At 47.7% G+C, this 139,678-nt stretch overlaps 1 protein-coding gene across 1 annotated transcript; it reads left to right on the top strand.

Moving 5' to 3' along the window:
- Positions 1–22,702: 22,702 nt before the first annotated feature.
- Positions 22,703–107,927, top strand: VWA5B1 (von Willebrand factor A domain containing 5B1). The gene is made up of 21 exons (XM_063145307.1): positions 22,703–22,841; positions 23,919–24,077; positions 24,924–25,146; positions 28,856–29,001; positions 29,676–29,807; positions 34,083–34,207; positions 40,080–40,256; positions 56,389–56,499; positions 57,024–57,226; positions 60,266–60,380; positions 73,260–73,445; positions 75,767–75,962; positions 77,279–77,472; positions 91,768–92,002; positions 94,404–94,724; positions 96,778–96,915; positions 100,071–100,205; positions 101,830–101,904; positions 102,991–103,051; positions 106,676–106,799; positions 107,223–107,927. Exons 1-21 carry the CDS (start codon positions 22,703–22,705, stop codon positions 107,925–107,927), a joined length of 3,900 nt encoding a protein of 1,299 aa, XP_063001377.1.
- The last annotated feature ends 31,751 nt before the right edge of the window (positions 107,928–139,678 follow it).

The raw sequence follows: 139,678 nt of genomic DNA, 5'->3' as shown, positions 1-139,678 counted from the left end.
CCATGGCAACGCGTCACCAGGCCCAAGAGGCAGCCGTGGAGTGCGAGCCACAAGGAGACTGTCAATGCGAAACAGCAGCCGAAAAGGCTAATTGAAGACCCGGAGGAGAGATTGAGAAGATATCCAAAACATCTCCCCCCGCCACCCACCACCCGGCAATAAAAATAAATGAATCACTGCGATACAATTTGGACGGCATCAAATAACTGCCTGAACAAAGGGCCTGCCGCGTTTGACAGGCGGCAACGGAGTGGTCTAGTTCTTCTCGCGATCGTCCGTCACCGAACAGCGACGTGAGCTCACCTGACCTCAGCCTGTTGCTCCACACGTGGCAAAACTCCACCATGATAAGTGGAGGGGCAAATGGGGGAGCAGAACGTTATTTTGTTGCTCCCTGCTGCCCTTGCGTCTATCGCGGGAACCATTCCTGCGGATGCTCTAACTTTCTTGACGTAACATGGATGTTCTCTATTTTTTGGACACTTGTCTCTGATGCCTTACAATCCCAATGTTTGCCTGCAGGCTGGAATTTTTCTTAACGTGCCTTCCGAGCGATGTTGTTCAAGACGGTTCAGCCCTCTCCTAGTTCTTAAATCTCCAAGACTGGGAATGCATCTTGCCTCTAGCGCATATGCGCCTCAGCGCATGCGCGTGAACCCTAAGTTGCCATGCAGTACCAAACCCTGCAGATGCGGAGGAGTCCTTTGACGGGTTGAAAAAAGATATTGTAGGACAGCCTTCCCTCACCTTGAGGCCCTCCATGTGTAGGACTGCAACTCCCATAATTCCAAGGCAGCATGGGAATTATGGGAGTTGTAGCCCAACACATTTGGAGGGCCTCAGGTTGGAGGAGGGCTGTGGTAGGACAAGGTTGTTTCCATAATCTCAAAGTCGGGAGTTAGTTGGCCATTCCTTTTCGACTGCTTTCCTGTTGACAGATTCTCATGAAACACATTTCACTGGAAAGCTCTTGACATGCAGATTCTGCAAATAACAACGGTTTTCACTATAGTTCAAAGTTGGGAGCCTTAAAAAGAAAAGAATTAAGCTACCTTCTAGAACAATGGTCTATAAAGTTTTATTTGCAATATCGAAAAATGTCAAGTATAATTAAACATAATTAATTGCAAACTGGAGCAAAATGAAATAGGAACACACAAAATATCTCTGTACACCTTTATAAACACAGGTGCAGGCCAAGGTACAATAATAGGCCAGTAACATACGGCCTGTACACAAATCATGAAGAGCTTAAGAGACACCTAGAGTTAAAAGTAAACCAGTCAATGTCCAGTTAAACCTTAAGTTAGGTTTGATTTTTCTCTGTGAACCTTTAACCCAAAGAACAAACATGGACTTGGCTTTTAAATCAGTGGAGCACAAATGACAAGACCATCTTACGATAAACTCCTAGTATAGCATACGATAAAAGTGATACAACAACATCAACTAGATATAAAAGCAATAGAAGGTAGGAAATGTATAAAATAGCTCACACCAATCAGCTTAATAAACCAGGGGGGAATCCGCACGTCGTTCTCAGGGCGCTTCTATCTGCCCCCAGTGCACCCTGAAAACGATTGTGTAACTTGCCTGTAAAAGAGACGAGGAAGAAGCGTCCTTGCCGGTGCCGCTGCCACCCAACTCCCTCCTCGCCAGCTGGCGAGGAGAGCTCAGCTGAAGAAGGCGGAGTGGAGAGCGGAAGAAGCTCTCCACCCCGCCTTCTTCCACCGAGCTCTCCGAGCTGGCCGGCGAGGAGGGAGTTGGGTGGCGGCGGCGGCGGCAAGGACGCTTCTTCCTCGTCTCTTTTACAGGCAAGTTACACAATCGTTTTCGGGGTGCACTGGGGGCGGATGGAAGCGCCCTGAGAACGACGTGCGGATTCCCCCCCCCAGTTTAAAAACAAAGAGGTTTTGACCTGGCGCCGAAAAGAATATAATGCTGACATCATAAGAATATAATAAGAACACAGAGTTTGGACTGGTTTGGACTAGAACCCGGAGCGGGTTCACTGTCCTACTGACATCAGAGCCACCAGCCTCTGCTGCAAGGGACAGCATTGGGTCATAGAATCATAGAATGATAGAATAGCAGAGTTGGAAGGGGCCTACAAGGCCATTGAGTCCAACCCCCTGCTCAATGCAGGAATCCACCCTAAAGCATCCCTGACAGATGGTTGTCCAGCTGCCTCTTGAAGGCCTCTAGTGTGGGAGAGACCACAACCTCCCTACGTAACTGGTTCCATTGTCGTACTGCTCTAACACTCAGGAAGTTTTTCCTGATGTCCAGCCGGAATCTGGCTTCCTTTAACTTGAGCCCGTTATTCCGTGTCCTGCACTCTGGGAGGATCGAAAAGAGATCCTGGCCCTCCTCTGTGTGACAACCTTTTAAGCATTTGAAGAGTATTCTTATGTCTCCCCTCAATCTTCTCTTCTCCAGGCTAAACATGCCCAGTTCTTTCAGTCTCTCTTCATAGGGCTTTGTTTCCAGACCCCTGATCATACTGGTTGCCCTCCTCTGAACACGCTCCAGCTTGTCTGCGTCCTTCTTGAATTGTGGAGCCCAGAACTGGACACAATACTCTAGATGAGGCCTAACCAGGGCCGAATAGAGAGGAACCAGGACCTCACGTGATTTGGGTCTTCTTTCTTTCCCTTGCTCTGGATGCATCTAGACCTTTCAACTGAAAGTAAAACATTAGGAAGGTAGCGTAATAGAGCACTTGGGCCCTCAAAGGTGCGAGTTTGAATCTGTCTCTTCAGCCCCAAGCTAAGCGGGTGATCTTAGGCCAGTTGCTAATGTTTTCAAATGTCCACTTGCAAAATGGACCTAAATTAGGGCCACGTCCACACCGAGCAGGAAATAACACTTTGAAAGCGGTTTGAAAACGGCCTATGGAATGTGTCCTGGGCCCCCACAGTTGTCAGTGCACTTCAATGCCGTTATAAAGCAGTACGTTGGATTCTGCCAAGGAGAATGTCATGGAACTTGGAAGAGACGAAAACTGCGAAGGGTTTAAAAAGTCCTGCAGATGCTGCAGAGAAATACAGAATAACAAAGAGAAGAGGCGGCGATTGGTTTTTGACAGTTGACATGTAACAACCGCCAGCCGTTGAAAAGGCTGCTGTTTTCGGTGATTGACAGCTGACAATCAGCAGAATTGCCGGCTTGTACTGAGTGAGTTAGACCAGGGGTCTGTCTACTCATAAAGGCCAAACTACATGTGACATTAACTGCAGTTCAGGAGGGAATCCGAATCAAGCCCTCTGTGTCAGGAGTTTCTGGAGGAAAATCCGTTGCACTCAGAGGCAGCACTATTCAATTAGCTATTGCAATTAGCTATTAGCTAACACACGGGGTTTGGATCTGGACCTGTTGGCAGATCACTAGACGATTTACAGGAGCTCAGCAAGGGTTTCCAATTCCTAATTGTTGAAGAACAGCGGTAACGAAAAGGCTCCCCCCTCCTTCCAAAAAGCACATTTAGGACAGCAATCGTATGGCCCCTTCACAGACAGGCTAGTTTGGATTCCTGGATTTGAGGTCGGAGACAGTACTTGGACCCAGGAATGCAAGCTTCCCTTCCGGCTCCCTCACAGCTGGCATGGAGGGAACCGCACTGGCTGCCTCTCCAAGCTTGGAGGTAAAGGAAAGGGGCTGGGGAGGGTATGGGGCTTGGGAAACAGGATATGAGCTACCCCCAGTCCTCTGTAGCCTCTTTGCCTCCTCCTCATCAGAGCTGTAGCTAAACATGCAAAAACGCCCATTTAGCAAAAATGCTAGTTTTTAGCTAGATGGGCAAAAATGCCATCTAGTGAAAATGCAGAGGCGCTCCTCCTGCTCTGTGTAGGGTGCTCAAGTTTGGAGGCTGACGGGCTTCCGGATAGCATTGTGTCCTCGGATGTTCAAATTGCTGATCTATTGCAACTCGGTGTTGTTTCTGGGCATTATCCCAGTGCAATAGCTCACGGGGTGCAGCCTGATGGGAGGCCTTCATGTTCCCCACCTGTATCCCAGTAGATACAGTAGGTATCACCCCACCATCTCCTGGTAGCGCGAGACTCCTCTAGTTTGACAGCAAACCTTTCCTTTGCCGTCTTTTCCGTGCAACCTGACGTGCATCAGGGCGTTGCGTGGCTTTGACAAGTTAAAGCCTGATCGAAGGGGCTGAGCAAATGCTGGGCTGGACGCCAGGGACATCCGTGTCTCAGCTTCTTTGCGCTGCGTCCTTCAGCCAGTCCCAAGAACAATCGTCCTGCATCTCAACCAGCCCTTCTTCTCACTGCTGGAAAGAGCAGTGGCTAAGAGCCAAGGCAGACATCCCGACGGCTTTGCGTGTCTATGTAACGGTGCAATCCTAGGCATGCCTCCTCGGTAATAAGCCCCATTGGGTTCAGTGGGATCTACTCCCAGGTAAGGACATTAAAAAAATTGCAGCCTACGATTGAATCATTCGATGAAGGGCAGTATTTATTTATTTTAAATCTTCTAGATAAATAAATAAAACCAGGCGGCAAATCTTGTGTGCATTTGCCTGCGATTTAAGGTGCATCCAGATGGAGCGTTTATGAGGCCATCCCTGCCATATTCACGAAATTTTATGTGTGTCCAGATGTCAGCGTCTTCAACTCATAATACCCCTTCCTCACATTTTCCTGCCATTTTTTCATCCCCCCTCCCCTTATCGCAGACAATCCACGACGGAGGGAAATAGGGATTTATTTATTTCTTCTTGTAGAGTATTTTTTTTTTATCCTGCTCTTCATCCAAAATTGCTTTTATTAAAATAATTCATAAAAGAAAACAGCCCCTGCCCGCAGGCTTAACGTCTGGAAGACACAGCACATAAGGAAAAAGGAGTACGGAGGGCAAAGGAAAGTTGCAGCACAATGTCCTCTGAGTGACCGAGTGTCCTCTTTTACAGAGGACGGTCCTTTGTTTGAAAGCATCCTCTGCTTGAAAGCCTGTCTGGCCCAATTCCAGTTTAAAGATGGAGAATCTTAAGAACTGTTAGCACCTGGAGAGCAAACTGAACAGACAGACAGACAGACAGACAGGCTTTCACACTCTGTGTTTCTCTTTAAATGATCACAATAATGTCTAAAATGGGATCCCTACATATAAATTAGAATATGCAAATATTATGCAAATCGCAGTCCTCTTTGATGCTCTTATTTTGGCGATGCATAAGTGGTCACCTTACTGGGACTCCTCTCATGGCTTTTTTTTTTTAAGATCAACATAAATAAACAATAAAAAATAAAAATCATAAAATACAGTGGAGGCTGGTGGCTCCGATTTTGGTGGGGTCATGTATTCATTTTGGGTTTCAGTCAGAACCAGCCAGAACTCTAAAGGAGCTATTGAATGTCTGAAACCCTATCCCTAATATCAGCTCAGGCCTTTGGACAGCCCCTTTAGAGTTCTGGCTGGTTCTAACTGAAACCCAGAGCAGATTCACAGCCCCACCGAAATCAGAGCCACCAGCCTCCAGTGTCCCATTGCATCCCCATTTTTAATGCTGCAGAGTATATCTGCTCCTTTTTAAAAAATATGGGATGAGATGGGATGGTATTCCCCAAACCAGCACTTTCCAGAGATGTTGGACTACAGCTTCTATTACTCCCAGCCAGCATGGCTGTTGGCTGGGGGGGATGATGGGAGTTACAGTCCAACTTCGGTTTCTGAGCCTGAATGAAGGTGCTGTTTTTGACCTATAAAGCCCCCCATGGTTCAGGACCACAATACCTGAGGGAGCACCTCTCACGTATGCTACGCTCTAAGTCCCTCCTCCAAGTCCCTCCTCCGAGGGGGGCTCAAAGAGGGTAGCAACAGTGGAGAGGGCCTTCTCTGTGGTGGCCCCTCAATTATGGAATGATCTCCCCAGCGAGGCCCGCCTGGCACCAACATTGTTATCTTTTCATTGCAAGGTTAAGACTCTCCTCTACTCTGAGGCATTGGGAAATCAATTTTGTATTTTCCGTCCTGGAATTTTTGATTGTCGATTGTTAAAAGTGTGTGTGTGTGTGTGTGTGTGTGTGTGTGTGTAAGTGTGTAAGCTGTTTGTTTATATGTTTGTATGCCATTTTTATATTACATTCAATGTTATATTTTTAAGGTTTTTAATCCTTGTAAAGTGAGAACATAAGAACCTAAGAAGAGCCCTGCTGGATCAGACCAAGGGCCCCTCTAGCCCAGGACTCTGTGCTAGCCCAGGGACCAACAAAGCAGGACATGGTGCAACAGCACCCTCCTGCCCATGTTCCCCAGCAACTGGTGCACACAGGCTTACGGCCTCGAATACTGGAGATTGCACACAACCATCAGGGCTAGTAGCCATGGATAGCCTTTGCCTCCAGGAATTTATCCAACCCCCTTTTGAAGCCATCCAGGCCGGTGGCCATCACTACATCTTGTGGCAGTGAGTTCCATAATTTAGCTATGCGCTGTGTGAAGAAGTCCTTCCTTTATTTAAGTGCCCAGAGAACTTTGGCTATTGGGCGCTCTAGAAATGTAATAAATGAAAGCGAAATGAAATGAAGGTGTCTGTTTGGGGACGGATGGGATAGGATGAAAGTGGGTTTCCATTGGCGTTCACACAGGAATGGAGGCCGCAAAGAATATGATTTCCCTCCAGACTATTTTCCGGAAAGGTGAAATAATGGTGTGATCCGCTTCCTCTCTACTCAGAAGGAAGTGCCCTTGAGTTCAGTGAGGCTTACCCCTGGGTAAAGCGGGCGTAGGAGTGTAACAACCGAAGTGGGAATCTTGTTCTTCGCAGTGGCTGAGCCATGCAGTCGATCCCGAACCAAGATGGGGCAAACATTGCTGGCGCGTGGCAGAACTTCTTTGGGACCCTCACGAAATGCAGGAGGAGAAGAGAAGGCAGCGACACACACACACCACACACACACAGCCACAAAGAGAACGCCAGGGCCAAAGAGAAGTGGTCCAAGTTGGCCAACGGAGACCCAGGTGTGCAGGCTAGGCTATCGCCATGGTTACTTCTCCGCCTGTCGGATCTCTGTTTGTTTGGGCTTGAGGATGGCCACCCAAACAGCCCTCTGGAAAGCGTGCATGGCAAAGGCTCTCTTCGCTGCCAGACAGCTCCAGAGGAGCAGCGGGGGAGATTTACAGGCAAGCAGAAGTGGCGGCAGGCAGGCAGGCAGGCAGGCAGGCTGTCTCCAGGTGAGGCAGAAGCCTTCTCTCCACCTGGCTTAGATGGAGAGCCGTGGTCCAGGCAAGGCTGAGCTGCTGCTGCTGCTAGCTGGCCAGATGCAAGGCGGGCTTGCAAAAGCCACATGTTGCTCTCAGCATCTCTCCTTATCTCATGTCTTCTCTGTGGGTGTCTTTCAGAGGGAGCAGGAGTGGGGAACGGATTACTTGCCATCGCCTAGACGACCTGGCCTTTCTGGACCACTGGGGAGACAGACAGACGGACAGCGAGCGAGAGGAAGCAGCTAGGAATCCGTCAAGTTGATCTAGCATCACTCCCACTGACGCGCCCCAGATCCCGGCCCCAGAAAAGGTAAGAGGGGGGACGGAGACCGCTCCTTGCTGCTCTGGATCTCCGCGTACCTGGGTGTAAGAGCTGTATTTCTGTCGATGCGTGTCTTGTACTTTTCATGAGAAGTGCCGTATACAATGTCTAGTTGTGTGTGACACTTCCAGGCTCCCGGTTTGAATATTTTTACTGGCTCCAGCTGAGCTCACACTTTGGCAGAAGGAGAAAGAGAGAGACAGAGAGAGACAGAGAGAGACAGAGAGAGAGAGAGAGAGAGAAATCTCTGTGATGCCAAAATGGCACAATCCCCCCCATCCCCATCACCCCATCCTGATAATAATAATAATTCATAATAATAATAATTCCCTTCCATCAGTTTAAAAAATCATGGCAAAAAGCAAAGAGGCTTGTGGAATCAAGCGGCAAAGCGCTGAATCTGTATTGAATCCTCTCTGCTGGCTTAAAAAATAAATAAATGGGTGTGTTTTGTGTTTAGGAAACAGCAGCAGACACCCCCCCCCCCAGCCCAGCCCAGCCAGCGCCAACCCTTGGTCAGTTCCGCTTGGCAGAGCCCTCTCAGCCCCTGAATCCAGCCTTGTTTTGATCTTTGACATGTCTGAAGGTGATGGGCGCAAGAGTTCTGCGAATCTGCAAAGGACCTGAAGGTCATCTCTAGAGCGTTCTTCTCAGCTCATCTGCAGCCGGGGCTCTCATTTACTAATTGTCTTAATGGCTGCTAAGCCACTAGATCATATGTTATGAACCTCTCCTCTTTCCTCCCCCCCCCCCATTTCCATTTCTCACCATTGCCCCTCCCTTCCTTTCATCCCTCCCCTTCTTTTCCATGTTGCATGTATATTGTATGCTGCACAGGGCAGGGGGCTGATTTTACGTTGCTCTGAAAAGGCTCCACATCCTATCTTATGTGCTATGTTATCTCACTTTTTAACATTACGGATGAAAGGAAGTCCTTCTTCACACAGCGCATAGTCAAACTATGGAATTCCCTGCCCCAAGGTGTAGTGAGATCCGGGTTCTAGTCCCCACTGGGCCATGAAAACCCACTGGGTGAGTTCGGGCCGTTCACAGACTCTCAGCCCAGCCTACCTCACAGGGTTGTTGTTGTGAGGACAACATGGAGAGGAGAATTATGTACGCTGCCTTGGGTTCCTTGGAGGAAAAAAGGCGGGACATAAATAAATAAATAAATAAATAAATAAATAAATAAATGCAATAATAAATAAATAAATTGGCCACCAGTTTCATAGAATCATAGAATAGCAGAGTTGGAAGGGGCCTACAAGGCCGTCGAGTCCAACCCCCTGCTCAATGCAGGAATCCACTCTAAAGCATCCCTGACAGACGGTTGTCCAGCTGACTCTTGAAGGCCTCTAGGGTGGGAGAGCCCACAACCTCCCTAGGTCACTGATTCCATTGTCGTACTGCTCTAACAGTCAGGAAGTTTTTCCTGATGTCCAGCTGGAATCTGGCTTCCTGTTTGAAAGGGGGTTGGATAAATTCCTGAAGGAGAAGGCTATCAATGGCTACTAGCCCTGATGGTTGTGTGCTATCTCCAATATCAAAGGCAGTAAACCTATGTATTATTATTATTATTATTATTATTATTATTATTATTATTATTATTATTATTATTTCTATACCACCCAGTAGCTGAAGCTCTTTGGGCAGTTTACAATAATTCATAAAGTTAAAATACGATATGCAATAAAATACAACATAAACGTTTACATATACAAAATTTCAAAGCATTTAGACAGCTAAAAACAGTTTCAACAACAGCTGCTGGGGAACATGGGTGGGAGGGTGCTGTTGCACCATGTCCTGCTTGTGGGTCCCTGGTCGACAGCTGGTTGGCCCCCGTGTGAACAGAGTGCTGGACTAGATGGACCCTCGGTCTGATCCAGCATCAGGGCTCTTCTGATGTTCTTAAAATAATGTGAAGCCTGGTGAGCGATTTGAGAGCACTCTTGGGTGCTTTTGAAATGAGTTCTGCTGGGGAGGGAATCTCTTCTGAAGCCGGCGGTACAAGGGCTAGAAAATTTGCCCCATGATGTTTTGGAGGCATTGCGTTAATAGTGAGGGAAGAGCACTTTGGAAAATTCTCAGAAAATACTCTAGTTGTGTGAGTCGGCTCAGCATCACGCAGTAAGCAGGTGCCAGAACTAAGCACCGTGTCTCCGCCTCTGAGATTAAGCCCAGCAAGATCTGTCGTATTTTGATCCCCCCCTCCCACTTAAAAAAAATAAATCACAGGCTCTCTATTGTCAATCTCTGAGTCTACCCTCCCATTTCATTGTGGGGAAGAAACCAAACCCTGCGAAGCCTTAAAGGCGTGCTCTAAACTCCGGCGTGCCCCGTTCAGATCCGTTACATCCTCTTGTGCGCTGCTGGAATGTGCAAAATCTCAGAGGCAAATGTGCCGCCCCCAAACCAAAGAGCTCAGCCACCCCCCCCCACTGTTTTTTCAAAGACGGGGGTGGGTGCGATCCCGCAGAAATCTTGCATTCTCAGTGAACTCTTCTGCCTGGTTGTGAAACTTCAAGCAGAATTAGTGCTCAAATTGGCTGCTTTCCTTTGGTTTCATGTCTCTTATCTTATAACACAGGAAGGGATTTTATTATGCATTTCTCTTTGGACAACACTTCAAAAACCTTAAGTATAACAACCACAAGAACAAACCGTATTTCCTTGTTCTACGAACGTAGGAAGGGGTGTGTGGAATTCACATGTCCTCCCTCCTCCTGTACTCGAAGCAAAAGAACATCAGAAGAGCCCTGATGCTGGATCAGACCCAGGGTCCATCTAGTCCAGCACTCTGGTCACACGGTGGCCAACCAGCTGTTGACCAGGGACCAACAAAGCAGGACATGGTGCAACAGCACCCTCCCACCCATGTTCCCCAGCAACTGGTGCACACAGGCTCACTGCCTTTGATACTGGAGGTAGCACACAACCATCAGGGCTAGTAGCCATTGATAGCCTTCACCTCCAGAAATTGATCCAACCCCCTTTTCAAGCCATCCAAATCGGTGGCCATCACTCTATCTTGTGGTAGCAAATTCCTTAGTTTAACTATGTGCTGGGTGAAGACATCCTTCCTTTTATCTGTTCTGAACCTCCCAACAATCAGCTTCATGGGATCATAGAATCATAGAATCATAGAATAGCAGAGTTGGAAGGGGCCTACAAGGCCATCAAGTCCAACCCCCTGCTCAATGCAGGAATCCACCCTAAAGCATCCCTGACAGATGGTTGGATGACCCATTCAAGAAGATCTTGAATGGAAGAAGGGCCATGCTGGACCAGACCAAGGTTCCATCTAGTTCAGCACTCATTTCACACAATGGCCAACCAGCCACCAGCCAGGGACCAACAAAGCAGGACATGGTGCAACAGCACCCTCCCACCCATGTTCCCCAGCAACTGGTGCACACAAGCTTACTGCCTCGGATACTGGAGGTAGCATGCATTATTAGACTGAATTCACACAACAAGCTAACCGAGACTCAGGGGCTGGGGTCAGACATCACGCCAACCCACCATAGGTCGTGGTTGAGAGCAGTCCATGATGGGGTAGTGTGTTATGCGGGGGTGTTCCTCCCCTAACACACAATGGGTATTTTACCCACCCCTGTTACTTACCCTGTGCAGTGTGGGGGGGTGACATGCCTCGGGGCGCATTCCCATGTCCCGTGGTGGGAGCAGCACCGTTTAAATCCAGCCACTTCATGGAGTTGACCATCTGGAGCTTCTGGTGACACTCTAGGCAGCATAGCTGGACTCTATGGTTGCTGTCGCATAGTGACTGATGGAGCAGCCACCGTGGCCTGCTGCCGTGTTTCTCAAAACCTCCCGCCTTCTTGGGAGACAATAACGAGGCCTGCTAAGAATTCCACAAAGCTTTATTCAAGCAATAAATATCTCTTCCCGCCTGAAGAGAGTCTAATCTCTAGGAACTTTCCCTTAGGCAAAACTATGCAAACTAAGCAAGACAATTGCCCTTTCAAGAAGAATGGAAAGCCCTTTCCCAAGACGTGTTAACTTCAGAGAGACTAGTTCTGAGGTGGCTTCTGATGGGATGCCAGCCGGGCTGACTTTCTCTCACCTTCCTTTCACTTCACCTATTTTAGCTTGCGATGTACTCTAGGATCAGCTAACCTCTCCGTGCTCTCCCCTTCGGAAGAATATTGGCTTCCCACTGACTGTGAATTGTTTGCCTTTGAGGAGATAAGCTCTGGAGGAGGTTCATTCCCAGCTGTTGAAGAGCCTGTGAGAGCTTTCTCTCCTACTGGTCCAGGCTGGCCTGTTTCTGGCGCCGACTCCTCTACTTCAGAGTCTGATTCTGATTGATCACCTGCAACACCTTCTTCCAACCCAGGGGGAGCAGAGCTAGTCATGACACCTGTTTCTCACCACTGAGAAGGACCACCGGAAGGATCGGGATTTACCTATGGCATGGGGATGGGTAAATCAACCAAGGCACACCACGTGGTTCCTGGCCATGTGAGGGTCACACATGTTGTGGTTTTCCCACCCCTACCTGCAGCATAATTTTCCTACCCACCTACCCCGCCCATGATTGTGTGAATAGGGGAAGTAATTGAGTGTGGGTTGTTGTCGGAACTGTGGGTTGTTTGTTGAACTGTGGGTTAGCATGTTGTCTCTGCAGGGTGGCTTGTTCACCACGCAGCCCGGCTTCTTTTTCTTGAATCGGTGCTTTTGAGAACCCATGGTTTGTTGTCAGGTTATTCAGGGTGGTAAACAAGCCACCCGGCAGAAAATATCCTGGTTTGAGACAACCCGCTGACCCACAAGTCAAGAAATGACCCACACTCAACCAATGAATGCGGGTTAGCATGTTGTGTAAACAGCCCCATATGTGCATGGGATAAGAGTCCCCATGTGTACAACTAGATGCATGATGCTTTGCGTTAGGAAAGCATCATGGAAAGGCAGGGCTCTGTATCATGCGGACAGAACCCCGTGTGTGTATAGTTGTCTGCATAGAGAATTGCTCCAGCACCCCACAATCTCTAGCTCTTGATGCTGGCTGGCGATCATAGGGTTGTACTTTTCTGATTTTCCCGTCATTGCAGCGATGCATTCTCACCTTTATCCATGTTTCTTGCCTTCCACGGAATGACTGCGGACATGAAAACAGGCCTAAGCAGAAAAGGGGTTCCCACACATCTCAAAAACATTCAGGCTTGTCCCTTTAACAGACTTCTGAAGCGGTGGGTTTCAAACGTCTGCAATGGCAGGCAAGATTTCTCGAACCCTGGCTTCGTATGAGCACCAATATTTGCTTGCTGTGCGCTAGTGCAAAGGAGCATTGGGTGCACCCTAGGCAGGCTTAGTGTCGGTCTTGCTGTGGTTGGGCAGCTGCCGAGGCTCGCGGAATTGCAACGGTCCGTGGCAGAGGGCCATGTTTATCCATGCGTGCGTAATTTCAGTGCTAGACTACTACAATGTGTTGCACGTGGGGCTGCCTTTGAAGGCTGGCCGGAAACTGCAGTGAGCTCAAAACACAGCTGCTAGGCTTCTAACTGGGGCCGGCTATAGGAAATGCATCTTACTAGTCCTTCATCGACTACTCTGAAGCATACACATTTGCCCGGCTGCTCTCTTCCTGGTCCCCCTGCCATTTGAAGTTAAGCAGGTGAGACTCAGAGAAGGGGACTTTTAAGTTGTGGCTCCTTTCCCTTTTCAGGAAGGCTTACCCAGCCTTGAACCTGTCTTTCTGACCCCAGGCAAAACCCTTTCGAGTTGCCCAGGACATTCCAATTTCACTGCTCTGGCTCTAATACAATGGATTATGAAATTTTACTCTTTCTGCAGTCGACCTGTGTATATCGTTCTTTGGATTTAAACTCATTGCTGTTTTATTTCTAGCTGTTGTGTTTTGACAAATGCAGTGGAAAGGACAGGAGGGCGCCCCTATGCAACTGGGGCAGGATTGAGCTTTGCACATTCTGAAGTGAAGTAATGAGGGTGTCTGGGAATCCACCCTTTATGGGGCTCAGTGGTCTCCCAAGGTTGGGAGCACCAACCTTGGCTCACTCCAAATCCAGGCACTTTTCTATTTATTTATTTTTTTAGAAAATTTGCATGAATAGAAATGAGCCCAAATTTCCAGCTGCAATATTATTATTATTATTATTATTATTATTATTATTATTATTTATTTATTTATTTATATAGCACCATCAGTGTACATGGTGCTGTACAGAGTAAAACAGTAAATAGCAAGACCCTGCCGCATAGGCTTACAATCTAATAAAAATCATAGTAAAACAATAAGGAGGGGAAGAGAATGCAAACAGGTACAGGGTAGGGTAAGCAGGCACAGGGTAGGGTAAAACTAACAGTAGAAAGTAACAGTAGAAGTCTGCACAACATCAAGTTTTAAAAGTTTTAGGAAAAAGAAAAGTACGCACAACTTGTGCAGGTTTTGGCCACAGATGGTCCAAATTGGCATGAATCACAGCCGAAATTTGCAGAAATCACGCAAACTGTGCCCCGGAATTTGCGCACGTTTCTAGTTGCCGACATATTTTAAAACCCAGAAAAATCCGCGAGGCGGCTCAATGCGATGCACTTGATGAGAGACGCCCCGATGTTGGAAAAAGGTGTATTTTTATTAGGGGTGTGCTCCGCTCTGTTATGGATTGCTGGATCCAAAGTGGAGCGGGTCGATCTGGACCTCCAAAGCCTGGTTCTGGAGTGGATCGGGGGAGGCCCAGATTGGCCCGAAGCAGTTTGGACTGGTCCAAAGCTCCAGAGCCAGGTAAGTGGGAGGGGAGCTTACCTGGCTCCCCTGTCCACCGCCGCCATGGTCTGTGCAGCAACGGTGGAGGAGCAGGTAAATGGAGAGGAGGGGAGGAGGGCTTACCTGCCTCCATCGTGGCTTCATCTGATGCTCAGGCCAAAGGCCGGAAACAGGCCTGTTTCCAGTCTTAGGCCTGGGCGTCAGTTGAAACCGCCGCCTGGACCACGACGGAGCCAGGTAAGTGGGGGAGGGAGAGGGGGGCGTACCTGGATCCACTACCCACTGCTGCCACGGTCCATGTGGGAGTGGACGGTGGAGCCAGGTAAGGGGAGGGGGCTTATTCAGTTCCCATTTTGTTCCCCCTTCCCGACTTACAAGTAAGTCGGGAAGGGGGAGCAAAATGGGGCCTGAATATCAATCTGGACCTCCGGATCTCACTCTGGATCTGGTTCTGTAGCGGATCGGGGGAGGTCCAAATCGACCTGAACCAGTTTGGGTCTAATCTGGAAGGTCCAGATCAGGATCCGAATTGGATCGGGGGCCCTGTGCACAGCCCTAATTTTCATGCCATCTTGGCAGGGGTGTGTGTGTCTCAAAGTTTGGTATGAATCGGATTTAGGATTGAGGAGATAAACCAAAATGCTTCCATCCTTCCTCCTCCAGTTCATTGGTTGTGGTACTCCAATGAGTGTGGGCTCTTCACGCACACACACCCTCACTCTGGCTTTGTTATCTAGCGATTACATTTAAGGTTTCATCTGGGCTCTGTTTCTGCGGGCAATGTGTGTGTGTGTGTGTGTGTGTGTGTGTGTTGGAGCACTAACACGTCCATTCAACCGACTAACAAGTCCCTACAATGACTGTGCTGGAGTAGGAGAACCTCCCCGCCCACCCTTTTCGTCCTCAAGACTCCATTAGCACACGCCCTCCAGCAAAGGAAAATAATCCAAACTTTCCCTGCACAAAATAAAATGCAATGGGGGGGAGGATGAGTTGAGCGCAGGACAGGGACAACCATGTGAGTACCGCACTGCAAAACCACGTACCAGGCATGGCGAGTGTGCGATAAATCGCTGGTGTGATGGCGCTTTTAGTTACACCCAACCAGGAAGCCAAGGAAGCTGTCCAAAGTGCTGATCCTTATCTCGCCAATGAGCCCAGCACCTTGGATAGCTCCTTTGAGTTTTGGCTGGTTGTAAACTAAAGACCGGAACGAAGCCTCTGTCCAACTAAAACTGGGGCCACCAGACTCTCCTGAGCTGCAATGGTGCCAGCATAACTGCAAAGCTAAAATCCTGCAGCCTGGAAGATCAAATGCAGCAGGTGCGCTCCCTTTGAGCTGCATTATTTTTTTTAAAAAAAATGTCCCCCCCCCGTTTTATTGTGAATTTAACAAAACCAAAAAGAAATGGCGCAAAGAAAAAAGAATGGAGAATTACATGCATAGAGGTATCAATATTCCATGAAGTGCAACTTCCTTAATAACAAACAAACGAGCTGTATTAACGAGGCAACTGATATGTGTTCAACAAGCATTATTAGACTCGTGGATCAATTTGTGATGGATCTACTTTCTGTTTCGTGTTTGCAAATGCGGAAGCAGCTCAGCTGAGAGAAGACAACTCGGTGGGGGTTTTGTTTTCGGTGGGGGGAGGTTAAAGAGATTCTAGAGCTCAGACTGATCTGGAAGTATTTGGGCTAAGAATGTCAAGAGCCCTGCGAGATCAGATAAAGGGTTCTTCTAATCCATCATCCTGTTTCTCCCAGGACCAATCAGTTACTTCTGAAGGCAATGGCCCTGCACAATGTTGCATTCCCAGCGTTCAGAGATAAACTGCTGCTGGATGTGGAGGATCTATCATGACTAGTAACCACGGCCAGACTGGTCCTCCTCCATGAATTTCTGCAATCCTCTTTGAACAATTTCTAAGCCACTGTCCTAGAACAGGTCCCCCACCCCATTTCTAACCTCAGAAATGCCTAGTTAGGCTATAGTTATTCAACGGTGCAGGAAATGCACTCTGTACGTGATCAGAGGCACTCCTGACTTCTGTGACTACACAAAGCAACAGGCATTGAACATTTCAGGGCTGAGGTTCACAGACTGAAAACAGATTATTCCTGCCACACCACGCTTGTTTATTTTATGATTTATTTCCAATATTTATATCGTCTTTTGGGTTAAAAAAAAAAAGGTGGGAATTGTAGGACTTTTTCTGTCTAAACATGCATAGGATTGCACCCTGAACCACTCATACAAAGTTCTCTTATATTAAGTCAGGTCATTGGCCCGTCTACTTCACCAGTCTTTGTCAACGTGGCACCTTACAGATGTTTAGGCTTACAGTACCCATTATTTATTTCTTTATTTCTTTATTTAAGCATTTTTATGCTGCCATTCAGCCAAAAAAGGCTCTCACGGCGGCTTACAAAAGTATTTCTTGAAAAGAACCCTGCCCACAGGCCTACATGCTGGCTGATGGGAGTTGTAGTCCAACAGATCTGGAGGGCACCAGGCTGGAGACGTCTGGGGAAGTGGTTGAACCTTGAAGAATAGCAATTCTAGCACCTTGTGCTAATCACATTTTAATTCAGCATTCCCTCCAATGCAAATAAGACAGAACCTAGAAAACCGGGCATATTCCTGATAAATAGATGTGTGGGCTACTCTCAGGCCCTAGTGCAACGTGGGTTCCCTGGCATATAAACTGGAAATCTGACTGCGCCAAAGTTCACCTAGCTGGGTTTATGTTCTTTAAACAATGCCTTTCTCCTTCCATCATATCAACAGTGACTGTGTGTGTGCCACCATAAACTACCCAGACTAGGAAGCATAAATCCCTGATTTATGATGCTGCAAACAAAGCACAGTCCTGTGATAAATCACTCTTCCTTGAGCTTCCTCACCACATCGTAGAGGAGAAATCGGATTGTTAAAGAACTTAGACAACCGTCTTCACGCATCATTCAACAGTTGACGTACGATTGCCTTCCAGTGCATCATTTTTTTATTTTTGGATTTCACATTTTCAGTTTCATTGATTTGTTTGAATGTGAAAGCCAGCCTGCACCCATGAGTTTAGCGTGTGTAGCAGTAACATAGGAACTTGTCATATAACTAGCCCAGTAATGTCAACACTGACAGGCAGCAGCGCTCTAAGGTTTTAGAACCTTTCTACGGAGGCTTTGATTGTGTGCCTGTGATTGCTCACTCACAGTCGTTCACGGGACCTTTACACGACATCGTCATCCTCCAGGGCCTCTCCTGTGCTTTGTGACCATTATCGACTGTTCTTTTTAGATCGAGGCAAGTGCAGCATTTTTCCTGAATCGCACCTTGTGGCTGTACAATGAATGGTGTCAAATCTAGTGTGGCCCTGAAATTCTGCCAGAATCAGCTGCCAGTGGCCTTTCCAGGATCCTCAAATTTCTTTAATGGTCATTGCTGGTGGACCTCCTTTTTTGAGGGTTGTCTGTGCCTTCCTGTGCCTTCATGCTCTGAATCAAACACTGGATTCCATCTGCTCTGCTGGTTCCAGCTCTTCTCATCAGCTTTAGATGGTTCATGGTGACATCTGCTTCCTGTGGACAGCACCCAAAACTGTTTCTCTTGAGTGCCACCATTGCGGCTGGCTCAAAAGATGTATTGCAGCTACCAGCTCAGCAGAGGCCATGTGACAACCTTAATGGCTTGGGACCAGGTTATCACCTTCATCCATACAATTCTGCCCCCATGCTCACTTCTTGAGTGTCCATCATCCTCATCAGCGAGGCTGGAGAGCACTAGGGAGACCTTGTCTGTGGTTGGCTCAAGTCTATAGAAGTCCCTTCTGAAGGGCCTGCGTCTTGCCTCTTCTATGCTAGGGTTTAGCATCTTCTATGCTAGGGTTTAGCGGCCCTTGGTTGATAACATAGCTCATCTCAGCAGAACAGCCTCACAAAATAATTCTCAGCATCTGATATGATCACCTTTAAATTGTATCATGTTTATTCACTTTCTCTCTCTTTGGGAGGGCATAGCACAAAAAGGGGGGGGGGTAAAATACTTTGTGCCAGCCTCTCTCTGTCTGTCTGTCTTTCTGTCTGTCTCTGGCTGTGTTCAGAAGACACCATAAGCCACGGCTTTAACCATGGTGAATAAAGCAAAAAGCCTTATTCACCATGGTTAAAGCCGTGGTTTAAGGTGTCTTCTGAACATGGCCTCTCTCTCTGTCTCTGCCCCCCCCCACTGTCTCTGCCACGCTCTCTCTCTCTGTCTCTGCCACACACACCCTCTCTCTCTGTCTCTCTCTTCCACCCTCTCTTTCTCTCTCTCTCTGTGCCTCCCTCTCTTTCTGTCTCTCTCTGTGTGTGTGCCACCCCCTCTCTCTGTCTCTGCCACCCTCTCTCTCCCTCTCTCCCTCTCCCTCTCTCTCTCTCTGTATGTCACCCCTGTGTGTGTGTGCCACCCTCTCGCTCTCTGGGCCACCCCTTCTTTTCCACCCTCCCTCTTTCTCCTCCCCCAGCAGGCTGTCAGGGGACAGACACGGGGCTCTTCCTTGTGGTTTGGCTGGCTCAATTGTCGAGGGTTTTTGAATTTAGTCCGAGGGCTGCAGGTCCCCCACCCCTGCCCTGGGGAAATGAGAAAGAGAGAGAGAAAAGAGAAAGAGAGAAAAAACCTCTCTCTCTGAGTGGCAAAAGTTTTACAGGAAGGCAGGTCTGATGTGGGCAAAGCTTGCAAAAAAATGGTCCACCCCCCTCCCTCATCCAATTCTGAAATAGTGTAGTCCCAAGATGACTATATTACATGAATCTTCTCAATGATAATTTCTTAGTGTTTTTTTTAATCTGTAACAGGGATTGTTAATGGTAGCGCTTAATTAAAACTACCATCTTTGCCTCTCTCAGGGCCCTTTAGCGCCTGCTGGGGCATTGCTCTTGTCGCAATCAGCAGGAAGCAAAATTAAAACTTTGGCTCCAGGTGGAATTTAATATTGTGTTTTAGTCCCGTGTTGCAATCAGCAGCGCTTGTCCCCACGGGGAGGCGCCTAAGTGGTTTCTTAGAAGTAAGTGGGTCTCCTTGGCCTCAGTGTGGCTTACTCGCTAGAAAGGCACAGGGAACGCTTATCAAGTTTGCAGACGACACAAAATTGGGTGGGATAGCTAATACCCTGGAAGACAGAAACAAACTTCAGAGTGATCTTGATAGGCTGGAGTGCTGGGCTGAAAACAACAGAATGAAATTAAATAGGGATAAATGCCAAGTTCTACACCTAGGAAATAGAAACCAAAGGCACAGTTATAAGATGGGGGATACTTGGCTCAGCAATACTACAAACGAGAAGGATCTTGGAATTGTTGTGGATCACAAGCTGAATATGAGCCAACAGTGCGATATGGCTGCAAGAAAGGCCAATGCTATTTTGGGCTGCATTAATGGAAGTATAGCTTCCAAATCGTGTGAGGTACTAGTTCCTCTCTATTTGGTCCTGGTTAGGCCTCATCTAGAGTATTGCATCCAGTTCTGAGCACCACACTTCAAGAAGGACGCAGACAAGCTGGAGCATGTTCAGAAGAAGGCAACGAGGATGATCAGGGGTCTGGAAACAAAGCCCTATGAGGAGAGACTGGAAGAACTGGGCATGTTTAGCCTGGAGAAGAGACAATTGAGGGGAGACATGGTAGCACTCTTCAAATACTTGAAAGGTTGTCACACAGAGGGCCAGCATCTCTTCTCGATCCTTCCAGAGTGCAGGACACAGAATAACAGGCTCAGGTTACAGGAAGCCAGATTCTGGCTGGACATCAGGAAAATCTTCCTGACTGTTAGAGTAGTACGACAATGGAACCAATGACCTAGAGAGGTGGTGGGCTCTCCCACACTAGAGGCATTCAAGAGGCAGCTGGACAACCATCAGTCAGCAATGCTTTGAGGTGGATTCATGCATTGAGCAGGGGGTTGGACTTGATGGCCTTAGAGGACCTTTTCAGCTCAACTATTCTACGATTCTCTGAAAGCATCTGGGACTGAAATGGTCAATCCAGCAAAGGCTTCCCTGTTTGGTATATATTAATGCAGCTCCTCGTCCTCTTGCTTATTGGTCCTTATTCATTTCCTGACTGCATCCCGCAATCAGCGAAGGTCTCGTCATACGGTCGCCTTCCCCAACCAGTGCCCCAGACAGCTTAGCACCAGGCCAAGGAAAGCTGTCATAATGGGTGTTTAATTAGTTGTTCCCTAAGTCAAGAGGGAACTAAAGCACTCAAAACACGGAGATCTTTGTTCACCACAGGCTTTCTGAAAGGCTGGTATCCGGGAGAAAGGGGGCACTTTCAATCACACTAAAGTGGATCATAGAATCATAGAATAGCAGAGTTGGAAGGGGCCTCTAAGGCCATTGAGTCCAACCCCCTGCTTAATGCAGGAATCCACCCTAAAGCATCTCTGACATATGGTTGTCCAGCTGCCTCTTGAAGGCCTCTAGTGTGGGAGAGCCCACCACCTCCCTAGGGAACTGGTTCCATTGTCGTACTGCTCTAACAGTCAGGAAGTTTTTCCTGATATCCAGCTGGAATCTGGCTTTCTGTCACTTGAGCCTGTTATTCCATGTCCTGCACTTTGGGAGGTTCGAGAAGAGATCCTGTCCCTCCTCTGTGTGACAACCTTTTAAGCACCATGTACATTGATGGTGCTATATAAATAAATAATAATAATAATAATAATAAGTATTTGAAGAGTGCTATCATGTCTCCCCTCAATCTTCTTTTCTCCAGGCTAAACAGGCCCAGTTCTTTCAGTCTCTCTTCATAGGGCTTTGTTTCCAGACCCCTGATCATCCTGGTTGCCCTCCTCTGAACACGCTCCAGCTTGTCTGCGTCCTTCTTGAATTGTGGAGCCCAGAACTGGACGCAATACTCTAAATGAGGCCTAACCAGGGCCGAATAGAGAGGAACCAGGACCTCACACGATTTGGAAGCTATACTTCTATTAATGCAGCCCAAAAAAGCATTTGCCTTTCTTGCTTGCAGCCATATCGCACTGTTGGCTCATATTCAGCTTGTGATCTACAACAATTCCAAGATCCTTCTCGTTTGTAGTATTGCTGAGCCCAGTATCCCTCATCTTGTAACTATGCATTTGGTTTCTATTTCCTAAATGTAGAATTTGGCATTTATTACTGCAAAGTGTTGCACTGCAAAGTAGCCCTAATCCATTAAGACCCATTCCTGTACAAATGACCTGTTCCTGTGGCTAGAATTGGCTTGTTGATATGGATTAACAGAGCTGCCTCCATTTTGGGAGGTGGGTGGCTGTGATGAGCATCTGCACTTCAAAATTTACGTCACGGGAATTCGCATCACCAGCGGCTTCACAGATTGGTGAAGGGCCTGTTCAGACACAGATGGAGAGGCGTGGGTAGGAGAACCATGGGAAGGCGGGGTAATAGAACCACGACAAGCAGGCCCGCCACACAATCACAGAACCACGCCGTGGTTCTGCAGCCACCCCCCTCCACGGTTAGGTGGCTTAACTCTGAATGGTTTAACCACCCTTCCAGCCACCCTTCCATGCCCTGAAAGGGCGGCTGGCAGCCATTCCATGGCGAAAATGGAAAAACAAATGGCGACCAGCCACGGAGAATATCCACAGTGGCAAGAGCATCTCCAGAACTGGCCGCCATTCTTGCCAGCAAACTCTATGGTCACAGCCGTTTTTTCCCCAGCGAAATGAGCAGAAGTACCCATGGGGTTCTCATCACATGACATGGGGAACCACCATGGAAGCCTGCTAACCATCTTGCAGAAGATGAGTAGTGGACCTCAGTTTACTGCCCACCGTGGGGAGGGAATTCCACCACCACATGACACCCAAGCCCACCATGGATCACGGTTTCAAGCGGTGGGCTCGTGTGTCGTCCGAACAGGCCCTGAGTGCATCAAAAGCCCTTTTTCCAGCCCACACCGGACCAACGGTCACGGCAATTCTATTCAAGGTCAGAAAAATTGCCACGAGGCTGGCCTTCTTAAAAGATGTGAGGACGGCGACTCAGGGAATGTGGGATGCAGCGTCTTGGTGATGACGTTGTCTCGATTCTCACGGTGTAAATGTCAGACAGCTGCAGAGAAAGCGGCAAGTGAGGAAGCAACCTGCAAGCTGACTCACTGAATGGGGTCAGAGAGCCAAAGGCTGGCTTTTCCCACCCCATCCCATCAACCCCCCGAAATCAACCAATCAGGCAGCACTTCCAAAATGGAAGGCAATGACCTGAACACAAGGATAGCCCAGTGCGATGATACCTTTGACTTTAACTGTCATTTTCACATTAGAGGACAAAACCTAAAGTCGTGGGAAAGAGTTAACGTTTGACTTCCTGTGGCTGTGACACTTCCCCCCCCCCCCAGCGTCAATCCTGGGAACGATAGCCAGGATGCCAGGGCTCATCAACCGGACGACCAACGCTGCTCTCCCGCTCACTGCCTCCGAGGTCACCTCTTGCGTCAGCGGCTATGCGTTTGGGATGACTGCCTCCCTTACCTACGGCAACTCGGAGGACCATCCTTTTGAAGGTACGGGTGAAAGGGCCTCTGCACTCATCCCTCTATCTCCGTCTTCGTTGTTTTTCTCAGGTGGTGGCATGGTTTGACGTGGGTCAGAAAAAGGAGGAACGGGATCTCAGGATGCAAAATACTTGCTTTCATGAAGCCCAGCTTTATTCAAAGGGCTCCCTCAGGGGGCTGTAACATTAATAATACAAAAAAAAAACATTACATTAAGATAGATATTTATTTATTACATTTATATACCGCCCTATAGCCGAAGCTGTTTAGCTAAGTATCTTTTGTTATGATGGGGCAGAAATCTCATGGTCTTGCAACCTTCAAGGTTTGTTTACTGAATGTAATCATAGAATCATAAAATAGCAGAGTTGGAAGGGGCCTACAAAGCCATCGAGTCCAACCCCCTGCTCAATGCAGGAATCCACCCTAAAGCATCCCTGACAGGTGGTTGTCCAGCTGCCTCTTGAATGCCTCTAGTGTGGGAGAGCCCACAACCTCCTTAGGGAACTGATCCCACTGTCGTACTGCTCTAACAGTCAGGAAGTTTTTCCTGATGTCCAGCTGGAATCTGGCTTCCTTTAACTTGAACCCGTTATTCCATGTCCTGCACTCTGGGAGGATCGAGAAGAGATCCTGGCCCTCCTCTGTGTGACAACCTTTTAAGTATTGGAAGAGTGCTATCATGTCTCCCCTCAATCTCCTCTTCTCCAGGCTATCATCCTAGAACCACTGCTTTCACCTGCCCCCTGAGCAAGCTATCTCCGTGTGGCCACTAGCCCACTAGCTAGCCATGGAGATGGGCTGAATTTCTTTATACCACTATCTCCAACTGAGCCACAGCCCAAGTCAAGAACTGGCCCTTCTCACTATCTGTCTGAAGGTGGTTCAAAGGCTGTGGGCCAGCCTCAGTTCCCATAATTCCAAGCCAACATGGCCAATGGGCAGCTGTGAATTATGGGAGTTGTCATGCAACATATCTGGAGGGTACCCAGGCCTTTGGCGACTCTCCAATGCCAATGACATTTGACCCCATAAATATAGTTAGGTCTCCACTGGTTATCCTGAAAGAGTGTTTCCCTTTTACAGGCCTCTTTGTCTATCCGTTGGATGAGTACACAACCGTGGTTGGCTTTGAAGCGGTTGTCTCCGAGCGGGTTGTGACCGTGCAAATCAAAGACAAGGCCAGGATAGACGATTGCTACTTTGATTGCTGTGGCCCCGCCAATGGAAGGACGTTGGAAGAAGGTGGTGAGAGAATTCTTGATGAAAATAATCTAATAGGGCAGTAATGCAGACTGCTCAGTGGGGGGGTGTATAATAACCTCCAGGCCTCTAGGTGGCAGAATCGCTTGGGTCCAGATAGGCTGTTTCCTTTAGTAGGGGTGGGGTGTGGAGGGAGAAGCATGGCCAATGGTCCAAAAGATCTGGAGATGTGCTTTCTGGTCTCCCTTGATGTAGAGGATACACATTTCTAGGCATGCTCAGACACTCTTGACAGATTTTGTTTGTATGTATGTGGTGGGGTGGGGAGGGGGCATCACAAGGGAAATACACTCCGCCCATGATTGGTAAACTTTGCTGGTAAGTTCTCATTTATAAATCACCTACAAGCATTTTGTGGCATTCAACAACCTGTTAAACATGCATGAAACCAATTTCTGAATACAAAATGGCGCCAACCCTGTTGGTAGGTAGGTGGGTCAATGGTAGGGTGACCATATGAAAAAGAGGACAGGGCTCCTGTATCTTTAACAGTTGCATTGAAAAGGGCATTTCAGCAGGTGTCATTTGTATATATGGGGAACCTGGTGAAATTTCCTCTTCGTCACACCAGTTAAAGCTGCAGGTGCCCTGCCCTCTTTTCAATCTGGTCACTCTAGTATAGCTCTTGCAGCTTTAACTGTTGTGAGGGAGAGGGAATTTCACCAGGTTCTCCATATATACAAAGGACACCTGCTGAAATGCCCTTTTCTATGCAACTGTTAAAGATACAGGAGCCCGGTCCTCCTTTTCATAGGGTCACCCTAGTCAATGGGAGCCCTGCCAGAAAGGAATGTTTTGCTTTGGTGGTCTCGCTTCCTTTTGACGCAGGACGCATCGTGCTGGATGAGGACTTGGAGAGGATCGTCTTTGTGGCCAACGTGGGCATCGTTCCTCCCCAGGAGAGCGTCTCCGTTTGCATCAGCACCTCCTCCGAGCTGCGGACTCTCCCTAGCGGGGCTGTGAGGGTCCTCCTTCCAGCCGTGTGCGTCCCCAAGGTCCCCCAGAACAGCGCTGACACCACCACCACCCTCTCTGGACACCACCTTCGCTTGTAAGGACCGAACGGGAGAGGCTCCTGCTTCTGCGGGGTTTGCTGCCACTCCAGGGGGAGATAGGGGGCCTTGCTGGACCTACCACATAATCCGGTGGGGAGTAGGGGCGACAGTGTGCTACAGCTAGCGCGCGCCATCGCCCTTTTCCAGACGTAACACGTGACGGGGCAAGGGAAAGCCCCGTCGCGTCCGCCATTTTTTTCCCCTTAAAGGGCCAATGCGCAGGAGTGCACCGCCGAAAAAGGTAGGGTTTTTTTTAAAAAATAAAGGGTCCCCCGCTCCCCCTGCCCCTGATTTCCCCCACACACAATGCCTGATGCCCCCCTGCCCGCTTGTTCGCCCGTCCTCCCCTGTCCGCCAGGCCCTGTCCCCGTCCTTCTTCCCCCCCCATCCACCATGCCCGTCCCTGCTCGTCATGCCTGTCCCCCGTCCCTGCTCGTCATGTCCGATGCCCTCTCCGCGCCCCCCGTCAGTGATCCCCCTGTCCCAATGGGCACAGCGCTCCTATGAGCGCTGTGCCCAGTCCGTGGCTTCTCCCGGCTACTCGCGAGTAAGCGAGCAGCCGGGAAAAGCCACGGACCCTGCTAGACCTCAGGCCGGGGCTGCGGAAAAGCCAGGCCATAACCTCATCCAGTTATCCTGGGTCAAGGGAGGACTTAGCCCGGCCTGACCCCGGGATCCCCTGTGTGTCATCTGGATGCACAGGAGGGAGACCAGGCCTCACACCGGGCTAACGCCTCGTCTAGCAACGGCCAGGATGTCCGTTTATGAATTGCCAAAACAGAGGACACACATTTCCGTAAAGTTGCATAGGCTAATTTGCATGGATAAATGCAAATTTAGATGATGATGATGATGGATGATTTGCCTTGAGTTAGCAAAGCATAGGAGACCATGGGTATGATAGAAGCTATATCTTGCGTTTATCAAATTAAATTACCCTGGACCCTTAGGGTCTGAAACATGTTGGATTTTATTTATTTTATTTATTAAAACATTTATATCCCGCCCTACATCTTTGGTTCCACCCCTTTGCCTCTGGCTTTTTTTGGCAGCCCTATTGGGGTTCTCCATTCTTTTAGCCTACATTTATATCACACCTTGTTTCCTCTTGCAAGGAACTGAAGGTGTTGTACATGGCCTCCTCCTCTCCATTTTATCCTCACAACAACAACCCTGCGAGGTACCCTGAGCTGAGAGTCTGTGACTGGCCCAAAGTCATCCAATGTGCTTCCATGGCTGAGTGGGGACTAGAACCCGGATCTCCCGACTCCCAGGCCAACACTCTAACCACTACACCACACAGGCGCTATATAGTAAATAATTCCTATAATTGAAATCGAAATACACTACATCTCACCATAGCGTGGAAGACAGTAACCAGGGGGCCAGTGTCCCCGCCTGCTCAGTCTGCTAAATGTTGATGGACAACCCTTCTTCAGCTTCTTTATAAAGAAACTGGAATTGGAGATGGCAGCCTTTCAAGTAGAGCAGCCTTCCTCAACCTGGGGCGCTCCAGATGTGTTGGACTGCAACTCCCAGAATGCCCCAGCCAGCTGGCTGGGGCATTCTGGGAGTTGTAGTCCAACACATCTGGAGCGCCCCAGGTTGAGGAAGGCTGAAGTAGAGGATGCCTTCAAAGAAGAAGACAGTCTTTCAGAAGTTCATCAAATAGAGGACCTTCCACTGTAAAAGAGGACACCTGGCTACCCTAGAAAAGGGGGAGGGGGCAAAATCATCACATGATAGGGATAAAAAGAACCAAAATTTACCAAGAAAGAGAGCGTAATCTCGTGGGGTGGGCAACTGGTTTCCCTCGGCTGAGACTCAAAATCCCTCCGCAAGTGATTGCTTCAGACTTCAGGGAAGAGGAATCGATTGTGAGCCCGGCAGCTAACTGGGCAGCGAAAGAAAAAAACAGACAGAGAGAAAAGGGTGACTGAGATGAGCCAGGGGCTGGAGCATTTTCCTACGAGGGAAGGTTACATTAACTGGGATTGTTTAGCTTGGGAAAAAGGAGGTTAAGGAGAGACATGATAGAGGTGTATAAAATCATGCATGATGTGGATAGGGAGACATTTTTCTCCGTCTCTCAAAATACTAGAACCTGGGGGTCATCCCGAGGGTGACCACATGAAAAGGAGGACAGGGCTCCTGTATCTTTAACTGTTGTGACGAAGAGGGGATTTCACCGGGTGCTGCATGCGTACAAAGGACACCTGCTGAAATTCCCTCTTCATCACAACTGTTAAAGGCACAGGAGCCCTGTCCTCCTTTCCATAGGGTCACCCTAGTTATCCCATGAAGCTGATAGTTGGGAGATTCAGGACAGATAAACGGAAGGACTTCTTCATATAGTGCAAGTTGAACTATGGAATTCACTACAACAAGGCGTGGTGATGGCCACCAATTTGGAGGGCTTTAATAGGGGGTTGGATAAATTCCTGGAGGAGGAGGAGGAGGAAGTGATCCCTGGCTACTAGCCTCAATGGTTGTGTGTTACCCCCAGTATTCGAGGCAGTAAGCCTGTGTGCACCAGTTGCTGGGGAACATGGGTGGGAGGGTGCTGTTACACCATGTCCTGCCTTGTTGGTCCCTGGTTGACAACTGGTTGGACCTTCAGTCTGATCCAGCAGGGCTTTTCTTATGTTCTTAGAGACTAAGGATTATTTATTTATTTATTTATTTATTTATTTATTTATTTATTACATTTTTATACCGCCCAATAGCTGGAGCTCTCTGGGCGATTCACAAAAACATTCAAAGTATAAAACAACAGTATAAAACCATAATATAAAATACAATATAAAAGCTCAACCAGATCAAAACAGCAGCAATGCAAAATTACAAATTTAAAACACCAAGTTAAAATTTATTTATAGGCTGTTAAGATGCTGGGAGAATAAAAGGCCTTCACCTGGCGTCTAAAGGCATAGAATGTAGGTGCCAAGCGAACCTCCTTAGGGAGCTCATTCCACAGCCGGGGTGCCACAGCAGAGAAGGCCCTCCTCCTGGTAGCCACCTGCCTCACTTCCTTTGGCAGGGGCTCGCAGAGAAGGGCCCCTGAGGATGACCTTAGGGTCCAGGCAGTTACATATGGGAGGAGGCGTTCCTTCAGATAACCTGGCCCCAAGCCGTTGGAGAACAGCAAGGATGTTGGAGAATCCAACTGAGAGTGGTTTAGTTTGCTGAATGTTGATCAGCTCAGCCCCTGAACTTCAGCTTGTTTTACTGCAAATAGTTGGGCCAGTGCACGGATTTTCCATTTTTAAAAAAACTGCATGAGTAGAAACGTGTCCAAATGGCAGCTGCGCTGTGTGCAAATTTCGGTCGCAATTTGCACAAATCGAACTGCACGTTTGTGCAAGTTACTCAAATTGCGGCCAAAATTTGTGCAAATTGCACCTGCAATTCGCACCAATTTCTATTTATGCAAATTTAAAGGGGGGAATTAGGAAAAAAGTCCCCAAATGGGCATCCCTAAGAGAGAGACAAAACAGGTGACCCCATAATACTTTTAGGCCTTCCCCCCAACCTCTCACCATTGGCTTTAATCCCCAACACATTACCCCAAGGGGATGACGGCCATTGACCAGAAAATGGTCCCCATCCCTAGTCTGAACGTGAAGCAGCTCTAGTCCCATTCCTGCTCCGTTTTGAACGTTGCAAGCTCAGAGTTCCTCTCCTGACCTGCTGCCTTCTCCTTAGCAGAGACAGACATTACTGCGGTGCCACTGCTCCGGACCAAGTGGGGAAATTCTGCCTGGCCCGTCTTCTGGAGACTGAGGCAGTGAACCCTACGGCATATGAGTTCAACTTCTACTTGGAGATCCGAGGACCTTGCTTACTTGCTGGTAAGCTGGGGAGATTGGATAAAGGAGGCCAACCTTAGTGAGAGGCGATGAAAGAGTCAGTATGGCAAGTATGGGCAGAGAGAACTCAATTTAGGCCTCATCTGCACCAAGCTGGACATTCCACTATGAAAGCAGTATGAAAACGATATATAAAAGGCAGGAGCCACACTAGGGCTTTGCAGCGGTGTTGAACTTGATTTTGACCTTGGTTGTATTCCCGTTAGCCATTTTGTGTGCCATTTTTTGGGGGGTGGAAAGGCAAGAAATAAATGAATGAATTAGTGCTACTACTGTTATTTGTTACTTTTCTACATAGCATTCCAATTAGGAGTGTGTAAGTTCTCCCCTTGAATCATAGAATAGTAGAGTTGGAAGGGGCCTATAAGGCCATCGAGTCCAACGCCCCCAACTCTACTCCTTTTTTTGAGTTCGAATGGGTTGAAATTGCAAGAAAGGGGATTTCAACTTACCATTACGAAGACCTTCCTTCCTATTATGAAGGCAGGGTTGGAAGGCGGTTGGAGATCATGGTTGGAGGCTTTGAAATGCAGGCTGGGTAGCCACCTTTTCAGGCTGCTGTGGCATTTAATTTCCTGCCTTGGCAGTGGGTGGCACCAGATGACAGTGGAGGGCTCTTCCCGTTCATCTATTTTGCCACCGGCTTCCCAACACAGGAGTCGAAAGCCCGACGCACGAGATCCGAGCGGATGCCGATCCGTCTGCCAGATCCGCCCAGAGCATTGCGATCACGCTGGCCAACAAACATACCTTTGACCGACCTGTGGAGATCCTGATCCATCCAAGCGGTAAGTAACCGCCCAGAGAGCTTTGGCTATTGGGCAGTATAAAAATGTAATTGATACATAAAATAAATAAATAAGCCTGGGAAATGCAGGTAAGTTGCATATTTCATGCACTGTTAACTGTTCCCCTTGGCCTGGGATGGTTCCTATTTCTTTGACCAGTCCCTTCAGTGACAGCTGGGGGACAAAGGCTGAGGAAAGGGTAGAAACTCAATATTCTAGTTAGATTTTCGGAAGAGGGCGTGAGAAGATCATGCGTGGCACACAGCAGCCACATGCTGTGCATTGGAAAATATATGGGTTTATGGGGGTTTTCTCTGCTAAAAGTTGGTGGAGAAAGTTGGGTGTGGGTGTGTGGCCGCATTTGCTCCGAATATAGAGCTGCCAACACTGTCCCTGATATTTGGCTCTCTTTATCATTTGGGGATTTGTGGGTCAAAAATACCATTAGCGTGAGTTGCTGGTTTTGTAGTCCTTAAAGCTTCAGCTACCTAAATCTAGAAGTGAGGTCTTGGAGGGAATCTACACGTCGTACTGAAGGCGCTTGCATGCGCCCCCAGTACGCCTCCAAAGCGATGGTGTAGATTCCTGCCTACCTGCAGCCCAGAAGAGACCTCTTCTGGGCTGCAGGTAGGCAGGAATCTACACCATCGCTTTGGGGGCGTACTGGGGGCGCATGCAAACGCCTTCTGTACGATGTGTAGATTCCCTCTTGGACTCCTGAAGGGAAGCATCTTATTTCGGGGGTGGGGGGATCTTTACAGTGATGAATGGACAACACATTTATGTATTATTGTATTATTGCATTTCTATCCCGCCTTTTTTCCTCCAAGGAACCCAAGGCGGCGTACATAAACCTCTTCCTCTCCATTTTATCCTCACAACAACAACCCTGTGAGGTGGGTTGAGCTGAGAGTCTGTGACTGGCCCAAAGTCGGGTTTCCATGGCTGAGTGGGGACTAGAACCCGGCTCTCCCGACTCCCAGTCCAACACTTCAGCCACTACACCACACTGGCTTTCACTACACCCACTGCACCCCCAAAACCCTGAGCTTTTGCTCCTGCAGGGTTGCGCCTTGTTATCCCCATGCAAAGGAACGAAGTTTATATGGGTGATGGGAGCGAGGAGCTGCCCCCACCGCCGCCCCTCCCTCCCTGGCTTTTTCCTGGTGAATGGAGCAAGGAGAAGGAAAAACCTCCCCCCGCCACTGCCCTGCAAAAGGAAGACTCTTCTCCTCATGGAGACCGGCTGTTCTGGTGTGGAAAAGAGAGGGAAAAGCACCACAAATGCACTGCAAAAATAGGGGCAAGCTCTTGTGCTGATGAAAATTCTTATCTTTAATAATTTCGTCAATACGCTCAACATTTCGGATAAAAATCTGTCCTCAGGAGCTGAAGAGAGACGCAAGCCACTGTAATCCACACTAATAAAAAATAATAGCAATAGTTCAAAAGTCCTCGGGGACGCCCAAAAGAGAAAGAAAAAGCAGAGGACTTTTTCCAAGTGTCATATCCTGCTGCGTGTAGATCCGGCTTCAATGGGGTCATGCTTTGAAGCTGATTGGTGGGAGATGCAGGACAGATAAAAGGAAGGACCACACAGTGGAAAGTGAAGCTATGGAATTCGCTGCCACAAGATGTGGTGATGGCCACCTATTTGGATGGCTTTAAAAGGGGGTTGGATAAATTCCTGGAGGCTATCAATGGCTACTAGCCCTCATGGTTGTATGCTATCTCCAGTATTCGAGGCAGTAAGCCTGTGTGCACCAGTTGCTGGGGAACATGGGTGGGAGGGTGCTGTCGCACCGTGTCCTGCTTTGTGGGTCCCTGGTCGACATCTGGTGAACAGAGTGCTGGACTAGACGGACCCTCGGTCTGATCCAGCATCAAGGATCTTTTTATGTTCTTATGAAGAGATCTCTGAAAGCTCATGTCATTTTTGCAATGGTTCAGTTTTCTAACAACGAACGACCAGAGCAGAAGTGGAGAGAGGCAGCAAAATTCACTGCCTCACATCACATCCTCAGAGCAGCCCTGCGCACATGATTCAACTCCCAAAGCTCAAAATTAACTAGCTACCTCTTTTACGGTCTCTCTCTCACACTACCGCTTCTCTTTTGTTAGCACACACACACACACGCACACACGCACAACATCAAGCTTAGCTGGAGCAAGTGGGGAGCTACCTGGGCTGTTTACCTGTAATTTCCCAGACAAAAGATGTGCCTAGCAACTTGGCCGCTCACCACTAAATAGTCCTTCTAGCCCAATTCCTCTTTTCGTTCCAAAGCCAAGCAGCGATGGAGCACAGTGTCCAGGGGAAAGCCACGCACAACTATTCTCTCTCTCTCTCTCTCTCTCTCTCTCTCATCCCCGCTTTCTATATCTCTGTATATCACTCGGTTCAGCTTTATTGCTTACAACCCAAGGTCATCTCAATATAAAACCAGAACAATTACATTGCAAACGGAAGAAAAAGAAGGCACAGTTATTTGAATGTGAACCATCAGAAATGACAGTAAATCCATTACTCCCAGATTCAAACCTAAATGTAACATTCCATGCTATTTTGGGCTGCATTAATAGAAGTATAGCTTCCAGATCACGTGAGGTGCTGGTTCCTCTCTATTCGGCCCTGGTTAGGCCTCATCTAGAGTATTGCGTCCAGTTCTGGGCTCCACAATTCAAGAAGGATGCAGACAAGCTGGAGCATGTTCAGAGGAGGGCAACCAGGATGATCAGGGGTCTGGAAACAAAGCCCTATGAAGAGAGACTGAAAGAACTGGGCAGGTTTAGCCTGGAGAAGAGAAGATTGAGGGGAGACATGATAGCACTCTTCAAATACTTAAAAGGCTGTCACACAGAGGAGGGCCAGGATCTCTTCTCGATCCTCCCAGAGTGCAGGACACGGAATAACGGTCTCAAGTTACAGGAAGCCAGATTCCAGCTGGACATCAGGAAAAAACTTCCTGACTGTTAGAGCAGTACGACAATGGAATCAGTTACCTAGGGAGGTTGTGGGCTCTCCCACCCTAGAGGCCTTCAAGAGGCAGCTGGACAACCACCTGTCAGGGATGCTTTAGGGTGGATTCCTGCATAGAGCAGGGGGTTGGACTCGATGGCCTTGTAGGCCCCTTCCAACTCTGCTATTCTATGATTCTATGATTCTATGGAAGTCCAGTTTCCAATTTAAATGTTTAGAAGTGACTGCTAACCAAACTGGGGGTGTCCATCCCTGGGAACTCTGTCCTGCTTTTAGTTTGATGGAGCTTCAAGGGGTGTCCGGCTCGGCTCGCATTTTTGATCAAACCCCCCAAATTCCACCGAACCAGCTGTAAATTGTGTAAACATTTATTTAGTTACAAGATTTGTTTACTGCTGCGCATCTAGACAGATTCCGGAGTGGTAAACAACAAGAGATCAAATGAACAAAAGATACGAAGAATCAAACACGATATTATTAATATCGTGAATATACCCAGTCACTGCGTTCAAAATCTAAGAGGCTCGGAGTGTGGCAACAAGGGACAGGGCCTTTTCGGTGGTGGCCCCCAGACCGTGGAACGATCTCCCTGACGAGGCTCGCCTGGCGCCAACGCTGCTATCTTTCCGGCACCAGGTTAAGACTTTCCTCTTTGCCCAGGCATATGGCAGCACGTCTTAATCACCCACATGTTTAGTTTTTAAAACTGTTTTTAACTCTTTATGTGTGTTTGTTCTGTGTTTTAGAATTTTAAATTCTGTATACTCGTTTTTATCTAAATTTTAGAATTTCTGTAAACCGCCCAGAGAGCTCTGGCTATGGGGGCGGTATATAAGTGTAATAAATAAATAAATAAAATCCTTTTAAAAAACAACAACCAGAATGCCAATAAAATCATGGCTGATCAATCAACAAAGACTTCTTGAAATAAAGCTGTTTTCAGGAGGTGCTGAAAACAAGAGAGTGTTGGCAACTGCCTGACCTCCAGAGGACTTCCACATAGAACAGGGGCCACCACACTGAAGGCTCTTCTCCGGGTGGGTTCCAGGTAGGCCATAGGTCCATCTGGTGTTTCCACACCTTGGAGAGCTCCTTTAGAATTCTGACTGGTTCTGACTAAAAGCCGGAGGGGATTCACCGCCCCACTGACATCAGAGCCACCAGCCTCCACTGCCCTTACTTCAAAGGTGTTCTCAAGCATTCTACATTTCGGGTGCTGCTCCTGCTGCTGTAGTTCGTGCCTCATCAGGATTTCCCCCTCCTCTCTTTTTGTTCCACCCTGGCTGGCTTTCCAGAACCCCACATGCCTCACGTCTTGATGGAAGAGGGCGACATGTCTCCTGCCGAGTATGAGCAACACTTGAAGGGGCGGAATGACTTCATTAAAGGGACGAAGAAGGATCCGAGCCCAGAGAAAAAGGTGAGGAGGTGGTCATGTCCAATACCAACGGAAGTAATTGCATGGTGTATTCTGGGCCACTGCTAGAGACAGGAGGATATTCCCCGTTCCACATTTTAGGTTTTCCTCTGGTTCGCACAGCGTCCATTTCCCCTTCTTCTTCTGGGTTCCAGTTAGATTAGGAGAATTTCTCTAATTTTTATTGATCGATTGCTTTGATTTTCTACCCACCCACCCCCCAAAAAATGTCACTCACGGTTGCACTAGATTCCAGAATTGGTACATGCACTGTTTAACATACCTTGTAGATTCTTTGATTTACTCCCACCTTTCTCCCCATCAATGGTACTGATGTGCAAGTGTGGAGGAACCCAAAAGGATCCCCTTTGTTCGCTGAGTAGTGGTCAAAGACTCTCAAGACACAATTTCTCTCTCTTTAGAAAGTTTATTACGAGCAGCGCTGCAAGGTGGTAGCCCTCCGAGGAGCTGAGGAAGGAAAGGAAAGGAACCTCTCGTGCAAGCACTGAGTCATTACTGACTCTTGGAGGGACGCCAGCTTTCACTGACGTTTTCTTGGCAGGCCTTATAGCGGGGTGGTTTGCCGTTGCCTTCCCCGGCCGTTATTTCAGGAAAGGCTAACATATTTATAGGGTCAGTTCCCCTTAGAAACAACGGCAGAACCCCCTCGCCAATCATAATACAGTTTTGCAATACAGTAACCAATGACAGACAAGGCATTTATGTATGTGCGGAGTGCAAATAATTCTAAGACTAGAAAAACAATACGTAGATGAGTATTGGAATTATTTAAGCAAACATATATCCATCTGTTTCCTTTTTGCAGTTTAGCTTGCTTTGAAAATATCTCACTCCACCCTCTAACTCAGCCTTCCTCAACCTGGGGCGCTCCAGATGCGTTGGACTACAACTCCCAGAATGCCCCAGCCAGCTGGCTGGGGCATTCTGGGAGATGCAGTCCAACACATCTGGAGTGCCCCAGGTTGAGGAAGGCAGCTCTAACTGCTTCTGTTGAGACACAGTCCTGTGGCATGTATTTCAACATAGACCGTTAGTTGTGAAAGTTCTTGCAGTTTTAATATATGTCAGTTATGCTGAAAGCATGAATCTTATGATTTATAATGAAAAGGCCAAAGTAGTTTATTTTCTTTTACCTGTGGGCATAGGTAAAAAGACCACCCACCTTGATTTCCTCGACACAAGCACACATTAATAAAACGCCCCACTTATCGGTGTGAAGAGGACTGGATCCAGGATACACATACGTGCAAAGGCAAGGGGGTTGAACCTCAGGCCCACAGGCAAAATCCAGCCTGCCTCGGGTTCCAATCTGGCTGACCAGGATTCCACAGATGACCACGCCTTTTTCCACAACCACCAATTGTTGGGTTGTATGAACCTACCCGTACACTATGGTCATCAGTTATGGCCCTCTTTCAGGTGCCTCCTCTGAGCGAGGCTTAGAGGGTGGCAATAGGGGAGAGGGCCTTCTCAGTGGTGGCCCCCAATTATGGAATGGAGTCCCCAAAGAGCTCCACTATTTTCTTTTTGGCGCTAGTTAAGACCTTCCTCTACTCCCGGGCACTTGGCAGCCAATGGCAGGTTTTTAACCAGGTATTGTTTGGCTATGTTGTGTGTGGATGTGTGCCTGCTGTCTGTTCCTATGTTTGTAGCCAAAGTGTTTTATATTTTGCACAATACTGTATTTTTTTTAAAGGTTTTTAATCTTTGTAAACCACACAGAGAGCTTTGATTGGGCATGTTTAGCCTGGAGAAGAGAAGATTGAGGGAAGACATGAGAGCACTCTTCAAATACTTAAAAGGTTGTCACACAGAGGAGGGCCAGGATCTCTTCTCGATCCTCCCAGAGTGCAGGACACGGAATAACGGGCTCAAGTTAAAGGAATCCAGATTCCAGCTGGACGTCAGGAAAAACTTCCTGACTGTTAGAGCAGTACGACAATGGAATCAGTCACCTAGGGAGGTTGTGGGCTCTCCCACACTAGAGGCCTTCAAGAGGCAGCTGGACAACCACCTGTCAGGGATGCTTTAGGGTGGATTCCTGCATTGAGCAGGGGGTTGGACTCGATGGCCTTGTAGGCCCCTTCCAACTCTGCTATTCTATGATTCTATGACTGTTGGATGGTATAGAAATGTAATAAATGAAATGAGATGAAAATGAATGGTGGATTCCCAGCTGTTTCTCACGTTCTAAGAGAGTGAGAAGCTTCTCCTAGATGTCAGCTTTGAGGTGGACTCCGGCTTTGAGCAGGGGCTTGGACTTGATGGCCTTAGAGGCCCCTTCCAACTCTACGACTTTAGGATTCTATGTGCGAATTCCGCAACAGCAGGCTCAAGGGGCACTCGGCCATCGCCACTACCATCCACGAGTGCTCTCTGAGGCCCAGCTTGACCCAGTGAGCACTTGGCAGCCGCTTGTGAAATCACACACTTCCCCTTCCATGTTAATGGCGGCAGAAGTTTATTTATTTATTTACAATATTTATATACCACTCCTCATTCAAAATTTCAAAGCGGTGTACAAGATAAAATGAAATAAAAACAATAAAACACTTTAAAATTAATTTTAAAAGAAGCAAAACGTACAGTGAACCATTGCTGGTCATTAAGGAAAGGCTTCCTGGAACACTGACGTTTTCAGCAGGCGCTGAAAGGAATACAAAGTTGGTGCCTGTCTGACCTCCAGATGCAGGGAATTCCATAGGAGGGGGGGCCACCACGCTGAAGGCTCTTCCCCTGGTGGACTCCAATCAGAGGATGGGTCTATGTGGAACAACCAGCAGCATGAATCATAGAATCAGAATCATAGAATCATAGAATAGCAGAGTTGGAAGGGGCCTACAAGGCCATCAAGTCCAAACCCCCCGCTCAATGCAGGAATCCACCCTAAAGCATCCCTGACAGATGGTTGTCCAGCTGCCTCTTGAAGGCCTCTAGTGTGGGAGAGCCCACAACCTCCCAAGGTAACTGGTTCCATTGTCGTACTGCTCTAACAGTCAGGAAGTTTTTCCTGATGTCCAGCCGGAATCTGGCTTCCTGTAACTTCAGCCCGTTATTCCGTGTCCTGCACTCTGGGATGACCTCCGTGTCCATGCCCTTGGATGACCTCAGTGACTGGGCAGGTTGGTAGGGGAGAAGGCTCTCTCTCTCTCAGGTATCCTGGTCCCAAGTTGTTTGGGGCTTTGTACACAAGGACAAGAACCTTAAACCTGGCCCGGTAGCGAATAGGCAGCCAGTGCAGTTCCCTCAGCAGAGGATTTACATGCAGGAAAGGGGCAGCTCCAGAAATTGGCATGACACGGCAGCATGCAATTTCCAAAGCATCCACACCTTTTCCCTTGCATCAATGGGCCCACGTTGGCACAGGAGTGGAAGGATCTGGAAAATGCGCGTTTCTCCTTGCATTAATCCCAGGATCTCCGGAAATGGCGCCCTTCCCCCTTTCACAACTATGGTGGCCGCCATTAACATGGAAGGGGCACGCGTGTGATCTGTGCTCACAGCTGGGGTGCCTGATTGGGTTCAGGGTGCGAGACACGGGGGGTTTCCCCGCAGCCTCCTGGACCCAGTCAGATGCTCGCGACAAACCTAGACCCCACGACCATCTTGAAAATTGACTTTGGCTCTTGGGCTAAAAGAACCGGCTCTAAAGGCTCCAGCCCCATTTCCTCTAAAGTAATTCTATTAAATTCAAAAGGATTCCTCTGGGGGTCAGCAACGTGGAGACAAACGGGCAGAGGGAGCGATTCCCAGCGCCGGGCGCCGTCTCCACAAATCTGTCAGCTGTCAAGTTGTTCTTTTTGCGGAGGCCTATTTAGCCCAGGAGCGTCGGTAGGAAATGGAAATGAATTCCCCGCCTTCGGCGTGTTGTGCAAATGCTCATCAGCTGGTGGGTTTACGTGGGACAAACATCCTCGGGAATCGGTGGGCAGCTAATGAGCTTTTATTAGTTTAGACCATAATTGGATAATAGGCGAAGAGGGGAGGCAGGAGCGGGGAAAGAGCCCAGGCAAACACCTTCTCCAGTCCAAGTCACACGGGGCTCCTTGGAATGATGAAACGAAAGCACGGTTTATGCTCAGCGGAGCAGTTGTAATAACCCGCTCCAATCCAGTGCGTGCAATGCGGTATATAATGAAGGGTGCATTCCTTCCAACTCCGTGGAGGCTGGCAGCTCCGATGTCAGTAGGGCGCTCAATCCGCTCCAGGTTTCCATCAGAGCCAGCCAAAACTCTAAGGGTGCGACTGATTCTGATGGAAACCCGGAGCAGATAGCTCCTTTAGAGTTCTGACTGGTTCTGACGGAAACCCGGAGCAGATAGCTCCTTTAGAGTTCTGATGGAAACCCGGAGCAGATAGCTCCTTTAGAGTTCTGACTGGTTCTGATGGAAACCCGGAGCAGATAGCTCCTTTAGAGTTCTGACTGGTTCTGACGGAAACCTGGAGCGGACTCAGCATCGTGCTGACATCAGTTGGAACTTCCATTGTTCCAACTGAGAGCCAGTGGAGGTTAGTGAGTTAGTTAATTTCTATATGGCCCAATAGCTGAAGCTTTCTGGGTGGTTCACAACAATTAAACTGGGACCAGGGGGACCTGCTTTCCAATCCCTGCTTTCAATGTCTAGGAAATATGAAGGTGGATTCCTGCATTGAGCAGCGGGTTGGACTTGATGGCCTTATAGACCCCTTCCATCTCCACGATTCTATGATTCTACAGAGCCCATTTCACTTGGTATTATCTACACCAGCCTTCCCCAATCTGGTGCCCTCTAGATGTGTTGGACTACAACTCCCAGCATTCCCAGTGGGTAATGGCCCCCTCAGAGGAAGGCTGGCAGGCTCTCTGGGATACCTCATCAGCCCCTCCTCTGCTGCGACAAATGCTCCCCAGGGGGTTCGCCAGAACCAAATGCCTTGCTCTGAGGGACTCTTCCTCGGAGCAAGGGATTCTGGGTTAGGTGGCCTTGGAGTTTGCCAATGTCGTGACAGCACAGTTAGTCTCTGGGGCCCTCTTAATGCCGGGACTTCACTCTGAGGAAGGACCCCTCAGGGCAAGGCATTAATTGGGAAGGAAGAGGAGAAGGAGAAGGAGTGACCTCAGGGCAACCTTCCCCTTCAGGCGGTGGGGTGTTTTGCGCTAGCCCTGGCGGAGGTGATCCTTCAGGTAGCACGGTCCCCTACTGTTTAGGGCAGGGGTTGGTAACTCCAGCCAATGGGCCAAATGTGGACCTCCAGGTGCTTCAACCTGGCCTCCCAACTCTGCCCAAGCCACGCCCATTTCCCCGGGCCACCCCTGCTCTGCGTTATTGGTATTAATTACTCCTGCCTTCCCAGAGCAGCTGCCCTCCAGATGTTTTGGACTTCAACTCCCATCTGGAGCCAGGAGTGCTGGGAATTGTAGTCTGGAGGGCACAAGGTTGGGGAAGGCTAGCCTCCTGATCTGTTCACCTATCTACAAAGCGGATGGAAGGAATCTTGGTTGAGGAAAAGGAGAATGTTTGGAGATAAATGTCTTTCCTCCACTTCCGCTGCACACTGGACAGAGATAAGAGTCACATCTGTAACTCCACAGATGTAACACATCTGGCTCCACCCGTGCTTGGAATACAGGCACTGAGAGGGTTGGACTGGCGTAACGCGGACGTGGGCAGGGAACCTTTCAGGGTTCTAAAAATCCCCTCCAGCATGGCTTCTCTTAGATCCCTGTTAGAACCACCTCTGTTGCTAAATTATGTTGGAGTTTCAGCCGTTCTCTTTTAGGGAGAGATCCATTGCGAGGCGAAATGTTGTATTACGCAGGGAGGGTTGTGAAAGGGACGAAGAGCCGGGCCAACTTTCTCACTGGTTGTTGCAGACAGAAATTATCCGGAAACGCCTTCATAAGGACATCCCTCACCATCCTGTGGTCATGTTGAACTTCTGCCCTGATCTGAGGTCTGTCCAGCCCAACCTCCGGAACACCCACGGGGAATTCATCTTTCTTGTCGATCGCAGCGGAAGTATGAGCGGCGTGAACATCAGCCGGGTCAAGGTAGGAGGGCTATCGTGTGAATGGTCGCTCTTGCTTTCACGCTACATGTTTATAACGTCCGTGGTTATAGCGGGCAACGGGATACAGAAGTGAGTCTTGTGCCTTGATGTTTGGGTTCAGCCCAGATCAGACTTGGAATCTGGGGGTTTCTTCAGTGATGGAGGATCCCCCCAACAGACTCTGACACTTTCTTTAGATACAGACATGACAACCACCAGTTGCTTGGGTTTCGGCTCAGTTCTCAGACCCCTTCCCCAGGGCTGGCTTCCAGAAGAAGCCTGGTTGGGCATCTGTCAAGGGGCCCACCTCAGCAGGGCCCCGCTGAGAAGCTTTGCTCCTCCTCTTCACCATGGCGACCTGCTTGTTCACCTGCCTCTCACTCTGGCCCAGACAACGGTGGTGGTGAGAAGGAGGAGGAGCAGATGCCACGGCCTGCGTGCTCATTGGCTCTCCGCCTGTCCAGCAAGCCACTGGTAGCGACAATGAGAAAGAGGAGGAGGAGCAAGAGCAGGAGAAAGAGGAGGAGTAACTACTGCAGACTCAAACAGGCAGAGCTAAACGAAGGTGAGAGAAGGTCCGCCTGGCTAGCTTCTCGCCAACCTCCTTGAGTGTTCTTGGAAAACGCTTTCTGTTCTTCTTGAAGGGACAATTGTTTCACTTAGTTTGCATACTTTTGGACAGAGGAAAGTTCCTAGAGGTTAGTCTCTCTTCAGGTGGGAAGAGATGTTTATTGCCTGAATAAAGCTTTGTGGATTAGGTGGCAGACCTCTTCATTGTCTCCCAATAAGGCGGGAGGTTTTGGGAAACACAACAGTACATGCGACAGCTTCCATGCAACCTGGAGCCCCAACTGTCCAGGGTTTGAGGTCACACAGAGTTCATAGAATCATAGAATAGCAGAGTTGGAAGGGGCCTACAAGGCCATTTATTTGTTATTTTGGTTATTTTGGTGTATAGCTGTACGCTCAAAGTCCCCCTCCTTGTTGCATGCACAAGTGGGTGTCGGCTGGTACTTGGCATGAGCAAAACCAGACTTGGTGCTACTCAGTTTGATGGCACACCCTGCTTTGCACCGCAGCAATGATGCCTATCGAGGACTTATGAGAGGATGCCATGGAGGGCACGCCCCATCAGCTGAGCTTGGGAACGGACGAGGGCACAGCAACCAGGATGATCAGGGGTCTGGAAAGAAAGCCCTATGAAGAGAGAATGAAGCAACTGGGCATGTTTTGCCTGGAGAAGAGAAGATTGAGGGGAGACATGAGAGCACTCTTCAAAGACTTGAAAGGTTGTCACACAGAGGAGGGCCAGGATCTTTTCTCGATCCTCCCAGAGTGCAGGACATGGAATAACGGGCTCAAGTTCAAGGAAGCCAGATTCCAGCTGGACATCAGGAAAAACTTCCTGACTGTTAGAGCAGTATGACAATGGAACCAGTGACCAAGGGAGGTTGTGGCCTCTCCCACACTAGAGGCCTTCAAGAGGCAGCTCGACAACCATCTGTCAGGGATGCTTTAGGGCGGATTCCTGCATTGAGCAGGGGGTTGGACTCGATGGCCTTGTAGGCCCCTTCCAACTCTGCTATTCTATGATTCTATGTGAAGGTGGCTGACAAGGCATCTGAAAACGATGGTGCTTTTCAGTACGGCCGCTGGAAACGTTTTGCAAAGGACTTGGGGTCGTTTTGGGCTCAGCGTAATCAGGATGGGTGCAGAACTGTAGCTATGCAGGCAAGCACATCTGGCGTTGCAAGGGTTTCTGGTCGCTGCTGCTTTGTCCCCAGTTGCCAACTGGTGCTGTTGCTAGGGAGTGAAAACGTCAGCTCTGCCGACCCCTCCCTGTGTTGCCGCAGCCTTTTGTCACTACTTTATTGTCTACAGCCATGCTACCCTGAACATGCCTGGTCTTGAAGCTATGCAGGATCACGGGTGGTTCGTACTTGGATGGGAGACTGCGTGGGAATACCAGGTGCGGTGGGCTTTTCCGTCCTTTCAGAAGGACCGCATGCTCAGCGGCAGACCACAGCTTCACATGCAGGAAGTCCCAGGTTCAATCCAGAGCTTCTCCAAGTAGGGTGTAGAAAGAATCCTGCCTGAATCACTGGGAAGCTTCTGCTGCTAGTCAGTGTTGACAGTACTGGCCTAGCTGAACCCATGGTCTGACTACATATAAGAACATAGGAGGAGCCCTGACGCTGGATCAGACCAAGGGTCCATCCAGACCAGGTTTCTGTTCCCACAAAGGCCAACCAGCTGTCGAGCAGGAACTCACAAGTAGGACACGGTGCAACAGCACCCTCCCACCCATGTTCCCCAGCAACGAGTGCATATAGGCTTACTGCCTCTGGTCCTGGAGGTAGTATGAAGCCGTCAGGGCTAGTAGCCATTGATAGCTTCATTTGTTCCATGTGTTATTTGTTTATGTCCCCACACTCTGAAAAGTTAACTCCTAGGAGTAATGGCAGTGTTTCCATGAGTTTTCAAATAGGTGTGTAATGTTCTAAAATCACATTTTTCCCCCATTTATTTTTTAACGAATGATCTCTTGCATGTACCTGCTCACTGCTGGCTTAGCCTCATTTATGACCAACATCTGCCCAATTACTCTGACTGCCACCCAGTCAAGAACTTCCTCTATTCCCTGGCTTGTTATGTATCACTTGATTTGGTGAGGGTTCTTCTGATGTTTTAGTTGACTTAGCATGTTTTGGCATTTTCATGAAAATTCTTTTTAGCTGGTTTATATTTTGTGTGTTTTTAGTTGTGTTGTTGTAAGATGCCTTTCGCTTAAAACAGACCCAAGGCATCTAATAATGAATAATCTTACATAAAAATAACGTAGCGTAAGCCTTATTACGTGAGATCTACCAGACCGATTTTGCTCATTTTTGTGTTAAACTGAAGCTTGAGCAGTGTAGATGTGCAGAAAATGTTGAAAGTTCGACAAAGCTCAAAGCTCGAGCTTGAACAGCGATTAAGTTCCTCTGTGACAAACAGGCAGGGGAGCCCCTTCGCCAGTGGGATGATGGACAGCCCTGTTCGGCCAATCAGTGTAGTGTGAAGGCGGGCCCCGAGCGCAGCCACACAGTTGGGCTGTCTCCACCAACTGGGAGGGCAAATGGGATGGAGGGGACCAATTGGGGAACGTGAGGGGGGGGTGCGGCTGCACCACATGCATATTTTTTGGGATGGGGTTCATTATTCATGAGACACTTTTGCATTATTCATGAGCCCTTCTGTGGTGAGGGGACTGAGGCACGAAAAAGTGGAAAAGGAACAGGACTACTAGTGCTCATGGCAACATTGGCTTTACAGAAGGAGAAGGAGGAGAAGGAGAATTCAAACCCAAGGAAATGCAAGTCCAAGAGAGAGAGAAAAGCCCTCCGCTATCCCTGTCTTAGTCCATGGCAAAATTTCCTAGACTGAACGTCTTTGAATTGCGTCTGGAATAGAGATAGATAGATAGATAGATAGACAGACAGATAGATATTCAAACACACATAGGGTGACCCTATGAAAAGGAGGACCGGGCTCCTGTATCTTTAACAGTTCCACAGAAAAGGGAATTTCAGCAGGTGTCATTTGTATATATGGGGAACCGGGTGAAATTGTCTCCATCACAGCAGTTAAAGCTGCAGGAGCTATACTAGAGTGACCAGATTTAAAAGAGGGCAGGGCACCTGCAGCTTTAACTGGTGTGATGAAGAGGAAATTTCACCAGGTTCCACATGTATACAAATGACACCTGCTGAAATTCCCTTTTCTATGCAACTGTTAAAGATACAGGAGCCCTGTCCTCTTTCCATATGGTCACCCTAGATAAATTGGAAGCCTAGCTGTGATTTTTCTTTAATTGAAAGATGGGATAAAAGATTCCTCAAAATAATCCTTGAGATTAAAGATACAGTTAAAGATACAGTTAAAGTATCTTCATATGGTCACCCTAGCTTGAGCAGGCCTTGTTTTTGGACTCATAGCCATAACTATGGGGTGTTGGGGAACTTCCCAGTTCATATTTCAGTAACCCCCATTTTGCTATTTTATTGCTTTCTTTTTCCTTTGGGTTTTTTTAGGGGTTTGTCTGTTTGTTTTGCGTTTGTGTGATGTGTGTGTGTGTGTGTTTGTGATGTGACGTGTGTGTGTGTGTTCCACCACAAGAACCTTCTTTTCAATTTACTTGGGGGAGACGGCGACATTGATATGAAAAGCCTAATCAAAGCTTTTTTCTCTACCTGAGAAAGGAAGGATTTATTCAGAGATAAGAAAGCTAAAAATCTGAACGAACACACACTCAGAGAGAGATCTCAGAGCTCCTGCCAGTACATCACAATTTCCCAGGCTGGTTCTCATGGTGACTGTTGATTGCTGAGGCCTTGGGAGTTTGTTTTTATTAAAATGCATTTATTGGTGGGTTTTATTGTTATATTATATGCTACTGTGCTACTGTCAGATAGAAATGGTCTCGCAAAACAGCTTCCCTTACTCAGAACAATGAGGCAGAGGCCTTGCCATCAGACTAACAAACTTAAGACACAGAATGCAGAGTGGAGAAGAAGCTGAGAGGGAAATGATCAATTCCTTTAAAAGGAAGCCTCCGCTAATAAGACCGGAAAAAAATTCTGAGTTGTAAACCAGCATTTATACCTAGTACGGGCTAGGCTGGTCTTTCCTTGCTGGTAACATTTCTTAGACAGTGGTGGTGCATCTCTCCAAGAGTAAGGATGGACAAATGTGTGCAAATCCAATTCAACTTAATTATTTTATTTTTATTTGTATTACATTTTCATACTGCCCAGTCGCCAAGCTCTCTGGGCATTTCACAATTAAATCCATACAGTTCAACAGATCACAACATAATATAAAGCTTTAGAAGTTTTCAAAGGCCACATAAAACCAAAATAAACCCAACAGCAGTTGCAGCCCAGGGAAAGCCTGTGTGAAAAAGGGTGTTTTTAGGAGGTGTTTGGAGGTTACATTTTTAACCTCCCAAATGGCATAGAATCATAGAATCAAAGAATAGTAGATTGGAAGGGTCCTATAAGGCCATCGAGTCCAACCCCCTGCTCAATACAGGAATCCACCTTAAAGCATCCTTGACAGACAGCTGTCCACCTGCCACTTGAAGGCCTCCATTGTCACACTGCTCTAACAGTCAAGAAGTTTTTCCTGATGTCCAGCTGGAATCTGGCTTCCTGTCACTTGAGCCCATGATTCCATGTCCTGAACTCTGGGATGATGGAGAAGAGATTTTGACCCTCCTCTGTGTGACAACCTTTCAAATATTTGAAGAGTGCTCTCATGTCTCCCCTCAATCTTCTCTTCTCCAGGCTCAACATGCCTAGGGTGACCTTATGACTGGATTTGCCTGGATTTGTCCGGGTTTTGGGGGACAAATCCGGGAGGGGAGGGGAAATCCAGATTTTTCCAAAGAGCAGCTCTAATGGGAATTAACTAAAATGCTTATAACTCCATCATTTTTTAAGATAAAGACATGAAACTTGGCACGATGGTAGCTCTTAGGAAGGGCTTTAGTCTTACCAAATTTGAAACAGATCCGTTCATCCATTGATTTTTAAAAAAATTGAGGTTTTAAAATTATTATTTTAAAACTGTCATTTTTAAAGATAAAGAGCTGAAAGTTGGCACCATGATAGCTTTTAGGTTGAGCTTTAGCCATACCAAATTTGAAACAGATCTGTTTATCCATTGATTTTTAGGAATTTTTTAAAATTTGAGGATTTAAAAAAAAAATTAAAAAATTATTTTTAAAGATAAAGAGATGAAACTTGGCACCATGATTGCTCTTAACAAGGACTGTAGCTATGCCAAGTTTGAAACAGATCTGTCCATCTATTGAGTTTTAGGATTTTTAAAAAAAGTTTGAGGTTTTAAAATTATTTTTTAAAAATGAGATTTTTAAAAGATAAAGGGCTGAAAGTTTGCACCATGATAGCTCTTAAGGAGAGATTTAGCCATGCCAGGTTTGAATCAGATATGTTCATCCATTTTTTTTTAGGATTTTTTTTTTAAAGTTCAAAGTTTTAAAATTGTTGTGTTTTAAAACTGCTGGAGCCATATCCTTTGAACTCAGGTTGTCAAACTTCCTCTTTGGGGTTTTCCATATTGAGCAGTTTCAGCCCTTGGCATTAATGGGCTCTCCAGTCTTTAGGTAAACTGCCGCAACACCCACCCTGATGTTAGAGCAGAGAAACTTGTGACAATTATACACAAGCTTTTTTAAAAAATTGAAATTAAAAAAAGCCAGCCATCCAGCCAGCCAGTAGCAAACCCTGTTAACAACAACAGCAGCTTGCAATGAGTGAAGACACAGTCAGAAAAGATATTTGGGGAAGGGGAGACTGTATCACACAAAGCATAGCAAAAGCTTCAAAGTACAGCAAAACCTACAAAAGTAGGAGTGAGTGAAGTTAATTTCAGATACATTGAATCTCTCACTTGTTCTTTATTTCAGTGATTTTAACATTAAGATGTTATGTAGAACAGATTTGTCTTAAATGTGTGCTGTAAAATCAGACATGTGATCAAGGCTATGTTCGGGTGGGCACGCCCCCTTGGTGCTGGACACGCCCCCTTGGGGCCGACCATGTTGTCCTCGTTTTTGGTTTCCAAAGTATGGTCACCCTAAACATGCCCAGTTCTTTCAGTCTCTCTTCATAGGGCTTTGTTTCCAGACCCCTGATCATCCTGGTTGCCCTCCTCTGAACACGCTCCAGCTTCTCTGCGTCCTTCTTGAATTGTGGAGCCCAGAACTGGACGCAACACTCTAGATGAGGCCTAACCAGGGCCGAATAGAGAGGAGCCAGTACTAGGATGACCATATGAAAAGGAGGACAAGGCTCCCGTATCTTTAACAGTGGTATTTTGTGAACCGCCCAGAGAGCTTCGGCTATTGGGCGGTATAGAAATGTAATAAATAAATAAATAAATAAATTGAAAAGGGAATTTCAGCAGGTGTCATTTGTATATGTGGGGAACCTGGTGAAATTCCCTCTTCTTCTCAACAGTTAAAGCTGCAGGTGCCCTGACCTCTTTTAAATCTGATCACACTATACTGCAATATAGCTATATATATAGATGAAGAGGAAATTTCACCAGGTGCGACATGCATACAAATGACACCTGCTGAAATTCCCTTTTCATATGGTCACCCTAGCCAGTACCTCACGCAATTTGGAAGCTATACTTCTATTAATGCAGCCCAAAATGGCATTTGCCTTTCTTGCAGCCATATCGCACTGTTGGCTCATATTCAGCTTGCGATCTACAACAATTCCAAGGGCCTTCTCGTTTGTAGTATTGCTGAGCCAAGTATCCCCCATCTTGTAACTGTGCCTTTGGTTTCTATTTCCTAGATGTAGAACTTGGCGTTTATCCCTAATAAATTTCATTCTGTTGTACTCAAGAGGTGTTTAAAGAGGTTACATTTTTCGCCTCCCGAATGGGATGAGGGAGGGTTTTCAGATGACCAGCAAGACCTCCTCTGAAGGTCTTAAAGGTTGTCTGGGTGTATATAAGGGAAGGCGGTCTGCTAGGTATCCTGGTCCCAAGTTGTTTATTTATTTATTTATTTATTTATTACATTTTTATACCGCCCAATAGCCGAAGCTCTCTTGGCGGTTCACAAAAATTAAAACCACAAAAAACATCCAACAGGTTAAAAACACAATTACGAAATACAGTATAAAAAGCGCAACCAGGATAAAACCACACAGCAAAATTGATTATAAGATTAAAATACAGAGTTAAAACAGTAAAATTTAAATTTAAGTTAAAATTAAGTGTTAAAATACCGAGTGAATAAAAAGGTCTTCAGCTGGCAACGAAAGCAGTACAGTGTAGGCGCCAGGCGAACCTCTCTGGGGAGCTCATTCCACAACTGGAGTGCCACAGCGGAGAAAGCCCTCCTTCTAGTAGCCACCTGCCTCACTTCCTTTGGCAGGGGCTCCCGGAGAAGGGCCCCTGTAGATGATCTTAAGGTCCAGGTAGGTACATATGGGAGGAGGCGTTCCTTCAGATAACCTGGCCCCAAACCATTTAGGGCTTTAAATGTCAATACCAGCACTTTGAATTGGGCCCGGACCTGGACTGGCAGCCAATGAAGCTGGAAAAGGACTGTTTAGGACGAGCGCCCCCCTGCCACCCCCTTTGCCTCTTAGCGCCCCCCCATGCAATCCCACAGCCCCCAAGGGGGTGGTACAGCCCACTTTGGGAACCACTGCTTTAGATATTAGGGCATGCCTGGGCACACCCGGCACACTCCTTGCGCACACCTATGTCAGTTGAATGGGGAATAACGGGCCGTGTTTAATGGGAGATGATGTGCAAATTTAACCAGGTCTGTGCTGTTGCACAAAGAACAATGCTCATATTAAACCGTTGCGCATGCACTGCACAACAGGGTGACAACGATAGCGCAAGCATTGCAAAACTTGCCAAAAGTCAAAACATGCTTATTCACATTTGGAGAGCAAAGTGTCCTGGAGATAGGAGGACAGGCAGAAATATCCACAGAAATCAATCGAAATGTCTGCACCTCCGCTCACGCCCAGTTCTCAGCACATTCCTGTCTCCCCCCCTCCCTTCCCGCGGCTAGGATGAACATTGATGTGAAGTGTTCCTAGTGTTTCCTCTTTTCTGAAAGGTGACTCACAAGTTCATTGATCCCTCATTCGAAATAAGGAGATGCAGACTTCTGCTTGTCCTTCATTCAGTTGAGTGATTCCTGAATTATTCTCCAGAGATGCAAGTGTGTCAACCAAACAATGGCTCTCATGTTACTCTGCCTGCTCAATAGCTCTTATATCCTCATCTAAGTCAAAACGAATAGAATTGCTCAACATTCACCGGCTCCCCTTGCCACCCGGTGAGTGGAAATTAGCACAGATGTGTTAGTAGCGCATGGGAGATTTCTCCCTGACAAAGGTGATGCTGAAACCCTCAGGAGAATTTCAACGGTCTTTGGGCACCCATTAACTCGCCATTTTTGTCCCATCGTTTCTACAAATTAGCCAATTTTACCATTTCCAAATCAGTACTTTCAGTGAAGGGTGGGTGGATTTTCATTTATTTCCATGGGGATTTCCGCCTGCCCTTCGTGTGTAATTAGAACATGCCTCAGCTCTCTGTTCTTCTGCATCTTTTCCCCACTCTACATTACCACTGTGCACGCTTATGCTGATAGAACGTTGTACACACACTCAAAGCTATCCTTGATGTGATTGTACGCACAGAATCTGTGGGGGGAAATGTGCAAAAGAAGTCCCCAGATTTGGGGGAAAGGCGGGGCTCTGCTTGCAAATGCAAATTGGGTGGTACATGCTGCAGAACTCTGGCCACATCTATAGCAAGCAGAATATAACACTCCGAAAGTGGTTTGAAAATGGCATATGGACATAGGCGTGTGCTAGGGTGTGAAGGGTGTGCCTAGGCACACTCTATTGTCTCAAGCAATAATGTCTCTCTGCCGGAAGCCATGTTCCAAAGACACCAGGAGGAGGTCCCCCAAAGGCAAATATCACCTCATAAGACCCTCCTCCGGCCAGTGTCACCACCTCATTCCTTCCCCCCTCACCTGCAATGGCGGAGTAGGGCGTCAGTGTCTACAGTGTTTAATAAAAGAATAACAATGATGCCCTTTATGATTGAGTGTTCAATAAATATTCACCTTTAAAGGAATATGTCATGGGCCCCAACAATTGTCAATATTGTTATAAAGCAGTAGTGTAGATCGTGTCTCTGGCCAGATCTACACCAAGCAGAATATAATACTTTGAAAACTGTATATGTAATGTGTCCTGGACCCCAACAGTTGTCAAAACTGTTATAAAACGTTATAAAGCTATAGTGGAGATCCTGCCTCTGTCTGGTCAAATACTTGAAAGGTTGTCACACAGTAGGCTGACCATACGAAAAGGAGGACAGGGCTCCTGTATCTTTAACAGTTGCATTGAAAAGGGAATTTCTGCAGGTGTCATTTGTATATATGGGGAACCGGGTGAAATTCCCTCTTCATCACAACAGTTAAAGCTGCAGGCGCCCTGCCCTCTTTTAAATCTGGTCACTCTAGTATAGCTCCTGCACCTTTAACTGTTATTATTATTATTATTATTATTATTATTATTATTATTATTATTTATTTATATAGCACCATCAGTGTACATGGTGCTGTACAGATAACACAGTAAATAGCAGGACCCTGCCGCGTAGGCTTACAATCTAATAAGTTGTAGTAAACAATAAAGAGGGAAGGAGAATGCGAACAGGCACAGGGAAGTGTAAACAGGCACCGGGTAGGGTGAAGCTAAACAGTATAGAGTCAGAACAAACTCAATATTTGAAGGCTATAGGGAAAAGAAAAGTTTTTAGCTGAGTTTTAAAAGCAGTGATTGAGTTTGTAGTTCTCAAGTGTTCTGGAAGAGCGTTCCAGGCGTAAGGGGCAGCAGAAGAAAAAGGACGAAGTTGTGAGGAAGAGGGAATTTCAACAGGTTCTCCATATATACAAATGACACCTGCTGAAATTCCCTTTTCAATACACTGTTAAAGATACAGGAGCCCTGTCCTCCTTTTCATATGATCACTCTATCACACAGAGGAGGGCCAGGATCTTTTCTCTATCCTCCCAGAATGCAGAACAGGGAATAATGGGTTCCAGTTACAGGAAGCCAGATTCTGGCTGGACATCAGGAAAAACTTCCTGAATGTTAGAGCAGTATGACAATGGAACCAGTTACCTAGGGAGGTTGTGGGCTCTCCCACACTAGAGGCCTTTAAGAGGCAGCTGGACAGCCATCTGTCAGGGATGCTTTAAGGTAGATCCCTGCATTGAGCAGGGGGTTGGACTTAATGGGCTTATAGGCCCCTTCCAACTCTACTATTCTTTGATTCTATAGTCAAAAAAGAACTGGAATTCTAAATGCAGCCCTCTGGAGTTCCTACTTTTGGTCTATATATTTTGGCAAATGGACTTGAATAGGTATGAAAGAACAAGCTCACGTGTTCAGATTCCAGCTACAGCTGTCCCCATTTGAATCAAAGGGAGATGCTGTTGATCACCTGCAATGAGCAGACACAAACGTTTGGTACCCTCGCATGCATGTGCTCTCATGCGCATACAACAAAGCAGAGGAAAAAGGTCTAGACTAAAAGTAATATATTCAGGGTTCATACATTTTAATTTCCTGCAGCTGCTGTTCTGTTCCTGTTGAGTTAATACGGCTCCCATTTTCAAGAACATCTTTGGGGAAAAATTAAAACAAGAACGGGTCTATGAGTAAAAATTTCAAACCTGGGGTGTGTGTGTGTGGAATCCGAAACCTACAGGAAGGACCAACTGAAATGGAACGAAATGTGCACTGTCTTTTGTGGCTTTTCCGTTAGTCCTAATCCAGGTATTGCCCCAGGATTTTGGATTTGACCTGACTGTGTTTGTTTTTATGCTGTGATGCTTGGAGGATGGTCTGTACTGAGTCATAGTCCGGGAAATGGAATTTCAGCTGTAAGTACTGAGTTGCCGAAATGCGCATGTATTTTGAAGAGGGGCATTGATGGAGATGAAACAGCTCAACATTTCTAAGGAAACACATCCTTCAATGCCTAGATTGCACGAGTGGATGTTGGAGCTGAGCAAACCAGCAGGGATGGAGTTCTCTAAGAAATTCTTAAATGGGCACGTCAGTTTTAAGCTACGATGTCTCACTTTTAAGCTCAGAAGCAATGCTTGGTTTTGGAGGACCACATCTCAGTGGTTGAGCGACATGCTTTGCATGCAAAATACCATCTCTGGCAATAGGCCTTGTCACTGAGTTATGAACTAAACATTGGGCCCGTTCAGAAGACACATTAAACCATGGCTTTAACCATGGTGGTTAAGCCAGAAAGCCAGGCTGTGTTCAGAAGACACCTTAAGCCATAGCTTTAACCAAAGTGAATAAACTACTATTCACTAGGGCTGTGCTCCACTTCTCCTCGGACCGGAGAAGCAGAAGCGGATCGGGGTGCTTCGCCTCCCCTTAAGGCGGAGACGAAGAGGATCGGGGGAGCAGCGGAGCGTCGAGGCAGATCCTTTGCCTTGATCCGGAGCTCCGCAAAAAAGGTAAGGGGGGTTTACTTGGCCCTGCCGCTGCCGCTGCCGCCACCGCCCGTGCTGTGATGGCGGCAGAGCCAGGGAAGGGGGCAAGGGGAAGGGGGTCTTACCTGCATCCATCGTGGCCCATCGCTGGCTTCACTAGAGCCTGCGGCTCAACCCGGAAGTGTAGGCCGCAAGCGGGGCCTACAGTTCCTGGTTGAGCCGCGGGCTCTAGTGAAGCTGGCGATGGGCCGCGACGGATGCAGGTAAGGGGGAGGAGGGAGGGGGCCTTACCTGGTACTGTCCCCTGCCGCTGCGGAGCTCCAATTTGGAGCCGGAGCTCCGCAGCAGAGTGGAGCGGACCCTAGGCGGATCAAGGCGGAGCGGAGCGGGGGGTCCGTGCACAGCCCTACTATTCACTGTAGTTAAAGCCATGGTTTAAGGTGTCTTCTGAATGCAGCCCAGCTTTCTGGCTTAACCACCATGGTTAAAGCCATGGCTTAAGGTGTCTTCTGAACAGGGCCATTGTGGTTCTGCTACAAATAAGCAACTTAACATAGGATTATACCAATGAAGATTGGTTGTTGTTTTTTTAAAAAAAGTATTCAGAAGCAGCATGATAGAAATTGGGAACCTGAAAGGGCTATTATCTTCATATAAACATTTTTATACGTGGGTGGATGGGATAATGGTTTTGGGTGAAGAGGAAATGGCTGTCTCTTTGTTGTGCTTCCAAAGGCAATTCTCTGAACGCAAATCACAAAAGGGGGTTGTTTCTGAAATTCGGAGGGAGACAGACACATACAGGTGCTGAGGGATAGCATTCCTTTGTAAACGTGTAAATAGCCAACGATGAATCACCGTGTACGTGTTTAATTTTTAATCTTCCTTGCCGGTCTCTCTGTTTATCCGCGTTTCCTGGAAGAGCTGGAGGCGACGGGGGAACTGACCTCCTTTGACAGAGGGGAACGTTGTTGGTGTCTTGTCATTTCTGTTTAGGTTGGAAATGTTGCCTGATTAGACTCTGGGGATTGATAAAAGAATGTTAATACGCCTCCTTTCTGGTTGTGGATAGCTCCTTCCATGGGCCCTTCACCTGCAGGGGGTGGAGGATTATACAACTCTATGGTGCGACCACACTTTGAATACTGTGAGCAGTTTTGACCACCACACCTGAAAGAAGATATTGTAGGGCTGGGGAAAGTGCAGAAAAGGGCAAGTAAAATGATCAGGTGACTGGAGCATCTCCAGGTAACAACAGCTGGGATTGTTCAGCTTGGAAAAAAGGAGGCTAAGGGGAGACATGATAGAGGTGTACGAAATTATGCCTGGTGTGGAGAATGTGGAAGGGGAGACATGTTTCTCCCTCTCCCGTAATACTAGATTCCAGTGGGGTCATCCCATGAAGTTGATTGGTGGGAGATTCAAGACAAATAAAAGAAAGTCCTTCACACAGCACAGAGTTAAATTATGGAACTCACTGCCACAAGATGTAGTGATGGCCACCAATTGGGACAGCTTTAAAAGGGGGTTGGATAAATTCCTGGAGGCGAAGGCTATCCATGGCTACTAGCCCTGATGGTTGTGTGTGATCTCCAGTATTCGAGGCAGTAAACCTGTGTGCACTAGTTGCTGGGGAACATGGGTGGGACAGTGCTGTTGCACCATGTTTTGCTTGTGGGTCCCTGGTTGACAACTGGTGGGCCACTGTGGGAACAGAGTGCTGGACTAGATGGACCCTTGGTCTCTTCTGATGTTCTTATGAGATTCAGGACAAATAAAAGGAAGGCAAAACATTGTAGGTTGAAGTCCCTTTCTCAATGGTGCCGTTGTGGGTAGACATGCCTGGGCATGCATTGAGGGCCCAAATCCCAACAGGGGCCCATTGACAAGACTCCCCTGGACAAGCTCCTCCTCTTCACCCTTGCAACCTGCTTGTTCACCTGTTCCTCAGGTGAACAAGCCCTGACATCAGTGGCGGTGAGAAGGAAGATGAGCAGATGCCACGGCCTACTTGTTCCCTGCCTGTCATGAGCCAAGAGTGGAACCTCACAACGGATGCCAAAAAGCCAAACGCAAGGGGGTAGATAAAAACAATCAGACATGCTTTATTCAAGGAAAGGAAATGTCTCTGACGCACCGGCCAAATGTTGCATATTGGGGTGGGTGGGTTAGAAACCAAAGAAGAAGGACCCGCATGTGGTCTGACGCACGTTGGAACTATTTTATTTCCTTGAATAAAGTATCTTTTTCATCTACCCCTTTGCTTTTGGCTTTTTGGACCTCTCTGTCTGTTAAGCAAGGAAATGGCAGCCATGAGGAGGACGAGGAGGAGGAGGAGGAGGAGGAGGAGGAGGAGGAGGAGGAGGAGGAGGAGGAAGAGGAGGAGGAGGAGAAGGAGAAAGAGGAGGAGGAGGAGGAGGAGGAAGAGGAGGAGGAGGAGGAGGAGGAAGAGGAGGAGGAGGAGGAAGAGGAGGAGGAGGAGGAAGAGGAGGAGGAGGAAGAGGAGGAGGAGGAAGAGGAGGAGGAAGAGGAGGAGGAGGAGGAGGAGGAGAAGGAGGAGAAGGAGGAGGAGGAGCTGGTGATGATGGTGGTGAGAAGTTAGACTCACTGAGGGAGGAGGCCATGAGGGTGTCTTTCCAAAGGGACCTCAAAAATCTGGAATCTGCGCAGAGCCACCCCCACATGGGAGGGAAATGATCAGCCATCCGCCCTCGTCTGGAGCCTCCGCTGTTGCCCACTAACAGAGGCTCCAGAAATTATTATTTTCCCCCTTGCATAAATGGCAGCCGTAAAGCCCCCATTAAAGCAATGGGGAAAATACATAATTTCCGCAGCCTCCGCCATTGCGCACAATGGAGGCTCCAGACAAGGACGGACGGTCGCGCAACATCATTGGACGCTCCCTGAGCTTCAAAAGGAGCTCACACAGCTCCCCGAGCAGGGGCAGAAGGGGGCATGTCCGAGGAATTGGACACTGGTGAGTCCATCCATCACTAGTGATATCCAAAGGAAATAAATCCCAGTAGTGCTGCCCCTGGAATTTCTCACTGCCCAGGGAAGTGGGAAGCATGTGACACTGGTGTGATTACATTTCCTTTGAGAGAAACCGCAAAACTCAACTACTGGGTTTGCTCTGCTTCCAGCATTGCCAAGAAAGCCAACATCAGCAAGACAACTGTATTTTCCACAAAAGTAAAAACAGAGTCTTGGGGTGCCTTAAAACACAAGTCTAGAAGGGACCCAAAGGTTCTGCTGAGTGCTTTTTCAGTTCTGAAACGGAGGTCTTGGGTGGTTGAATGAAACCGTGCATTCCACTCGTGGTTGCGATGTTGACTGTCCTGTCTGCTGGGTACCATTTTCTTCCATGTTTCCTACTCAAAAGATGCTGAACTTGGAGCGAAAAGCATTGCTTCCTGCTCCTCCCCTTACTCTGATTTGGCTTTGTGACAATGCCACGTACTTTCTCATGAAGCCAATTCTGAATGACGGAAGGAGGAGGAAAACCACACTCTGGCATCTTTGGGGCAGGAAACCTCACAAGCAGTGTGAACACCGTCAACAGTAGATGGGACAGAAGCTTCCCACAGTAGAGGCCTTCAAGAGGCAGCTGGACAACCATCTGCTAGGGATGCTTTAGGGTGGATTCCTGCATTGAGCAGGGGGTTGGACTCGATGGCCTTGTGGGCCCCTTCCAACTCTGCTATGCTATGATTCTATGATTCTCCTTTGTTCATGTCTTCCCACATTTTTGAAAAGCCCTGTGACTTTGCTGCCTGCAAACAGTGTGGCAAAATCTGTGTGTGTTGGAGGAGGGGGAGATATTGAATTCTGGCTCACTCTGACCCAGCCCTTCTTCTTTTTGTTTTCACTATAACAGACTAACATGCTGCCCTCTCTGGAATTTGTCACTTTAACTCCTCTTTTTCCCAAGGGAATCTAAACGTATTATGCCCTTGTACCTTTTTACCTCTCAAGGAAGGAGAGACCACCTGGCGATGCTTATAACCAAGCTTCCTGACATCCGGTTCCTTTGTACCCTCTGTAGGGTGCCCTGTTGGTCATTCTGAAGAGTCTTATGCCGACGTGTCTCTTCAACATCATCGGATTTGGATCAACCTTTAAAGCCTTGTTTCCTTCCAGCCAGACGTATTGCGAGGTAAGAACCCACTTAATAGCAGGTTCCATTCGTTTTCCATACCAATCTGATTGTGTGTGTGTGTGTGTGTGTGTGTGTGTGTGTGTGTGTGTGTGTGTGAAAGCGCACACAAACATAGGGGCATTGTTTCTGTAGGCATTTTATCCTAAGATGTGCACTTTTGCTTGCATTTTATACTGAGACACACGTTTTTAATGGATTTTTACCAAAAAGAGGGGGGAAATGCATCTTGGTAGATTTTCGGAGCTGAAAACTGCATTGCAGAATTCAAAGAATGATGCGAAAACAGAAGGAAAAATACGTCCCGATCCGTGTATCGGTCCAGGAATTCGAGTCAGCTTGGTTCCCTTAAAATGTGGGCCGGATGAAATCTTCAAGCGGGAGAGGGGAGACATGCTCACTAGCTCCGCCCCCTCCCTGTCATTGGTTCCTACTGCCTTCCATGCGTTGGAGGGGCGTTTCTCATGTGCGTTCTCATGTGAATTCAGCCAATGAACTGCATGGCTCTTGTGCTCCCTCTACAGGAGAATTTGGCCATTGCATGTGAGAGCATTAAGAAGGTCCGCTCGGACATGGGCGGAACCAATGTCTTATCGCCTTTGAAATGGATCATCCGGCAGCCGATCCACCGAGGCCACCCGCGGCTGCTTTTCCTGCTGACAGATGGTGCCGTTAGCAACACCGGGAAAGTTCTAGAGCTCGTACGGAATCACTCATTCTCCACCAGGTAGAAGATGCTCTGAGCATTTTTCATGTACTGCTCGCAGGGATGTATGAGAAATTTGTTTCAGATCATGTTTGATCAGAATTTAGCCACCTTCCAAACACAGACATGATCTACGGACCGAGTCCATCCATTTCTGAGTTGGCAACCAATATGGGTCTGACAGCATGTGCGAATTTGAAAAAAAAATGTGCGTGAAAAATGCATAGTTTTGAAAAACATGCCCAGAGGAAATTCAAACCATGGGAGAAGAATGTACACATTTGAAAGATGCATACCATTGATGCATGCTTTGGGAGGGGAATATACATGGAAAATCTGTATGGATTTGCATGTGAACAGAAAAAAAAGTTTACGATCTGATACAGACTCAAATTGAAACGAGTTTTGAAACGAAATTCGGGGTTCTTTAGCAAACTGAGGTTTTGCTGATTCATGCATCCATTCATAGGAACACTTGAAAGGGCAGGGGTATTCGTTAGGATGGAAATTTGGGTGGGAGTGTCAGGGGTTTTGAGAAAAGGTAAGAAGGTTTTGATTACGCTAATAGAGAAGGGAAATTGTGTGTTGAACAGTAATTTCAAAACCCAGTGGGATCTCCAACAAAATAGAAAACGCAGCAACCTTCCTGTACAGAGTTCCAGTGAGCCAGCCATGCCCTCTTCCATTACATTACATTACATTACATGCCATACTCCATTACATCCTCCCTCCCTGGTTTTCTGTTTGTTTTTATTCAACCATCAGCCAGCATTCCGTGTCTACTGAATATGCTCAGTCCTTACTGGGCTGTTTCTTTCTCACTTTTTTGTACTTCAACAAACTCTGAAGTTCTCCCAAGCCTGCTTATACTAGGAATGCAAAGATCTCTCCATTTCGGTCTCATTGAGATTGTTGGGTTTTTTAAGGTCACATTTGTTCTATCCTGTATCTGCACAAGCATGCAATTAATAAAAAAAAAAAGTACACATTTTCTGTAATGCATTTCTGTGTACATTTTTAAATGTACACAGTTTTTGGACACATGCACCCATTTGTTAAAGTATGGTTCTGCAAATTTTTATGCTTTTTCTTTGCACGTTTCTCAAATGTCACCATGTTGTGCCTGCATCTTTTTTTGTTTTATGGAAGGCATCATAAACTCGGAAATGTCTGGATTTCCAACTGTAAATTGCATTCAGGTCCTGGAGGTGCGAATTGGAGAAATTTGCAAAAACACAAACCCTTGACAAAGCGAATTTCTCACACAACCCCTCGCTGATACCTCCCTCTTGTGCACGGAAGGTGCCATTTGGATTACATAAGACTCCATGCCCAGATAACTTCGCTTGCTCTTAGTAAACAGAATGAGAATAAACACCAACACAATTTGATAACATCACGCCGCGCCCAATGTGAGAGGCAGATGAGGCTCAAAGGATGCAGGGTGTTGTGATTCCAAGCCGCCCATGAGATGTGAGGCAATAAAGGGGCCTGCCATAAAATCCACAAAACCTTTATTCAATAAATAGACACCTCCTCACCCCTGAAGGGAGTGAATGGTAGGAACTCTCTTCTAAGCTTAATTAGCCAAACAAAGCAAGGCAGTTGCCTATCATCTACAGTAAACGGATGGTTTCCCACCGTGCCTGGCAGGCTTTTGTCAGACTCTTTCAGGGAGGGTCTTCCAGCTGCAGCCTCTAGCACGTGGGAAGTCTAGCGGACCGCCTCCCACCTCCTCTCAACTCCGCCTGCTTGACCCTGTAGCAGACTCTGGGATCTGTCAGTTTTGCTGCTCCCTCCCCCTCTGACAAAGACTGAGTTCTCAGGGTGGAGGAGAAGGGTGAAGGTGAACTTTGAGCCTGGGCCTCCTGTTCAATAAATTCCTGGGAAGATTCCTCCTTGACTCCTGGAGAGTCTTGGATAATTTCCTCCCCCACTTCCTGTCTTGGCTGGTCTTCTTCTTCGGCCTCCAAGGAGGTAGTCTAGGTTCCCTGGGGAAAGAGTTCCAGAGCACTGTGTTAGGCCCTCTGAAGAGTTTCTGGGGATGGACTCAGAGGAGGAGGAAGCAGAACCGATGCAGACTCAGAGAATGAGGTGGAGCCAGAGCCAAGTAACAGTGTGTCGGTAATTAAACCAGCAGGGAGTTTGGCCAATTCAGAGGACACAGAGGGAGAAGCAACAAACTTACCTGCACAGTTGTTTAGGCAGCATAGGGCGGAAAAGGAAGCCCGGCGCAGGTCTTTGCGTATTTATGCTAGACGCCAGCTCAATAGGGAACACCTGTAGCTGCCAGGGAGGGGTATTTAGAGAGCAGGGAAGCAACAGGAACTTTGCCAGAGATTAACTGAGCATCCTGGTGAAAGCTCTTGATTCCTGTTTTGGATCTCGGTGACCTTGTATCCTGGTTGAACATCGGACTGCGTTGGAATTCATGACCTGCTCGTATCCCTGGACTTCTGGACTGTTTTCTTGGACTCTCTCTGCCTGTCGTAAGCCTTTGACTCTCGGAACGGAACCGGACTCTGCCTCATGTTTAATCGTCTTGTACTCAGATATTAAAGAGTTAACTGTGTTGTTGCATAGCACAGCTGAAGACGAACTCCGCTGTTTGTTTGCTGAGTTTGTGGCTGAATTCTTGGGCTTGCCTGGGCACGCTGCCCACATCTGTATCTCTGTCTAATTAGCTGGTCTATCGGCAGCTTTCCCAGACAGACTGGAGCAGCCACCGAGAAGGCCCTCTCCCACGTTCCCACCAGACGTGCCTGCGATGGGGTGGGGCTGAGAGAAGGGCTTCTCCTGAAGAGCTTAAAGCACGGGCAGGCTTGTGAGGGAGAATACAGTCTTTCAGATGATGATGATGACGATGACGATGATGATGATGATGATGATGATGATGATGATGGGGGAACTGCAGCCCTAACATCACTCGTTCAGAATCCGAGCTTGGCAGAACTTTCCATCATGGCATAAGGGGGGGGCGTGTTTCACCATTTCTTTCCACCCTTGCTGAGCCTCACCGGTTGGATGCGCGCCTAGCCCCTCTGCTCTTTCTCGCTACAGGTGCTATACTTTCGGCATCGGGCAAAATGCTTGCCGGAGGCTGGTGAACGGTCTGGCGGCGGTGTCCAAAGGAAGCGCGGAATTCCTCGCTGAGGGAGAGAGGTTGCAGCCAAAGGTAATGCTGCATTTTTCCATTGGAATCCTTACGGGGTGGAGTTCCTTTCCTTTTTGTGGATCCATTCAGTGGAGGCTGGTGACTCTGATATCAGTAGGGCAGTGAATCTGCTCCGGGTTTTAGTCCAAACCCGTCAGAACTCTAAAGGAGCTCTCAGTACCTTGGAGAGCTCCTCTAGAATTCTGACGGGTTCGGACTGAAACGATTCACGGCCCCACTGACCTCAGAGCCAGCAGCCTCCACTGGATTAATTCTAAAACCCTCTGCTTTGCTTGTTTACAATGTTTACTTAAAACTGATATGTGCTTTGCTTTGCTTTGGCTCTGAACACACAGGCTTTGGTTTCTGTTTAAACCGAAAAGGGGGAGGGGAAAAAAAGGCTTGCTTCTGTGTAAGACTATTGCTTGCTCTTCTTGGTAAACATGCGTTAGAGTGGGGAGAAATTAGTCCTTCTTTCAAGCTGTTGCTTGCACTTCCTGGCTTCTGGCGAAATGCACAGGACTGGTGCTTACCTCTGAGTCAACACGTGCAGGACCCAAGACCTAAATTCAAGTAGATTGGTTTTAAAAGAAAAAGAAAAAATCAGTAGGCTCCACCCACTTCGACTACAGCCACATCCTTTTTCTTTAGGCTCCGCCCACCTCTGGAATGCACACACCCCCAAAGACCCTTCCAAAATTTGCATTCAGCCCTTGGTCCCCAAAAAGTTCTGCCCCCTGTTGGAATGGGTCTGGAGTTGGGATCGCTGGCGTGGGTCAAACATGTTGAACAGTTCTGGCGTGGCCACCTCTGTCATTAAGTGGCTACTTGAATGAGAAGTCTTTCCCCGCTAATGAAAATAATTTGGCCGGAGGCTTGCTTGGACACGCGTTGCATCCTTTGATGGTTATCGACTTGTCCGGCTCGGATAGATTAGGCTGGAGGTGAGGGAACTGAGTTGGAGCTCTGGAACAGTTGTGCCCAGCCGTGGGCCTTCAGATGCCATTGGATTACAACCCCCATCATCCCTGACCATTGGCCATGTTGGCTGGGGATGGCGGGAGTTGTATTCCAATACCACCTGGGGATCCAAGGTTGGGAAAGGAGGTAAGAGGAAAGGATGTACTTCAGAGGTACAGCCCCAGCTTTAGGGATAGCTCAGGCATCTAGTTGGGGCTTGAGGACCAGTGATTTCTTGCCAGCTTGCCCCCCAGCCGGGGGCCAGTCTGAGGATCCCCAGACTTGCCCGACAGCTTGTTGAGCAAGTGTGGTGATCTCTGTTCCCTCACCAATCTGCCCTTTTGCATAAAAATGGCAGCCGGGGCTTTTTGGTAAAGGACCATTTGCAGAAATGGCAGCCGTCAAGGGGCCATTTACGCAACATTATGTTTAGACCAATTACGCCTGCCATTTTGTGTAAATGGCCCTTTGATGGCTGCCATTTACGCAAATGGCCTTTTACAGAAAAGGACGAGCTGCCGTATTTACACAAAATGGCAGCTTGTCAAGGGAATGGGAGACCATGCGTGGCCCATGGACCACCCAGAAGCTCGTCACGTGCAGCAAGCCAGTTCTGGTGGCTGGTGAGGGTCCGGCTGTGGTAGGTTCACCATCCCTACCCTGCTTGGCATACAGAAAGTCCCAGGTTCAATTTTTGGCACGTTCCAGGCCTGTTACAGCATGACAACAGTAATTTATTTATTTATTTATTTACATTATTTCTATACCTCTTCCCATTCAGAATTTCGGAGCAGTGAACAAAATAAAATTGAATAAAAACGCTTTAAAAGTAGAATCATAGAATAGTAGAGTTGGAAGGGGCCTACAAGGCCATCGCATCCAACCCCCTGCTCAATGCAGGAATCTGCCTTAAAGCACATTTGAAAAGGAACAGTGCAAAATAAACCACGGCTGGTCGTTAGGGGAAGGCTTCCTGGATCAAGAACATTTTTAGGGGGTGCCAGAAAAGAATACGAAATTGGCACCTGACTGACCTCCAGAGGCAGGGAGTTCCATAGGAGGGGGGCCACCACATGGAAGGCTTTTCCCCTGGTGGACTCCAGTCGGAGGGTAGGTCTATGTGGAACCACCAGGAGCATGCCCTTGGATGACCTCAATGATCAGGCAGGTTGATAGTGGGCAGGTTGATAGTAATCGCATAACTTGGTCATGAGACAGCGAGAAAAAAACGTTTCTCTCTCCACTTTCTCTGTGCTGTGGGTATTCACTAGGCTCTAGGAAGCCAGTGCAAACTTCTAATCATTTGGAGCCTGCCAGTATCTGTAATGAAATGAATTAGACTTCAGTCAGTCCTCAGAGTGAATGTGAAAATAGTAGATGAGTTCAATTTGAGTTTGGTAGCCCCTGTTTCAGAGGAGCAGGAGTTCAGGTCAGAATCGGTAATTGGAGTTAGTACAACTGGGAACTCAAGTGATGCTTCCAAGAGTATTTTATTTAATTTGATGTTGCCAGGTATATTTTGGGATTGTCCATCAGCAATCCCTGTAAGAGACTAGAGGGCAAAAGGAAATCTCTCCCAAGATATGAACATATATTTCAGAAAGTTGCTGATCAGCCCTTGTTGCACATATGAGGCACAGGGAATTAAAGCGCCTCATTCTGCTTCTCCGGAGCGGCATTGGCTTGGAGGTGCGGCCTGGCTAGGCATCGATCCGTTCTCTGCAGGCCTTTCGCACCAGGGAAGATTACCATTATCATCAGCGCTCAAAAGGAAAGGAGCGTGGGTCGGTCGATAAGAAAGACTCTGACATCTACAGTGGGGCAGGACCTTTATGAGATCTGATGACAGTGTTGTAAAATAGTGAGCAAGCTTCCAAGGTCTCCGAAAACCGTCTTTTGGTTGGGATGCTGAACTCCTGAACCACAGGGTGGATTGGACCCATGAACAATGCCATCTGAGGTGTGGTAAACTTCCCAGTCATTAAAACTGGGGGGGGGGGATTAATTCTCCCATGAACAAGAGGACAATAATAATAATAAGAATAATAATATCATCCCCCACCTGCCAGACTGTTTGGAGTGAGCCCGCAGGGGTTTGGAAGCAGCCAATCACCCGCCATTTAACTTTCCCCGCGTCACTTAAGATTGCTCTACAAGGTACCAGCCATTTCTGAGCTACTGAAATTCTCAGAAAATGACTTCGAAGCTCGTTTCGCCGCACTCCCGTTTTGGTTTTCATCCTGTTTTTCGGCTCTGAAAAGTCCGCACTTTTCCCCCATTGCCTAAAGTGTGGCGATGTATGTTTTATTTATTTATTTATTTATTTATTTATTTATTTAAACATTTACCATATCACGCCAGTCCTTTTCCAGCTTCATTGGCTGCCAGTCCAGGTCTGGGCCCAATTCAAAGTGCTGGTATTAACATTTAAAGCCCTAAACGGCTTGGGGCCAGGTTATCTGAAGGAACGCCTCCTCCCATATGCACCTACCTGGACCCTAAGGTCATCCTCAGGGGTCCTTCTCCGTGAGCCCCTGCCAAAGGAAGTGAGGCAGGTGGCTACCAGGAGGAGGGCCTTCTTTGCTGTGGCACCCCGGCTGTGGAACGAACTCCCTAAGGAGGTTCGCTTGGCACCTACATTACATGCTTTTAGACGCCAGGTGAAGACCTTTTTATTCTCCCAGCATTTTAACAGTCTATAAATAAATTTTAACTTGGTGTTTTAAATTTGTAATTTTGCATTGCTGCTGTTTTTATCTGGTTGAGCTTTTATATTGTATTTTATATTATGGTTTTATACTGTTGTTTTATACTTTGAATGTTTTAATTTTTGTGAACCGCCCAGAGAGCTCCAGCTATTGGGCAGTATAGAAATGTAATAAATAAATAAATAAATAAATAAATAAATAAATAAATAAATAAATAATTACATCCCACCCGATATAACAAGAATCTCAGGGCAGCATACAGTTAAAATCATACATATAAAATAGAACAATAAATATACAATTCTAAAACAAATTGAACCATTAATCTGTTAAAACCGATATGAAATTTTAGAACAGTAAAGTCCAATTAAAACCAGACAGTGTGCAGGCTGGTGGATTTAGCCATCAAAGGCTTTGTTAAAAAGCCATGTCTTAACCTGGCGCTGGAATATTCATTTTTCAAATACATTTGCAAATTCCCAAATTTGCAAATGTTTCTCGGGGGAAAAAAAGCCTGCTATCTCGCTCGGGTTCACATTTGGGATTAAAACGGGATGTGTCTGCATGATTTGCAAAAGTAAACAAAACACTCTTGCATCCCTAAAGGAAACATGGCGTCCGCTTCCTCCATGTTTGAAAATATAAAATCCAGCAGTGACTCAGATCTGTCTCCAGCTTTATGCAAAACGCCCAGGTTCCTTGCGAAGTACAAAACCAGATATAGAGCTGTTGTAGATTTTGCAATCATCTTTGGCATTGATTATTTATATATATATATATATATATATATATATATATATATATATATATATATGCCAAGTATGCATGATCAGGCACTGTACAGAAAACAGAAAAACAGGAATTGTTTTAATAGCTGCCTTAGATTTAAAAGAAAAGGGAAGGAAATGTTTTCCAGCCATTGTAATTTCTTAGCTGGTGTAGGATTGTTTAAACTCTGTATGAGTACAGCCTCCCTGACTGGCTTGAACAGCCGAAGTTAATTTATTTAACATTCTCATATCTCATAACTGAAGTCTCAGTAGTTGATTTGATTTCCAGGGCTTTGCAAATGCTCTTCTAGCTGCTTTGGTCATGTGGAAAATACAACCATGTTTCTTCTTTATTTGTGGCTATTTGTTCCCTTAAGACAGGGGTGAGCAAAGATTTCTACTCCCAATAGGTGAACAATAGTGACAACAGAACCCATTCCCCGGCTAAATTAGGCTGCTGAAATCAAGAATGCCTGTGGGAGAAACAGAAGTAGATTTGTGTGTGGGAAAAGATTTCTTCTCCTTTTTTTCCCCAATTAATACTTTTCTTTATTTTCCACAAAAAACAGACACATAAGGAAGGTACAAAAAACAAAACATAAAGAAACACCGCAAACTATACAAACTACTACACAACACATACATCTAGTAAAATACACACAATACATAAGGCTATATTTCATTTAAAGCTATCTCCATGTCAGACGGCAAACATCCGTTGTTTCTATATTGCCAGGTATGAATTTCATAACACCAAGATTTCTGTACATGCTCCAGTTCTGGAATTGAAACTGAAATCCTGTGGAACTTGGGGTTCTAGTGAGAAACAAAGTAGATTGCTTGAAGCCCACCCATTGCTGCCTTTTTAGGGTGCTTTATTTGATTCATGCTAGGTTCTTCTGACTGGCCTTCCTTCTTCTCACATCAGTTCGTTGGTTTCCCCAACTTCAAGTATAACCTAATGGGATCTGAGCTGGTGGTGACCGAGCAAGAAAGAGATCTTGGGACTGTGGTAGACAGCTCGATGAAAATGTCCACCCAGCGTGTGGCCGCTGTGAAGAAGGCAAACTCCATGTTAAGCATTATAAGAAAAGGAATTGAGAATGAAACTGGCAGTATCATACTGCCCTTATACAAATCTATGGTGCGACCAGACTTGGAATACTATGTACAGCTCCAGTCACCACTCCTTAAAAAGGATATTATAGATCTGGGGAAAGTGCAGAAAAGGGCAACTCAAATGATTAAGGGGCTGGAGCGTCTGTCCTAAGAGGAAAGGTTACATCAGTTGGGATTGTTTAGCTTGGAGAAGAGGAGGCTGAGGGGCGACATGATAGAGGTGGACAAAATTATTAGGGATGTGCTCCGCTTCTAATTGGACCGGCGAATTAGATGCGGAGCGGGGTGCTTCGCCTCCCCTTAAGGCGGCGAAGAGGATTGGGGGGCCGGCGGAGCGTGGCGAAGAGGATCGAGGTGAAGGCGGATCCTTCGCCTCGATCCGGAGCTCTGCCGGAAAGGTAAGTGGGGTTTACCGGGCCCTGCCGCTGTCGCCCATGCAGCAACAGCGGCAGGGCCCGGTAACCCCCCCCCCCCGCCCTCCTCTCCCTTACCTGCCTCCATCCGCGGTCCGTCGAAGAAGCCGACGGACCGCGGACGGAGGCAGGTAAGGCCCCCCTCCCCCTTGGTCCCTCACCGGGCTCTGCAGGGCCCGGTAAACCCCCCGCCCTCCTCTCCCGGCCTTACCTGGCACCACTCCCCTCCACTGCGGAGCTCCGATTTGGAGCAGGAGCTCTGCGGCGAAGAGGAGCGGAGTATGGGCGGAGCGGAGCGGGCCGATCCGAAATTTTCGGATCGGCCCGCGGGGCGGAGCTGGGGGTCCGTGCACACCCCTAAAAATTATGCATGGTTTGGAGAATGTGGATAGGGAGACATTTTTCTCCCTCTCTCAAAGTACTAGAACCCAATGGGGTCATCCCATGAAACTGATTGGTGGGAGATCCAGGACAAATAAAAGGAAGGACTTCTTCACACAGCACATAGCTAAATTATGGAACTCACTACCACAAGACGTAGTGATGGCCACCAATTTGGATGGCCTTTAAAAGGGGGTTGGATAAATTCCTGGAGGCAAAGGCTATCCCTGGCTACTAGCCCTGATGGTTGTGTGCTCTCTTCAGTATTAGAGGCAATAAGCCTGTGTGCACCAGTTGCTGGGGAACATGGGTGGGAGGGTGCTGTTGCACCGTGTCCTGCTTTGTTGGTCCCTGGCTGATGGCCACCGTGTGGACAGAGTGCTCGACTAGATGGACCCTTGGTCTGTATTTCTGGGACAGCACAATATTGTGGCAATGTTGCAGTGCTACCTGATGGCTGTATAAATGGAACATATGAAACTTCTCCACAAAGGACATGCCCAAACAGCAGGGGGGGGGGAGGCCTGTGTATTATGCTAATTTCAATCCTGGAAAGATTCCACAAGGAGAAAGCCCGGAAATTGTGCTTTTTTTTTTTTTTAATGCAGAGAAGCCCACTGTCTTCAGCAGCAAACTAAAAGACAATAGAGGAGAGCCTGGCCCAAACACAACTTGGGTGCTACTACAAAAAAGGCCCTGTCTGAGATCCTCATCAACCTAATCTCTCTAGGAGGTGGGACAAGATAGGGTCTTGGATACTGAATGCAGATTTTGGAGAAGCAGCCTTCCAGATACCCTGGGCCCAAGGGTGAGGGTGCAATCCTACGCATGTTTGGACAGACAAAAAAAAAAGTCCTACAAAAAGTTGCAGGATTTTTTATTTTTATTTTAGTCTAAACCTGCATAGAATTGGGCCCTAAGATACATTTAGAAATGCATGCTTTAGGAGACAATGCATTTAGAAATACGTGTTCTGTGGCAAAATACTTCAGAGATATAGATTTCAATATGAATTTTCATGGGTATTTTTTAAAAAAAAGAGGGTGTGTGTGAAAGAATTCATAAAACTGGGACAGAGTGGATTTAGAAATGAACACATGGAAAGTGATATTGACTGGAAATTAGATTGACTGAACCGTCTGTTCCAAGGGAGCAGACCCCGAAAGTATGACAAAAGCCCCAACGTCTCACACGAACAACATTTTAGTAAAGCATTCCCAAGAGGAGAGGAAAAGTTGGGATAGTGATACCACAAGATACAGTGATGGCCACCAATTTGGATGGGTTTTAAAGGGGGTTGGATAAATTCCTGGAGGAACTAGTACTGTATGGCTGAGTGCGTCCTCCAGGATCAGAGGCAGTAAGCCTATATACATGAGGTGCTGGGGAACATGGGTGGGAGGGTGCTATTGCACCGTGTCCTGCTTTGTTGGTCCCTGGTCGACAGCTGGTTGGCCACTGTGTGAACAGAGTGCTGGAGTAGACGGACCCTTGGTCTGATCCAGCATCAGGGCTCTTCTGATGTTCTGATAATTGACCAGTGGATTTCAGGATTATTTCATTTCTTTATTGTTTGTAGCCAATGGCCATCACAACATCATAAAACATTAAAACATTAAGAGATTAATCTGATTAAAACCGTTGAAACGGTAGAACAAGTTAACACATTAAGCAAAATAGAGCAGCAATAAAACAGGTTATCTTGAATCAATGCCATACTCTTTGTGTTATTGTCTGCCTTACCCAAGGTCAGAATCCAGACCCGCCACAAAAGCTCTCCTTAACTTTAATGCTGCTAGGGCAAAGAGGGACACCCTGCAGCTTACAAAGTTGTCTGTGTCTGCCAGCAACCACCTGATTTTGAACTCTTCCGTGTGGCCTTCAAGGAAGTTTAGAAAGGGGAGGATGAATTTGGTCCGTGGTGATTTATAAAAGTGGCAGTGAAGAACATAATGAGCCAAGTCCTCAACTTGGCCTGCTACGCATATGCATAAACGCTCACTTACGGGACAGTTACCATATCTCCCCTTCAGGAGTTCTGTAGGCATCTAACTGACCAGTGACAGATACCAGAAAACAGAAAGCATCCCTGCTAAATTGAAATGTTTGAATCCTGTGTCTTCCTTTCTCCTGCTGGTTTTTTGGAGCCCCCCTCCCCCCAATGCTTTCGATGGTTGCAGCACAACCTCTGTTGCATCTGGTTCCGCCCCATGATCTCACAAGGGGAAGGCTGAGCTCCTTCTCTTCCCTGTGATATCTTTTGAAATCCTTCTGGGGCGATTTGGGGTTTAATGGCAACCCAGTGTCAGTTTAGCAGCAGAGTCAATTTCTGATCATCTCATGCTCTTCTCCCACTACCACCACCCACTCAGGAAGACTGTGGGGGTGGCAGGAACTCTGTAGCTAGCACCCTTCCGTGATCCTTGCTGCCCACGCCATGAGTGGGGCCAGCGTATCAGATAAACAGCATCCTCATAGAATCGTCACCAGAGAGATGCAGTTTATCATTTTGCGTGTAGAGCAGGGGGAGTGTGTGTGTCTGTGTGTCTGTGTCTGTGTGTGTGCGCGTGCGTAAAGAAGCACTTTTGTCAGATAAAGTAATTCCCTTTCACCGTGCAAGACGCCACTCGAAACAGAGGATCTCTTTTCCCGTCCGGGTGTCCAGCGCTTCACTTTCCCCGTCAGGCCCTAGAAACTGTCTCCCCGTATTCTTCCAGTCACCTCCGTTTCCTGGAACTGGCTTTCACAGGGCCAGGGGAAAAAGTAAAAGTCAGACAAACAGGTATGCTGCTGTTTGCCTGCTGGTGTGACATCTCAGTAGCTGGGGTTGTCGAATTCGCTGCATCAACAGCTCTCAGAATAACAGGCTTTTCGCTTGTCAGTCCGTCAGAGTCAAACGGCAATTTTCAGCCGCGGCTGTCATGGACGCTTCCATAGGCATAACTACTTATTATTTTCCTGGCTCAGCAAGCATTTTCCGGCTGAGAGACTTTCTCATACTGTTTTCCAGCATCCTCTATATCTTGTCCCTGTTTTGGGGATCTCTTGCTTAAAGAGAATCATAGAATAGCAGAGTTGAAAGGGTTCCATAAGGCCATCCAGTCCAACCCCCTGCTCAGTGCAGGAATCCACCCTAAAGCATCCCTGACAGATGGTTGTCCAGCTGCCTCTTGAAGGCCTCTAGTGTGGGAGAGCCCACAACCTCCCTAGGTAACTGGTTCCATTGTTGGAGGAAGTTTTCCCTGATGTCCAACCGGAATCTGGCTGACTTTAACTTGAGCCCATAATTCCGTGTCCTGCACTCTGGTATCCATCTTCCTTTCCTTCCAATCTGGATTGTCCCAAATTTTCCTGGCGTTTTTCAAAGTTCATCTGCAAGAGATTCTCAACAGCAAAGGGGAGAAAGGCAGCGGGTGGAGTGGAAGATAGCAAAATGGTTTTATCCTTTTTTCCCAGCAGGTTATGGTTCACAGTTCTGTATCTGCAAGATAACATATGACATTTATGGAAGTATGAATTCATCCCTTGTTCCATTTGAAGGTATCAAAATGACAGTTGCTCACAAGGGACACATTTAACGATCTCATCTGAAATGCCCTTCTCTGTTTCGGCATGTAACTTATGGGTCCCAGTCCTGTATCCCTTCTGGAAGTAGCATCCACATCCCAGATCAGGATGGAGGAGCAAAGCATTCTGGGAATCAGAGTGCTGGGGACCATCTCTTTTTAGGCATGTGAAGTTTAGGACATGCTGTTCCTGGAATACTAAAGTTAAGGAAGGAAGCAGTGCTGAAGCCATTCAACAGAGGGGGTAGAATAATAGAATAGTAGAGTTGGGAGGGGCCTATAAGGCCATCAAGTCCAACCCCCTGCTCAATGCAGGAATCCACCTTAAAGCATCCCTGAAATATTGCTGTCCAGCTGCCTTCCTGTCACTTGAGCCTATTAGTCCGTGTCCTGCACTCTGGGAGGATTCAGAAGAGATCCTGGCTCTCCTCTGTGTGACAGCCTTTTAAGTATTTGAGTAGTGCTCTCATGTCTCCCCTCAATCTTCTCTTCTCCAGGCTAAACATGCCCAGTTCTTTCAGCCTCTCCTCGTAGGGCTTTGTTACCAGACCCCTGATCGTCCTCGTTGCCCTCCTCTGAACACGCTCCAGCTTGTCTGTATCCTTCTTGCAGCGTGGTGTCCAGAACTAGACACAGTATTCAAAATGAGGCCTAACCAGGGCCAAATAGAGGGGAACCAGTACCTGGCGCAATTTGGAAGCTATACTTCTATTAATGCAGCCCAAAATAGCAGTTGCTGTTTGCTTTTTTGCAGCCACTTTTTGCAGACATGTAAACATATTTAATGTGTCATAAACATTCAGAGGGCAGAGCTAAGGAAGACCAGAAGCTTCTCGCAGTTTATTGCCGATGGTCTTGCAATGGCTACTAGCCCTGATGGTTGTGTGCTACCTCCAGTATTCGAGGCAGTAAGCCCGTGTGCACCAGTTGCTGGGGAACATGGGTGGGAGGGTGCTGATGCACCCATGTCCTGTTAGTTCATCCCTGGCCAATGGCTGGTTGGCCCCTGTGGGAACAGAGTGCTGGGCTCGATGGACCCTTGGTCTGATCCAGCATCAGGGAAGTTCTTATGTTCTGCTGTGCACTGCAGCCATCCTGAGTTCCGTTTCAGTCGGAAAACATCTCGCATAAACCCTGGAATTTGAGCACGCTGGGTTTGAACAGTACCCCATCCCTTCAGCTCGTTCCCTGAGGAACGCTGGAAACTGCCTCATACATTTCTGAGCATAACTAGCCCTTCCAGAAGGGTGGGCAACCTGTACCCCTCTCCCGGTTGTTGGAATGCAACTCCCATCCTCCTCCACCAGGACTAGTTCTAGGTTTTTGAGGACTCTTGGGCAAGACAGCTTCACCGAGCTTCCTCGCTCAGTGAGTCTAGCTTCTCACCACCATTGTTCCCAGCTGCTCTTGTTCTCCATGCTCTGTCTCATCATGGCTACCACCCCCTTCCTTGATAGGCAGATAAAGCCTGGGAGCAAGTAGACCATGGTATCTACTGCTCCTCCTTACCACCATCTCCACTGTCTAGGGCTGAGGAAGAGGCAAGTGAACAATGCAGGTTGCAATGGAGGAAGAGGAGGAGGAGGAGGAGGAGGAGGAGGAGGAGGAGGAGGAGGAGGAGAGCAGCTCCAGGGAGATCTTGTCCCTGGGCTCTTGCTGGGGTGTGGGCTCTTCGCAGCTGCCCTACCATGCCTACCCTTGAAGCTGGCCTTGTCCCTCACCATTGGCTATGCTTACTAGGGCTGATGGACATTGCTGCCCATCACCTGCAGAGTCACCTGTTGCCCACTCCAGCTCTATAGAAATGTAGGGTGCTGTTTCATTCTGTTGTCTATCTAGCTGAGTATGGCTTAAACTGATTGGCAGAGTCTTCCCCAGCCCTAGATGGAGATAGTGGGGATTGAACCAGGGACCTTCTCCATGCAAAGGAGGGACTCCACCACTGAGCTGAGGCCCTTCCCCTAAAAAAGGCAGGAGCAGAGAAAGCTGCCTTGTACAGAGCCTGGCCAATGTTCCACCTACCTCAATATTTGTCCTGCTCTAGACTGAGGCCTCGCTCTTTGCAATGAGGTTCAGGAGAGGTCAAGATAGAAGGCATAGATCAAAACACAGTTAGGCAGTCAGATAAGTTACACAGTCCAGAAGCAGGGTCAAGAAATGGTCCAAGGGTCAGTAGCATGGAAGGCACAGAGTAAGGCACAGGAAGCAAAATAGCAGAGGCCTTATTCCCAACAGCTGCCAAGTTACCAGTGAGAACTGATATTGCTTGAGCCCCACCCAGTGCTCAGCTGCATCCTGTTCAAAGCTTGTCGGATGAAGGCTCATGAGGAGAGCCTGGCTCATGAGTAGTCCTCTTCAGTAAAAGAGCACTCCTTCAGCTGGCCACTATCCTATCAGGGATCTTAAGGTCCCGGTGTTCTCAGGGGCTAGGTGGTGGCCCAGCATCTCCCTGTGCCTCGGAAACTGATCTCTCTGCCTCTCTTTGAGTCAGATTCAAAGGCCCAGACCATCTTGGCTAGTGCCAGGGTCTCCTGAGGGGTCATGTGGCTCTGAAAATTCTGGTTTCTCTTCTGCAGATGACTCCCATGTCAGCATGACACATTGTGACCATGACAGTATTGTCTACACCTGCTGTTCTCAGCTTTGGGTCCCCAGATGTTCCTGTACCACAACTTTCATCATCCTTGATGATTGACTATCCTGGCTGGTAATGCTAGGGGTTGTAGTCAAGGAACATCTTGGCATTTATTGTTCAGTGGCAAATCTTGAATTGTATCAGAATATGCCATGACATTCTTTTGGTCTGCTCTCAATGCCTCTGCATTTTGCACAAATCGAAGCTTCCAAACAGTCTCCAAAGGCAGCCCCAGGTAGAGTGCATTGCAGTAGTCTAGCCAGCCTTCGTAGATAACGGTATAAAGGATTATCAGTATATTCAGTTGGAATCCAATTTGACAGATCCATTCTTGCTCTGGGTTCCCAGATGATAAAGTCTCTGAAGAAGGCAATGGCTCCGGTTGTCAGCGACGTCTCGGTTGACTGGGTCTTCCCCGAAACGACTGAAGTCTTAATCTCGCCAGTCAGTGCCAGCTGTCTTTTTCCAGGGGACCGCTTGGTTGGCTACAGCATTGTCTGCGATACATCCCTGTACATTTCTAACCCCAGGCTGGTGAGTAACTACCATGGTAAACCTATCTTGGAGCTGTTAGAGAAATGCTGCCACAAGTCATGTCTGGTTGTCGTTCCTTCTAGGTTTAGACACCTGTGGATCTTGAGAGTTCTTCAGATGCAGCTGTCAAATGTCTGGTCCAAGTCTAAGCTGCCAAGAGGTTAAATATAGCGTTGTTTCTCTGTACCCTAAACAACAATCAACAGGAATTAAGAGCAGCTTTGGACATTATTTTATTAGCTTCTTTGGTGCTTTATTTAAAAGATCTCTGTCCTATTTTCTCACCATTTAGGTCTGTAAGGCTCTTACATCAATATGGTCTTTCAGTCTTTCAGGGGGTGGTCGTCTGCAAGCATAGGCATGCGCACCACATTTCATTAAGGTGTGCACCCAGGGATAGATATATATAGATATAGATATAGATATTAAGGTGAACATTTATTGAATACTGAACCGTAAAGGACATTATTTTTAGTAATTAATTCATTAAACACTGTAGACACTGAGGCCCTACTCGGTGTTCGGCTTGCCTGACTGTGGGAGGGCTGTGGCAGGTGCGGGGAGGGGGGAGAGTGAGAAGACGCTCCTCAAGTCCCTGCATTGGTGGGGCTTTGTGGTGACACTGGTCAGAGGAGGGGCTTATGAGGCAGGAGGCCCCTCCTCCTGGCCTCTTTGAAGAACAGCTTCCAGTAGAGAGGCTCCCACCAAAATGCTTCCTTTTCACTCTTGCTGCCAGGATGAATGGTGCTCTCTCCCAGGCAGCAGTTCTTCGGTGCGGTGGGAGAGCCACCGGAGGGCAGGTGGAGGACCCTTACCACTGTGTCTGAATCCCCCTCTGGATCCCTACTCAATGGCGCTCTCAATTTGGCGCTTCTGGCTTGATACAGCACCCCCCTTGCGCAAGCCTATGTCTACAGGTCAATCTTCCAGCCTAGGACAACCCAACAAAATCCTTGGGTTCATGCCAAAGGCTTACACCAAAGGGACCATTGGCATGGACCTTTAGGACACCTTGCCAGCACCACCTGGACAATGGTGGAAAGGCACCCTTCCAAACCAATCAGGGAGCAAAGCACATAGCATAGGGTGACCCTATGAAAAGGAGGACCGGGCTCCTGTACCTTTAACAGTTGCATAGAAAAGGGAATTTCAGCAGGTGTCATTTGTGTATACGGAGAACCTGGTGAAATTGCCTCTTCATCACACCTGTTAAAGCTGCCCTCTTTTAAATCTGGTCACTCTAGTATAGCTCCTGCAGCTTTAACTGTTGTGATGAAGACGGAATTTCACCAGGTTCTCCATATATACAAATGACACCTGCTGACATTTCCTTTTCTATGCAACTTAAAGATACAGGAGCCCTGTCCTCCTTTTCATATGGTCACCCTAACATAGCAGCATCCGAGTCAGGGCATTGGGATGGTCAAGGCTGCTCCTGCCTCACAGTTTTCCCCCCACAGGCAACCTTCTTTTTATCTCATAAGAACAGAGAGTACAAACTCCCGCTACTACATGCTCTTTCGCAACGAGGTAATGTCTGAAACAGCTTGCAGTCTCTGAGCATCAGCGGAATTTCTTTTCCTTATTGAGCAATGGAAGCTCTCACATATCTGGGGTTAAGAATCAGGGATCCTAGCATACACGGAACTTCTAGATGGACTGGAGCTACGGCTTCAGCAAGATCTATCACTCAGTGTTAGAGTGATAGAAATCCAGGCTTTTCAGGCCTGGCGGATTCCCATGGTGCCCCTGACCTGGCCTGCATTTCCAAATCCAAGATCATTTTGGGGAAGAGAAGGTTTGGTTTGGTTCCGTGTTTTGTTTTTTTGTTTTGTTTTTTTTGCGTAAAAAGCAATGTGTGTTATTTGCGCAAATTACAGCTGAAATTTGCGCAATTTGCAGAAGTAGCTTTATACAAATTTAAAAACAACCAGACCAGAAATCCACAAGGTGGCCCAACTCGACGCAGATGAAGTCAGGCCAGCTCGCAGGAAAGAGATCTGAAATCCGGGCGACTGAAGCTGATTAAAGTTGGGTGGGCTTTCCACCCCCACAGTACAGATTCCAACAAAATCCCTCGTCCAGGAACTAGCATCTCTGACCAAAGGATTTCAGAACCTTATCTGAGACTCCAGAGAGCTACTGCCAGTGAGAGGAGATGATCCTGGTCTGGACAGACCAAGGCCCCAACCAAATAAGTAGCATCATCTACAGATGGTCCCTTTCATTTCCAAAATCAGCCCCTGGCAGAAAGACAGGAAGGGGGAACGGAAAGGTTCCATTTTGAAGCCCCTGCTTCCCTCGTTTTCTCGCTCCTGCAGGACAAGAGGCGGCGTTACAGCATGCTGCATTCCCAAGGCTCGGGCAGCTCCGTTTTCTTCCACTCGCAAGAAGAAGGCAGTGCCTCCGACAACTGGGCCTCTGCCAAGGATCCGGAAAGTGGATTCCCTTCCGAGAGGAGTCCCGATCTTCTTGGCACTGCCGGAGACCCGGGAAGTGAATCCGACGTGGACTCGGGTCAGTGACCCCTCCATCCACTCTTTGCCCATGTTCATTGCTTACGAAAGATAAGAGTTCCCCCCTTTCGTTGCTCCTTTTATTATCTATTTATAATTTATTTCATTTATATCCCACCTTTTTTTCCTCCAAGGAACCCAAGGCAGCATACATAATCCTCCTCCTCTCCATTTTATCCTCACAACAACCCTGTGAGGTAGGTTGAGCTGAGAGGCTGTGACTGGCCCAAAGTCACCCAGTGGGTTTCCATGGCTGAGTGGGGACTAGAACCCAGATCTCCCGTCTCCCAGTCCAACACCTTAGCCACTAGGCCACACTGGCTTTTGGTTCACTTTGCCTTGAAGTCCAGCCCCCTTGAATCTACACAATGGATTTAGGGATTGGAGCACGCACCCTTTGCCACCCCAGTGATGAGGATGAGGATGATGGTGATGATTAGGGTGGTGCCAATCTAGGCCTCGGATTCGAAAAATCGAATCCCGATGGCCATTTCATGACGGATCCGCCATTTAAATTCACTGAGCCCTAGGCCTCCGTAAAGAAGGAGCAGCCTACAACTCCCAGCATGCACTGGCTGAGAGAGCTGAACCTACTGGAGGCCAGGGACGGTGGCACTCTGGTCCTCCCCACTGCCACAATCACCTGCTCACAAGCGCAAGCTCACCACCGAGATCAACCATTCACCGCTGGGATCGCCCACTCCCTGTTGTGGTCCAGGATGCCCCATTCCCTGGAGGGGTCCTTGTGTCTTCCACAGCTGCCCCACAGCTGCCTGCTTCCCCCCATTGTTGCTACTGCTGATTTATACTGCATTAAGGGTGCAAAATCTTATGCATGTCTAGACAGAAAAACATTCTACAACCCCATGCAGAAAGAAGTCCTACAACTCCCAGCATCCCCCGGCCAGCATCCACATGGCTGTGCCCTTAAAGACACAGAGATCACAATATAAGACAGCCCCTGTCTGCCAGCTCTTATCCTAATAAACTCATTACATAAGGAAAAGGGAGGCAAGACAAAAGCAAGCAAATCCGGTACTAGTTCTTGATGTTCCGCCACCTCAGACAGCCGTCCTCTGCTTGAATACCTTCATCCAAAGGACGGGCCAACACCTCCGAGGAAGTCTGTTGAACAGCTCTTACCATTAGGAATTTCCCCCTAATGTTTAGCCCAAATCCGCCATCCACCACCCATTGATGCCGGTCCTGCCCTTTGGCGTAGCAGAGAACACGGCTGCTCCATCTTTTGCGTGACGGTCCTTTGGTAGTTCACATCGTGTCGTTCTGCCGCATAAAGCAGGCTCCATCTTTTCGCAGGGATGGACACTGCAACCTCTTCGCGGCGGAGGGCATACAGCACCAATCAAATCGCGGACCGCGAGCCCTCCCGGAGGGTCCCCACCGCCAGTGATCCCAGCTGTGCCCTGATTAAGAATCCTCTCCGGAAAGCCCAGCTGCAGGATCTCAGCCAGATCGGTCCGGAACTGCAGAGCTGGGAAGCTGAGTTCCAGGTAAGGGATGAAGGAATGCTTTCAGTCTGAGGGAGGGGCTTCAGGGACTGCGCTCCTGGGGTGGGCATGGCCAAAGGCAAAAGGGGGGAGAGACACACACAAAAACCAAAATACTAGCGTGTTCTACCATAAAATCTCTTCCTGCCAGTATCTAAGCCATTTAGAATGGCACAAAAGCCAAATGATTGGCAGTCAGGGGAAGAGGTGGGGCCAATTGAAGGGGGCGTGTCTCTCTGAAGAACCCGGAGGAACGGATTGGGATTCCAAGTGGGCCATATTTGACCCACAGATTGGGTTTCTGAATCCCAATTCAGGGCAACCGGGATGATCAGGGGTCTGGAAACAAAGCCCTATGAAGAGAGACTGAAAGAACTGGGCATGTTTAGCCTGGAGAAGAGAAGATGGAGGGGAGACGTGAGAGCCCTCTTCAAATACTTGAAAGGTTGTCACACAGAGGAGGGCCAGGATCTCTTCTCGATCCTCCCAGAGTGCAGGACACGGAATAACGGGCTCAAGTTAAAGGAAGCCAGATTCCAGCTGGACATCAGGAAAAACTTCCTGACTGTTAGAGCAGTACGACAATGGAATCAGTAACCTAGGGAGGTTGTGGGTTCTCCCACCCTAGAGGCCTTCAAGAGGCAGCTGGACAACCACCTGTCAGGGATGCTTTAGGGTGGATTCCTGCATTGAGCAGGGGGTTGGACTCGATGGCCTTGTAGGCCCCTTCCAACTCTGCTATGCTACGATTCTGTGATCCCCCCTCTCATCTTGAATTGTCCTACTGGAGTCCCCCCTCAACATTGCCCAGGGGATGAAGCCATTTTGTGAAAGGACTCCCATGTTGATAACCAAGATGGCTGGTCTATTTATTAATGAAATGTATTGATCGTCTTCTCCTACCCGAAGCAGTAATAAGAGACCTTGGGTTTGTGGTGGGGAGTTCAATGAAAATGTCCACCCAGTGTGCGGTGGCTGTAAAGAAGGCAAACTCCATGTTGGGCATTACAAGACAAGGAATTGGGAATAAAACTCCCAGTATCGTACTGCCTTGATACAAATCTATGGTGCGACCACATTTGGAATACTGTGTACAGTTCTGGTCACCACACCTAAAAAAGGATATTATAGAGCTGGGAAAAGTGCAGAAAGGGGCAACTCAAATGATCCAGGGGCTGGAGCATCTCCCCTAAGAGGGAAGGTTACAACAGCATGGTTTAGATTGGAAAAAAAGAATCTAAGGGGAGACATGATAGAGATGTATAAAATGATGCCTGGTGTGGAGAAGGTGGAGAGGGAAACACTTTTCTCCCTCTCCCAAAATACTAGAACCCAAAGGGGGTCATCCCATGAAGTTGATATTCAGGAGATTCAGGACGGATAAAAGGAAGGACTTCTTCACACAACGCAGAGTTAAATTACGGAACTTGCTACCACAAGATGTAGTGATGGCCCCAGATTTCGATGGCTTTAAAAGGGGGTTGGATAAATTCCTGGAGGAGGAGAAGGCTAGCCCTAATGTCTATGTACTACCTCCAGTATTCGAGGCAATAAGCCTGTGTGCACCAGTTGCTGGGGAACATGGGTGGGAGGGTGCTGTTGCATCATGTCCTGCTTGTTGGTCCCTGGCCGATCGCTGGTTGGCTACTTTGTGAACAGAGTGCTGGACTAGATGGACCCTTGGTCTGATCCAGCATCAGGGCTCTTCTTATGTTCTAAGTATTGAAATAAATGATAATATCAAACAAACAAAGCCATTTTGATGTGATTGTATGCATGATTGCATGTTTTAAGTTTGATGTTTTACACGTGTACTGATGAGCTTTCAGAACACACACTCAGTCTTGATCTTGTATGTATGGTTAGATCAGAAGAATTTTTGTGTGGTGTTCTACTGTATTTGCAGCTCAGTAAAACACTTCGCAAAAAGAATCTCGACTTGTATTTATTTGCTCCACATTAATGCCACCCTTCTTCCAAAGAGTTCAGGGCAGTGTGCATGGTTCTCCTCCCTCTTATCCACACAACAGTCCTGCAAGGTAGGTTAAACTGACAGGTAGCAGCTGGCCTGTAGTTCCCAAGTGAGCTTCATGGCTGAATGGGGATTTGAATCTGGATTTCCTTGGTCCTAATCAGACGCAAACACTACAGCACATTGATTGGCTGTCCTCCTTTGCCATTTCCCCCTCTAGACAGGCCTCAGAACTAGGGTTCTACATGACCCGATTTGGAGGCTGATTAGAGCTTCCAAATCGGCCCCAACCCACCTTGGCCCACTTGGGATCCGGAGCCCAAAGCAGGTCAGACTCTGGATCCGAAGCGAGCGTTGGACATCCGAATCGTGTGCCTCCCCTCTCTCCCCCTGGAAACCCAGCTGCCCTGTGCGCTCGTTCCATTTAGCCATCTCAGCCTGCCAGAGGCAGGAAGCCAAGGGCACTGCGGCTGCATCGGCGTTCCTATAGCAACTCAAAGCCAGTTCTCTGAAGTTTTCTTGGCCTTGCGCGGAGACCCAGAGATCAAAGACGAGGCCACCCCATCGCTGGAGGGGGAAGGAGAACGCAGGTGGAAGGGCAGCAGGCTGAAGAAAAAAGGGGAGAATGTTGAAAGGAGAGATGAAAGGGGGCGGCTGAAACTGGCTGCATTTAGGCCGCTCAGCATCCCTGTGAAGTTGAGGGTGTTTGTATCCATGCTGTTCAGCTCAGATGTTTCCCAAATTCTGGCGTTATTCAGGGCTGTTGTTTGATTAAGAGAGATTCTTTAAATATGGTAAGTGGTAAATCAATAATAATAATAATAATAATAATAATATATAACAGTACAATTATGGTATAATATTATTAGTAGTAAAATAATATAACATAGTATAATATTGTTAGTATATATCATTAGTATATAATAATAATCCCAATAATAATAATAGGATTAAGTTGGCATTATTAATAATTATTAATATTAATCCTCATAATTATTAGCAGTATTACAGTTGTTTCCCCCGCTGATTTATTTATTTATTTATTTATTGCATTCATATCCCACCTTTTTTCTTCCAAGGAACTCAAGGCAACATACATAATCCTCCTCCTCTCCATTTTTATCCTCACAACAACAACCCTGTGAGGTGGGTTGGGCTGAGAGTCTGTGACTGGCCGAAAGTCACCCAGTGGGTTTTCATGGCCGAGTGGGGACTACAACCCGGACCTCCCGACTCCCAGTCCAACACTTTAGCCGCTACACTACACTGGCTCTCACACCACACTGGCATTCAGCCAAAAAGATCTCTGAAGCAGCTCACAAAGATCAGTAATAAGACAGGCCTGCCTTAAGGTTTGCAATCTAAAATAAAGGAGCTCTCCAAGGTGATTCACAAGTCATGTCACTTCTCTATTAAGCCGCGTCCCGTCTCATGATGCATCGTTCATCTTTGCATTTAATGTGAGCATCCTGGGGTGGTGACTCCACACACCCCGCCCAGGTTTCAATCAGAACCACTCAGAAGCACCTTGCAGAGCTCCTTTAGAGCGACTGAAACCCAGGGCGGATTCACCGCCCCACTGACATCGGAGCCACCAGCCTCCACTTAGTGACGCAAAAAGAAAAGGAGGGGTTTAAAAGTTGTTCGTATCATTCCAGGAGGAGGAGAAAGGCAAAATGGCACAGATGCTTTGTAGCATTGAGCAGGGGGTTGGACTGGATGGCCTTATAGGCCCCTTCCAGCTCTACTATTCTATGATTCTATGATTCTACACTTTTTATAAGTGCTGTTCCTGGCACAAAGGAGGGAATCACGATCCCCGCAGTGTGTGATGTAAGGGAAATGCCTCTTCTAAGACAGGCGCTAACTATCAATGCCTTTTGTCTGAGCTTATTATATTATAGAATAATGAAAAAGATCAATTTTATGGTCAATTACGCTAACAGATCAGTTGACTCAACGTTTCAATGCCAGTTTTAAACTTAGAAACAGGAGCTCAACACATAGGTTGGTATCCAGTGTTAGTCTTACTTACTAACTCTAAAATCTACTCTGCATGGTAGATAATACTCACTGTCTCTTTTTGTTCAAGATGATGGGGGTACTGTCTCTTTGAACTATGCTCATGTTTACTATCCATATGGAGATTGACAACGTGGCATTAAGAGTACAAATTCAAACTTAGAGTACAAAAAAACATTGTTCTCCTTCACTCCTTGACAAATAACTCAAAAAAATTTTTTTCATCTTAACAGTATTTTAGGGATGTGCTCCGCTTCTCCTCGGACCGGAGAAGCAGGAGCGGATCGGGGGGGCTTCATCTCCCGTTAAGGCGGAGGCGAAGAGGATCGGGGAAGCAGCGGAGCATTGCGGAGCGGATCGAGGTGAAGGCGGATCCTTCGCCTCAATCCGGAGCTCCACAAAAAAGTAGGGGGGGGTTACTTGGCCCTGCCGCTGTCGCTGCCGCCCATGTGGAGACGGCGGCAGAGCCAGGTAGGGGGGCAAGGGGGAGGGAGGTCTTACCTGCATCCATCCGCGGTCCCGCGGCTGCTTCAACTGAGCCCGAGGACTCAAACAGATCTTCCTGTTTGAGTCCTCGGGCTCAGTTGAAGCAGCCGCGGGACCGTGGAAGGACGCAGGTAAGGGGGTGGAGGGAGGGGGGTTACCTGGCCCTGCCACCGCCACCATCGCCGCAGAGCCAGGTAAGGGGGAGGGGAGTCTTACCTGCATTCGTTGCGGCCCGTCGCCAGCTTCACTAAAGCCCGCAGCTCAACCAAGAAATGTAGGCTGCAATCGGGGCCTAAAGTTCCTGGTTGAGCCGCGGGCTCTAGTGAAGCTGGGATGGGCCAGGACGGACACAGGTAAGGGGGAGGAGGGAGGGGGGCCTTACCTGGCGCCGCTCCCTGCCGCTGCGGAGCTCCGATTTGGAGCCGGAGCTCTGCAGCGGACCCTAGGTGGATCGAGGCGGGGCAGAGCGGGTCGGGAGCAATTTGCGGATCGGGAGCGAAGAGGATCGGGGGGTCCATGCACATCCCTACAGTATTTGCATGGGCAAAACATGTGGGATCCTACCCCTCATCATAGGAACAAGGAGCACCCATCAACAAAACATCCATACACCTTAATGTTGAGGAACCAAATCACCTGCCTTCAATTTCTAAATGTGTTTTGAAAGAAACAACATTACTGCCAGAAAAGACAACTAAAATCTGTTTTTGCCAGGGACTCAAATGGGGTTCTTGATATTTTTGAAAGCTAAATTTTATAGTACACTGTAGCTGGATTATTACAGTGAGCTTTAATAGCGACTGCCATGATTGAACCACCCAGAGAGCTTTGGCTATTGGGCGGTATAAAAATATAATTAATAAATAAATAAATAAATAAATAAATAAAATAACTCAAGCCTCAGTCATGTCAATGGGTCTACTCTCAGTAGGACTAAGAATGGATACTACTCATAGCAGTTTCAAACAAGAGACCATTTCTCGCCACTGCATAGCTTATAGAATTGCTTGCTTGCATTTTGCACTTAGAATGCAAGAAGCTGCTAATAGTGAATCAGGCCTTAGCATTGCCTATGGCAGGTGTGGAGAACCTTTTTTTTCCTGCCAGAGGGCTGAAATCAATTTCATAAAGCTAAACAGTTTGGGACCAGGCTATCTGAAGGAAGGCCTCCTCCCATATGTACCTGCCCAGATCCTAAGGTCATCCTCAGGGGTCCTTCTCCATGAGCCCCTGCCAAAGGAAGTGAGGCAGGTGGCTACCAGGAGCAGGGCCTTCTCTGCTGTGGCACCCTGGCTGTGGAATGAGCTCCCTAAGGAGGTTCGCTTGGCACCTACATTATATGCTTTTAGACGCCAGGTGAAGACCTTTTTATTCTCCCAGCATTTTAACAGTCTATAAATAAATTTTAACTTGGTGTTTTAAATTTGTAATTTTGCATTGCTGCTGTTTTTATCTGGTTGAGCTTTTATATTGTATTTTATATTATGGTTTTATATTGTTTGTTTTATATTTTAAATGGTTTTAAATTTTGTGAATCACCCAGGGAGCTCCAGCTATTGAAGGAGTATAAAAATGCAATAAATAAAGCTGTCGGGGGGCCACCTTCCAGGGGTGGGCCAGGCCAAGGGGGCGGGGCCAAAGGCAAAACCGCCCAGAGAGCTTCGGCTATTGGGCAGTATAAAAATGTAATAAATAAATAAATAAATAAAAAGGGGTGGAGCCCAAAATAAAATAAAAACCGTCTGCATATTTTAGATTAAAGCTCTTCCTTCCAGTAAGTAAGCCTAAGGAGAGGCGTTTCAATTAGGGCTGTGCTTTGCCCCAGTCGCAAAGCCCAAACCTGAGTCAAAGGCGAAGAGCCTCCGGGCGATTCGGGCGATGGCCAGCCACTGCCTCCCGCCCGCTCACCTGCTTGCCTTTCGGACTCACCTGAGGCCTCCGTGCACGCTGGTGAGGCCCCCAGCCTCTTCTCTGGCCTGCAGTAGAGCTATTGTTGTAAACTGTGGTGGCCGGAAATGATTGAGGGTCGGGGGAAAGAGGAGACAAGCATAAGGAAGAGTATTTTAAATATGGCTGCAAGAAAGGCAAATGCTATTTTGGGCTGCATTAATAGAAGTATAGCTTCCAGATCACGTGAGGTACTGGTTCCTCTCTATTTGGCCCTGGTTAGGCCTCATCTCTAGTATTGCGTCCAGTTCTGGGCTGCACAATTCAAGGACGCAGACAAGCTGGAGCGTGTCCAGAGGAGGGCAACCAGGATGATCAGGGGTCTGGAAACAAAGCCCTATGAAGAGAGACTGAAAGAACTGGGCAGGTTTAGCCTGGAGAAGAGAAGATTGAGGGGAGACATGAGAGCACTCTTCCAAGACTTAAAAGGTTGTCACACAGAGGAGGGCCAGGATCTCTTCTCGATCCTCCCAGAGTGCAGGACACGGAATAACGGGCTCAAGTTAAAGGAAGCCAGGTTCCAGCTGGACATCAGGAAAAACTTCCTGACTGTTAGAGCAGTACGACAATGGAATCAGTTACCTAGGGAGATTGTGGGCTCTCCCACCCTAGAGGCCTTCAAGAGGCAGCTGGACAACCATCTGTGAGGGATGCTTTAGGCTGGATTCCTGCATTGAGCAGGGGGTTGGACTCGATGGCCTTGTAGGCCCCTTCCAACTCTGCTATTCTATGATTCTGTGAGATGCCAAGGACGTTTCCCACTCTCCCTTCTCCCCTCCTGTGTTTTAGACACTAAAAAAGGCAACACGCAGCTCGCCTGCTGCACTCTAGTGCTAACCTGCAGAGCCAATGGTGAGGGATGATGGGAGTTATAGTCCAATACATCTGGACAGCTCAGCCCTGGCCTCTATGAGCCATTTTGGGGGTTTATGGCTGCTGTCTTGTTTTCTGGCGTTGCTTCTGCTAGAAGGTCTCTGTGGGAGATCCCAAGAGCTGCTTATCTGAGTGACATTTTCAAAAAATGGAAACGTCGGCCTTCATCTGGCTGCATCTCGGAAAGGTCAGCGCAACCTGGTGGGCGGCTTCAGCAGTCTCACACGGCTTCGGGCTTTCAGGAGAGCCGAGAGCAGCTCTTGCCCCGTACCTGGGGAAACGGGTGGGTGGGTGAGAAGAAACGTTTGCTGCGCTGTGTCAGTTAGCCAAATGTTTTGGGTGGTCCCTGGGTTGGTGTGGAAAGCTAAGTAGGTTCAGGGGCGTCAAAGGGATCCGTCCAGAGGCGGGCGCTGGGTTCCCAGGCTTGAGCCTGTAATGTGCACATACTGTGGTTGTGGATCGTGCAAATTTCTACTTACGAAAATGTGGGGGGGGGGGGGGTGAAAAAAACTTTCCTGGATTTCTGGGGAAAAGCATGTCCCGGATCGCAATTTTGCGGGACATGCGGCTCACAATTGTGGGGGCGTGGAAATTCAGCAAGCCCCCAAAGATCCAGATTTCCCTCTGCCGAACATCCCTGTCCTTGATAGGTGTGTATCTCCATCTCCAACGATGCGAGGACAAAAGCTGTGTGTGTGTGTGTCACGAACGCTGTTTGGAAGGTGCCATGACATCAGCCTACCTTCATCCACAGGGCCTAGTTTGAAGTGTCTCAACCTGCCCTAGGCTCAGCTGCCTTGTAGGCAGTTGGAGGTTATGGCTGCTTCAGAATAGGGCCCTGCACAGCTCCCCCGACTCGTCTTGGAGACTGTTTCAGATCCTCCGAAATAACCCCAATTCGATTCGGGGCACTTCGTTGGATGCCTGCCTCACCTTGGCGCCGAAGCAAGACACACATGCCCCGAAGCAACTCAGCCTTGCAGGTTCCTGGATGTCAGCTGTGCAGCCGGCACCCAGGAAAGCCAGGTACAAGGCCAAGAGCCAACCTGCAATTTAAAATTAAGATTGTAATGGAAGTCAGGGTCCACCTGACGTCCCTGCAAGGTAGGCTCCTGGACCAAACATCCTAGACTCCCAGGCAACCCGCCTCCCTAGCTCTGTCCACAACCGGGATGAGACAGATGTTCCAAAAATAAAGCACAAACACACATTATGGACTAAAGCAAGTGTATTAACACTACTAAGACTAACATGTAAGTCCTTGGTCAGTAAAAGCTAAGCCAAAGGGAAGAGGGAAGGTTGGGGAAGGGTGTGGGGAAAAAGGAGTGAGAAATGAAGCTGAGGGAAGGAATCATAGAATCATAGAATAGCAGAGTTGGAAGGGGCCTACAAGGCCATCGAGTCCAACCCCCTGCTCAATGCAGGAATCCACCCTAAAGCATCCCCGACAGGTGGTTGTCCAGCTGCCTCTTGAAGGCCTCTAGTGTGGGAGAGCCCACAACCTCCCTAGGTAACTGAAGCTAGCAATTACCCCAATAAAACCATCAGTCATTCCACCACCCAGCCGCAGCGGCGGCTGACCTTGTCCACGAAACCCCAACACTTAAAACATAAGAAAAGCCTAACTGACTCCAAGCTGTCACCCCTGACTGCTTGGACTTGATCTTCCCTTGACACGCGTGTCGTCCAGCAAAGAAGATGGCGGCCCTCCATCACTAAACACTTTGATCCCTTTTCGGCCACCTAGCCCCATGATCCACACCAACCTAGGGTGACCATATTTGGGAAACCAAAAAAGAGGACACCTAGTGTGTGTGTGGGGAAGCAGCTTTCTGAGTCCTGCAGAAAGTACGTTATTCCCCCGCCACCTTAAAGAACCTGATTGGAGTGGAGGAGGGGAAAGGATTTCATTCTGCACCACCACCATCCACTCCAATGGGGGCCTTTTCTATAATGTCCACGAATGACCCACTTTCCCCTTTAAGACCTCAATTGGAGCTCGGGGTGGGGGAATGATTTGCCTCAAGAAAGCATGTCATTCCCTCCTGCCATGCTAATGGCAGCCTTAAAGAGGAAGGTGTGTCATTCCAGGACATTATTGAAAATTATAGAAAATCCCCCCTGACACCATGGAAAGAACAAAAACCAGGACAAATCCGGGGAAATCCTGACAGTTGGTCACCCTACACCAACCAACCGATGCCCTTCCCGGGCTCCTGACAACCCCTCCCAACAGGAGCGAGACCTACATTCTTCCCCACAGCTGAAAAGAGTTGACTTCTAAGCACTTCTAATAATCCCCAGGTGCTACAGGGGGAGTTGGAAATGCCAGGCATAGATGACCTTGGCAGGGGCGCCCAACTCCTTCCCTCCCACCCGAGCCTGGGACAGCGAAGCTCAAACCACATTAATGTACACATTCTGGCAGACACAAAAAGCAACATTGAATTAAAGCAAAACCCAGGTCAGACCCCTTGTCCTTCACAAAGACCATGGTGGTTCTCTGTTGTTACTATATCTATGGCCTAAAACTCCAGTGACCATGAAGAGGAATGGCCCTTTATGGACACCATAGTTTGCATGGGGGGAGGTGACCAGGGAGGGTTGAGGGAGGGAGGTGAGCCCATCTGGCCTTGCACCGGCTTTTCCAGGTGGATGGGAGTAATGAAAGGGTACCACCCAGCATTAGGGGCTGCTTGTGATTGAACAGTGTTAGACAGCCTTCTCTGAAGATGGGTATAAAAGCACTAATAAAGTAAGTGGATTTCAACTTCTTCTAACCTGGCTCTAGTTTGAGCTTGTGGCCTCCAATACTAAATGCAACATTGCCACGCTTTCTCTATATAAGGCAACTCTGCTGTAAGTCACACCAGACTTCCCAACATATTTAAGCCAAAGTGATATCATATCAGTGCCTTCACATCTTAGTTATCTCCAACAGATTTAGGGGCCCCTCATAATATGAGGCCCTACGCCAAAATCATGAAGAGGGAGACATGCCAAGGACAAAGCTTCTGCCCCAAGCCGCTTTCAGTCTAAATTTTTACACAGGTGGGATGACAGAGGACAGGAAGGGAAATGGAGGCAGGGAGAGACTGGGAGAAGAATAGGTGCTTATTTCAGTAATGTGGACTACGGGGACAGACGGTGCCAAGCCCGCACAGACAAGGTTGTTCTTACTGGGCAGAGACATGAAGGAAGTAAGAAAAAGGCCTCATCTAGAGCATTGTGACCAGTTCTGGGCTCCACAATTCAAGAAGGACACAGACAAGCTGGAGCGTATCCAGAGGAGGGCAACCAGGATGATCAGGGGTCTGGAAACAAAGCCCTATGAAGAGAGACTGAAAGAACTGGGCAGGTTTAGCCTGAAGAAGAGAAGGCTGAGGGGAGACATGATAGCACTCTTCAAATACTTAAAAGGTCATCACACAGAGGAGGGCCAGGATCTCTTCTCGATCCTCCCAGAGTGCAGGACATGGAATAACGGGCTCAAGTTACAGGAAGCCAGATTCCGGCTGGACATCAGGAAAAACTTCCTGGCTGTTAGAGCAGTACAACAATGGAATCAGTTACCTAGGGAGCTTGTGGGCTCTCCCACCCTAGAGGCCTTCAAGAGGCAGCTGGACCACCATCTGTCAGGGATGCTTTAGGGTGGATTCCTGCATCAAGCAGGGGGTTGGACTCAATGGCCTTGTAGGCCCCTTCCAACTCTGCTATTCTATGATTCCATGAAAGGTGGCATCACAGAGATGAATCAGTCCATATCAGCATTCCCGAACCTGTTCCCTTCCAGTTATGTTGGACTATAGCTCCCATAATCCCCATTTCTCCACTCTCTGAATCTAAAAGCCTTTCTTGTCGTTTGGAGGAGCAGGCACGCTGGTGGCTCACTCCTTATTTTTAAGGATACCCCCAGGAGCGGCAGGGTGTGGGCCGATTGAGACCGAAGTGTGACTCCCCTCGATACTGTATGGATTCCTCCCCTCCCCACGAAATGTACACGCTTCCAAGAAAAGCCTTTTTAAAAATACATATACACGCACGCCCACGCACGCATGCCCACCACGGCAACCCACTGCCTGCTTCTGTCTCGGTTACCAAGCAACCGAGCCCCTGGTATCTTGGACCCCATCTTCCTCTCCATAATTAAAACAGCTGCCTGAACAAAATCCCTATCTGTTGCTTTTGCTTTCTTCAAAGGTAAAACAAATCTTCCCATAAGCAGAGCCTGCTGAGGGTCGATCGCTCCGTTTAGACTTCAACCCCAAAAGCGTTGAGGAAAAACGAGCCGTATCTCCTGGCATCTTAAATATTAAGGGATGTATCGCGGTGTAAACATTGTTTACATTTGACGAAGCCGTCTGTAGTCCACGGAAGCTTATGCTAGAACAAATCTGTAAGTCCTTAAGGTGACACAAAACTATTTGTCGTTCAAACGTAATGCGATCATTGAGTGGAAAGTGCACTGCCTCGCAAGGCAGTGGGGTTTCCCCGGAGATATTTCAGCTGAGGTTGGTTTGTCATAAGCCTTTGTGGCATTTTTCAAAGGATGCTTCCAAAATTCTCCCCATGCAAATTTCTCCCCAGATTTTGGAGTAATGAATCCTTCTTTCTGGAGGAATAGGAATCCCCCATTGCTCTGAATGGGTTTATATTGTCAAATGCTGTTCAGCGGACAGTGCATGCAGTTTGGTGCAGCTTCCAGTCACCATGGTTCATTTATGTCTTTCCGTCTCCGCTTTACTGAAGTGTGCAATGATAAAACACTGCAAAAAAAGGCCAATCTTAATGCATGATCACATCACAATTCTATTTGTGTGGTGTTTTACTGATGCTTTTCTTCCTTCTATGCCTTGATAAAACACCCCAGAAAAGCAATCTTAATGTGACTACATACGGTTGCATCAAGATTCTTGTTGTGCAGTGTTTTACCAATGTAGTGTGTATGTGTGTGTGGTGGGCGTGCACGTGTAAACTACCCTGGATATGTACACAACTCCTGAAATACCAGATGGGCATGAACATATTTGGACGAGATAGTGCAGGGAACGCTTATCAAATTTGCAGATGACACAAAATTGGGTGGGATAGCTAATACACTGGAAGACAGAAACAAACTTCAAAGTGATCTTGATAGGCTGGAGTGCTGGGCTGAAAAAAACAGAATGAAATTTAATAGGGATAAATGCCAAGTTCAACATTTAGGAAATAGAAACCAAATGCACAGTTACAAGATGGGGGATACTTGGCTCAGCAATACTACAAACGAGAAAGATCTTGGAATTGTCGTAGATCACAAGCTGAATATAAGCCAACAGTGCGATATGGCTGCAAGAAAGGCAAATGCTATTTTGGGCTGCATTAATAGAAGTATAGCTTCCAAATCACATGAGGTATTGGTTCCTCTCTATTCGGCCCTGGTTAGGCCTCACCTAGGGTGACCATATTTGGGAAACCAAAAAAGAGGACACCTATTGTGTGTGTGGGGAAGCAGCTTTCTGAGTCCTGCAGAAAGTACGTTATTCCCCCGCCACCTTAAAGAACCCGATTGGAGTGGAGGAGGGGAAAGGATTTCATTCTGCACCACCACCATCCACTCCAATTGGGGCCTTTTCTATAATGTCCACGAATGACCCACTTTCCCCTTTAAGACCTCAATTGGAGCTCGGGGTGGGGGAATGATGTGCCTCAAGAAAGCATGTCACTCCCTCCTGCCATGCTAATGGCAGCCTTAAAGGGGAAGGTGTGTCATTCCAGGACATTATTGAAAATGATAGAAAATCCCCCCTGACACCATGGAAAGAACAAAAACCAGGACAAATCCAGGGAAATCCTGACAGTTGGTCACCCTAGCCTCACCTAGAGTATTGTGTCCAGTTCTGGGCTCCACAATTCAAGAAGGATGCAGACAAGCTGGAGCATGTTCAGAGGAGGGCAACCAGGATGATCAGGGGTCTGGAAACAAAGCCCTATGAAGAGAGACTGAAAGAACTGGGCATGTTTAGCCTGGAGAAGAGAAGATTGAGGGGAGACATGAGAGCACTCTTCAAATACTTAAAAGGTTATCACACAGAGGAGGGCCAGGATCTCTTCTCGATCCTCCCAGAGTGCAGGACACGGAATAACAGGCTCAAGTTAAAGGAAGCCAGATTCCAGCTGGACATCAGGAAAAACGTCCTGACTGTTAGAGCAGTACGACAATGGAATCAGTTACCTAGGGCGGTTGTGGGCTCTCCCACACTAGAGGCCTTCAAGAGGCAGCTGGACAACCATCTGTCAGGGATGCTTTAGGGTGGATTCCTGCATTGAGCAGGGATTTGGACTCGATGGCCTTGTAGGCCCCTTCCAACAATGCTATTCTATGATTCTATGATTCTATAAATGGGTTTATATTGTCAAATGCTGTCCAGCGGACAGTGCATTCAGTTTGGTGCAGCTTCTAGTCACCTTGGTTCATTTATTAAGTATCATCGCGGGGGCACGGGCTGCTTGGAGGCCGCTGATACAGCGCCATCTGGCGGACCTGGGGGGCAGGAAGGTGGGGGGAGGGGAGCAGGTGTCCCCCTCTCCCCAGGGTTCCTGTCAGCCTTGGGCTGCCCGCCCAGCTCGCATGAGATTAGGCCAGGGCCTTGGCTCACAGCAGGTGAGCGGCCTCCCTCCTGGCCACCAAGTGCCCCGGCCATGCCTCACTCATGCTCCGGACCGTGGTGCTACCCCCTTCGTTGGGGGGGGAAGCGAAGAGGCAGAAAGGGGGGTAGGATTACCTTGGAAAGCCCGGAGGAGTCAGGCAAGGGGCTTAGCAACCTGTATCAGCTGACGTTACACGTTGTTACTGTTGCTTAGCAACCTGTATCAGCTGAAGCCTGTATGGAAACATACCTAAGCGTTTTATATAGATAGATAGATGTTCTCGTTTAACTTGGGTGTTTGGGGGGCTGTTTTGCACAGGACCGCGTCCCTCCGCATTGCTCCACCCCCCACCCCATCTGACATTTCAGTCTTCTCAGCCTTTCACAGCCAGCCCCCACATCTCTGCCACGAGAATACGAGGCGTTGGCGCGAGGCGTCCGTCCCTGCTCCAGCAAAGTCGTCTCTCCCTGTGCCACAACTTGGACTCACCACCACCGCACCTTGGGCTCGGGCTAGCCACGCTGGAGAAGAGTTCCGCCCAGCTGGAGACCAACTCCCTCCTGGGCTCCGTCTTTTCAGAAGGCCGAAGCCCCGGAGATCCGGGTAAGCCCCCCAATCGCCAGCACCGGAGGTGGCTCCGAGGTCGGTGGGGCGGTAAATCTGCTCTGGGTATCAGTCAGAACCAGCCAGAACTCTGAAGGAGCCCTCCAAGGTTCGCAGGAGTACCAAAAAAAAAGTATTTAGGAAAAAATGAGCATAAGGGAGCAGACACATCCACACACACTGCGGATCAGCCGAAGGAGGACTGAGCATGTGCAGAAACCATAGAATGCTGGATGTCTATCAGGGGAGTGGGACAGAAAACCAGAGAGGGGAATGGAATGGAGTATCCTATAAGGGGACATGGCTGGCTGGAACCCTAAACAGGAGAATCTCACACTGCAACCTTTTTGTTGGCTGTCTCACGGAGCAAAATCTAGCATAAGTCCTACTTAGAGTAAACCCATTGAAATGAATGAGACTGGCTAACATGTCCCATTCATTTCACTGGGTCTTCTCTAAGTAGGGCTTATGTTGGAAGCAATCTGCTAATATAATGTCATCACTTCTCTGGGTAACATCCAATTTTAGTCCTACTTAGAGTAGATCCATTGGAATGACTAAGGCCAGATATACACCAAGCTGGATATGACACTTTGAAAATGGTTTGAAAACTTTATGTGAAGCGTGTCCTGGGCCCCAACAGTTGTCACTGCTGTTATAAACCATTTTAAAGCAGTAGCGTAGATCCTAAGATTTTGTTTCAATGGGTCTACTCTATGTAGGATTTAGGTTGGATTTAACCCAATACTGTAATGTTATTACTTGTCTGGGTAGCATCCAATTTTAATCCCATTTAGAGTAAAACCATCAAAATGAATGAGACTTCAGACCCATTCATTTAAATGGGTCTGCTCTACATAGGATCTATGTTGGATTTAACCCATTAGAATAATGCTATTACTTGTCTAGATACAGCTCGGGACCACAATACCTGAAAGAATGACATGAACCTACCTGTACACTACGCTCAACATCTAAGGTCCTCCTCTGAGTGCCTACTCCGAGGGAAGCTCGGAGGATGGCAACAAGGGAGTGGGCCTTTTCAGTGGTGGCCCCCCAATTATGGAATGATTTCCTCGATGAGGCCCGCCTGGCACCAACATTATTATCTTTTCAGCGCCAGGTCAAGACTTTTCTCTTCTCCCAGGCATTTAACAACGTATGATGAGTTTGTAATTGACCCCGGATCTGCTGAGAGTTCATAGTTGGGTGTGTGTGTGTGTGTGTTGATATATATGTATATATATATATATATATATATATATATATATATATATATATATCTCCAGCAAAGGAGATCGTTACCTTGTCGTGGTGCTGGAGCTTGAGCACCTCAAGGATGCCATGAGCTAAACTGTGAAGGGACACCCAAGACGGGAAGGTCATGGCAGAGAGGTCAGACTAAATACGATCCCTGGGGAAGGTAATGGCAACCCACCCCAGTACTCTTGCCATGAAAACTAAATGGATCAGTACAACCAGAGATATGTTGGTATACCATCGGAAGATAGGACCCCCAGGTCGGAAGATGGTCAAAATGCTACTGGGGAGGAACAGAGGATAAGTTCAACTAGCCCCAGACGCAGCTAGCTCAAAGCCGAAAGGACGGCTAGCGGCCGACGGTGCTGGTGGTGAACGACGAATCCGATGTTCTAAAGGTCAACACACCATAGGAACCTGGAATGTAAGATCTATGAGCCAGGGCAAATTGGACATGGTTATTGGCGAGATGTCAAGATTAAATATAGATATATTGGGTGTCAGCGAACTGAAATGGACCAGAATGGGCCACTTCACATCAGATCAGCACCAGATCTACTACTGTGGACAAGAGGATCACAGAAGAAACGGAGTAGCCTTAATGGTATTAAAGGCAAAACTGAAGTACTTTGGCCACATAATGAGAAGACAGGATACCCTGGAGAAGAGGCTGATGCTAGGGAAAGTGGAAGGCAAAAGGAAGAGGGGCCGACCAAGGGCAAGATGGAGGGATGATATTCTGGAGGTGACAGACTTGACCTTGGGGAAGCTGGGGGTGGCAACGGCCGACAGAAAGCTCTGGCGTGGGCTGGTCCATGAAGTCACGAAGAGTCGGAAACGACTGAATGAATAAACAACAAATATATATATATATATATATATATATATATATATATATGTGCTTTTATGCTTTTTAAATTTTGTATAGTAATTTTTAATGTTCAATGTTTTAATCTTTGTAAACCACCCAGAGAGCTTCAGCCTTGGGGGCGGTATATAAATGTAAATACTAATATAGATAGATAGCATTCAATTTTACTCCTTCTTAAAGCAAACCCATTGGAATGAATCCCATTCATTTCAATGGGTCTACTCTAAATAAGGCTAAAATTGGATACTATCCCACCCACCCCTCTTTCAGATTCTGCTCAGCACCCTTCGTTCAACTTCGAGACGGAGACGTCGTCAGACTGGGAGCTGCACGAGCTGGACGTTGGTTCTGCTGGCAGTAGCCTTCAGCGCTCCCCGAGATCCATCTGCAAAGCTGTGGTGAAAGGTTTGCGGAACAACGAGCCTGTCCAGTGGGAGATCGCTTTTGACCTTGGGCCGCTTTTCCGAGGCAGAGAGAGTAAAGCGGACGAGGAGGAAGATCTCTGGAACGAGACCTTCCACCACCTGGCCGCCAGGTCCATCGTCCGCGACTTCGAACAGCTCACCGAGAGGGAATGCGAAATTGAGCACGGTAACTTGGCTCGGTGTTCTTCACAGCTCCGCTCTTTGGGGGGAAAGGGGTTCCCCCAAATAATCATGGTTTGACACACCCAAGTGATCGCTAGATGGTTTTTGTCCCGTCACTTTTCCGTGACAAACTTTTTTTGCCTTTGATTTGAGGAACTGAGAATAAAACGGCCAGTATCGTACTGCCTTTATACAAATCTATGGTGCGACCACATTTAGAAGGCTGTGTGCAGTTCCGGTCACCACACCTAAAACAGGATATTATTAAAGAGCTGGAAAAAGTACAGAAAAAGGCAACTCAAATGATGAAGGAGCTGGAGCATCTCCCCTATGAGGGAAGGTTACATCAACTGGGATTGTTTAGCTTGGGAAAAAGGAGGCTAAGAGGAGACATGATAGAGGTGGACAAAGTTATATGCATGGTGTAGAGAAGGTGGAGAGAGAGACATTTTTTGCCCTCTCTCATAATACTAGAACCCAATGGGATGATCCCATGAAGCTGATGGAAAATTCAGGACAGATCAAAGGAAGGACTTTTTCACGAAGTGCATAGTTAAATTATGGAATTTGCTACCACAAGATGTAGTGATGGCCACCAATTTGGATTGGGCAAATGCATCAAGGAGAAAGGCTATCAATAGCTAAAAGTCTTGATGGCTATGTACTACCTCCAGTATCCAGGGCACTTAGTCCATGTACACCAGCTGCTGCGGAACATGGGCTGGGGGGTGCTGTTGCACCCACGTCCTGCTTGTGGGCTCCTGGTCAACAGCTGGTTGGCCACTGTGTGAACCAAACGCTGGACTAGATGGACCCTTGGTCTGATCCAGCAGGGCTCTTCTGACGTTCTGATGTTCTGATCTTGAAGCCATCCTGTCCTGAGAGCTGGCACTTACTGAGGCTCAGCCGAAATGTTTCAGAAAACCTTTTTTCTGAGAACATTTCTGAGATGTGTCCTTTTCTCACCCCTTGTAGATAAAGAAGGCCACTTTGCAGATCTTTTTCCACTGAATATCCCAAGCATTTTGTGTGTGTATGTGTGCTGGCCAATAATAAACACTTTATCCCTTGTCCTCCACAATGACACACTTGGGTGTTTGGGCACTGGGGGGTGGCCTCTCTCTCCCCTCCCTCATTCTTTCATAGAATCATAGAATAGTAGAGTTGGAAGGGGCCTCTAAGGCCATCGAGTCCAACCCCCTGCTCAATGCAGGAATCCACCCTAAAGCATCCCTGACAGATGGTTGTCCAGCTGCCTCTTGAAGGCCTCTAGTGTGGGAGAACCCACAACCTCCCTAGGTAACTGGTTCCATTGTCGTACTGCTCTAACAGTCAGGAAGTTTTTCCTGATGTCCAGCCGGAAACTGGCTTCCTGTCACTTGAGCCTGTTATTCTGTGTCCTGCACTCTGGGAGGATCGAGAAGACATCCTGGCCCTCTTCTGGGGGACAACCTTTTAAGTATTTGAAGAGTGCTATCATGTCTCCCCTCAATCTTCTCTTCTCCAGACATATACACATCTTTGTGTGTATATGTCTTTGGATGAATCTATAAATTTGGGGTATTCTCTTTGTGTGTTTGTGTGTGTGTGTGTGTGTGTGTGTGTATAATTTAGTATACATTCAACACAAACACACACAAAAAGAACATCATCGGATAGACAATGAATAAATTACCCAACTACACACACAAAATACTTCCAAAAGTTGGACAACCCTCCCTGTATAAAACCCTTATTCTTCTCAGCCTTCCATGCAAGAGTTTATTTATTGTTCATACACCAAAGCTCCATTTCTCATTTTTCTCCATCTCTCACTTTTCCAAGCTTCGGTTTGGCTCGTCTGGAACTTTGAGATTCTTTTTTTTTAAGTTCGCACGGAAATCCGTATGCGTTTTTGCGCCCGTTTTTGTTTTTGTCTGCAATTTTGACTGGAGAACGTTGCACCATTTGGAGCAACGCAACTTTGGCAGAATAAGTGAGCTTCGGTTCATGTCTAGATCAAGCAGTGCTTTAAAATGCAAACTGGACTGATTTCTCTCCTGTCTGTTCTTCAACAGGGTCTGGCCGGCGCTACCAGGTGAATGCCGTGCACACAAGCAAAGCCTGCAACGTGATCAGCAAATACACAGCTTTCCTCCCTGTAGACCTGAGCAACAACAGTTACTTGGCAACTATTGTTGAATATCCCAATGCAGGTACAGGAGCTCACCTGGTAATTGATGCTGCTGCAAAACAGGTCCCTGACACCATAAAGCTACCAAAATCTGGTACCACCTTATTTATTTTATTTATTTATTTATTACACTTTTATACCGCCCAATAGCCGAAGCTCTCTGGGCGGTTCACAAAAATTAAAACCACAAAAAACACCCAACAGGTTAAAACACAATTACGAAATACAGTATAAAAAGCGCAACCAGGATAAAACCACACAGCAAAGTTGATTATAAGATTAAAATACAGAGTTAAAACAGTAAAATTTAAATTTAAGTTAAAATTAAGTGTTAAAATACTGAGTGAATAAAAAGGTCTTCAGCTGGCGACGAAAGCAGTACAGTGTAGGCGCCAGGCGGACCTCTCTGGGGAGCTCGTTCCACAACCGGGGTGCCACAGTGGAGAAGGCCCTCCTCCTGGTAGCCACCTGCCTCACTTCCTTTGGCAGGGGCTCACAGAGAAGGGCCCCTGTAGATGATCTTAGGGTTCGGGCAGGTACATATGGGAGGAGGCGTTCCTTCAGATAACCTGGCCCCAAACCGTTTAGGGCTTTAAATGTCAATACCAGCACTTTGAATCGGGCCCGGACCTGGACTGGCAGCCAATGAAGCTGGAAAAGGACTGGCGTGATGTGATCTCGTCGGCCAGTCCCTGTTAGTAAACGGGCTGCCCTATTTTGTACCAGCTGAAGCTTCCGGACCGTTTTCAAAGGCAGCCCCACGTATAACGCATTGCAGTAATCCAAGCAAGAGGTTATCAGAGCACGGATCACTGTAGCTAGGCTATCTCTGTCCAGATAAGGGCGTAGTTGGTATATCAACCTAAGCTGATAAAAGGTGCTCTTTGCCACTGAGTTCACCTGTGCCTCAAGTGACAGTTCTGGATCCAAGAGCACCCCCAAACTACAGACCTGATCCTTTAGGGAGAGTGCAACCCCGTCCAGGACAGGGCAAACATCACCTCGCCGGAGAGATGAACCACCCGCTAACAGTACCTCCGTCTTGTCTGGATTGAGTCTCAGTTTAGCCCTCATCCAGTCCATTACCTTAAAAACCAACACCTTGTTTATGGCATACGCTTTTGTCTTCCTCATCGCTTCAAACATCTGTTGAACGGAACAACGGTCCACAAAAGCTGATCCCATAATAATGCTGAGCCGAAATTTCTTAGGACACCTATTTCTGAGAAAACTTGGGACATTTTCCTTTTTCTCACCCCAGTAGAAAAGAAGGATGCTCTGCTGAATTTCCCCCTCCCCCAAAGTTTCTATAGCTATTTTCTTTTTTGTACTCATTGCCACCAGAACAAAGCTAGGTTTTTGGGACATTGTGGGCAATGCTAAATGGTAGTCAGGTAGCCAGCACAGTGGCTACTGTTGTCTTTTACACTGGTGGCATATATCTATATCTATATCTATATATGTAGGTATAGATATAGATATCCTCAGGAAAAAAGAAGAAAGCTGTTGTACTACTGGCCTTGCTAAGAGTGAATGCCACCCCTGAGAAATTGTTGGAGAATTTCTCCCCCTTCTCAAGCAAGTTTGGTAAAAAGGTCCCCCAATTTCTCTGGGCAAACTCACCTGGGCAAACTCACGACCCACAGGACGCTGGCCCTACTGCCGCCATTCTTCAGTAAGCATCTAACGGATCGCCCGACAGACATCTGCCCTGTTCCAGAGCCTCCATTGTGCAGACAAACTACATAACTACGTAAAGGTGCATTCATGCCTTTACTCTTGCATAAATGGAGTCTTCGTGGCCGCCATTTACACAGTGGGGGGAATTACGGAATTTCCAGAGCCTCCATTTTCAAACATAATGGAAGCGCATCGACCGGGCACGAAGGCTATGTAGATGCCCAACTGGATATATTATTTATTTATTTATTTATTACATTTATATACTGCCCCACAGCCGAAGCTCTCTGGGCAGTTTACAACAGTTAAAAAAGGGAAACATTAAAAAGTATACAAAATTTTAAAAAACATCAGAAACGTAAAAACAACAGTATAAAGACAACAGTATCCATTTAAAAACAACAATTCTGGGGTCCATTAAAAACAAACTTAACGTTGTTAAATGCTATTAAAATGCCTGGGAGAAGAGAAAAGTCTTGACCTGGCGCCGAAAAGATAACAATGTTGGTGCCCGGCGAGCCTCATCGGGGAGATCATTCCACAGTCGGGGGGCCACCACCGAGAAGGCCCTCTCCCTTGTTGCCATCCTCCGAGCGTCCCTCGGAGTAGGCACTCGGAGGAGGACCTTAGATGTTGAGCGCAGTGTAGGGGTAGGTTCATGTCGGGAGAGGTGTTCCATCAGGTATTGTGGTCCCAAGCCATGTAGGGCTTTATAGGTTAAAACCAGCACCTTGAATTGGGCTCGGAAATGTATAGGCAGCCCATGCAAGTGGGCCAGAATCGGTGTTATATGCTCAAACCTCCCTGTACCAGCTATCTATCTGGCTGCTGCATTTTGCACAAGCTGCAGCTTCCGGACCGTCTGCAAAGGCTGCCCCACGTAGAGGGCATTGCAGTAATCTAATTTGGAGGTTACCAGGGTATGGACAACTGAAGCTAGGTTATCCCTGTCCAGATAGGGGCGTAGCTGGGCCACCAACCGGAGTTGCTAGAAAGCACTCTGTGCCACCGAGGCCACCTGGGCCTCAAGTGACAGAGATGGTTCTAGGAGAACCCCCAAGCTACGAACCTGCTCCTTCGGAGGGAGTGCAACCCCATCCAGGGGATGGGCCCAGGGGAGTCCATCACACACCTGTACCAGCCTAGGCAACTGCAACATCCCGATCTGCAAGTAGGTTGGTGAATTTTGAGAGACCATTTACACACAGCTCTAAGTACAGGGCTGTTTTTGCTGCAACAAACTAAGGGTGTCATCCTATGCATGTTTAGACAGGAAAAAAAGTCCTACCAAAAAGTCCATAGCTGCCTGGGGAAAGCTGGGAATTGTAGGACTTTCCCCCCATCTTAACATGCATAGGACTCTGCCTTAAGATGACTAAAATGTTGAACCTAGAAACCATGTGGATCCTGTTTTCATTGGTTCAGAAGATGAACTAAAGTGTCCCCTTGGCCCATCTGGCCCCATGAAACCAACAGTTCCTTTCTATTTGTGCCAAGGTCCACCACTGAAACTTGGCAGCCAACGGAGTTGGGGTTCAGATGGCAAGCGACATCGAGGGCCGTCGGCTGGGCTGGGCCGCACCCAGTCAACCTCCGGCCAAGACGGAGCTGATGACGGTTTCCACAGCACAAGTACGATCCCGATACTACCCTAGCTTTGTCGCTGCGCTGATGTGTCTGAAATCCTCCTCAGCCAAATTCTCCCCCAATTTTGGGATCCAGAATTACCTGGCCAGGTTCCGGCAGCACCAATGACAGCTGTTTTTTGAAAGCCCTCAGACTTGTGGGCGTGGTGCTTTCCCTTCTCGTTTGGGTTGGAAAGGGAAAAGGTACCGCTACGGCAGGAATTCCGCACACACCTTACACGCCTGTAATTTAATGGACACGAATTGAAGACATGGCTACACGCGGTGCAGTAAGAGTCAAGTGTAACTTGGCCTGATTTGAAATGAAACTATCCAATGTCTTCTTCTGTTTCTCCTACTTTGAGCACCTATGGTGTGCAGGGGAAACGCACAAAACAGTGAAGAAACCATTTTGGGGAAATACGTTCTAGGGGTGTGCTCCGCTCCATTTCGGATCCCCGAATCTGAAGCGAAGCAAGCCGATCCGGACCTCCTAAACCCAGTTCCGGAGTGGATCGGGGGAGGTCCGGATCGACTCGAAGCGGTTCGGAACAGACTGAACCGATTCGGACCATTCCAAAGCTTCGGCGCCAGGTAAGTGGGGAGGGGGGCTTACCTGGCTCTGCCACCCACCACCGCTGCGTGGTGTGGTGACGACAAAGGAGCCAGGGAAGAGGGGAAGCGGGGAGGGGGGCTTACTTGGCTCCTTAATCCGCTGCCACTGCGGTCCATGCGGCAGCTTCGACTGCCGCCCACACCTAAGGCCGGAAATAGGCAGGTGTGGGGGCAGTCGAAGCCACAGCACAGACCACAGCAGCGGCGGGCAGCGGAGCCAGGTGAGGGTGAGGAGGGCTTATTCAGATGCCATTTTGTCCCCCCTTCCCCGCGGAGGCAGGTAAGTGGGAAAGGGGGGACAAAATGGTGTTCGAATGTTGATCCGGACCTCCGGATCTTGCTCTGGATCTGGTTCCGGAGCGGGTCTGGGGGGTCCAGATCGACCCGAACTGGTTCAGGCCTGAACCGGAAGGTCCAGATCGGAATCCGAAACAGTTCGGGTGGGTGTGCACAGCCCTAATACGTTCAACTATCCTGAGAAAAACAGCTGTTTCCAGGTTTTGAGGGGCACTTGTGCATGAAGCTTTCAGTGGAAACCCCACACACACACTGGGTGTGCCCACCTCACCTTCAGCACCACTGTTGCCTGCTACCATCCATTCTCCTGTCTCTTCTACTGGGCACAGTTGACACCCCCGACCAGTGAGAGACGGACAGAGGAGAAAATGTACTGAGCTTGCTGGTCCTTCTCTTCCCTCCTCTCACTATTGGCTTGCTTGAAGAGGTCAAATCAACAGGAGGAGAAGGACCAGGAGACTCATGGGAATGGAAGCAGGGAATGCCCCCCCCTCCACTGGGCCATGAGCCTCAGCAAGTTGCCTGGCTATGCCGACTCCAGGCACTCGCCCTGCGGTGACTTACTTTGCTCTCTAAGCATAAATGAGCTGGCCCTTGGCCTCCAACGTCACTGTGGGCCGCGGGATTGCGGTCGATGGCATGGCGGGACCAGTTCTCTGCTGCGATGTGGAAGAGAGGATAACGTAGATGCTCTCTGGTTCTGTTTAATCCCCTGGCAGATGTAGAAGAGAACAGCGTATCTCCGTGCAGCACACCTTCTTCTTCAGGATGGGATCGCTACACTTTCCCAGATGGTAAGGAATGTTTGAGGAACACAGGAAGCAGACTTATACCAGATGAGAAGATGGGTCCCTCTAGCTTAGTTTTATCTCCAAGGACTTGGTGTCCTTCTCCCACCAGTTGCAATTGGACCCGAGAATTCCTCCATCCCCAGGTAGTTGCCCTAGAGAATATCTCCCAACTGGTGGAAACTCAACCCTTGCTTACTTTCTTTTACCAGCCCAAGTATTAGGACAGACTCAAGACGCAGGTGAATGCGTTGTTGGATGCTTTAAAACCCTGCATAGACTAGATGGCAACTCAACTAGATCTCTGACTAGATGGGAACCCAACCACCATAATACAAACAAATATGGTGTTATCTTACTAAGATGCCACAGATTTAGGGGTGATTAAGCCCCAAAGAGAGGGAGATAAGATATCTTTGGGAGGGGGGGGTGTCCATGGACATCTCTATCCTCTCAACCTACAAGTGGATGGGTGATCTAGAACGGATCGAGTCCATAGATGTATAAAAGCCCATTGGGCCTTTTCTACCCTTTTCCACAGACTGAACCCCACACCCCCACACCCACGGTACCCCAAGTGATCCAAGCAATAAGAAGTTGCACACCACTTAAGATTCAGGGTGCTCCAGAGTTTGCACACTCAGGCCACTCATATGGGCATGCCGTGACTGGATGTGCAACAGTCAGGCGGTGCATTGGGTAACGACGTAATTTTTATTCTCTTATTAAGGAACGCGTGAATCTGCAAAAGCGCCTTCGGCTTTTCAGATTTCCACCTCAAAGCGTTTTCCTCCTGAGGTCCATAGTGAATTGCGAAGTGGGGTTCCCCCCCTCCCTGGTCACATGAAAACTTGTATATTATTTCTATGAGCATTTCTCTAAATGTAAATTGGCTGCATTCATATAAGGGGATGAACGCCACACTTTTCTTCCCCCTTGTCTCCAGTTAGCCAGGATTGGCAGATGTTCAGGCTTGGTGCTGCCTGCCGTGGAGAATGTGTGTGCTTCTCTTAGGGCCATTATACGTTTATCTATTGCCAGCACCACCACCCAGTCCTCTGATTCTGCGTTCCATTTTTTGTCTCTTCCCAGCGCCACTGCGAAGTCCATCAGTTTCATCCCAGAAATCCATTGAGGGTTTTTTTGCCGCCAGGTAAGGGCTCCACTTCGATTTCGTTTCTGGTCAAGGAACATCTCAACCAGCTCTTGTTCTCTGCCCATGCAAAGGAGATCTGTAGCTTCAGAATGGAAAATGATTAAAAAGTCACACCTTGGAAACAATGTTCTTCCCTCACCCCATATGAAGGTGACCCTATGGAAAGGAGGGCAGGGCTCCTGTATCTTAACAGCTGAATAGAAAAGGGAATTTCAGTAGGTGTCATTTGTATGCAGGCAGCACCTGGTGAAATTCCTTCTTCATCACAACAGATAAACCTGCAGGAGCTATACTAGATTGACCAGATACAAAAGAGGGCATAGAATCATAGAATAGCAGAGTTGGAAGGGGCCTACAAGGCCATCGAGTCCAACCCCCTGCTCAATGCAGGAATCCACCCTAAAGCATCCCTGACAGATGGTTGTCCAGCTGCCTCTTGAATGCCTCTAGTGTGGGAGAGCCCATGACCTCCCTAGGTAACTGATTATAATGTGAGCCCATTATTCTGTGTCCTCCACTCTGGAGTGATCAAGAAGATCACTGGCCCTCCTCTGTGTGACAACCTTTCAAGTGTTTGAAGAGTGCTACCATATCTCCCCTCATCCTTCTCTTCTCCAGGCTAAACATGCCCAGTCCTTTCAGACTCTCCTCAAAGGGCTTTGTTTCCAGGCCCCTGATCATTCTCATTGCCCTCCTCTGAACCCCCTCCAGCTTGTCGGCATCCTTTGAATCATAGAATAGCAGAGTTGGAAGGGGCCTATAAGGCCATCGAGTCCAACCCCCTGCTCAATGCAGGAATCCTTCTTGAATTGTGGTGCCCAGAACTGGATGCTATACTCAAGATGAGGGCTAACCAGTGCTGAATAGAGGGGAACCAGTACCTCATGCGATTTGGAAGCTATACTCCTGCAGCTTTAACTGTTGTGATGAAGAGGGAATTTAACCAGGTGCTGCATGCATGCAAATGAAACCTGCTGTCCCTTGTAGAGAGGAATGACTGAAGTGTATAGCCATGTTGCTGGTCCATTTCAGCCATTGTTCAATAGAAAAGAAAAGTCCCCCCTTTAAAAAAACACACACCACAAAACCCCCCACAATCTTATTAGTTCCTGCCTGTCTCCAGTGTCTTACCCCAATCCCAAGAGTTTCGCTGCTCACAATTTGTGATTGGGCTCTTCACCAGTGCAATCCTCCCAAGAGATCAGAAGTAACAGCTTCTATTTATGCATAAATATCTTAATCAACTGTGAAAGCAGCAGCAGCAAAATATGTGACTGTCGAACAGGATTCGGGTAAAAACATTGCACCGCAAGCCACGCTGTGCCTGGAAATGGCTGTCCCTGCGTGCTACGAGACCACATGGGGAAGGGAGGCTTCCAGAAGGCCCGTGAAAGAGGAGGAAGATACGGGAGAGCCGGCTGACATGATGTACTCCTTATTCTGAAGTCTCTCCTCCTGGAAATAGGCAGAGAAAGCTGGAGGGGATTGACGAACCCCTGTGCCGTCTTTCACCACCTGCTGTTTATCTCTGCATATTATTTATTACATTATTGTATATTTATTTAGAGCAACGTGACTCAACCGGATCTCCTCCAGATCTGTGGGACTTAACTCCCATCATGCTCCTGGTGGTTCCGTATGGACCTATGGCCCGATTGGGCTCCACCAGGAGAAGAGCCTTCATTGTGGTGGCCCCTTTCCTATGGAATTCACTGCCTTTGGAGGTCAGGCAGGCACTAACTTGTGCTTCTTCCAACACCTTCTGAAAATACTGTTAGTTCGGAAAGCCTTCTGTCAGTTTTCCAAGCCCTCCCAATGAGATGCAAGACAATAAAGAGGTCTGCTGTACAATCTACAAAGCTTTATTCAATAAGTAGGATTCCTGCACTGAGCAGGGGGTTGGACTCGATGACCTTGTAGGCCCCTTCCAACTCTGCTATTCTATGATTCTATTATTCTTCACACCTTAATCAAGTGTGAATGCTAGGAGCTATTCTCTGAGCTTAATTAGCCTAACAAAACAAGGCAGTTGCCTATCGACTAAATGGATAACTGCACAGTGCCGACAGGCTTTTACTGAATCCCTCCTTCAGGGAGGTTCTTTGAGTTGAAACCTGAGGCGAGTAGCTGCCCTAATGGACCTCCTCCCACCTCCTCTCAACTCCGCCCACTTGATCCTGTGGTGGACTCTGGGATCTGTCAACTCCAATGTTTCCTCCCCCTCTGGCAGAGAATGTCAAGGGGAGGAGTAGGATGATCTCTGAGCTTGGGCGACTTATCCGATAAGCTCCTGGGAAGATTCATACTTGACTCAAGAAGAGTCTTGGAGAATCTCTTCCCCTGCTTCCTGTCTTATCTGGTGTACTTCTGGTTCTGCTTCAGGTTCTGCTTCAGGCTCTGAGTTGGAGTCAGTCCCTGAATGATCCTGATCCTGACACCTTCCTTGACTGACCGAGTTTGATAAACTCAATTTGATAAACTGAATTGATCAAAACTCAGTTTTACTGTCGTATGGCCATCATAGGATGGGGAGGGGTCTCAAACGTTAGTCTTTTGATATAAGAATGTGGGCATTTTCTATCATTCCCTATTTCCATCTGTGAAATGCTGGTGGGTATGCTCAAATCCAAGCACTTCGTCTTAAATACAAGACAGTCATATTTTATTTTATTTTTTGTCAAAAGGGTGTTAGCTCATATGTGTGTATTTCGCTCCATTGATAAAATCCCTCATCCAATGGAATCTGTTCTATCTGTTGTACGAAAGCTGCTCAGACAGTTGACATCAGTTATCATGTCTCTGCTTAATCTTCTCTTCTCCAGGCTAAACCTGCCTAGCTCTTTCAGCTGTTCCTCATAGGACTTGATTTCCAACCCCTTCTCCATCCTGACTGCTCTCCTCTGGGCACACTCTAGTCTGTTAATATCCTTCTTAAAAGGTGATACCAAGACCTGGGCACGAAAGGTTTGCTTGGTTTTTGAATCTCCACAAAACTATGTAGTGCTGACAAACTCAGACGTCAGTGGGACTTCTCTTTGATACCAACTTGAACTCTTTGGAAACGAGGATGATCAGGGGTCTGGAAACAAAGCCCTATGAAGAGAGACTGAAAGAACTGGTCATGTTTGGCCTGGAGAAGAGAAGATTGAGGGGAGACATGTTAGCACTCTTCAAGGACTTGAAAGGATGTCACTTAGAGGAGGGCCAGGATCTCTTCTTGATCCTCCCAGAGTGCAGGACACAGAATAATGGGCTCAACTGAAAGGAAGCCAGATTCCGGCTGGACATCAGGAAAAACTTCCTGACTGTTAGAGCAGTACGACAATGGAACCAGTTACCTATGGAGGCTCTCCCACACTAGAGGCCTTCAAGAGGCAGCTGGACAGCCACCTTTCAGGTATGCCTTAAGGTGGATTCCTGCACTGAGCAGAGGGTTGGACTCGATGGCCTTGTAGGCCCCTTCCAACTCTACTATTCTATGATTCTATGTTTCTATTTTTTCCCTTCTCAAAAGAAAAAAAGCACTTGTGTATGGAAAGGGCAAACTCAACAGCAGTGCAGGAGGGTAGGGAACATGCATGTAACCACTTCCTTTTCTACGCCCATGTCTTGTCGGCCCAGGTTGACCTTTAACAAAACGCGACTGCTTACCCGAGCTGCCCGCGGCTTCATGAGTAAATCTCTCACCAGGACCAGTGAGCCAAATGTGGAGAGCGACAATGAAAACGCTGACTACCTGCCCCTTGTGAGTGTCTCTTGTTAACCAAACAGCCTTAATATTGGGGAGGGAGGCCCATTATTATTATTTTTATCATTTTAAATGGAACAATTTGAATTTGCTTTTTTAAACTCCTTTCTTTTTACTGTTTATCCTTATGGGCAGCGCTACAGAATCTATTTTAGATGTGGAGCAGAATATAAATATTCTAAATAAATAAATAAGGCATGCTTTCCCGAATTCTCCTCATCTGGATTTCTTTCCTGAATTGAATTCCTGAAATGGAACTGATGCATTAGGAATCGATCCAGAGGGAGAGGAGGATAATAAATAAATGAAATTAGTAGTAGTAGTAGTAGTAGTAGTAGTAGTAGTAGTAGTATTGCACTGAATTTCCTCTCCATTTGTCCGTTCTAAGGAAATGCTCTCCGTCCGTCCCCTTCTCCTCAGGTGTCGCTTCAGCTCGCCTGCGGCTCCTTCCTCTTGAACAAGGCTTTCTGTGAAGCCATCAACATCCCTCTGGACAAGCTCAAGCGGACGTCGCCTTTCACCTGCCACCGGATGGCCCTCAGCCCCTCGGCCACCTCCTGGAAATCAGCTACCTCTGGAGAAGGCAAGAGCCCAGGGGGAGCCCCAGGCAACGCTCTCGGAGAAAACGCCAACAAAGAAGCGGGTGGTGAGGTGGGCCGGGCCCGCTCCTCCTCGGGCAGCGCAGCTGAAAGCCCCTCCGGAGCCCGGAAGGCCAAGAACAGACCCTCCCCTCCGGCCATCACCATCCAGCGCTTCTCCTCCCCGGAGAATGCCCTGTCGCCGCAGGAGTCCCAGGCCGACAGCGGGAGGGGTTCCGAGTCGGACAGCTCCGAACTGCAGTCCTGGCTCTTTGACATTGAGCTCCAGCGACAGACGGAGCCCGAGGGCATGCTGTGGGCCACGGCCGTCGCCCTGGCCTGGCTGGAGCACAGCTCGGCCTCCTATTTCATCGAGTGGGAGCTGGTGGCGGCCAAGGCCAGCCAGTGGCTCAGCGAGCAAGAGTTCCCCGAAGGCCGCAGCCTGCTGACAGTGAAGGCCGCGGCCCAGCAGCTCTTTGTGTTGCTCAGACACTGGGACGAGAACCTGGAGTTTAACCTGCTCTGTTACAACCCTAATGATGTATAGAAAGTGGGGTGGAACCCGGGAAGGGGGTGAGATGGAAGGAGGGCAGGAGGACCGGGGGGACGGGTACACCACCCCAGTCCTTCAGGAGCCAGGCTCGCTACCCACTGCTGCCGGAAACGTCCCTGTCTGTCGGGTTACGGCTTTCCAAACAATTACCAATGCTGCTTTTGGAGGTCACTTTTACCTCAAAGTCTCGCACCCTGTTCTGGTAACACCCCCCATGTTTTTTTTCCATGTGGGGCTGTTAGTCAGCTCCCGTTTCAATAGGGCGGTGATATTATGCATCCTTTTCCCGCGCGTTCTGAACATGCACGCTTTTTGCCGGTAGTCGTCTTCCTCGTCCGTCTCGTGGCGGTGGGGACGGCTCTTCTTCCTTCCATTTGTGGATAGGAATGTGGGAAGCTGGGTTATACTGGGCCAGACCCAGTGGAGGCTGGTGGCTCTGATGCCAGTAGGGGGGGGGCGAATCCGTTCCAGGTTCCAGTTAGAACCAGTCAGAATCTATGGTGCGACCACACTTAGAATACTGTGTACAGTTCCGGTCACCACACCTAAAAAAAGATATTACAGAGCTGGAAAAAGTGCAGAAAAGAGCAACTAAAATGATTAAGGGGCTGGAGCATCTCCCCTATGAGGGAAGGTTACATCAGCTGGGATTGTTTAGCTTGGGGGAAAAGGAGGCTACGGGGAGACATGATAGAGGTGGACAAAACCATGCATGGTGTGGAGAATGTGGAGAGGGAGACATTTTTCTCCCTCTCTCAAAATACTAGAACCCAAAGGGGTCATCCCATGAAACTGATTGGTGGGAGATCCAGCACAAACAAAAGGAAGGACTTCCTCACACAGTGCATAGCTAAATTATGGAACTCACTACCACAAGATGTAGTGACAGCCACCAATCTGGATGGCTTTAAAAGGGGGTTGGAAAAATTCCTGGAGGAGAAGGCTTTCAATGGCTACTAGCCCTGATGGTTGTATGCTATCTCCAGTATTCAAGGCAGTAAGCCTGTGTGCACCAGTTGCTGGGGAACATGGGTGGGAGGATGTTTTTGCACCATGTCCTGCTTGTTCATCCCTGGCCGATGGCTGGTTAACCACTTTGTGAACAGAGTGCTGGACTAGATGGACCTTTGGTCTGATCCAGCCTCAGGGCCCTTCTTATGTTCTTAACTCTAAATAAACTTTGGAATTCTGACTGGTTCTCCGAAGTACCACCACAGCACTGAGCTCCACGCCTTGGAGAGCTCCTTTAGAGTTCTGACTGGTTCTCACTGAAACCCAGAGCGGATTCACCATCCCACTGACATCAGAGTCACTAGCCTCCACTGACCATTTCTCCACTTAGCTCAGCATTGTCTATGCTCCCTGGTAGCAGCTCTCCAAAATTTCCGGCAGGGGTCATTCCTAGACCTGGGGACAGGACTTGGGACGTTCCGCACGCAAAGCATTGTGCTCAGCCAGTGAGCTATGGTAGCTCCTAATGGACATGGGCACCACCATCGCTCCATGTAGCTCAATATCTGCAATGGCCACCAGTGACGGCAGGTCGCGCAGGCCCTGCGTTCCACACCAGGTCAGGAAATTAAAAATCGGAATTCCTAACCCATCCATTCCATTTGGGAAACAGTGGTGCCATCTGCGCAGGGCTCCACTCAGCTAAATGTCCCCGGGGTGGTGAATCCATTTCAAGGGAGAGCTGCTGTAGAGTTCTGATGGAAACCCAGAGTGGACATTGGAGCCACCAACCTCCACTGGTCCAATGACCCTAAGTCCAGAGACTATAGTTATCTACATGCACCATGGTTTGGAAACTGGATTGGGTAATCCGGAATGCCAAAATCTGGGGGGAAATTCAGAGCAGGGTGGAATTTTAGAAGCATCCATCCTTATGTCAACTTCCAGTCCTCCAATGCTGCCACTACCAGGGATGTCCCCCAGTACTGTTGACGTTGGTCTTCTGCAGAGACCAACGTCAACAGTGCGACAATGGAACCAGTTACCTAGGGAGGTTGTGGGCTCTCCCACACTGGAGGTCTTCAAGAGGCAACTGGACAACCATCTGTCAGGGATGCTTTAGGGTGGATTCCTGCATGGAGCAGGGGGTTGGACTTGATGGCCTTAGAGGCCCCTTCCAACTCTACAATTCTATGATTTTATGAGCTGCACACGTGCTGCTAGCAAAGGGTTAATAACAGCTCCATCTTCGGTCCACGTGGGGCCTCTTTCAATCTCTCCTTCTTCTAAATGTGATGATATAATTATCGAAACTCTGAAGTGCCTCCGGGATGTGAGCGCACCTGCTGCATAACCCACTCTTTGTACTGCGGTTGCCTGTGATTTTTAGTCTCCCCCCCCCCCTCTGCACACCACCCACCCAATACCTCGATCTTGAAAAGAAATCTTCTCTTGCCTTTCATGCGTTTTCCAGGAGTGCAGCAACGTGTTCTTGCTTTATCTGATCAGTGGGCTAAAATATATTGATGCAGCTTGCACCGTTTTGCTTGAAGTCAGGATCTGAGTTTAAGCTAGATCCAATATAAACCTCCCCCTTCCCTATTTGAATTTTGGCAACTTTGCATTTCAGAAGTGCTTAGGAATTGAAATGTAATTTTTAGTCAATTCAGTCTTAACACTCACTGCTAGCTTTGAAGCATCAGCTGGCCAAATTCCATCTTTTTATGCCTTTAAAAATGTGATAAATGGATTCACCCTCTTCCATTCCCTTGTTATTCTTCAAGTTGACTTTGCACTGTGATCCACTCCTTATTTCTGATTTAATTATGTCAATTTCTAGCACTAATTTTAGAATTAGAACATGAGCTGTTTCCCTCTTCTTTTATTTCCTTCAGTTCATTTGCATTATCTCACCCTCCCACCCACATTACCAACTCACTGCTATGCATTAATAAAACACTGCAAAAAAAGCAACCTCAATGTGATCGTACATACGGTTGCATCAGTGTTTTTTGGTATGGTGTTTTTCTGATGCACACCTGTGGTCCTGTACATCAGTAAAATACCTCACAGAAACAACCTTGGTGCAACCTCATGTACAATCACATCAAGGCTGCTTTTCTGCAGTGTTTTGTTGATGCATGTGTACACATCAGTAATGTACACATCAGTAATGTACACATCAGTAATGTAGAGGCAGGGAGGGATACAGATCCGTCGAATGAACAAAGCTCTGTCACATTGTGCATTTAGCGCACACTTTCCACACATTTTTAATGCATCGGTTCCATTTTAGAAACAGAAGGCAATTCGAAATTCCAAAATCCAGAGAGAATTTCAAATGCGTCGAATTTCAAAATCAACCCTATCCAGTTTTTACTTTTCTTTTAAAGACCCCCTCCCATTCAGTGACATGCATTATTGGGAATATCAGCAAACAACATTTGAATTCGGTCCCTTTTTCTTTTTCTTCTCCTTCCCTTTTGCAAGCAACGAAAAAGTAGCTGAAAAATCTTGCAAAAAATTCTCTCCAGAAGGTTAGAATTCTGGGGGGGGGGGGGGTGTTGGAGGAGAAGGAGCTTGGCATTGTGCAATTTCAGAAAAAGATGCCTGCATGGATTTTATTTTTGTTTCATTGGCTAATTTCTTGTGTTGTTTTTCTCTTGTGGAAGCTTCAATGTCCCAATAAACGAAGATCAGCTGTGAAAAAAATATTTTGTGTGTTGGTTTATAAGTGTACAGTGTTGCCCTGTGCTGGGTCAGTGCATTGCTTGGTCAATCTTCTGGCAGCAGCGACTCCCAAGATCTTAGGCACAGAGAAATTGTCGTCTCCTCCTCCTCCTCCTCCTCCTCCTCGAGTCCTTAGAGATGTCAGGGACAGAATCTGGGAATGTCTGCATCCAAAGTAGGTTTCCTACCACCAAACTATGGGCCTTGCTAGACCAGGGGTTAGCATGGTGCGAGGCCCGTGCTTGTCCCTGTGCGTCCAGATGATGCACAGGAGATCCTGGGCTCAGGCAGGCCTCAAGCCGCCCTGGCACCGCGCTAACAGGAACCGCTTGTAGCACGGTTCTTCCTGTGTTCTCGGCCTCAGGTCAGGCTTAGGCCAGGACCGCGGGCATGTAGCCAGGCCCACCGCTTTTCCCAGCTACTGGATTTATTCCCAAGTGGGGACATGGGGTGGGTGGGAAACAGAGGCAGTGGAGATCGGGGGGAATCGCAGCCCAGGGGACATCGGGGGAATTGCGGGTGGGGGGGCCGGGTGGGGGATTGAACATCACGGGTGGGAGGGAAGGAGAACGGGGCTGGGCGGGGGATCGGACATCGCGGGCGGGGGGGAAGGAGAACGGGGCTGGGCGGGGGAATCGGACATCGTGGGCAGGGGAAGGAGAACGGGGCTGGGCGGGGGATCAGACATCGTGGGCGGGGGAAGGAGAACGGAGGCGGGGGGATATCACAGATTGGGGGGGAAGGAGAATTACAAAAACAAATAAAAAACCTACTTACCTTTCCTGGCTCCTGAGCTGCTGCTGCTGCTTTAAAAATTTAAAAAATGGCAGCCGCGACAGCTCTCCTCCAGAGCTCATCGCGTCTGGCGTCTGAATAAGGGCGAGATCTCGCGTTATTCATAACGCGAGGTCTCCCCTCCTCTCCGCCGGATTCTCACTTAGGTCTAGCAAGGCCCTATGTATCAGGATGAAGCTTGGTCCCCCTGGTGTGGATTCTGAATCGGACTCGGAGGCGGAAGTAGAAGACCAGCCAAGACAGGAAGTGGAGGGAGGAAATTCTCCCAGACTCTCCAAGAATCTTCCCAAGAGCTTATCAAACAGGAGACCCAGGCTCCGAGATCATGTCCCCCCACCCCCAGAATTCAGTCTTTGTCGGAGGGGGAGGGAGCATCAGAACTGACCGATCTCAGAGTCTGCTGCAAGGGCTTCAGAGAAATGGGAGGTGGTCCGCCAGACTAGCCACACAAGTTACAGCTTGAAGACCCTCCTTGAAGAGGAGTCTGGTAAAAGCCTGTTGAGCAGGGTGGGTAATGGTCCACTTAGCTGATAGGCAACTGCCTTGCTTTGTTAGGCTAATTAAGTTTAGAGGATCGCTCCTCCTAGCATTCACACTCCTTTCAGGTGTGAAGAGGTGTTATTTACTGAATTGAGGGTTTTGTGGATTGCACAGCAGAGCCCTTTATTGTATCACATCTCAGTGGGAGGGCTTGGAGGCAGTAAGCCTGTGTGCACCAGTTGCTGGGTAACATGGGCGGGAGGGTGCTGTTGCACCATGTCCTGCTTTGTTGGTCCCTGGTCAACAGCTAGTTGGCCCCTGTGTGAACAGAGTGCTGGACTAGATGGACCTTCGGTCTGATCCAGCAGGGCACTACATGTGTTCTTACGTTCTTATGAATCCTGTCACTATGGCTCCTTGAACTGCATTTTAAAGGTCCTCTCTCCAATGCACCAGCTCTACCAGGATTCAAACTAGTGGTCACAGCACTAGAGGGCAGCTCAAAACTGTCCAAACACCCACAAACGTAGTGGAATTCGAGGTTTGGGGAATTCAAAATGGCTGCCACCATGTTAAAAATGGCTGCCCCCTTTGCCAAATAGAGCAAATCATAGGGAACCACACTGTAGAGTATAGAGATCCTAAGGCTAGCTGTGGCCTAAATTCCCATGAAATAACGAACAGCAACACTGCCCTCTTCCAGTAACTTGCAGTCAAGTTTAGTGTCAGGATCAGGCCCATCTCCCTGGTGTGGATCCTGAATTGGACTCGGGGGCTGAAGGAGAAAAAGACCAGCTAAGACAGGAAGTGGGGGAGGAAATTTTCCAAGACTGTCAAGGAGTTAAGGTGGAACCTTCCCAGGACCTTATCGAACAAGAGACCCAGGCTCGGAGACCCAGGGTCCTCCTCCCTGGGAACTCTGTCATTGTCAAAGGGGGAGGGAGAGTAAGAATTGACAGATCCCAGTGTCCACCGCAGGTTTAAGCAGCCAGAGTTGAGAGGAGGTGGGAGGCAGTCCACTAGGCTAGCAACTCACCAGAAGTGACAGCTTGAAGACCCTCCATGAAGGAGAAGTCTGGTAAAAGCCTGTCGGGCACAGCGGGAAACTGTCCATTTAATTGATATGCAACTGCCTTGCTAACAAAGCTAATTAAGCTTAGAGGATGGCTCCTAGCATTCATACTCCCTTCAGGGGTGAGGAGGTGTCTATTTACTGAATGAAGCTTTGTGGATTTCAAGGCAGAACTCTTTATTGTCTCACATCTCGGCAGGAGGGCATGGAATCACAGCGGTTGTAATATTCCCAATATTCCCTGCATTGCCCCTTATATCTTGTTCATGCCCAAGTGTGATGGAAGGTATATCTCATTCTGTGAGGCCAACATTGCAGCCACGTCCTCCAGTCGTAGTTGGCTTTGCTTATTTTGCCCCACACACCAGGGGTGTGGTGAGGGAGTGGGGAACAACTCTCTGAACGGAAATTTGGAAAAGGCTCTGTATGACTATCAATGGGTCCCTATGGTGTGCACCAGAAGAGAAGACAGAGGCCGCCATTTGCATGGGGAAAGAAAGCCGTTGCAGGTTTCTCTGATTCAAAGCACTAGCCAGGAAGATGTGGACACGTTGCATTTCTCCCAATGAGAGACGTGTGCAAATGGCTGTGGCGTTACACCCCACAAGTCAATTCCCAAAGGTATGCCTGCAGTTTGTAAGTCTGTGGTTTGTAGAATGTTGGCCTGAGTGGGCGGAGTTAGAATGTCTTGGGAGGGGGAGGAGTGATATATAAGGGAAGGACGGAGGGGATTGGGAGTTCTTTCCAGGGAGACTTGTTAGGGACTCTTAGAGTCTGTGGTGCTCTCTGTATTTATGGTACTTAAGTTCTGGGAAATTTGAGAGTCAGTGTAGTGAGTGGTGTCTTTAGAGTGTGGTGTGCACGTAGTGGATGTATATTAATCAATACTGAGAATAAAGAAAGTTCAAGAGTGATTGTGTGAGTGAAAGGAAAGCGCGAATATGAATGAGTGACAGGATTGTATGGAAGGTTTCAAAAAGGTTTTTAAATGTTGTTATTTGAAACAAAGCTTATGAACTTTTAAAAATAAATTTTGAGTGTTTGTTTTAAAACTACCACAAAAATCCCACATGTCTGTTTGGCATTTATCATCTTAAGTTTACATCATTCAGCACCCACTCTGACAATCATTCACCTCAGCAGATATAACTCACAGCGCATTATTATATATATATATTAAAATCCATTCTCCATTTTAAACCCTTTTCTCCACATAGTTTGGAGGAAGGTGGGCTTTATCCCTTGCCTCAGGCGTATCAAGCGGTGGTGCTTCGCTTGAGCAGGGAGTAGCCTCGGCCGGGTCTGGTGTTCAGAGCCTGTGTCGCCCCATAAGAAGTGGTGGCAGACGGGAGGTCTGGTGTTCAGAGCCTGTGTTGTGGCAATGGCCTCCCAAAATTCTCCATCCGATTTGTGGGCGGAGAAATTGGGGGGACAGTTCCTCCAAATTAGCTACAGAATCAGACCCAAAGAGTGCTTATCAATGGTAACTTCTCAAACTGGGGGAGGTAATGAGAGGGGTACCACAGGACTCAGTCCTGGGCCCAGTGCTCTTCAACATTTTTACTAATGATTTGGAGGAGGTGGTGCAGGGAACGCTTATCAAGTTTGCAGATGACACAAAATTGGGTGGGATAGCTAATACCCTGGAAGACAGAAACAAACTTCAAAGTGATCTTGATAGGCTGGAATGCTGGGCTGAAAACAACAGAATGAAATTTAATAGGGATAAATGCCAAGTTCTACATCTAGGAAATAGAAACCTAATGCACAGTTACAAGATGGGGGATATTTGGCTCAGCAATACTACAAACAAGAGGGATCTTGGAATTGTTGTAGATCACAAGCTGCATATGAGCCAACAGCATAATGTGGCTGCAAAAAAAGCAAATGCTATTTTGGGCTCCAGTATAGCTTCCAAATCGTGTGAGGTACTGGTTCCCCTCTATTTGACCCTGGTTAGGCCTCATCTTGAGTACTGCGTCCAGTTTTGGGCTCCACACTTCAAGAAGGACGCAGACAAGCTGGAGTGTGTTCAGAGGAGGGCAACCAGGATGATCAGGGGTCTGGAAACAAAGCCCTATGAAGAGAGACTGAAAGAACTGGGCATGTTTAGCCTGGAGAAGAGAAGATTGAGGGGAGACATGAGAGCACTCATCAAATACTTAAAAGGTTGTCACACAGAGGAGGGCCAGGATCTCTTCTCGATCCTCCCAGAGTGCAGGACATGAAACAATGGGCTCAAGTTACGGGAAGCCAGATGCCAGCTGAACATCAGGAAAATCTTCCTGTTAGAGCAGTATGACAATGGAATCAGTTATCTAGGGAGGTTGTGGGCTCTCCCACCCTAGAGGCATTCAAGAGGCAGCTGGACAACTATCTGTCAGGGAAGCTTTAGGGTGGATTCCTGCATTGAGCATGGGGTTGGACTCGATGGCCTTAGAGGCCCCTTCCACTCTACTATTCTATGATTCTATGTTTCTATGATTCAACCAGGCTACTCACATGTCCTGAACTGGAAAAGTTTCATGGTTACCTCTTGTGCTTTAAGGGCACAATCTAGGGTGACCAACTGTCAGGATTTCCCCGGATTTGTCCTGGTTTTTGTTCTTTCCATGGTGTCGGGGGGGGGATTTTCTATAATTTTCAATAATGTCCTGGAATGACACACCTTCCCCTTTAAGGCTGCCATTAGCATGGCAGGAGGGAATGACATGCTTTCTTGAGGCACATCATTCCCCCACCCCGAGCTCCAATTGAGGTCTTAAAGGGGAAAGTGGGTCATTTGTGGACATTATAGAAAAGGCCCCAATTGGAGTGGATGGTGGTGGTGCAGAATGAAATCCTTTCCCCTTCTCCACTCCAATCGGGTTCTTTAAGGTGGCGGGGGAATAACGTACTTTCTGCAGGACTCAGAAAGCTGCTTCCCCACACACACACTAGGTGTCCTCTTTTTTGGTTTCCCAAATATGGTCACCCTAGCACAATCCTATGCATAGGATTGCATCGTTAATGAAGTGTGTGCTGCTAGGAGGTTGCAGATGGCCAGAGAAATGAAAGACAGTACACTCATACACACACCTCATAACTAACGAAAGTATAAGAATCCTGCACACCACCGAAAATAATTTTATCTACATTTTCTCCTCGTTTGAATGTCTTTTATAAAGCAATTTCTTTCCTCTCCAACTGAATGAAAATGAAAGTGAAGTCACTAGGGGGCGCTGTGCTGCCAGGCTCGATTCTTGATGCGCTTTAATCAGACCAACTCAGAAAGATGCCGTCCTTCGTTGCTAGGGCAACCGCTGGTCCTACAGGCCCAGTTCTGCATTGAAGCCATGATTCCACACACCCCAACTGCCTCCTTTTACCTGGAACCAGGGGTGTCACTGGGCACTGTTCACATTTCCCTTTAACTATTGGTTTTTACTCACAAGTGATGATGTACCTGTGTGATAGCCATAGCTTTATCTTAGCATGAGGGAAGCCATGTTGCTACTGGAGTTGAACTATTCATGAAAAATAATCTTGTGTCTGGTGCAGAAATAACATTCGCTCTGGGTGAACTTTGAAACGGCTGACTGTAAAGCAAGTTCCTCTTAGAGGACAGACAGGAAGGAGCTGGCTTAACCACAGAAAATACAGGAATCAGCGGTCAGCTAACTTTCCTACTGTGTCAACAATGTACTTTGCACATGCTCAGTTGTTGATGCTTACGTGACCAGAACTTGCTGATAAAACAGCTGGCACACCCAGCAGGAGTCAGGGAGGTGCTCCTTGGCTTCGGTGAAACTTTTCTCCATTGCAACGTTTTCCCTTCTATCAATAAAGGTGTGTTGAAACCTGGAAGCGTCTTCGTAATGTTTGGGCCGCAACACCTGCCGCAGTGAGATGCAATTGGAGGGCACAATAGTGTTCTGTCAAGCGCTACTAGTCCTGATGGCTACGTGCTACCTTCTGTAGAAGAGCCAGTAAGCCTATGAGCATCAGTTGCTGGGGAACATGGGCAGGAAGGTGCTGTTGCACCATGTTCTGCTTGTGGGCCCTTGGTCAACAGGGGTTGGCCCCTGTGGGAACAGAGTGCTGGACTAGATGGACCCTTGGTCTGATCCAGCATCAGCGACCTTCTTATGTTCTTATGTCCCTCTGTGGGACCCCATAGAGCAAAAGGAGATGCCGTGTGGGGTGTGTGGGGACAGACAGACCCAGGCACACCCAACCAAATGGTCTGTTCACCCTACAGCAGGGGCACGGAACCTTTTTTCAGCACGGGGACTAAAAAGATTCAAGGCCCAAAGCCCACAGGAATCTGCACAAAATCTGCATCTGCCCATTTATTTCTATACCATTCAAAAATAATAATGACTAGGATTTATTTAAATTTCACAGGAGGTGAAAAGGACCGCTGAATTTCTCATCCAAGGAATGCAAATAAAATAAAACCCTTCAGTTAATTTGTACCCTGACCCAAACCAATGGGGGAAAATGCATTTTCTCAGCTTCATTACCATACAGGGGAAGATCTGCGGGTGGAAGCTGTTGTTGTTATTATTAATATTAATATCATTCATTTATTTTTATTTAATGCATATTCCATCTATATACAAAATACTCTAGGAGGCATACAAAGTTAAAAACAATTTCAGTAAGATAAAACGGTCCATAAAATAATACAACATAAAACTATGTATAGTAGTCAGCAGTAAGATTCTGCTGGAATAATGCCTGCTTTAATGTCTTTAATGCCTGCTTAAAAACTTCCCACATGTTTCATCACATGGGAAGGCCAGAGTTAACCCTTCCTTACCCAGCTATAATCCCCTTTTAAAACTGGTCCCTGCATGGCAATTAAGCCGAGAAAGAGATTGTGGGGGGGAGTTTCCTTGGCACCAGTGAACACTCAGGGCCCTGGGAAACAGGCCCCATGAATGCAGAGACACTCCTTATTTTCTTCCCCCGGACCTGGTAAATCATAGCTCCAGTTTTGTTCCTATTTCTATCTTTTCAGAGTGCGTTGTAAGTCCTGCCATTCTCCTTTTTTCTCCAAGATGTTTAGACTTTGTCAACATTATTTGGAAAGATTACTTCTGATGTGTACTTCATCCACAGATTTTGCATTGTGTTGTGAGCCAATGTTAGGGTGACCATATTTTGGAATCCAAAAAGGAGGGCAATATGGCCGCCCTCAAAGACGCATGGCCACCCCAACATGCCCACCCACGAGGAGGGGACAAGTTGACATGTCCGGTCCCCAAGGGGGCATGGCCTTGGTCACATGTCTAATCACCTTCCATTATCATTACCACCATCATCCATTATCATTATCACCATCATTAGCAATATGACCACTAGCAATATCATCATTATCATTCACTTCCAGAATTGCCGGGAGAGGGACAGGGGGAGTGTGACCCTGTTGATTCTCTTGGACCTCTCAGCGGCTTTCCATACCATCAACCATGGTATCCTTTTGGATAGGTTGTCTGGGCTGGGAGTTGGAGGCACTGTGTTGCAGTGGTTCCGTTCCTACTTGGATGGCCAATTCCAGAAGGTGGTGCTGTGGGATTATTGCTCTGTGCCGTGGCATTTAGGCCATGGGGTTCCACAGGGCTCTATTTTATCCCCAATGCTGTTTAACATTTACATGAAACTGCTCGGAGAGGTTATCCGGAGATGTGGTTTGAGGTGCCATCAATATTTGGATGACACCCAGCTCTACCTCTCCTTTTCATCAAACCCAGGTGAGGCAGTGGCTGTTCTGAACCAGTGCCGGGGTATGGTAATGGACTGGATGAGGGCTAACAAACTGAGACTCAATCCAGACGGAGGTACTGTTAGCGGGTGGTTCATCTGTCCGGTGAGGTGATGTTTGCCCTGTCCTGGATAGGGTTGCACTCTCCCTAAAGGATCAGGTCCATAATTTGGGGGTGCTCTTGGATCCACAGCTGTCACTTGAGGCACAGGTGAACTCAATGGCAAAGAGCACCTTTTATCAGCTTAGGCTAATATACCAACTGTGCCCTTATCTGGACAGACATAGCCTAGCTACAGTTATCCATGCTCTGATAAACTCTCGTTTGGATTACTGCAATGCATTATACGTGGGGCTGCCTTTGAAAACGGTCCAGAAACTTCAACTGGCACAAAACAGGGCAGCCCGTTTACTAACAGGGACTGGCCGACGAGACCACATCACGCCAGTCCTTTTCCAGCTTCATTGGCTGCCAGTCCAGGTCCGGGCCCGATTCAAAGTGCTGGTATTAACATTTAAAGCCCTAAACGGCTTGGGGCCAGGTTATCTGAAGGAATGCCTCCTCCCATATGTACCTGCCCGGACCCTAAGGTCATCCTCAGGGGTCCTTCTCCGTGAGCCCCTGCGAAAGGAAGTGAGGCAGGTGGCTACCAGGAGGAGGGCCTTCTTTGCTGTGGCACCCCGGCTGTGGAACGAACTCCCTAAGGAGGTTCACTTGGCACCTACATTATATTCTTTTAGGCGCCTTTTTATTCTCCCAGTATCTTAACAGTCTATAAATTAATTTTAACTTTGCTGTTTTAAATTTGTATTTTAAATTTGTATTTTTGCATTCCTGCTGTTTTTATCTTGGTTGCGCTTTTGTGTTGTATTTTATATTATGGTTTTATACTGTTGTTTTGAATTGTCTTAATTTTGTAAACCGCCCAGAGAGCTTCGGCTATTGGGTGCTATAGAAATGCAATAAATAAATCATCCATTATCATTATCACCATTATTATCATCATCATCATCATCATCATCATCATCCATTATCCCCATCATTAGCAATATCATCATTATCATCATCCATTTTCAATCATTATTTATTATCATCATCAGTCCCAATATTTCACATTTGGTCTTACTGTGTTACTATTCACTACCATGTTGTTGATATGTTTGGGGATGGATTGTCTCACCTGAGGGGCTCATGGAGCATCTAGTTTTGGTGCAGAGACACTTCATCACCCTGCTTCTCCCTTCCCTTTATTTATTTATTTATTTATTTATTTATTACATTTTTATACCACCCAATAGCCGAAGCTCTCTGGGCGGTTCACAAAAATTAAAACCATAATAAAACAACCAACAGGTTAAAAGCACAAATACAAAAAATACAGTATAAAAAGCACAACCAGGATAAAACCACGCAGCAAAATTTGATATAAGATTAAAATACAAAGTTAGAACAGTAATATTTAAATTTAAGTTAAAATTGTTAAAATACTGAGAGAATAAAAAGGTCTTCAGCTGGCGATGAAAGGAGTACAGTGTAGGCGCCAAGCGGACCTCTCTGGGGAGCTCATTCCACAGCCGGGGTGCCACAGCGGAAAAGGCCCTCCTCCTAGTAGCCACCTGCCTCACTTCCTTTGGCAGGGGCTCACGGAGAAGGGCCCCTGTAGATGATCTTAAGGTCTGGGAAGTTACATATGGGAGGAGGTGTTCCTTCAAATAACCTGGCCCCAAACCGTTTAGGGCTTTAAATTTAAATACCAGCACTTTGAAGCGGGCCCGGACCTGGACTGGCAGCCAATGAAGCTGGAAAAGGACTGGCGTGATGTGGTCTCATCAGCCAGTCCCTGTTAGTAAACGGGCTGCCTTGTTTTGTACCAGCTGAAGCTTCCAGACCGTTTTCAAAGGCAGCCCCACGTATAACGCATTGCAGTAATCCAAACGAGAGGTTATCTGAGCATGGATAACTGTAGCTAGGCTATCTCTGTCCAGATAAGGGCGTAGTTTGGGTCGCTCTTTGCCACTGAGTTCACCTGTGCCTCAAGTGACAGTTCTGGATCCAAGAGCACCCCCAAACTATGTACACGATCCTTTACGGAGAGTGTAACCCAGTCCAGGACAGCACAAACATCACCTTCCCCTTGATCTTTGTCATGGTGACATCCATCTGAAACCTGAGCCATGCCAATTAAGCCCTTGCCTGTGGATAGCAGTTTGTGATATCTGTGCTAAGTGAAAGAGAAAAAGTAGCCTTCTCATGTTTGGAGACGTTCACCATCCATTATATCAGACTGATGAGCACAGCTGTCCGCCTCCAGTTCCACCTTCAGATCTTCCGGATCCTTTGGTGGTAAGGATGAGAGAGTTTCCCCCACTTCCATTCCTTCATTGTTCCTCCAATTCGCTCTGCCCTGCGTTCACTTCCAGAATTTCAGTTTAACAAGAAGAATTAAATAGAAAAATCAGAGCTTGCACCATTTGCTACAGCTGTCGGTTTCTTCAAAAACACTGCAAAAAAAGCAATCATGATATGATTGTATGCATGATTGCCTCAAGGATATTTTGGTGCAGGGTTTTACTGATGCACACTTATACTCCTGCACATGGGTAACACACCACATGAAATCATCTTGATTACCACACAAAACAATCTCATTACAATCACATGAACAGTTGCATCAGAATCACATTTGTGCAGTGTTTTATCCATGCACGCATGTGATCTGGCAATTGAGGTGGTGGGAGAAGAAAAGACTTAAAGAAACTGAAAGATGCATAAAATTCCCCATGCATGGCACTCTGTACAAAATTCAAAAACAGAAAACAGTCCGATAGAGATTTCCTACTGCATCTTTTTTGGAAGCAAGATTAGTTAATTTTAAATCCCAAAATAAGGCAGAAATCAGATGAGGAGAATTTGCAAAGTGTTCTTTGGAGACACTCAAGAGTTCAGCTACTTGCTCCCTGCTTTCAATATGTACAGGACTCTCTCTTGATTCTTCCTGGAAAAACCTAGCTTTACTTTTCCTTAATTGTCTAAGGAACTATTCAGTAGGGTTAATTTATTTTCACTTGTGCGACGGAGGTCAGTAAATAAAGAGACAACACACAGAACATTGGGTTTAAACAGGGCCACAATTTATTAAAGAGCTGCAAAGGGGGAACCTAAAGGGCATCCAGTCTGGCCTGGTTTTCAGACCTTTCTGAGTAGGGTGAGCTATTCATGTCCCATGGGTTGGCGCTGTACAATTTGCCCTCCCACAGGCGACCCCTTTTGGGGTAGGGGGACCTTCCAGTGTCACCCCCCAACCCAGGCCACAAGGCTCAAGGTGGGTGAGAAAGGTTGGCCTCAGAGGTAACCCTTAACAGGGCTGGCGCCAGACTATATTGCGCCCTAGGCAGGCGCGTTCTGAAGCCTCCGCCCCGCCCCCCCCACTCGCTCACTCACTCACCACTACCCCCCCTGCCCACTCGCCCCCCACCCCCCCACTCGCCCACCATGCTCGCCCACCTCGCCCGCTCACTACCTCACTCACGTACCACCCACCCACCCACCCGCCCCCCGCCCGCTGCCCCCCGCCCGCTCGCTCGCCACTCCAGCCCCCCCCTCGCTCGCCCGCTCGCCGCCCCCACCCGATCGCTCGCTCACTCACTGCTCCGGCTCCCCCCTCGCTCGCCCCGCTCGCCGCCACCCCTACCCACTCGCTTGCTCACTCACCGCTCTGGCTCCGGCTCCCCCCTCGCTCACCCACTCACCACCCGCTCCCTCCCGCTCCCAGCTTTGAAGCCAGGATGCTGGGGTTGGGGGGCGGGGTGGAGGCTTTGAAGCGGCGCACCCAGAAGTGGCTTCCTGGCGTGTCGTACTGAAGCCTCCCCCCCACCCCCTCCATGCCCGCTCCTGGCTTTGAAGCCAGGATGCTGGGGTTGGGGGGCGGGGAGAGGCTTTGAAGCGGCGCACCTAGAAGTGGCTTCCTGGTGTGCCGTACTGAAGCCTCCACCTCCAACCCCAGCGGCTTCGAAGGAGCCAGGATGCTGGGGTTGGGCGGAGGCTGGGGCAGCAGCTTTGGAACAGCGCACCTGGAAGCCGCTCTAGGAGAGCAGCTTCCGGGTATGCTGTTTGGCGCCCTCATTTGCTTGGCACTCTAGGCCGCCGCCTGAGTTGCCTCTATGGCAGCACCGGGCCTGACCCTTATCTCCCAGCCCGGCCACAGGGCTCAACGCTGGGAGCCCTCAGGAATTACCAGTCCTCGCAACAGTGCCTGTGAATGCTCACCATTACAAAATCCCTCTGGATGTCCTTTCCTTCCTGCCTATCATCAAATGTGACCAAATTAATAAGCAACACCAAATCAACCTATTTATACTCCCAGGCTGTCTTACAGTGTGGAGTAGGCGAAAAAAATCATGAACAATTTAGAACGTGAGCAAAAAATTCCTACTCGGCCCCGAATGGCGACCAGAGAACTCACACTGCATACAGGGAGGGAGGGAGCCATGCAAACAAGAAGGAAAGTGGGAGGGGTAAGTGCCTCTTTATAGGCCAGCGTTATACCCCTCCCTGCTTGGTGGCATCACCTGCTCAGAGCCAATAGCAGAAGGCTTGTCTCTATTCTTCCCCTGCTCACAAATGCTTCCCCACGCCCAGTCTGTGCTGGGCGTGGCAGAATGGCCCATTTGAGCGCTGTGCATAAAAGACCTCTTGAAATTATCCACCCTATTTCTGGGCAGAGAAATGGTGAGCAGGGAGAGAGCATTTCACCGAAGTTGTCCAGAGGGAGGAGAAATAGTGAATCGTTTCTTAAGGTGGGTCTCACCATTAGTAGGAAGTTTACAGCTTCTTTCTTCCCCCCCCCTAAGGCTTATGCATACACACACACACACACACACACACACACACACACACACAAATATATCAGTATCCAGGCCACCATTTTGCTTCCTCCACAATGGTCTAGGCCTTCTGGTTCCCCTCTATTTGGCACTGGTTAGTACTCATATTGAGTACTGTGTCCAGTTCTGGGCACCACACTTCAAGAAGGATGCAGACAAGCTGGAGGGGGTTCCAAGGAGGGCAATGAGGATGATCAGGGGTCTGGAAACAAAGCCCCATGAGGAGAGACTGAAAGAACTGGGCATGTTTAGCCTGAAGAAGAGAAGGCTGAGGGGAGACATGGTAGAAGTCTTCAAATACTTGAAAGGTTGTCACACAGACGAAAACAGGATCTCTTCTCGATCATCCCGGAGTGCAGAACATGGAATAATGTGCTCAAGTTACAGGAAGAGTCAGGTTCTGGCTGGAGATCAGGAAAATCTTCCTAACTGTTAGAGCAGTTTGACAATGGAACCAATGACCTAGGGAGGTCGTGGTCTCTTCCACCCTAGAGGCCTTCAAGAGGCAGCTGAACCACCATCTGTCAGGGATGCTTTAGGGTGGATTCCTGCATTGAGCAGGGGGTTGAACTCGATGGCCTTGTAGGCCCCTTCCAACTCTACTATTCTATGATTCTACTCTTGCTCCAGGGCATTGTGAGGGGAAAATGGCAGCCACCACAAATAACTAAATAACCAAATGGTGGAGGGTATTCGGTTTGAGTTAGTGGAAAGACACTGTTGAATAATGAACTGAAAAATGAGAAGTCTAGGAACTCATGCTAAGGGAATACAAGAGTATTGTGTACGATTCCGGGCACCACATTTCTAGAAGGACATTGACAAGTTAGAACAGGTTCAGAGGAGGGCAACAAAGATGATGCAGGGACTTGAGGACAGGCCCTATGGGGACAGGCTGAGGGAACTTGGGATGCTCAGTCTGGAGAAAAGGAGACTGATAGAAGGCATGTGAGCAGTGTCCAGGTACATAAAAGGATGCCACAGGGAAGAGGGACAAGAGCTATTTTCCATGGCCACAGAAATTAGGACCCCAAATAATGGGTATAATTTACAGCTACCTAGATGAAATATCAGAAAAAACTTCCTGATGGTAAGATCTGTACAATAGTGGAACAGTCTCCCTACAGAAGTTGTGGGTTCTCCTTCTCTGGAGGCTTTTAAGAAGAGGCCGGACGGCCACTTCTCCTGGATGGTTTAACTGATTTTCCTGCACAATTCAGAGGGTTGAACTAGATGATCCTTGTGGTCCCTTCCAACTCCACAATTCTATAATTGGTTCTATCATTAATGGCCCATCCACAGTGGATGGGCCAGAGTGAAGAATGGACAGGATTGCCCCTTTTCTCGCTCTCTTTCCGCTGCCCCCGTCTCTCTGTGCTTTTCCTCTCCACCCAGAGGGAGGGATAGAATGGAACACGATCCCTGGCAGAGAGGTTTTGAAATGAGACAAAGTCTTTCTCTAACCTTTTCCTTATCCCCCCCCCCCATTTCCGCCACCATGCCTGCCCTGAGCAATGCCCCCCAGGCCTCGCCTAGGTTCCAGAGGCAGAACCCTCAGTATGGATGGCCATCTGGATTTCAGATTCAGCGCAACGAAACCAGGCGTGCAACACTACAAAATCACCGCCGGATTCGTCCTGGATGGGTTTTGCTTTGTGACAAGGCGGTGCAATGCAGAGGAAGCGGACGCCTTTGCAGCCTCCACCAAAAAGTGATAAATATTGGGGCCGCCTTCCTTTCGCTTTAAGAGCACGCCAGGTCCCGTGAGCCCTAGCCAGCCCTTTTTTCTCCACTAGTTACAATTCTCATTATTTCTGGCTGCATATTTAAGGCTAACGATTTCCTCCAGAGGTTTCTCCCATGGGTTTTGGCAAGAGGCGTGCCTCCAATTGCAATTATCAGACTGAAGGCTTTTGCACGGGGGGGGGGAGGGGTTCCCTCCCTTGCAAAATGATGCAGTGCAGGAGAGATAAAGGAAATTAGGATCATCAAAGCTGCACCGTCCATCCTTAAATCAAAGCGGCTCAAGCTATCTGGTGGGGGCATTCAACTGTGAAATGGGTAGCCCTTGTATGTTGGGAATGAGCCAGAAAGCAGCAGCACAGGGAGGGTAGGTGGGAATCACACTCACACTCACACTCACACTCACACACACACACACACACACACACCTCCAAGACACCCCATCTGGGGAAGGCCATGGAAGGGATGCTGTCATTTTATGCATAGCTATACATTCTTAATAGTGGCTTCCATAAGAGCAGAGCTTCTAAAAATCTGCACGTCTGAACCTTTCTAAAACGGCTTCTCAAAATTCCCCATCATAATTTTGGGTAGAGAAATTGAAGGGTGGGTGGGGGAAACATTTCACTGAAGATCTCCAGGAGAGGAAAAATTATCCAATCATGTCTGAGGGGTAGGGTTCACCATTACCATTATTATTATTATCATCATCATCATCATCATCATCTATTACATTTATATACCACTTCATAGCCTCTGGGCAGTTTACAAAAATTAGAAACATTAAACATTAAAAACCAATATACAAAATTTAAAACCGTAAAAGCACAAAATTTAAAAAATTAACTACACAGACATGTGCGCGTGCACACACACACACACACACACATTTAAAACAACTGAACTCTTAGCCAGACCTAAATCTAGACCTGGGGTCAATTAAAAACTCAGCATATGCTGTTAAATGCCTGGGAGAAGAGAAAAGTCTTGACCTGGTGCTGAAAAGATAACAATGTTGGCATCAGGTGGTGCTCGTCAGGGAGATAGTTCCGTAATTGGGGGGCCACCACTGAGAAGGCCCTCTCCCTTGCTTCCCTCAGAGTAGGCACCCGGAGGAGGACCTTGGATGTCGAGTGTAACATACAGGTAGGTTCATGTCAGGAGAGGCATTCCATCAGGTATTGTGGTCCCAAGCCATATAAGGCTTTATAGGTTAAAACTGGCATTTTGAATCGGGCTTGGAAACATACAGGCACCCAATGAAACTGGGCCAGAGTCGCTCTTATATGTTCAAACCTCTTGGTTCTCGTTATTAGTCTAGCTGCCATATTTTGCACATCGATAGTAACAGAGCCTCTTGTGTAACACCCACTCACACTCACCCACCATGGTGTAGGATTTTCCCCCCAGGGGTAGCCTGGTAACCTTTTTGCATCCTTCATAATGCCCCTTCACTATTGGTGGCCATCACCACATCTTGTGGATGCGAATTCCATAGTTTTATGCACTGAAATTTTCTCCCAAAAAGGTCTTCTCTGAAATTTGGGCTCAGTTCTACATTTCTCCCTCAATTTCAAAGTTCCGAATTATGTGCTCCTGTGGTTGAAGCAGAAATGATGAATTAGGAATTCTCCGTTGTTACATTTCTTATTTCAGAACTTTGTACAGAGTGTGTCGCATGCACAGATTATGCATTTTATTTATGTCTTCCCCCATCTGCATCTGTACGCCGCCCTGAGATCTTAATGATATAGGGTGGGATATAAATGTTTTAAATAAATTGTTAGTGCACATGCCTATGTTGCAGAAACACTGCAAAAAAAAAGTGCAATCTTGATGAGGTAGTCATAGACATTGTTTTACCAGTCTGCATTGCCAAAACATTGCAAAAAAAGTAATGTTCATGCATCATATATTTTTATTTTGTTAAGGATTCTAAGAGTGCCCACGACAGCTAATATTTCTAAATCATGAAAACAATAAGCGTAATTCAATCCAACATAGCTGTATAAAGAAGAGCTGCTTAAAAACATAAAAACAAAAACGGAACAGCCAGACGCAATTTAAGAATAAACATTAGTCAAACCAAATGTTTGCCTGTAGATCAGCCTTCCTCAACCTGGGGCGCTCCAGATGTGTTGGACTAAAACTCCCAGAATGCCCCAGCCAGCTGGCTGGGGCATTCTGGGAGATGCAGTCCAACACATCTGGAGCACCCTAGGTTGAGGAAGGCTGCTGTAGAGGAATGTTTTCCATTGTCAGTCAACTACAGAAAGTGGAGAGACCAAGCAGATCTCCCAGGGCAGGGAGCAAGTTCTACATTCTAGGTGCTACAACCCAAAAGGCCTTGAACTGCATGTAAAAATGTAGCAACAGAGAGTGAAGATGACCTAACAATAGAGTAACATGCACCAACCCATCCCAGGCACAAGTCCGCAAATGCAACGGAAAGTAGGGCTATGCACAGACACCCCTATCTGCTTCAGAGGCTGATCGAATTCGGCCCACCTTGGCCCGAATTCAACCTGTTCCAGATCCAGATTGTCATGATCAGGCCTTTTTTCCCTAGTGTGGGGGAAGGGGTTTCAGGGCCTGACTCAGAATGTGAAGAAGAAGGAACAGCACCAGAAGTATACCAGCCAAAACAGGAAGCAAGGGAGGAGATTCTCAAAGACTCTTCAGGAGTCAAAGATGAATCTTCCCAGGAACTTATCGGACAGAATGTCGAAGGCTCAGAGGCCATCCTCCTCCCACCCTGGGAACTCAGTCTCTGTCACAAGGGGAGGGGACTTCTGAGTTGACAGATCCCAGAGTCCGTTACAAGGTCAAGCAGGCAGAGTTGGGAAGAGGTGGGAGGTGGTCCCTTAAGGTACCCACTCACCAACAGCTTCTCCAAAAAGACCCTCCCTGAGGTAAAGTGACGGTTGAACTGCAGGAAAGCTCTCCATGTTAGTTGAAAGGCAATTGCCTAGCTTTGTTAAGCTAATTCAGCCTAGAGGATAGCTTCCAGCATTCACACTCCCATCATGTGTGAAGAGATGTTTATTCGTCGAACAAAGCTTTGTGGATTACATGATGAACCTCTTTATTGTCTTGCATCTTGGCAGGAAGGCTTGGAATCATGAAACAGATCGAAATTCGGACGTCTGATTTAGTTGGACAACCAACTAGGCTGACCATATGCAAAGGAGGACAGGGCTCCTGTATCTTTAACAGTTGCATAGAAAAGGGAATTTCAGCAGGTGTCATTTGTATATATGGGGAACCTGGTGAAATTCCCTCTTCATCACAACAGTTAAAGCTGCAGGAGCTATACTAGAGTGACCAGATTTAAAAGAGGGCAGCTTTAACAGGTGTGATGAAGAGGGAATTTCACCAGGTTCCCCATATATACAAATGGCACCTGCTGAAATGTCCTTTTCAATACAACTGTTAAAGATACAGGAGCCCTGTCCTCCTTTTCATAGGGTCACCCTACAACCAACGGACTGGACAGATGGCAGACACCTGGCTTTCCTGGGCCACACAACCCCCCTGCTCTTACCTAGACCACAGACCACTCCAGTTGTGACAGGTCCAGGTAAGGAGCAGGGGACGCATGTTGCGTGGACCTGAATCAATCCGATGTAACTCAGCCTGAATTGGCCTAAATCAGCCTGGAGCCAACCCACTTCAGCTCTGGGCGAATTCGAGCCAAATTGGCCTGTGTCGGCTCAGAATTCAGATCAGGAGCCAAAGTGGGACACAGCCCTCCTGGAAAGCCGGGGCAGCAGGCACAATAAATCTGCCTTTGGCCACAACCGCCATCTGGACTTCAATGAGTGAACCTGATTTTTCAAAACAGGTCATTACCCTATCACTAGCTTAGTGACCTTTCGAACCAAGCGCACCTCCACCTTGTCTGAATTAAGTTTCGGCGCATTCTTCTGCCTCCAGGTCATCTTTGATTCCATCGCTTGGGAAGGAAAAGAGGCACAGAACTACCTCCTCGGCGTAGTGATGGCAACACACCCTGAAACTCCAGTTGATCTCTCTTAGCCATGTAGATGTCAAACAGCTTCAGGGATAGAATAGAGCCATGCAGCATGCTATAGGTCAACATGTCAAGCCTGCCGTGTCAATCAATCGCCATCACATGGTTTGTCACCATGGCAGCAACTGGCACCCACATCAACTACTGGAGCTCATGGGTGGGTGAATGTCTGTCTGAGCTAACATACCAAAACAGTGTAATCCCTAGAGCGTCTGAGTTGGTTTTCTTCCACAGCATGTCGGAAAAAGTGGAGAAGTTAGATTAACAACAGAAATAAAAGCCACACTCTCTGGGAGGAACAGCGTGGAAGGGCACAGATCTGTTTATTTCTGGTGCATTTCACTTTCACATGTGATTAAACATATGTCTGTTCCAGCCTGTATCTGAAATAATCTGTATTTTAAAAAAAAAACAAAAAAAGATACACATGAATTTTTACAATTCATACGCATTTCTAAACCTATTATTTTCTCTCAAAATAAGCATCTCTTATTTTGAGGGGTGGGGGTTGACACAATTTTTGAGCAGAGAACTAGAACTGAGCCAAAATTTCTCTGAAAACATTTCTTTCCTGAGTAAATGTCAGAGATTTGCCTTTGTTTCACACCAACTTCCCCTGCCTGAGGGGGGGGGATGGTGAAATGGGTCCCCCCCTCCCCCAGCCACAAATTGGGTGGAGAATTTCGAGGGACCTGGTGCCCTCCAGATATTTTGGACGGGAGCTTCCAGCATTCCTGCCACTTAGCCTTGCCAGATGGGGAAGATGGGAGTTGAAGTCCAAAACATCCGGACAGCATACCATTATTATTTTTATTTATTTTACATTTATATCCTCCTTTTTTCCCCTCTGGCAAGGAACTCTAGGCAACTGACATGGTTTTCCTTCTCTCTATTTTATGCTCACAACAACCCTGTGAGGCAGGTAAGGCTGAGCGTCAGTGATTGGTCCAAAGTCACCCAATGACCTTCATGGCTCAGAGGCGAATAGAACCTGGATCTTGTGAGTCCCAGCCCAACACTTTAACCACCACACAGCATGGGGGAGCTAGGCTAGACCGCCTGGACCCAGGGCAGTGAGGCAGAAGAGAACACGACACCAAAGCAGGATCAAGAAGGGTTCCACTTTATTGACCCTCACTAGTGTGTGCCAGGGCCAGAGCCAGAGGCCCCCTCCTGTAGCACGCAAGAGTTCAGAGGCACAGTTGAACCTGAGTCCGGGCCGAGGCAGAGCAACGGCCCAGAACCAGCACGAGGGTCCAGCACCACCTGCCAAGGCACGGCGTAGTCCAGAGGCAGTCCAAGGGTCAGGAACCAACAAGGCATGGCGGAAGCAGGGGCAAGGCGAAGTCCAAAGGCAGTCCAAAAGTCAAGAACGAACGAGGCATGGTGAAGGTAGCAGCAAGGCGTAGTCCGAAGGCAGTCAAGAACCAACAAGATCAGGAACAAGCATAGAGGTTTGCAGGAAGCAGAGCTAGACAGCAAAGGAACAGTGTTGCTGTGGCAAGGGTTGAGAGAGACGTGCCCTGCTTAAATAGCTCTTACCCCCTGCGTGTAGTTAGTCAGGGGCCTGAGGCTTGCAAGCACCCCAGCAGGACAGGTCCTGACCGAAGACCTGGGTCCTGCAAGCACTCAGTACAGCATAGATCCTGACACACTTTACTCTCTGAGGAAGTAAAGCTTTTCTACAAGAAGAACTGTGTCAGAATATTGTAGAACTGCCAACCCCGGTGAATAACTTCATTCTGACATGGGTCAGATTGGAATTCCCAAAGATTGAATTCCTCATGCTTCCCTCAGCGAGGGAAGAGTAACTGAGGACCCAGTAAACCCAGCTCCTTGCCAACAGCGGTGTGGTGTAGTGGCTAAGGTGTTGGACTGGGAGATATGAGTTCTAGTCCCCACTCGGCCATGGAAACCCACTGGGTGACTTTGGGCCAGTCACAGACTCTCAGCCCAACCTACCTCACAGGGTTGTTATTGTGAGGATAAACTGGAGAGGAGGAGGAGGAGGATTATGTACGCCGACTTAGGTTCCTTGAAGGAAAAAAGGTGGGATATAAATGAAATGAATGAATGAATGAATAAATAAATAAATAAACACAAAACATCAGCAGTTTGTGGCAGCGTAGAAAACATTGTGTGTCCCTGGAGGATCCAGCTGTCAAGTTGCTGTTTTTTGGCTCATTGTTTTAAAGTTGTTATAGTGATTTTAAATGTATATGTATTTTGCTAGTTTTTGTGGTTTTTAATCTTTGTATATTGTTTTTAAGTGTTTTTATCTCATGTGAACCGCCAAGAGAGCTTCAGCTGTTGGGTGGTATACAAATGTAATAATAATAATAATAATAATAATAATAATAATAATAATAATAATAATAATAATGCCATCGAGTCCAACCCCCTGCTCAGTGCAGGAATCCACCTTAAAGCATCCCTGACAGATAGCTGTCCAGCTGCCTATTGAACCTACCTGTACACTACGCTCAACATCTAAGGTCCTTCTCCGGATGCCTACTCCAAGGGAAGCTCAGAGGATGGCAACAAGGGAGAGGGCCTTTTCAGTGGTGGCCCCCAATTATGGAATGATCTCCCCAATGAGGCTTGCCTGGCACCAACATTGAATTTTTGTGAACCGCCCAGGGAGCTTCAGCTATTGGGCGGTATAAAAATGCAATAAATAAATAAATAAATAAATAAATAAATATCTTTTTGGCTCCGGGTTAAAACTTTTCTCTTTTCCCAGGCATTTAGCAATATGTGGTGAGCTTTACTGATCCTAGATTTGTTTTTAAAGCTGTTTATAGTTGTTTTGTGTTTTAATCTTATGTAAATAGCCCAGAGAGCTTCGGCTATGGGGCGATATACAAATGTAAATAATAACAATAATAATAATAATAATAATAATAATAATAATAATAATAATAATTTCAAGCCGCCTCCGCTTGGCAGCCATTTTGCATGAAGCAGGTCTAAGAACGCACAGCCCAGCTTTGGGAATACAATAACTGAATGGGTCCCATAGATAACAGTCGAGAGATTGCAAAGGCCTTCCCAAAGGGACCAATTAAACAGGGAACATCTTGCTTCAATTTGTTTTCATCTTGTTCCCTTTCCCTGCATGACACGCCGTCCGCTTGAATTGAAATCAGAGGATGGTGACATCAGAGGCCCAGAAGCCTCTTTGGAAGCAGTCGGATTCCTTTTGTCAATGATAAATTAATCTATCCCGTTGAAAGGAAGGCTAGGCGGGTCTTCCAGGCCTCCTCGCTGTGGTGGCACCATGCTAAGGCACACAGACTAGGTATAAGAATGGCTCCTTTACATGTGCTTTTTTCCCCCAGGAGTTTTTCTTTCTCTGCCTTTCTATATATTTCATAATACAACCACTAGATGGTGCTGTGGTGTAGCACAGTTACACGAAGCTCTCATTCTGCCATTTCTAAATAATAACAGACTTCCCCCGTTGGGGGAAAAAACCCACAATAATGTTTGCAAAGCATGGGAAGAGGAGGATGTCATGTAAAGCACCTGCAAGCTACCATGAGTGAGCCAGTTATGTAGGGTGACATGAAAAGGAGGACAGGGCTCCTGTATCTTTAACAGTTGCATGGAAAGGGGAATTTCAGCAGGTGTCATTTGTATATATGGAGAACCTGGTGAAAATCCCTCTTCAGCACAACAGTTAAAGCTGCAGGAGCCATACTAGAGTGACCAGATTTAAAAGAGGGCAGGGCACCTGCAGTTTTAATCGTTGTGATGAAGAGGAAATTTCTCCATATATACAAATGAGACCTGCTGAAATTTCCTTTTCAATACAACTGTTAAAGATACAGGAGCCCTGTCCTCCTTTTCATATGTATTTTTAGGGGTGGAGGAGGAAGCCTGTGATCAATACACATAGCAACAATAACAACAGCAATAATATTAATCAAGTAGTCAATGTAAGACATGTAATGAGTGCAATCCTATGCAAGTTTAGGCAGAAAAAAAGGTGTACAACTCCCAAAATGGCTGGCTGGGGAATGCTGGGAGTTGTAGTACTTTTTTCTATCTAAACCTGCATAGGACTCTGTTCTATATTATATAATATAAAATTGGCAAACAAACACAGCAAAAGTAAGAACCTCAACCTAGAATCACAGAATAGTAGAGTTGGAAGGGGCCTTTAAGGCCATCAAGTCCAACCCCCTGCTCAATGCACCTTAAAGCATCCCTGACAGATGGCTGTCCAGCTGCCTCTTGAAGGCCTCTAGGGTGGGAGAGCCCACACACCCCTAGGTAACTGGTTCCATTGTTGTACTGCTCTAACAGTCAGGAAGTTTTTCCTGATGCCCACTTGAGCCTATTATTCTGTGTCCTGCACTCATTTGTCGCTGTCTCATTCGAGGAGATGGTCCTAGAAAAGCTAGAAGGAGCCATGTGAAAAGTTAGAATTGAGTGACCAGATACAAAAATGGGCAGGGCTCCTGCAGCTTGAACTGTTGTGATTTCACCAGGTGCTGCATGCATACAAAGGACACCTGCTGAAATCCCCTTTTCTCTACAACTGTTAAAGATACAGGAGCCCTGTCCTCCTTTCCATATGATTACCCTGAAGTTAGTGTATTGGCAACATTTTTAGCAAAATCACATGTTTCTGCACAACCAGGAGGGCATTCACTTTTTAACCAGGCACTTAACTTTTTTAAAATCAGTGTTAGAAAGCACCGTATAACCGTGAACCATGTTTCTCATGCAATCATCCCTTCTCCTGTCAGTCTCCACGTGCCAGCCAAGTTCTTCTGATCCTGGTCATAAGCCAATGAATCAGCACGAGGGATTTATCAGAGTATAAGTGTTGATATTTTAGATGCCCAGCTGCTTTATCAAATTAGGATGGGCGGAGGCGGGGCTTGTTAGCACCTAGCAGAGACTGGAGCAAAAATTCAGGGGGTGGAAAGCATGGGGTAGAAGCAATGTCCTGATGTGATATCGCAGCTACAGATGGTGAGTGGGCAGGGCTGTGGATGGAGATGCGATACGTGTGTGTACACACACACACACAAAACCGGGGGAGGAAACCACGAGGAGCATGCCAGCCGTAAGGCATTGCCACAGCGAAATGGAGGGGACCAGTCACCCTGTAACAAAGGGTTTTTATCACATGCGCACTGTTAATTCAATCACAAGACATGTTGCCTACCAAATGCCAGGAGTCTCAGGCATGGGTCAGCTTGCCACGTGGAGCTTGGGGTTTTCACACATGCAAATAGGGGTGAGGGGAGAGAATGGGTGGCTCCTGAAGTCATGGTGGCCCTTAAACCTGGAATGGGAGTGTCTTTTTCGTACTTTTGCTCCTGAGGTGGGGAGATAGAGTTATGCTACTGGGCAGTAGCTGGACACTGGACTGTGGTTATACTGCTCCTCTGTGTGTGTGTGTGCGTGTGTAAGAGAGAGAGAGAGAACCAACTTCTGGGAAGCGTCAGTATGCTACTGAACACCAGTGTGCTACTGGATTCCTGCACTGAGCAGGGGGTTGGACTCGATGGCCTTAGAGGCCCCTTCTGTGGTTCTATGACCATGAAGGATTCAAAACTCTCCTCCTACATATAAACTCAAGGCTCCCATCTGCAGAATAACTGTCCTACCTTTCCTCCTGAAATATTAAATATGGCCTTTCCTCCTAGGGACAAGGATATTTCTGTAGATTCAATGGTCGCATCTTACTTTCCCCTTCAGGGGTCTCAAAAGTGGTACTTAGACAAAGGTTTTGCAGTATGCACATGTATTTAAATACAACCAATGAATTCAGGGGGCTTTCAAATGTGTGGTTTGTCTACTTTTTCTCCAGGAAGGAGCTCCGGGATTTCTTCCATGGAACCCCTGAGCCTGAAAGAGGGTTAGAATCATAGAATAGCAGAGTTGGAAGGGGCCTACAAGGCCATCGAGTCCAACCCCCTGCTCAATGCAGGAATCCACCCTAAAGCATCCCTGACAGGTGGTTGTCCAGCTGCCTCTTGAAGGCCTCTAGGGTGGAAGAGACCACCACCTCCCTAGGTAACTGATTCCATTGTCATACTGCTCTAACAGTCAGGAAGTTTTTCCTGATATCCAGCTGGAATCTGGCTTCCTGTCACTTGAGCCCGTTATTCCGTGTCCTGCACTCTGGGAGGATCGGGAAGAGATCCTGGCCCTCCTCTGTGTGACAACCTTTCAAGTCCTTGAAGAGTGCTCTCATGTCTCCCCTCAGCCTTCTCTTCTCCAGGCTAAACATGCCCAGTTCTTTCAGTCTCTCCTCATAGGGCTTTGTTTCCAGACCCCTGATCATCCTCATTGCCCTCCTCTGAACATTCTCCAGCTTGTCTGTTTCCTTCTTGAAATGTGATGCCCAGAATTGGACACAATACTCAAGATGAGGCCTAACCAGGGCCAAATAGAGAGGAACCAGTACCTCACGTGATTTGGAAGTTTTACTTCTATTAATGCATCCCAAAATAGCATTTGCTTTTTTGCAGCCACATCACATTGTTGACTCATGTTTAGCTTGTGATCTACAACAATTCCAAGATCCTTCTCGTTTGTAGTATTGCTGAGCCAAGTATCCCCCATCTTGTAACTGTGCATTAGGTTTCTTTTTCCTAGGTATAGAACTTGGCATTTGTCACTATTTCAGCCCAGCACTCCAGCCTATCAAGATCACTTTGAAGTTTGTTTCTGTCTTCCAGGGTATTAGCTATCCCACCCAATTTTGTGTCATCTGCAAATTTGATAAGCGTTCCCTGCACCTCCTCATCCAAATCATTAATAAAAAAGTTGAAGAGCACTGGTCTTTATTGAAGTCAAGATATATTACGTCCACAGCATTCCCTCAGTCCACAAGGGAGGTTACCTGATCAAAAAATGAGATCATATTAGTCTGGCAGGGTTTGTTCTGGGAAATGTTCCAACGTAACCATGAATGGTGTTGGCATGAGTGCAGGGGAATCAAAGGCACACCCAACATTTCTGTACGGCTGCCTAGGACAGGAGAAGATCATTAGTGGTGGCAAGGTACCTTTTAAAGAAGCTTGTTCACCATTGGTTCATAGTTGATTCTCCACATATTTTTTCTGACGTGTTACCAGTGCAAAAAGTGTCCCCAGTGGTTCCATATTTTTAACTCCCCCCTTTTTGCATGGAGAGTACATAACCATTTTTTTTTCCAAATGCATGTTTGGTCTAGGCAAATAGTCTTTTGCAAAGTAGAGCAGACTGGGAAAATGTCCTCCAAGAAATAACCTTGGTCAGAGAGAAATAGGAGATATGAGTGGGATATTCATTTTAGTGAAAACTGCTACTGAGAAGGATTTGAAAGAATTATAATTGGATGGTAGAAGTTCACCTGCTTTGCCCAGGTGTTCTCACACTATAGCCACCAGGAAAATCTCAGACCAGTTTCAGTCTCGTAATCTCATAATTACTAACTTGGTCAGATTATCCGCTTTAACTGTTGGCCAATAGATGCACTAAGGGTTATAGTTCAGAAACCAGTGCTGAATGGATGTCATTATGGAACGATCTCATGGGGGAGATCGTTCCATAATTCGGGGGCCACCACTGAAAAGGCCCTCTCCCTTGTTGCCATCCTCCGAGCTTCCCTCGGAGTAGGCACCCAGAGGAGGACCTTAGATGTTGAGCATAGTGTACAGGTAGGTTGATGTTGGGAGAGGCATTCCGTCAGGTGTTGTGGTCCCAAGCCGTGTAAGGTTTTATAGGTTAAAACCTTTCAGATATCTCTCGATACTAGGGATGTAGTGAGAGCCTGACTGAGTCTGGGAGACTAACAGAATCCCCTGCATCTGTCTCCCTGGACCCAGTTGGGTGCAAGTGGCAAAACCACAGGGCTACACTCCTGACACCCTGACTTGGATGCTTGGCAGCCATCTTCCCTCACTGCTGAAATTGCATGCACACACACACCGCTGCATCAATGGCGGCTGCGAAGGCCGATGGGTGCCGAGCACTCAAAAGAGGCAGGGGCGGGCGGCGGTGGCGACGGGCCGTGCATCTGGCAGGGCGGACGCAAGTGAGTTCCCTCACCTATACTGATAGGAGTCATTTAGAAATGTTCTGAGAAATAATCAAGAAATCAATGAAAGCAGACAGTGGACTGAAGGAGCAGGATACTGCTACAAACTGTGCATGCTTCAACCCTGGAATTAATTGTCAAATTTCTCCTACTAAAATCGGAGGGAAAGACGCCTGGAACAAACCGGGAGTGAACTCCCGAATCACTAAACAAAAGGTGTTCAAATGTTCATCCATCCCTGTCAGAAGCCACGGTCCCAAAACCCCTCACGACATTGATTGGTTGGTTAAAAAGCATCTGATTAATCCATTCGGAATTCTTTAATCATAATCCCCGTCAATGTATTGGATTGAAACAGCAGCGGGTTCTTCATCTTATTGGTTCTGATGGGTCTTAATCGGGCCGGCCTCCCCCGGATCAATCGCTTCGGCTTTGCAGATTTTATCTCGTTCGCAACCAGAACGCGCCGGAGGCTGTGATATAACATTCGCAATTAACACGGGCCAGCTCCGCTTAACGCAGCATCCCATAGCCAGGGTTGGAGTTCGGGGCGGGGGCAGGGAAACGGACTTCGTTGCCAGAAATGTCGGTCGATGAGATGCAGTAGGTGAATCGTCTCATGGAGCCTGCGAACGTGAGGGGCTGGTTCACCGTGCAGGTTCATACTGTGCGCTGGTCTCCATAGCGACGGGTATCGCAGCACCACGTTGGCTGCAGGCCACCAAGGGGGGGGCGCGTGTGGAGCAGAGGAATTGCTGGGGGGGGACGAAAGATGAGGAGAGGAGAGAGAGAAGTCAGTGGAGGCTGGTGGCTCCGATGTCAGCAGGGCGGTGGATCCACTCTGCGTTTCAGTCAGAACCAGTCAGAACTCTGGAGGAGATATTCGCTTTGGGTTTCAGTCAGAACTCTGAAGGAGCTATCCGCTCTGGGTTTCAGTCAAAACTCTGAAGGAGATATCTGTTCTGGGTTTCAGTCAGAACTCTGAAGGAACTATCTGCTCTGGGTTTCAGTCAGAACCACTCAGAATTCTGAAGGAACTATCTGCTCTGGGTTTCAGTCAGAACTCTGGAGGAGATATCCGCTTGGGGTTTCAGTCAGAACTCTGAGGAGATATTCGCTTGGGGTTTCAGTCAGAACTCTGGAGGAGATATCCGCTCTGGGTTTCAGTCAGAACTCTGGAGGAGATATCCGCTTTGGGTTTCAGTCAGAACTCTGGAGGAGATATCCGCTTTGGGTTTCAGTCAGAACTCTGGAGGAGATA

This window comes from Elgaria multicarinata, chromosome 20, assembly GCF_023053635.1.
Source record: "Elgaria multicarinata webbii isolate HBS135686 ecotype San Diego chromosome 20, rElgMul1.1.pri, whole genome shotgun sequence".
Lineage (NCBI taxonomy): Eukaryota > Metazoa > Chordata > Lepidosauria > Squamata > Anguidae > Elgaria > Elgaria multicarinata.
Note: the sequence above shows the minus strand (reverse complement) of the source record. Positions and strands in the feature narration are given on the sequence as shown.

Excerpts from the sequence above, each read along its gene's own strand:
- VWA5B1 (XM_063145307.1), top strand. The coding sequence starts at position 22,703 with ATGCCAGGGCTCATCAACCGGACGACCAACGCTGCTCTCCCGCTCACT. Across the intron at positions 40,257-56,388 it reads TGAACATCAGCCGGGTCAAG|GGTGCCCTGTTGGTCATTCT; the intron begins GTAGGAGGGCTA and ends TACCCTCTGTAG. Across the intron at positions 106,800-107,222 it reads ACGCTGACTACCTGCCCCTT|GTGTCGCTTCAGCTCGCCTG; the intron begins GTGAGTGTCTCT and ends CCTTCTCCTCAG.